The 144,179-nt window shown below is 47.1% G+C and overlaps 2 protein-coding genes across 2 annotated transcripts; both read left to right on the top strand.

Annotated features, from left to right (window-relative positions):
* Positions 1 to 27,502: 27,502 nt before the first annotated feature.
* On the top strand, positions 27,503 to 41,700 carry LOC144166961 (uncharacterized). The gene is made up of 5 exons (XM_077696395.1): positions 27,503 to 27,889; positions 28,412 to 28,472; positions 29,103 to 29,290; positions 29,906 to 30,358; positions 41,683 to 41,700. Exons 1-5 carry the CDS (start codon positions 27,770 to 27,772, stop codon positions 41,698 to 41,700), a joined length of 840 nt encoding a protein of 279 aa, XP_077552521.1. The 5' UTR covers positions 27,503 to 27,769.
* A 5,266-nt stretch (positions 41,701 to 46,966) lies between these two features.
* Positions 46,967 to 143,487, top strand: LOC144168724 (uncharacterized). Its single transcript, XM_077697666.1, has 3 exons — positions 46,967 to 47,122; positions 134,492 to 134,578; positions 140,574 to 143,487. Exons 1-3 carry the CDS (start codon positions 47,105 to 47,107, stop codon positions 142,143 to 142,145), a joined length of 1,677 nt encoding a protein of 558 aa, XP_077553792.1. The 5' UTR covers positions 46,967 to 47,104; the 3' UTR covers positions 142,146 to 143,487.
* The last annotated feature ends 692 nt before the right edge of the window (positions 143,488 to 144,179 follow it).

Raw genomic sequence — 144,179 nt, 5'->3', positions numbered from 1 at the left:
CTAAGAATACCGCTGCAACGTCTTCATGTGAGGGCCCAGTTTCGTCACCGCGCCCACCACCGGCAGAAGCCAGTGCAGATCCGGTGACCCGTATCGTCCGACGTGAGATAGAGGCCATGACTCCGGTCACCACCCAACATGACGTTCATCTGCCGACAATCTCCGTTATACAAGCAGTTGTGCGCGACGAAATTGCCTGCATGGGCTTGCAGCCAGCCTGCCACATGAGCCATCCTGTCGGTCGGCAATTTCCTGCCAACAACGCCGCTTCCTGCAGTCATCATGGGCCAGCTCAGTCGTCCCCGACCCCTTTCCGCCAAGAGTGTTGGCCACGGTCTTACAGGCACCCGGTTCAATGGAGAACACCCGATGACCAGCCCATATGTTTATTTAACGGCAGGCGTGTTGGTAATGGTGGCCGGTATTCATCCCGCAGTCTGCATTTCGTCCCGCAGTCGGCGAAACCGCACTTCTGCCGCACTTCTGGCAGCTACCAGCAACGCAGTGCCGCCGATGCGGTTTACCCCGTCACCCCAGCGCCGACAGTCTCGCTCTCCAAAGCCCGCCGCTCTACTTCGCTGACCAACTACGGACGCCTCGACTCGGAAACCTAGCGAGTGCAGGTCCCAGAGGTGATGCTGCCTTCCCGACCCCGACCGAAAATCCTCTTTTGATGCTGCCGACGAGGGACAATCTGCTCGACGTGAAAGTTGATGGCGTGCCTGTTCGGGCATTGATTGATACAGGGGCGCATATTTCCGTTATGAGTGCTAATCTACGGACCCTCTTGCGAAAATTCCTCACACCTGCCCTTTCGCATGTTCAGGTAGCCGATGGTGGTACATCGACGATCGCTGGTATGTGCACCTGTCGCATCACCATCGCCAGCCACGACACCACTGTTATTTTCTCTGTTTTGGACAAATGTCCTCGCGACGTGATCCTTGGCCGCGATTTCTTGACGGAGCATGCAGCACTCATCGATTGCTCTACGGGCCTTCTTCGTCTTGAGTTGCCGCCTACTGCCGATTCCTTCCCGCCGCGCCTGTGCTCGTGCAAACACATTCGCTTACCAAGTCAAGCCGCCACTTATGTCCCCCTCACTACGTCTACCGCCATTCCTAACGGCGACTACCTTGCTACTCCCATGGTGGACGTTCTATTGACGCGAAATGTTGCACTGCCCCACACTGTGGTCACCATCAAACAGAAGCGCGTTTGCTTGCCTATCCTCAACTTTTCGCTCCATACTCAAGTACTTCCAGAAGGTATAACCGTCGCCGCTCTCACCCATTTAGCGGCAGCTGAAACTTCGGCCTATTCCGTGACCTAATGCAGCAACAAGGATCCAACCATCGACCTACCTCGCCAGATAAATTTGCCCCCCTGTTCAGCCCGGACCTGTCTCAAGCTCAATCAAGCAAACCGCGCTCGCTGCTTTTTGTCATCATTTGAAGACGTTTTCGACTTGGGTGACATACCTTTGGGGCAAAGCACAACTATGATGCACCGCATCGATACAGGTGATGCCAGGCCTATCCATCGCCGGCCGTACCGTGTTTCTCTTTCCGAACGAGGAGTGATCCCGCAGGAGGTTCAAAAATTCTCGCAAAGGACATCATCGAACTATCCTGTAGTCCATGGCTTCACCCGTTGTGTTGGTAAAAAATAAAGACGGCACCTGGCGCTTCTGTGCGGACTACCGCCACTTGAACCGAGTTACCAAGAAAGATGTCTACCCTTTACCCAGAATCGACGATGCCCTAGATTGCCTTCATGGGGCGAAATATTTCTCTTCCATATACCTTAGCTCAGGTTATTGGCAGAGCGCAGTTGATGAGCTGGACCGATAAAAGACCGCTTTCGTCACTCCCGAGGGCCTATATTAGTTCAAGGTTATGCCGTTCGGTTTGTGCAACGCGCCAGCCACTTTTGAGCACATGATGGACTTTCTTCTGCGCGGATTTAAATGGTCCACTTGCCTCTACTATCTCGATGACGTCATCGTGTTTTCTCCCACCTTCGAGACTCATCTCCAGCATCTGCGTGAAATCCTTGCTAATTTCCCTCTGGCCAACCTGCAGCTCAATTAAGCGAAGTGCCGCTTCGCGAGGCCACCTTCGGGCCACCTCGTCGACGCTCAGGGAGTACAGCCCGATCCCGATAAGATCAAAGCAGTTGAGGACTTCCCTGTGCCCCGCTCATCGAAAGACGTCCGCAGTTTCTTGGGCCTCTGCTCATATTTCCGCCGTTTTATAAGAGGCTTTGCTGATATCATCCGTACTCTAACGGATCTTTTGAAAATTGACACCATCTTGCGTGAGGCCCTGAACAGGCCAAACCCTTTACCACATTTGTGCATTTCCTCACCACATCGCCCATTTTAGCCCACTTTAAAGTGTCTGTACCCACCGAAATCCGGACTGATGCTAGCGGCCATGGCATTGGAGCCGTCCTGGCCCAGTGCCAATCCGGCAAGGATTGGCACAAGGATTGCGTGATCGCCTACGCCAGCCGCCTCCTGTCTCCAGCAGGAAGAAATTATTCCATCACAGAACGGGAGTGTCTCGCTCTTGTGTGGGCTGTGGGCAAATTTCGTCCATACCTCTACGGCCGACCGTTTTCCGTTGTGACGGATCATTACACGCTCTGTTGGTTCGCATCACTGAAAGATCCAACCGGCCGCCTCGGGCGATGGGCTCTCCGCCTCCAGAAGTATTCTTATTCAGTCGTCTACAGAGCGGGCCGCCTGCACCAGCACGCCGACTGCCTGTCACGCTACCCTGTCGAACCTCCTGAGCCTACGTGTTCCGACGCATGTCCATCCCTTCTGGCGATTTTTTCTTTCTGCCAACTTGGTAAAGAGCAGCGCTGGGAAGAATTTTGCGCCAGATCATTGAACGCCTGAGTACCGCCCCTTCGGACCCATCAGCACGATTTTTCTAACTCAAGGACGGTGTGCTGTATCGTAAGAATGCAGGCCTGGAAGGTCCCGAGCTGCTCCCTGTTGTGCCTGACCACCTTCATTTGGACGTCCACGAGCAATTGCACGACCATCCAACAGCTGGTCAATTAGGAGTTTCAAGAACACACGACCGTGCCCGACGGCGTTTCTTCTGGCCAGGCTTTACCGCTCTATTCGCCGTTACGTCGGTCGACAAGTGCCAACGTCGGAAAGCACCAACGACGCCGCCCGCCGGTCCTCTTCAGCCACTCTACATGCCGGTCGAACCATTTTTTCGCGTTGGTTTAGACCTGCTTGGTCCCTTTACCCAGTCTGCGTCCGGAAATGGGTGGATTGCAGTGGACACTGATTACGCGACCCGCTCCGGCAATAACACGGGCCCTTCCAACCAGCTGCGCTACTGATGTTGCAGATTTCCTCCTTTACGAGGTGATCCTCCATCATGGAGCTCCTCGTCAGCTATTGACTGACCGCGGACGAAACTTCCTGTCGCGAGTAGTCGACGGCATCCTTCTCTCCTGCGCAACCACGCACAAATTTACTACTTCCTACCATCCGCAGACCAACGGTCTTACGGAGCGCCTTAACAGAACCCTAACGGATATGCTTTCCATGTACGTTTCGGATGACAATCGCGACTGGGACATTGCTTTACCTTTCATTACATTCGCATACAACTCGTCCCGTCATGATACCACCGGATTTTCACTTTTTTACCTCCTCTTCGGTCGAGAGCCGGTGTTGCCCCTGGATACCTTAATTGAACTCAACACGCCGCCTTCTGGTTATTCCCAAGATGCCATTGCCCTGGCTGACTTCGCCCGCAGCATAGCGCGCACCAGACTTAGGTCATCCCAGGATTCACAAAAGTCCCGTTACGATCAACGCCACAGCACCACCCGCCGCTTTCAGCCAGGTTCCCTCGTGCTGCTCTGGTGTCCTGCGCGCCAAGTACGGCGTTCTAAGAAACTGCTCGCCCGTTACTACGGCCCCTATCGTGTCCTGCGCCAAGTGACTGTAGTAAACTATGATATAACCCCTGTCGTTCCGGCTGACTCATCGCGCCCTCCGAAGACTGACATCGTCCATGTCGTCCGTCTAAAGCCCTACCGTTCCCAGCCTACAGTTTTGCCCTGAGCAGCACCGAGACGGTGCTCTTACGGGAGGGGGGGTTCTGTTACGAGACATCACCATCAAGTCGGGATCATCATCCCGGAGGGAAGAGGAAGAAGATGCTGAGAGGGACGCGCGTGGAGTTCGGCCCCTTGCTTGGACGGCGCTTAGTCAGTCTTACTGTGCCTTCTGTAAATACCGGACAACCGCGTATCAATATATAATCAAAGCACAAGTTCAAAACTGCACAAATCGTGCATATGATTTAAACCATGCCTTAACGTTTGATATGTTAGTTATACAGTTCAACCAAAAAGTTTTGTTTTAAATTCGCGAATACGATATACAAAACATGCCAATTAAAAGACCACGCAGAGAAAAAAAAAGAGAATTATCTACACCCTGCCAGGATTTGATCCCGCGACGTTGATTGAGTTAGTGCGAAGCTTTAATCCATTGCGCCACGACATTCCGGGTGAATTGGAGAAAATAACCTGTATTCTAGGTGGAGACCCACCCGTACTGTCACATCAGTCTCTCCTACCTGGCTTCTTGAATTTCTAGCTCGTAAAGTCAACATTTCTTGCCTACGGGCGTTACGCAGTAAGGTTGCATGACGCCCCCACCATAGCTGCTCACCGGCAACAACAGTGTTTTGGGCAGAAGAGCGATCGCAGATGTGTGCCCGGCTGCGACCGCGATTTTGCACTGCGGAAATAGTGCTTGATGTTTTGTTTTACCCTGTACGCTAAAAACTTATGTTGAAATTGACTGCTTGTTACCTATTAAACGTTCCTTAACTCCCATTGTGCTCTTTACTGACCTAGTATTTTCTACAAGCGTGTCGGTCGCACACGCATACGGAGTTTGCAACAATCGGAAGCAAAGTCGCCAAAGCGGACGGCCCAACCGTCGTAAGCCGAAATACGGATCGCATTAGCGCTGGTGTTCGGTTGTGTGGGCTTCATAGACCTTATTCTATGCTTATTACACTCCAGGAACTAACACAACACGGGCGCACTCATCACGGCACGAGTGTTGTCGGGGCGCAGTTTACGCTTCTGGATCGATTTCTGACGACGCGTAGGCCGGTCGCCCGATCGGTACTGTCGGCATCTTCGGTCAGCGAGACAGTCACACCACGCGGAATTTCGATCGGCCAGCGTGTTCGCTTCGCCGTCGTGTGGCAACGCGCTCGGCAGACTCGGAAGTAGGCGTCAGCGTCGTGTCATCGTCATGTCGGCCTCTCTACTGGGTGTTGGCCTAGCGTGAGCGCGCCTCAACGAGACGCGTTGCAAACGATTAAAAAATTTGCAGATATTCACAGAATTATCTACAAAAGCGTAGCATTCTTATGCCGCCTGTTTCGAGTGTGAGTATTCTCCATCGAAATTTTGTTGTTGTTCCTGTCCAACCAATTATCTCTAAATACGACATTGTAACGATTGTAGGTGAAACTTTTGCGAAGTGTACATTATTATGGAAATGCAGGGTTCGCCATTTTCCGTAATTATATTTTTAATATTTCCTTAGTTCAAGTTTCGTTCGACCAATTATGTCCGTTTACGCTATTACCATGATTACTGGTGAAACTTTTGCGAAATCTGCATTATCGTTGAAATGCCACGCGGTACCCACACAAAAATGCCTTATGGGCGTCTATAGAAAAATGTATGGTGAGCTATGGCCGCCTATGGGTCCCTATGGTCACCCATAAAAGTGTATAAATTAGGCTATAGCCAGCTATTGAAGTTTTTATGCATCCTGCACTAGAGAATGTAAACTATACAATTCTCTTTAGACGACTATAGAACATCCTAGTGTGTTCAGTCTATAGAGTCACAGTCATTCAGGCTACTGTAGCCAGCTAAAGAAAAATCTATGCCTTTAGTTCTATAGACCAGGCGCGACAAAGCTCTTTTGGCTGGCTATAGACCATTGTTTAGCTTTAAGTCAACAGACTTGAAACCATTCAGCTGTCTTTTGCCAGCTATTGAAAAGAATTCGTCCTAAAGCTAAAGAGAGAAAGCCATAAAAATTCATTCGGCTGGCTATAGGCCGTTGTTTAGCTCTAACTCTACCAACTCAAAACCATTGAGCTGTCTTTTGCCAGCTATTGAAAAGAATTCGTCCTAAAGCTAAAGAGAGAAAGCCATAAAAGCTCATTTGGTTGGATATAGACCATTGTCTAGCTCTAAGTGTACATACTTGGAACCATTCAGCTGTCTTCTGCCAGCTATTGGAGAGAATCTGCCCTTAAGCTAAGGAGAGGCACCCATAAAAGCTTCTGCCGCTGGCTACAGTGCAATATATAACTGTAAACCTTTAGACGTGTGACAATTAAGCAACATTTATCCGGAATTAGGAAAGCGTTTGGCGCAGAATTTACAGGCCTGCATCCATAAAAGCTTTCTTAGCTAACTACATAGTGGCATAAGGCTCCAAGTCTCCAGCCGCTAATAAAAAAGTGTTAGCCTATAAAGGTATAATTCGAGCACCCACTAAATCCTATTCCGCTGGTTTCAATATGACTTATGACGCGTAATTTATAAACTCATGATTTACCTAGCTACATCTACAGCACAGACTGAATAACGATTATAAGGTTCATGGGCCGGTTATATGAAAGTTTTTGTTCAATAACGTTAGGTACTTATTATACCAACAATACGGGAAAAGTACAATTAAAGGCAGCTACAGACAGATTAACGCTCAAATTCAGGTTGCAACTTTGAATACTGTGTGTCGGCAAAGCTTGCAAATGAACGTCGACCGAAAGACGTATAAGTTCGGAGAATTCTTCCTCTGCGGCCCTTCGCTGCCGCGGTCAAGTAAAAGTAAAAAAGCGGGCTTCTCTGAAAACGGCCCTCTCAGCGTCGAAGCAAATTGGAAAGAACTTTCGCGGCCCCGGTACGTGCGGGCGCAGTCAGAAATGTGGTGGCATCTGCGAACAACCGCATTTCTTCTCCAGCGGAACCCACTTTGAAATTAGTTATTGAGATAGGGGGAGAGCGACCCAAGCTGGATGGAAGGAGGCACAGAAAGGAAATTCTGGGAAGCGTTGAAAAGGTAGAGGGGACAACGACCAGCCGGGGAGGGGTGGCGTGAGTGCCGCGCCCGTCGACGCTGTAGCCCGGTCGTGCGAAGGGAAGTTTTCGTTGAAAAGAGGGTCAGGAGTTCCGTGCTGTATTAGTATTCGTGCGCGCAGCAATGATAGTGACAGACAATTTTCCCTGAGTACTGATCACCGATATAGTTTTTTCGGATGAAGAAAACAAAACTTTAAGCGATGTTGTATTTGCCAAATAAAATAATTACCACAAAACAAGTTAGAAAAAGGTCGAAAGATGGGCACGTATCTCCGCACTACTTGCTAGCGCGATGGACCTGCTTATACCAGGATGTACTCACTCAGCCACATCTCGTCTCCTTGCTCATGTGCGCCGGCATGGCACGTGTTGCCTAATGCTGGGAATTTACGACTCGACTGCAATGTGTTCGTGTTGATGGTGTGATGCCAAGCAAATGTGCCGCTTTTCGGTGTCGGAAATTTCAGTCTTTACGGTGACAGTGTTATGATTAATTCAACATCAACTCGAAGTCATTCGAAAATGGATACCTGCGATACCGCGACAGGAATTTCATCGTACGCAAAACACCAGGGTGAGTGATCTTACGAACTGAAGAGGCTGTATTGTGCGAGAAATGCAGGACTTTTTTTGGTGTTCGAGAATACGTTTCCAAGCTACCCTGCACCACATGGGCATTGCAATGTACACAGAAGTGAAGATTTCGCCGCGGTGTTGAGACAAAGATAATTATTTTTTCGCGAACTGAGAAAACTTACAAGGAACTAATTGAACGGACTTGGAAAACGTTTTTTATTATTGCATTGTGTGTGACCATCTTCATTGTTTAATTAAGAGTGCATTTCCATTTTAGCCACCATACTTGCAACTTTGTGCATGGAGTACTGAGTGAAATGAATGACTTCTAAGTGTTCTATTTTTTGTGGACTACCCAGCACCTGTAGGTACATGTGTCTCGGTGGGCGTTCGTGGAAAATGTGGAAAGCGAATCACGTAAGCGTGAGCCAGAGTGTTGGAATGCGTGTGCTGTGTGTTTCGATCGGTGTATGTGAACAACAGTTTAGTGGCGGCGAAGTAGCGTAGATAGTAGCCCTTTATGTGATGAATGGGATGAATAAACCCGCTGGTTTTGCTTTCCTTGAGTGCCTGTGTTTCAGCCTTTTATTAACAGATGTATAGCGCAAAAAAGACGAAGGACAAAGGATGCACGAGGACGAATCGCTCTTTAGCTATTCGTATTGACATTTCTATGGGTGTCTTTAGCTTCTATAGGGGTGTCTTTAGCTTCTATAGCCATTGCGATATCGAAAGAAGACCTAAAGAAAGCCATAGAACCGGTTATAGAAGAAGCTAAAGACACCCATAGAAATGTCAATACGAATAGCTAAAGACAACCATAGAACCGGCTATAGAAGACGCTAAAGACACCCATGGGAAAAGCGATATGAATCGCTAAAGACAACCATGGAACCGGCTATAGAAGAAGTTAAAGACACCCATGGGAATGTCTATACAAATATCTAAAGACAACCATAGAACTGGCTATAGAAGAAGCTAAAGACACCCATAGGAATGGCGATACGATTCGCTAAAGACAACCATAGAAACGTCTAAAGAATATTGGGCCAAATAGCTAAAGCCGACCAAAAAAAGGGTTTTCTATAGCCGACCATACAATATTTTTGTATGGGTATACGTTTGGCCCTTTTCCGTAAGTATTTTATATTTTTATTATTTTTTAATTTCAAACTTTCGTTCGACCGAAAGTTTGAAATAACATTTACGTTATTACAGCGATTACATTTGGAACGTTTCCCAAATCTGCATTATTGTGGAAACGCAGGGCGTTACAACGTTCGTCATTTTCCGTATTAGTTCATATATTTCTCTTTGTCCATTGACGCTGTTATACCGACTACAGGTGGAACTTTCGCGAAATTTTCACTATTGTGGCGTTACAGGGCGTTACACGATTCGCCATTAACTGTAATTATTTGATGTTTTTCTTATTTGTTTGTTTTTCAAAATTTCGTCCTACCTTTTATGTCCATTTACTCTATTATAACGACTACAGGTGGCACTGTCGCGAAATCTGCATTATTATGGAGATGGCATCCGGTATACGTTTTGACATTCTCCTCTTTTTAAAATACATTTTTATTTCTTAGTTTTTCTAAATCTCGCTCGGCCAATTATGCCCATTTACGTTATTATAACGACTACAGGTGGAACTTTCGCGAAATCTGCATTATTGTAGAAATTCCATGCAGCATACGTTTTGACATTTTCCATTAGTTTGAAACATTTTCTTATTCCTTAGTTTTTCAAACTTTCGTTCGGCCAATTACCTCCATTTACGTTATTAGAACAATTACAATTGGAGCGCTCCCGAAAGCTGCATTATTGTGGAAATGCGGGGCGTTACAGGGTTCGCCATTTTTCGAAATTATTTCATATATTTCTCTTTTCTTGTTTTTCGAAATTTCGTTGTACCTCTTATGTCTATTTACGCTATTATAACGGCTACAGGTGAAACTTTCGTGAAATTTGCGCTATTGTGGAAATGCAGGGCCTAACACGGTTCGCAATTTTCCGTAATTATTTTACATTATTCTTATTTTTCTAGTTTTTTAAAATTTTGTTCGACTAATGATGTCCATTTAGGTTATTATAACGATTAAAGGTGGAACTTTCCCTAAATCTGCATTATTGTAGAAATGGCATGCGGTAAACGTTTTGACTTACCGTGTTTTTAACTATATGGTTCTTATTTTATACTTTTCATTATTTATTTAATTATTAGATTATTTATTATTTAATTACATTATCTACGAAGGCCTCCGCTGTTCCTGGGCACTATAATAAACATTGATTGATTGATTGATTGATTATTGTGCAGGGCCTTACACGGTTCGGCATTTTCGTTATTATTATATAGTTTTCTTATTTTTTCGTTTACCAATATTTCGCTCGACCAATTATGTCCATTTACGCTATTATAACGACTACAGGTGGAACTTTCGCGAAATATGCATTATTGTGGAAATTCCATGCGGTATACGTTTTGACATTTTCCGTTATTTTGAAATATTTTTCTTGTTCCTTAGTTTTTCAAACTTTCGTTCGACCGATTACCTCCATTTACGTTATTGCAACAATCACATTTAGAACTTTCGCGAAATCTGCATTATTGTGGAAACGCAAGGCGTTACACGGTTCGCCAATCCTTAATTATTTCATATTTTTCTTATTTTTTAGGTTTTCAAATTTCGTTTGACCAATTATCTCCATTTACATTTTTATAACGACTACAGGTGGAACTTCCGCGATATCTGCATTTTTGTGGAAATGCAGGGCGTTACACGGTCCTGGCTGTGGGGGTACTCGGCGAAGAATTCTAAGGATTAAAAGATAAGTATAGATGAACACGACAGCGTTAGGCGTGCTGCAGGAAGCGCTAATTAACCAAATGCGCGTCCGCGACCCACCGACGCTGAGCAGGCGACGCTTGTCTTAGCCTGAAGTGCGAGAAAAAGCCGTCCAATTGCAGGATTTCTGGTTCGTGATGCACATGGGAGAATCGACTACGTACATGCGTTATATGGCGGTGCCCGAAAGCAAGCAGAAAAAAGTGGGAACGTGGCGACAAACTTTGTAACGAAATTGTGAGCTTTCCGCTGCAGGTAAAAAATGGCTGCGGCTTAGCTCAGCTAAACTTGGGTATGCAAAGCAAAAGCGTGGCCTCGTCTGATTGAGTCTTGGTTTCGCTTGGTTAACCTTTGATGTAGCTCTATTGCCGACCACGGCTCAAGGCCGGCCGGTCCCGAGCCACGCTCACAGGTGGGGCCATGCCTCTCTTTCATTCTCCGCGAACGCGGCGCAAGACGCGCCACGTAGCCCGAGACGAACCAGCGGTGCATGCGTGGGACGCTGCGGGGCTGGTATACGCTGCCGATCGGCCGCAACCGCCGCGGCCGTGCTGCTCATGTTGAAGCAGAACGAATGAAAATGGGCCTTGTGCGCAGCGCCGAAAGCGGGGCCGGCGAATCACGCGATGCGCTTCTAGCGGTGTGTCACCGGGGGTGCGTCTCCGGTCAAAAGGTGAAACCGTTGGATGACAGTAGTAAAGCTTTGCTTGAAAAAGTTATACTTGGCCCCGATGACGTTGACTACCCAGCCTAACGATTGCGCTTGTTCATTTGGTGTGCTCAAAACTCATTTCACGACCAGTTCAAATACAAGACGTCGACAAAAGCCCATTTAGTGAAACGGAGCTTCGATAATCCAGGTGCGCGCCTGTCTGAAGCTGGGTTTCCCAATCATTTGTTTGTTTCAGTAGCTGAAACACTGTTCAAGGGACTGAAAAAAGGTGGCAACGGCGATGTTGATGCAACGCCCATGCAAATTCAAAAGATCGCGGGCATACCACATGTACACGAACTCTCCCACAATGTGAAAGAGGCAGTCACGGTCGAGGGCAAGGGTTGTGTTTTCGGCGCTAAGTGAACTGATAAAACTCTCCATACTGACAAATCCTAGCGTATCTACCAGGCCAGCACGCAACCAAAAACACAAAAATCGCTTTGTAGCATGCGCAGAAGGCATCGTGTACGGCCTTCCGTTATATTGTCAGAAAGAGAGAGAAAGAGAGCGAGAGAGGGGGAGAGAGGGAGAGACAGGGAGAGAGAGAGCAAATGTTTACTTGAAAAGAGAAGTGGTCGGCCTTAGAAACTGATCTTGGGCCTTCTACTTCCCTCTGGGGGGAGGGTACTGGGGACAAAAAGAGAAAGGAATGATTATGGAAGGTGTGCGAAATGACAATGAAATCTATAAATGAACTACGTACAAGCAGTAAAACGAATAAACGTCTGACATACTCGGAGAGCTGAATCGGATGATTACAGTGCACTTTTCAGCACAGGATTATTGTCCATAGAAAAAAAAAAAACATAAAGACTTCATCTCGCGGTCTGTTAAATTTTGTCGCATCCTAGAGCCGGGAATCCAGGGAAGAGTCACTGAGAAATATAAGCAGGGCTTTAACCTCTAGGCTTTCTTTTCTGTTGTCAGCCCACATGCCTAAAATATCTTGCTCAGACAGAGGGCGAGTGTCCAAGCTTAGTAATGCCACCTCAAGGCTCTTTCGCTCGCTAGAGTACTTTGGACAAGCAGTGAGCGAATGTTCGATAGTCTCAGGACAACCGCGTAGAAGGCACTCCGGGCTGTCCTCCCGTTCGATTGTGTGGAGATAGTTCCGGGTCAATGCTACTCAAAGACGCAGCCTGTGTAGCATTGTCTCTTGACATCTGCGAAGTCGAGGAGCATGACTTAGCCAGAACTTGCGCTCTGGATCCAGCCTGTGAAGGCGTTCATGTCGATTGTGCGGGTCAGACACATGCAAGGCTACAGCTTCCTTACGTGCTGGATAGAGTATCGCGTTAGCATCTTGCCTGGTGATGGGTGTAGCCAAGATAGTTCCATTGTGGTGTGCCTGCGGTACTTCTGCATCCGTTAACGCATTTCCAGCGACGTCACAGTGACTTGGTATGCACTGAAGCACCACCGTGTGGCCCTTATCACTCAACTCTTTAAACAGGATAGCGAAATCAGTGGTTAGCTGATCATATGCGCCTCGCTTCGTTGTATACCTTACTACCTGCAGCGCTGGTTTGCAGTCACAAAAGATAGTTTACTGATAGTTCACAAGAAATGGTGTGCAGCGCTTTGCGTAAACCGACAAGTTCGGATGTGGCATATGACGTCCTGTGAGCAATCTTGAACTGTTGGATCAGTTCATTCTCAGACATAACGACTGCCACTGCTGATACAGACGCCGTGATCTAGCCGTCCACGAAAACATGCGAATTCTCCCCGTACATTTCACTGATGTAAAATAGTGAAAGTTTTCTTAAGACCGAATAAGACATGTGGGACTTTTGACCGAATCCAGGAAACGATAACCGCACATGTAGATCAGGTAGAACCCATATAAGCACTTCTGAGATTTTGCCGACTGCAAATCTGGAGGGCATCAAATGCTGTGGCACCGAAATACTTCGGGAATAGTTAGAATTCGGCGGGTCCCTGAAAATATTCGACAGTGGATGACACTGATGTCTTGCCCCATGTCGGAGATGCATACGAAGAGGTTCTTGCGTGAGGTAGACTTGAAATGGACACGCTCGTTCGCGCTTCTGTGATCGTTCCGGTGTGCATTGAGGCAACCCCAAATAGATTCGTGGGGCTTGTGCCTGTGCACTTTGGAGCACGCGTAGTGACGATCGCCGAAGGTTGCAAAGTATAGGGACACTGTATTGTAAATAGCCAATAAAGAGCGCCTGGTAAAGGCGCTGCAGCGACGAAACTGATTTCCATGATTTCCCTGCCATATGTTGAAGGACGTGGGTGAAGCTTTGTAAGTTCTGTCTTAGTGCAAACACATATTTTGACCATGACAGATCTCGATCAGTTACCACGCCGAAAAATTTTGGATGCGTGACACAACAGCCCCTTCCATCTTTGCCGGGTAGCATATCATGGGTTTTCGGGTAAACGCCAATGTTGCACTTTTTGACGTTGAAATATCAAGTCCCTGGCGACACAGCTACGCCAAAGTAGCAGGTACTGCTTTCTGAAGTTGTGCTTGCACGTGAAACCGTGTTACACCTGATGTCCAAATGCATATATCATCGGCATAGGCAGATATTGGCACTCTTTTAGGAAGCGCTTTAGTGATACTTATGAGAACCAGGGTAGATATCGTAGGCCTGAGGACTCCTCCTTGTTGCACACCGCGAGTGACGGGGTGATCGGATGTCACTCCATCAAGTGTGGACTAGAAATTCATCCGTCTGCGGAGATAGCTCGCTATCCACTGCTGCAGCCGTCCTCCAATACCAATGGACTCAAGGGCACCCAGAATGGCATAATGGGAGACATTATCAAATGCTCCCCTAATGTCTAGGAACACGGCAGCTGTCAGACAACGGCGGTGTTTCTCATTCTCGACGGTAGTGACAAGGTCAATAATCTGTCTATTGAGGAAAGTCCTTTAAAAAAGCCTGTCATGGCGTCTGGCGTTTCTCCAGAAACCATTCCAGACGAGCGAGGACCATACGCATCATCACTTTGCTTACACAGCTAGCCAATGCCGCTGGCCTGTAGGACGAAATGTCTCGTGGAGACTTGCCAGTCTTCAGGAAAGCCACTAAACGACTTATTTTCCAGTGGCTTGGGAAAGACACAGAACACCATAGAAGTTGTAGAGGTCCAACAAAGCATTTTTTTCCTTGCGTACCAAGATGACCAAGTGCACAGTACGTTATTCCATCAGGCCCAGGTGCTGTACAACGAGCTGAAGCAGGGAGCGCTACAATGAGCTCGTGCAGCGTAAATGGCACGTCTAAGCGGTTGTCCGCAGTTGGAGGAACAGAGCGAAGTAATGAAGCCATGCCTGCGTCATTGCCCCTTGCCACTTGAATGCAGAATCTTCGGCAACATCTGTGTCCATGCGTTTCTGGTATACGGCCAAAGCTCGAAATGAATGCTGTTGAGCAAAAATGGGGCTGCGGCCTCGTCCAGCCGTCAATGACAGCTTTTTCCCGCAGTTCCTTTTCTGTATATGTGTTTAGGGATCAGGATTTATTATTATTATAATATAATATATTATATTATATTATATTATATTATATTATATTATAATATATTATATAATGAGCTACTTACTTCTGTAGAAGAATTTTGCGCTTCACACCAAAATCACCATTTTATCATTCTAGGGGATATCAATGCACCTGGTGTACAATGGGACAGTCTAACTAACCAGCATTACAATTATTACGTACAGCAAAAATCTCGCATTGTTTTAGACTTCCTAGATTTCACGTCCATGGCACAACTGAATAACATCAAAAACTGCTCCGAAAATATCTTAGACCTCTGCTTCTCAAACATACAGAACGCGCGAGTATCAATGGTGGATATCTCTCTTGTCGAACCCGACAAGCTTCATCCTCCATTTTCAGTTTCGGCTCCCGTTTCGATTCGGCATTGTGGTACCTCACTAAAGTATAATGAACTCTCTCCCTTCTGTTATGCACGTGGGGATTACATTGGCTTGTATAGCTTTTTTTCTTCGTTTGATTGGTCGGAAATTCAAGAACTTCCTGATTGCAATGCACAGGTCGAACGGTTCACCGAAATTGTCAAAAGCGGTATGGACCAATTTATTCCCAAGTATAAACCAAACCACTCCAAGCACCCACATTGGTTTTCGAAAGAACTTCGTACGACTCTTAAATTAAAAGACCGCTGCCACAGAAAGTATAAGAAAACCGGGAGTGACGAATGGAAACAGAACTTCTGCTCTTACCGTAAATTATGTAAAAACCTTTATGAGCGGGACCAGCGCTCCTATCTCGAGTCTGTAGAGAGTAGTGCGAATTCTCAGCCTGAAACATTTTGGAGATACATCCGGTCCCGTAAGAACAACTCACATGATCTTATCAATCTTGTAGATTCCTCTGGGGAAGAAGTTCATAATGTCGCCAACCACTTTGCTCAGCACTTCAGTGCCACATGCGGCCAGCGTGACGTCTCTGAAATGAACATATTGTTAAATCGCGTACAAGGCTCCAGCTTAGTGCTTTTGGACGAGCAGTTGGTTTTGGAGAGCCTAAAGCGCATGAAACCGTCATTGTCGTGTGGAGCTGACGGAATACCTCCAGCTATTCTCAAAACATACGGCAGCATTTTTGTACCTGTTTTGACTGTGATATTTAACCAGTGTCTAAAAACAGACGTGTTCCCTCTCGCGTGGAAAATTTCTCGAGTCCGTCCTATTTTCAAGTCAGGCTCCAAATCGGATGCAACAAACTACAGAGCAGTTTCTCTCCTTTGTGCTTGTTCCAAGCTGTTTGAGACAGCGCTGTACAAATTACTGTCAAGTTCTGTACAGAATTTTCTTGTAAGTAAACAGCACGGCTTTATATCAGGAAGGTCGACAACAACTAATCTCTCCTGCTTTATGGAGCAGGCCTCGGCAGCCATTTCTGAGAGGGGCCAGCTCGACGTTGTCTACTGTGATCTGAGCAAAGCATTTGACGTTGTCTGCCACACGCTGTTACTTAAAAAGCTTTTACAGGTAGGAATTGATACACCACTCGTGGCATTGTTGGGTAGTTATCTAGATAACCGGTTCAGTTTCGTTAGCGTTAACGGGCAGACGTCTGCTCTGTACAGATCAACAAGCGGTGTGCCTCAAGGCTCCGTGTTGGGGCCTCTCTTGTTCTCCATTTTTGTTAATGATGTGTCAGCCGCAATTAAGATGTCTTCTTTCCTTCTTTACGCTGACGACATTAAAATATTCAGACGGATTGAGTCCATTAATGACTGCATTGCCCTGGAGCAAGATATATCCTCATTTTCCAAGTGGTGCTCAGACAATAGATTAAATCTTAACTCTACAAAAACAAAGGTCATGTCTTATAGCAGGAAAACGAATCGCACTTTATTTTGCTACAGTATTAACGGTGGTTACTTGTCTAGAGTTGAAGAGATCAGAGACCTCGGCGTGCTTTTCGACAGTGCCTTAACTTTCTCACCTCATGTCACTCAACTTACTAGGCGGGCGCTACGCTCTCTTGTGGCTGTATGCAGGTTTTCTCGAGAATTCCGGTTTCCTTCTTCATTCCTAAAACTATTCAGAACGCTTTGTATTCCGCAACTAGAATATGCTTCTGTCGTTTGGAATGGAACCTGTAGTTCCAACTGTCAACGTATAGAGCGTGTACAAACCAAATTTTCATCAATATTTAGGCATTGTTTTCCTTCGGAGCCTATCCCTATAACTGTTTCTCTAAGTTCCCGGCGGACCCACTCAGACCTTCTTTTCATGTACAAATTGCTTCATGGTATTATTTTATACCCGGAACTACTTGAATCAATCAGTTTTCGCGTTCCACAAAAAGCTACAAGGCTCGCCCACCCTTTTAAAGCAGCTGGAGCTCTCAGCACACGTTCTCCTCTTCAAAGGATGCAGCATCTGCATAATGTTCACTCCGAGGAGCTCGATATCTTTCAGCGTTCTCTTCGGGAGTTTTTGGCCGGGTTGTCAGCTCTGACACACTAGGTTCATCTTGGCAGTGCTATTTTTCTTCACTTATCGTCCTGACGTGTGCATTGACTTCATTGACTTCACCGAGCTTGTTCTTGTTCCTGGTTATTCGTGTATTGTGCTGATACTGCGACTGTAATTATCGTAGAATTTTTCTTTTTCTGCCGTTTTTATCATTAAAAGTTGCCATATTCACTTCATGCGTCCATTTGAAACTGAAAATGTACGCTTCCCGAATCTTGTAAAAACTTTCTTCTTTTCATTCACCCTTCCGTATAGTTACGCTTATTGTAAGATGTCTTCTTGCAACTGACCAGACATTACAGTTTCTATTGATTGTGTAATGTTGCCTAAGAAGTTGTAGTTTCTTCTTATTTTTTGCTCACTCACTGTTCTTTTGCCAGCTGTTGATGCATTTCATTGCTTTCTTATACCTTGTCCGTGCGCCAGCACGACTTGATTGTGTAAAGTCGGTTGGATTGCACTATTTTATTTCTAATCTTCTTTGCCGTTTTTGTAGGTCTTTCTTTCTCTTCTTTTTTTTTTTTGCTCACTGAGTGTTTATTAGCAAATTGTTGATGTACTACAGTGCTGCATTTTCCCCTCTGAGTGCTCCAGCACGAAGGCCTCCGCTGTTCCTGGGCACTATAATAAACATTGATTGATTGATTGATTGATTGATTATTATTATTATTATTATTATTATTATTATTATTATTATTAAAGAACACGTTAGCCTGCTTAATTCCGATGGTGAAGAGGTTGAGGATGTTGCCACAAGTTTTGCTCAGTACTTTCATTCTGTCTTTCAACTGCTAGATGGCAACGACGAACGCCTATCGTTTAATAACTCTAATTTTAACACACTTAGGTTCGATGAATAAATTGTCAATGATAGCCTTCAACGGATGAAACCATCATTTTCCTGTGGTGCAGATGGAATTCCAGCAGCCCTCATGAAGGCTTACGGCAACATTTTTGTGCCTGTCTTAACTTCCATTTATAATAACTGCTTACTTTTAGGTAAATTTCCTTGTGCATGGAAGATCGCTCGAATTTTTTCAATGTTTAAGTCTGGTGATAAGTCAGCCGTTTCTAACTATCGCCCGATCTCACTCCTTTGTGTCGCCTCAAAACTCTTTGAGTCAGCTCTGCACAAAGTTCTTGCTGCCTGCGTCAAGAACGTTGTGATACCAAATCAGCACGGCTTTTTCTCGGGTCGATCGACGGTCACAAATCTTGCAAGCTTTATGACACAGGCTTCGGCTGCAGTTTGTGAAAACGGCCAGTTGGACGTTATTTATTTTGACCTCAGTAAGGCGTTTGATGTGGTGAACCATCAGTTATTAATTAACAAGCTTGCTAAGTCCGGTGTAGACGCAAGCCTTGTTGCCTTGTTGTCCAACTATCTCCTTGACCGGTCCTTTTATGTAGATGTTAACTACAAAAAGTCTAGTGTTTACCCTGCAACAAGTGGTGTACCCCAGGGTTCCGTGCTGGGTCCATTATTGTTTTCTGTCTTTATCAATGATGTTTCAACAGTGTTAACAAACTCTTCTTTTCTTCTCTATGCTGATGATGTCAAACTATTTAGGCACATTAGCGGTGTTCAGGACTGTTGTGCCTTGCAGAGGGATGTGTCGGAATTATCGGTCTGGTGCAGGAAAAACTGCCTAATTTTAAACCCCACTAAAACAAAGGTTGTCACCTACAGCCGGAAAACCCACCGTCTGTTGTTTTCCTACAGTATTGAGGGAGCTCCTCTGCAAAGGGTTGATGAGATTAGGGACCTAGGGGTGCTTTTCGACAGTACCCTCTCTTTTTCTCCTCATATTAGGCTCATCACCCCGCGAGCACTCCGAAGCCTTGGAAATGTGTGTCGGATTACAAAGGAATTCTCTTCTCCAGATCCATTTCTAATGCTATACAATTAAATATGTATACCACAGTTAGAATATGCTTCTGTTGCCTGGAACGGCATCTCCAAATCTAGTAGTGAATTAATAGAACGTGTGCAGAAGAAGTTTTTATCCATATTTAAGCACCGTCATCACAATCACAGTTTTCATCCTGATTCTGACTTACCCATAGTCCCTTCCATCCCTTCCTTGAACTGCAGACGTATGCGTGCAGACCTTACATTTCTTCACAAAATTGTTCATGGCGACCTTTCTTGCGCAGACCTGCTTAACTGTTTAGAGTTTAGTGTACCACAAAAGCCCACCAGGTCGCATCGCCCGTTCTTGACCGCTGCGCGCAACTCCAATCATTCTCCTGTGCGCAGAATACAGAATTGTTACAACCGCTTCTTCGAATGCCTTGACATGTTTCAGAAATCCTTTACAATTTACCGCACAGCGCTGTTGAATACAGTATGTTAAACACCTATGATATGTCTGTCGCTCTTTTTCTTCTGGAATTTGGTTTCTCTGCGGTTGTGTCTATCCAACTGATAGTTGTCTATTTTTGAAACTGTTTACTGTCATTTGTTCGTATTATCATTTGTCTCTACACTCCGTTGTTTTTGTTGTATTACTGTCAAACTTTGTTGCTCTGCCTGTCGTGTGGCCTTTACGACAGGCAGAGCAACATAGGCATCTTCTTTTTTTATTTTTTACCTGTACCCAGGCTCCGCCTGTGCTTTATTTGTCATTTTCACTACTTCAATTTGTGTGTCTTGTCGCTTGTTTGTTTCTTGCTATATGTTTCTTGTATTTTGTTTTCATGTAACTACCCGTGCGCCAGCACTCAGGCCTCTGGCTGTTCCTGGGCACGTAAATAAACATGATTGATTGATTGATTGATTATTATTATTATTGGTACTCGGATTACCTTGATATATTTAATGATTGCCCTACTCTGTTTCGCAAACATGTCTGTGAGTTTGTATTGGCATAACTGCCAACTTTTCTTATTCTGCATTTGTCTTTTATCCTTGAGTTTATGCACTTAAATGACTTTCATTCGGTAACTTCAACATAAGCTATCCTTTCGTTTTTTTTTGTATTTTGTATTTTATTTTGTATTTGAAAGATGTGTACATTATGTTTCGTGTGTTTCTGTTTCCGTGCGCCAGCACAAAGGCCCCCCCGGCTGTTCCTGGGCACGCAAATAAATGATTGATTGATTGATTGATTGATTGATTATTATTATTCCCTTTTCTCGGGGATGTTGTCACCGAGCTGCGCGAGGAGAACCGGCTTCTGCGACGGGACAATGTGGCTGGGCTTGCCCATTAGGCTGCAATCGTCGCGTCCCTGCGTGAGGAGGTTTGTTGCCTGCGAGGGGAGCTCGCGCGTCTTCCGCCTTCTCCGCCTGCTTCCCCGAAGCCTGCTAATCCTTTCATGCCGCCCGTGACGTCACCGCAGTCTGGTATCCCTACGAGGTCGTCGTTCGCCGAAGCCGCCGCCGGTGCAGCTGGTGAAGGTGCCCCCTTCCTGTCCTCTACCACCGCTTCGCCGTTCGTTGACCGCCCCAGCAGTCAACCTGCTACGGCCTTGAGCACTTTGGTTTCCCCTTCGGTCCACCCTCTGCCCCCGCCTCCTAGGTTCGACACTGCGTTTAATGGCCCGCCGACGAACTTGCAGAAGAAAAGGAGCCCTCCCCGCGTGGGTGCGTCGGAAGCTTCTCAATTGGTTGTGGTACACCGACCACCGAGCTCCAGGGCCATCTTTGTTTCAAAACTGTCGGCTAACACCACATCTGCTCAACTGTTTGCCCACTTGTCAACTGTGCAAGTTACGCCATTGTCGTGCAAACGCCTTAGGACCAAGTACGACTCCTATTCTTCTTTTTGCGTAACTGTTAACGAGGAGTGCTTTAGGCGCCTGAGCGACCCGTCTATGTGGCCAAAAAGCTGCCTTTTCAAGCCGTTCCAAGGCATGGTCCACCCTGGTATGCTGCACAGCTGTGAAATAACTGAAAATGATTAGTAAGCACGAGAGTCTCGACATATACTATCAAAACACTCGAGGTCTACGAACTAAGTCCTCTGAATTTATTAGAAATATTGTATGCTCTAAATTTTCTGCTATTGTCATTAGTGAAACCTAGCTTTCCGATGAGATCTCGTCTTCCGACTATTTCCCTTCTAACTATCAAATCTTTAGAAGCGACAGAAAATTAACTGGACCTAAACGAAAAGGTGGCGGGGTTCTCATTGCCGTTGATCATTCAGTGCAGTGCATGCGGCGTGCTGACCTCGAGACCCTAGACGAATCAGTCTGGCTTGAGGTAGGCCTCACGAGGGGCGAGAGGCTACTCATCGGTGCATTCTATATATCCCCGGATGTATTACCTTCTGAATTTAATCGAACACTCACATCCATAGAAAATGTCTCAAATGCACACTCCAACCATAAGCTCATTATACTTGGGGACTTCAACACCCCAGGTATTCGTTGGAACAGTCTTTCCTTTGAGCCCAAAAACCATTATGCAGCGCAGAAATGCAGCATGCTATTAGATTTGCAATCGTTCACCTCCATGCAGCAGTTTTGCCGCATAGAAAACTCTTGTGGTAATGTTCTAGATGTGTGCTTCTCAAACTTAAAAAACGTACAAGTGTGTGCCTCCGAAATATCCCTTGTGCACCCCGACAAGTTTCACCCCCCTCTTATTGTCTCTGTCTCGGTCTCGACCCAGCATCGCTCTGGCGGTGTTTACCATTGTGCGGTCCCGCGATATGCATTCAAGCGTGGAGATTATGCTGGGCTGTATCACTTTTATTCATCTGCTGAATGGTCTAGTGTTTTGGATGTCAATGATGTTGACGAACAGGTTCTACGTTTTACCGAAATCGTCAGAAGTGGCATGGAAAAGTACATCCCTTGTTATAAGCCTGTTCCTTCCAAATTTCCCCACTGGTTTTCTAAAGAACTTCGAAGTTCGCTTAAACTTAAGGACAGCGCCCACAAAAAGACCAAGCGTTCTGGGCTTGACAAGTGGAAAGCGGAGTTTAGTCGGTATCGCTCACTTTGTAAAATCCTCTACCGGCGTGACCACCAGCTCTATATAGAATCGTTAGAGGCTGCTGCGTCTCAGAAACTGGCTGAATTCTGGAGGTATGTACGCGGCCGTTCTAAGGCGTCTAAAGAACATGTTAGCCTGTTTAATTCCGATGGTGAAGAGGTTGAGGATGTTGCCACCAGTTTTGCTCAGTACTTTCATTCTGTCTTTCAACTGCCAGATGGCAACGACGAACGCCTATCGTTTAATAACTCTAATTTTAACACACTTATGTTCGATGAAAAAATTGTCAATGATAGCCTTCAACAGATGAAACCATCATTTTCCTGTGGTGCAGATGGAATTCCAGCAGCCCTCATGAAGGCTTACGGCAACATTTTTGTGCCTGTCTTAACTTCCATTTATAATAACTGCTTACTTTTAGGTAAATTTCCTCGTGCATGGAAGATCGCTCGAATTTTTCCAATATTTAAGTCTGGTGATAAGTCAGCCGTTTCTAACTATCGCCCGATCTCACTCCTTTGTGTCGCCTCAAAACTCTTTGAGTCAGCTCTGCACAAAGTTCTTGCTGCCTGCGTCAAGAACGTTGTGATACCAAATCAGCACGGCTTTTTCTCGGGTCGATCGACGGTCACTAATCTTGCAAGCTTTATGACACAGGCTTCGGCTGCAGTTTGTGAAAACGGCCAGTTGGACGTTATTTATTTTGACCTCAGTAAGGCGTTTGATGTGGTGAACCATAAGTTATTAATTAACAAGCTTAGTCCGGTGTAGACGCAAGCCTTGTTGCCTTGTTGTCCAACTATCTCCTTGACCGGTCCTTTTATGTAGATGTTAATTACAAAAAGTCTAGTGTTTACACTGCAACAAGTGGTGTACCCCAGGGTTCCGTGCTGGGTCCATTATTGTTTTCTGTCTTTATCAATGATGTGTCAACAGTGTTAACTAACTCTTCTTTTCTTCTCTATGCTGATGATGTCAAACTATTTAGGCACATTAGCGGCGTTCGGGACTGCTGTGCCTTGCAGAGGGATGTTTCCGAATTATCGGTCTGGTGCAGGAAAAACTGCCTAATTTTAAACCCCACTAAAACAAAGGTTGTCACCTACAGCCGGAAAACCCACCGTCTGTTGTTTTCCTACAGTATTGAGGGAGCTCCTCTGCAAAGGGTTGAGGAGATTAGGGACCTAGGGGTGCTTTTCGACAGTACCCTCTCTTTTTCTCCTCATATTAGGCTCATCACCCGGCGAGCACTCCGAAGTCTTGGAAATGTGTGTCGGATTACAAAGGAATTCTCTTCTCCAGATCCATTTCTAATGCTATACAATGCAATATGTATACCTCAGTTAGAATATGCTTCTGTTGCCTGGAACGGCATCTAGTAGTGAATTAATAGAACGTGTGCAGAAGAAGTTTTTATCCATATTTAAGCACCGTCATCACAATCACAGTTTTCATCCTCCTGATTCTGACTTACCCATAGTCTCTTCCATCCCTTCCTTGAACTGCAGACGTATGCGTGCAGACCTTACATTTCTTCACAAAATTGTTCATGGTGACCTTTCTTGCGGAGACCTGCTTAACTGTTTAGAGTTTAGTGTACCACAAAGGCTCACCAGGTCGCATCGCCCGTTCTTGACCGCTGCGCGCAACTCCAATCATTCTCCTGTGCGCAGAATACAGAATTGTTACAACCGCTTCTTTGAACGCCTTGACATCTTTCAGAAATCCTTTACAATTTACCGTACAGCGCTGTTGAATACAGTATGTTAAACACCTATGATATGTCTGTCGTTCTTTTTTTTTTCTGGAATTTGGTTTCTCTGCGATTGTGTATATCCAACTGATAGTTGTCTATTTTTGAAACTGTTTACTGTCATTTGTCTTCTTATCATTTGTCTCTACACTCTTGCCGTTGTTTTTGTTGTATTACTGTCAAACTTTGGTGCTCTGCCTGTCGTGTGGCCTTTACGACAAGCAGAGCAACATAGGCATCTTCTTTTTTTATTTTTTACCTGTACCCAGGCTCCGCCTGTGCTTTATTTCTGTCATTTTTACTACTTCAATTTGTGTGTGTCTTGTCGCTTGTTTGTTTCTTGCTATATGTTTCTTGTATTTTGTTTTCATGTAACACCCGTGCGCCAGCACTCAGGCCTCTGGCTGTTCCTGGGCACGTAAATAAACATGATTGATTGATTGATTGATTGATTATTATTATTATTATTCACTGGTGTGAAGAATGGCAAATGTCGATGAACTTAACAAAAACAGTCTGTATGACGGTGACCAGAAGAAGTTTTGCTCTGAGTTTACTTACACAATAAACAACACACCTTTACAAAGAGTTACGCAGCAGAAATATCTCGGTGTCACATTAACTTCCGATCTGAGATGGGAAGCGCACATAAACAACGTCACCGCTGCAGCTCTGCGCAAGCTGTTTTTCTTAAGAAGGCGGCTACCACTTGCACCGACACAAACTAGGCTCTTAACCTACACAACATTCGTCCGTCCAATTTTAGAGTGCCAACAAGGTTTGGTTTCCTCAATATGCCACTCATATTGCAAGGTTAGAACGGGTACAAAGGAAGGCCGTAAGGTTTAACTACAGCAAGTATAAACGTACCGACTCGCCCACTAACCTTTTAGAATCTTGTGGTCTTCCTACGCTAGCGACAAGTGCAAAACTGGTACGATTAAAATTTATACACAACTTGCTTCATAACCGCAGCCGCATCGATGCATCAAAATACATCTCCCTAGCAGAATCCAGAGAACTAAGACACAAACATGCGTACACCATTACCGAATACACCTTTAACAGCGATTGCTTCAAGCATTCATTCTTTCCCCTGTCAATAAGAGAATGGAATAGTTTAGATTTTCTCGATTACCAGTATACAATCAATGTCAGAGTTCACCTCAAAAATCGAGGGCATGTTCTGTAAATAATTTTTTAGTTATCTTTTTCTCTTTTGGTGAGCCGTATTGTTTTCTAGCGGTTATTTTTGTTGTTTAAATGTTCGCGTACAATTGCGCGTAAACGAATTTATTTTTCTGGTTGCAATAACTGGTTCTACGTTACCAAAGTGTATGTTTTTTGTGGTGTATTGTTGCCAGTGCTCTTGTGTTTGCGTACAACTAGTGTCGTATTGTCTACTTGATAAGTAGAACTGTCTTGTATGCCATCTTTAAGTATGCACCGACTGTTCAGTGTTTGTATGTAATCAACGCCATTTTTTTTTAAATGTACCTAGTGAATTTTGTAAAGGCCTCGAGTCCCCTTAAGGCATTTCTGCCTCCAGCCTGTGTCCTCTTAGACATTGTCTGACAAATATGCCGCTGTACAAATGTGAAACTGAAAACTGCGTGTTGCGTATCCAATAACTGATGCCCTTCTGCTCTGGTCTCGTATGAGACTGGCAGTATTGAAAATGAATAAATTATTATTATTATTATTATTATTATTCTAGAAAATGGCTTCCGTGGGTCTAATCTGGAGCAGGACGATGTCAGCGGTGTAGGCCAAGATTCTTTAAAAATCTCTGCACACGTTTCTGGTCTCTACGAGACGCTGTCAGGTCATAGACAGCTTTTGTCCGTCTGTATCGCCTTTCAGCCCGACGTCGAACATCACGAAGCATTTGGTACAAAGCATCCCCTGGATTGCCTTGAGAGGAACGTGCGGCACTGCGGGATGCATCCCTGGTTGCCTGGACGATGCTCAGTTCAAAACCAGTCACTGAAGCCAAGCTATCACAGGACAATTCAACAGAAGACCGAACCACTTGCCAGTCAGTGTAACGTGCTAACCATGTACGTGTGGACCTTGGCACCAAGTGAACTGTACATATGTGGGCACTTCCGTAGGAGTCAACATCACCCTACCACGCAGCTTGGGGCAAAAGGCGTCTAGATATAAATGCGAGGTCTAGGCAGCTGCTGTAGGTAGCGCCTTAGAAAAATGTCGGCGAAGCGTCAATCAAAATGTCCAAATCATGATTGTGGATAGCGTTGGCGAGACGTCGCCCTCTTGTGGAGCTCACGATGCTTCCCCAGATCTCATTTGAGGTCCAGGGCAGCCGTCGATAATCAATATGTAACCGAGTTGACACTGCAGCGATAACGAGCGCAAGCTGTCGCTCCTGCGTGAGCGTGACGTCACTCGCCTAGCCTACATAAACCCTTTGTTATCGGCAATAAAACGTTGTTCGACCCATGCCGTCAGCTCGTTCACATGGTGGCAGCGGAAAACAGCCAGCATGACGACACCGCTTGCGTTGCCGACACCGCCTGCATTGCCGACAACGCTCCTGCCGCCTCCGAAGCCCCTCGACACATCGCGAGACGCTTGGCTTGGGTGGAAGACCTGGAAAAGTGAGTTTCAACTGTTTTCCACGGCTACTCAGCTGAACAAGCAACCGAAAGAAGTGCAGGCGGCGACGCTTTTAGTGACCATTGGAGAAGAGGCTAGAAAAGCGTACGCTTCGTTCAAGTTTGAGCCAGGAGAGGACACAATCGATGTAAACCTCATAATTCAAAAATTTGAAGACTTCTACAAGCCCGCGAAGAACCTCACTTACCATGAGTTTTGCTTCGGCTCCCGAGACCAAAAAGAGGACGAAAGTTTCAATGACTGGCTTGTCGAATTGCGAACGCTAGCCAAACACTGCGACTTTGGAGACTTAGAAGAGCGCATGCTTCGTAGCCGCATCATACTCGGCATTAGGGACAAGAGCCTGCAAAAGAAGTTAATTTCGGAAAACCCATCTTACCAAAGAGTAGTCGAAATGTGTCGCATTCAAGAGCAAGGCGAGGAGCAGTTTCGGCAGATACGTGGCACTATTGAAGGCGCTGAAACTGCAGCCGTAAATGCGTTGGACAGAGTTTCAAAGCCATGTAGCAAATGCGGCTACAAAATTCATCGTAGTGGTCGCTGTCCAGCGATAGGAAAAGCATGCAAGAAATGCGGAGGATTGAATCATTTCGCCCAAGCGTGCGTGCAGTCGTCCTTCTTGCGCAGCGAAGATTCAAGGCGCAAGGAAATAAGAGAGCTGCCTGTTGAAGAAGGGTCAGATTTTTTTCTGGACGCTTTAACCGTGAGCGCACTCGCTAGCGACCAGTGGACCGCGACAGTTTGCGTTGAAGGCCGTCCGATGGTCTGCAAACTTGATACAGGGGCAAACTGTTGTGTGATTTCAAAGCAAGATGTGTTGCTTGATGCGTCTTCCGAGAAAGACGCATCAAGCCTGCCGAGCTACGTTAAGGAGTTTTTTCGGGCACAAAACGACTGCGCAGTTTAAAGTGAAGTTGTCGCTATCCGTGAACGATAAACAGCATGATGAAACCTTCTTCGTCATTGAGCAAAACGTGCCGGTGACACTCAGCGGAGCAGCAGCAGAAAGCCTTGGCTTAATTTATCGCATCGATAGCGTTGAGACACAACAACTGTACCCAGCGGCGCAGCCCTTCGCAGATGTTTTCACAGGATTGGGACAGCTAAAAAATTTTGAGTACGACATGAAGCTCAAGCCGGGCGCCGCCGGTGTCGTTGTGCCAGCCAGAAGGGTTTCGGTCGCCATTGAAGAAAAAGTAAAGGCCGAACTTCAACGCATGGAGGAGCAAAACGTCATAACCAAGGTAACCGAACCAACTGAATGGTCCAGCTATATGGTCGCCGTAGTTAAAGGTGATAAAGTACGAATTTGTCTCGACCCAACAGAGCTTAACAAGGTTATGCTGCGTGAACACTACCCTATGCCTGTTCTAGAAGAGGTCGCGCAACGACTATCTGGAGCCAAATATTTTTCTACCTTGGACGCAGCATCCGGGTTCTGGCAAATAAAACTTTCTGACAGCAGCTCTAAATTGTGCACAATGAGCACTCCTTACGGGCGCTATCGGTTTCTCCGCATGCCTTTTGGAATTGCTTCTGCCCCGGAAATATTTCAAGCAGCCATGCACCGCCTCTTGGAGGGACTGTCCGGAGTAGCTGTTGTAATGGACGACATATTAGTCTGGGGCACAACGAAGGAAGAGCATGACAACAACTTGACCGGTGTGCTTGCACGCTGCCGTGAGCACAACCTCCGTCTGAACTTGCAGAAATGTGCCTTTTTGCAGAAGCAAGTTCGGTACTTGGAACACGTTCTCACCAAGCAGGGACTGAGCCTTGATCCCGATCGCGTCCAAGCCATTTTGGACATGCCAGCGCCGAGTAACAGTAAGGAATTGAAAGTATTTCTCGGAACAATGAATTACGTGCAGCGCTTCATTCCGCGAATGTCTGTGCTCACCGCCCCACTTAGAACTCTGCTGCGCAAAGATATTGCCTGGGTCTGGACTGAAAAAGAGCAAAGCAGCTTCAATGAGCTGCGCCAGGCCTTAGTAACAGCGCCAGTGCTTGCTTACTTTGACCCGAAAAAGCCAGTCACCCTCTCTGTTGACGCCAGCCACATGGGCGTTGGCGCCGTTCTGATACAAGACGGCCGCCCTATCGCTTTCTCGTCTAGATCGCTCAGCGATGCGCAGACGCGGTACGCGCAGATTGAAAAGGAAGCTCTGGCGATTGTGCATGGCTGCAAAAAATTTCACGATTATATTTTCGGCCAGCCTGAGGTTACAGTGGAAACCGACCATCGTCCGTTGGTGCCAATTTTCAGTAAGCCACTTCACCAGTGTCCACTTCGACTGCAACGAATGCGACTGACATTGCAGCGATACGCCATCAATCTACTGTACAAGCCAGGAAAAGAGCTGTTTTTGGCTGATGCGCTCTCTCGTTTTCCAAGCAAGGCCTTATTGGCGGAAGAAACCGAGCGTTTCAATGTTAACGTCATTGCCCTCGTTCCAGCTTCCGAGCGTCGCCTCGAGGAGCTCCGTGCAGCAACCGCCAACGATCCTGCTCTGTCGACCGTCCGATCCTACGCCGAGACTGACTGGCCGGAAAACAAAGAGGACGTGCCAGCAAGCGCCAGACCATATTGGGCGTATCGAGAAGAGATGCATGCACAAGATGGCCTCGTCTTTCGCAGCAACAAGGTAACCGTACCAAGCGCTAAGAGAGCAGAAATCCTTCGTCTTCATTTGGCCCACTCAGGGGCGGAAAAGATGAAAATTCGGGCAAGGAGTGTCATGTTTTGGCCATCAATGTCCAGCGACATTGACCAGGTTGCAGCATCATGCAAAGTTTGCCAGGCTCACCAAAAGCAAAACACGAAGATGCCTCTACTGCCTCATGATGTCCCCACTCTGCCATGGGAGATAGTTGGCATGGACTTATTCCATCACGGTGGTAAAGAGTTTGCCATAATTGTAGACTTCTACTCCTTTTATTTTGAAATACAGGAGTTTCAATACACAACAGCCCGGCACTTGAAGGAGTGGTGCGCGAAAGTTTTCTCTGTCCATGGCTTACCAGTGAAGCTCTGTAGTGACAACGGGCCCCCATTTAGTAGCCACGAGTTCCGTGAATTTCTGCATGAACTAGGAGTCACCCACGTGACGTCAAGCCCTTATCATCCTCGTGCAAATGGCATGGCCGAAAGGGCAGTTCAAGAAGCGAAAACGCTACTAAAGAAGTGTTCCTATAATAGCCCCGACTTCTATTTAGCTCTGCTTGAGTTGCGCAATACTCCACGTGATGCTATTTTGAAGTCACCTGTGCAGAGGCTGATGGGTCGACAAACGAGAACGCTGCTACCAGTTCCCTCCTGCCACCTGAAGCCGTCACCATTGCCAAGCCGGGAGGTGCACACCCGTCTCCAGGATATTCGCCACAAACAGAGGGTCTACTACAATCGAGGAGCTAGGGACCTGCGCACCCTCTCACCCGGTCAGAGGGCCTCGGTGTACGACACGCACACACGGACGTGGTCCCCGGTCGTTGTGCTGGGATCAGCAGGAGCTCCCCGCTCTGTGCTAGTGAAAACAGAAGACGGCCGAGAAATGCGACGCACACGGGAACATCTCCGGGAGGTTCCAGAACTACCGTGTCCCGACACTACCCCCAACACCTTCCTCAGGCTTGCCAGACTCCGGTCCCGTTCCAGAGCCGCCACTGCCACGGAGAAGCTCTCGGGAACGTCGCGAGCCTCGTCGGTACCCCCTGTCGGAGCGATCTTGATTTCGCCAAGGAAAGGAAGGTGTAACCGAGTTGACACTGCAGCGATAACGAGCGCAAGCTGTCGCTCCTGCGTGAGCGTGACGTCACTCGCCCAGCCTACATAAACCCTTCGTTATCGGCAATAAAACGTTGTTCGACCCATGCCGTCAGCTCGTTCACACAATATTGTTTGAAAAGGTACATAGGCCAAAGTGGCCGCTGCCTCAATGAATACCTCAGAGCACAGCCAGAATGTCACGAACAGCTTCGAAGGGGTGGCCGGCGTCATACTGCAAGCAACTTGTTTGCAAACCTCTGTTCGTGAAGCGCGCAATTGTTCCAGACAGGAAAAATCAGCTCACGGGAGATATAAAAGAGACTTAGTTGATAAGGAATGCGGCATACCAGTGTGTTAGCAATGCCTGGGTGGCCATTTCGAAGAAAGAGTGTGATTTGTTTAAATTGAATGTGATATTAATAAATACGCATTATGAGGTGCGCCAGTTTTCCACGTAATTTATACAGGAAGTCGCCGGCTTATAAATCCGTTGGAAGTTAGCACTCTGTGTGTGTCTACTCACTCGTTCTTGTGTTAGCGCTTTCATTCTTTGCAATATTGGCGCACCTTGGGAAATGAAAAATGCAACAGAACGGCTCACGCAACGTTTCACGTATGCTAATCGGGTACCGATCATCAACCGACTGCAATATTTCACTTTCCGCATCGTTATTTTTTCATTGAGGTTGGTGAAGAGCGCCGCCATATACCATTTAATAGTAAACGACGAAAACGGTGCATTCAGCACGGCTACGTTAACGGAACGTCGCAGTCTCCGAACCAACATACAGATGTTTTGACAACAATTGTATCAACGCAGATTTTGTGTTGTCGCAAGACGCATACCGTGTACATGCCTTGAGGCAACAAAAAGGTTGCCTCAAGACACGCGGACATATGTCGCAGCCGAAAAGGTGTTTTCGACAATGCGCTGCCATATGACGAAATGATCCGCTGCATCCTGCGAGCTATATTGTCACGTAGCCAAAGACGACGCAGCTGTCTTCAAGAAAAAAAATCGCGCCAATCCACCCCGTGAATGTGGTTAGAAAGCAAAGCTGTAAACGGCACCCATAACGATTACCCATGCGACGTCACTTAAATTCACTCACATCGCTCTACAAAGAGTAAAACCAGAGAGAAGTGAAATGCACTTGACCACGCCATTTATTACTTCAAGGAGATATTCTTGGTAAGCTTAAATCAATGCATGATGCATGAATGGTGTTTGGTTGAGTTGTATTGGTGTAGCACAAGAGTGGAAACTTTTTTTTATAAAATTAAAGTAAGCTCCAACCTGGTCCGGTGTTAGACGATGTGACTTCTCCGTCTCTGCGCCGCGGACGGAGGCGACGAGATTTGCGTCAGAGAAGAGAAATGCTTCTGTTCAGATTTGTGAACGGCCCAGGGTGCAGCCCTGGGGAGTGATTCCTGCTTCTGTGGGGCCTATATGCAGTCCGCGCGGCATGTGTTCTGTCCACCCGCTGAAGCTGGGTAGGTAGAGAGTGCCTGAACAGCATCATCTCCCATTGCTCTTGTTGGGTAGTTGACGGAAAGAAAGGAGGGTGCGCATGGCTAAAGTAGCACACCCCGATTACGGGGCGGAGTGTTCCTACTTCTGAGCAGAATTTACATTCGGCGTCTTAGCGATTCGGATACATTAAGTGAAGACGCGTAGGCTGTGGGAAGAAGCGCAGGCTTGTTGGGTGGGCGCATTTGTTGCCCTCCATTGAAGCGTGAGGGGGTGTCCAGATGAGCTGAATGGAACCGTTTGGGGAGTGGTCTATAGCACGCGCAGTACAGGTACACCCAAACCGACTGGTAATTCCAGTAGGCTTGCTGGGAATCGGTGACTACCCTCCGAACCCCTGGTTGAGTGAGAGCCAAGGTGATGGCTGCCTCTTCTGCTGCCGTCATTTCTTGGGTCCTAAGCGAGGTACACGCAAGGAGGTTGGTTCTGGAGGTAGCCACGAGGATGGCGTATTGCTGCCCTCGATGTTTGGAGGCGTCTCTGTAGATAACTGCATGATCCCCACCGAGGGTGGCATTTAGCGCCTGAGCCCGTGCTTTTTGGTGACCCTCGTCATGTGAGGGGTTCATATTTCTAAGCAAAGGGAGCATCTTTAGTTTTATTCCCCAAGAGTCTGGGAGTACGTCAAGCGGAGTGACATTCTGGGCTGCCCAGCCAATCTGGCGAAGCATGCGGTTACCCACCGCAGTTCTGAATCAGCCCTTCTGGTTAGAAAGATGGCCTTCTATCAGCTCTTCCACCGTGTTGGAGCCCCGCGCTAAGCAGCCTCTGTGTGGACGCACTCATGAGAAGACCAATGACCTGCTCGACCGCCTTTCTAATCACTATATAAAGCATTTCTATGTCTTCCTTGTCGAGAAGAAGACAGGTGTGTACGCAAGTGACTCTCGAGAGGACAAAAGCTTCAATTAATCGAAAGGTACTGGATTCCTTTAGGCCTCGCTTCTTGGTGGCAACTCGCCTGATCATGTGTATGATTTGATTAATGCTGTTTTTGAGGCGCTGCAAGGAGACGTCACTCTTGGTGTTAGCCTCGAGATGTAGGCCCAGGATATTGATGCTGGGGCTTGGTGTGATGGCCTGGCCATCAAGGAGTATTTGAATGTATTCCTAGGTTTGGCGTGAGGACGGACGACAAGGAGCTGTGATTTTTAACGTGAACACTGGAGGCTCAGGCTTTAGCACATTGGCGTACTACAATTGAGATTGCATGCATTGGTGTAAGCTTTCTTTAATTTTTGTAACTCTTAGCACATGAGCAAGGAGCGCACAGGGCCGCTAGACGGGCGTGAGTAGTCGCGTGACTCTTTCACGTGGCATTCAGCAAGAACGCAGGGGGTAAACCCGTAGAAATGCTTGGTGAGTACACCACCCGTCTTCCCCGTCTTCGCGTGGGCTCGTAGCTACATCGGTAAGACAACGGGCTCTCGCTTTGTTAGTCCAGGTTCGATTCCCGGTGGTGCCGGTAAATCCTTTTATTTGTTCGCTGGAGTTTTCTGGTGACACCAACGGTCGCGAAAGAACCCTTAGGGGGTAGAGGTAGAAAGCGTTGCTTTAAAACAAGTTTATTGGAGCGAACTTGTGCTCCCCTAACAACTCAAAGAATACACAGGCGGCGAAACAGCAGTCAACAAGGTGACGTGCGTAGACTGGTGTCGGCGACTCGAATTAAAGCTGCGGCGTCTGCAAACACTCGAACCGTCGATTTACATCCAGAACAAAGAAGATCATTCTAGGCTGTTCACGTTAGTTCGGAACTCTCTCCCTATCAGAATAGATAACACATGCGGCATAGAAAGAATGGAACGCGTGCTTCCCTTAACATACAGATAACACAGACCGGCGCAGCTGGGCGGTAAAAGCAGAACATAAATAAACAAACCCAATGCATGGCTCGCGGCATTACCCCCCCCCCCCCCCCCCTCTCTAACAGTGCATCGGCCCGATGCTAACATAAGCGACAGTCCGAACAAATAAAAAATAAAAGTCCGTCATCGTGCGTAGAAAGGTTTTAAGCGAACCATGTGGAATACTTACTTCTGGTCGCGTGCGTCGTCGAGATGTGCCGGAATCACCATCGGGGACTACTTCGTAGGTAAGTTGGCCAACACGTCGTAGAATCTGGTAGAGTCCGAAATACCGTCGTAGAAGCTTCTCACTCAGTCCGCGTCGTCGTATGGGAGTCCAAACCCACACACAATCTCCTGGGTGGTACTCGGCGTCTCGGCGTCGGAGTTTTAGCGGTCGGCATCCACCTGCTGCTGGTCCGTTGCACGAACTCGAGCAAGCTGGCGGGCCTCCTGCGCACGCTGAAAGTATCGTTGGACGTCGGCGTTGAAATCGTCGTCTTCTACGTGCGGAAGCATGGCGTCAAGCATCGTAGTCGGCCGCCTTCCGTAGACAAGCTCGAACGGTGTCATGTGCGTGGTTTCTTGGATAGCCGTGTTGTACAGTCAGGATCGATTTGAAGGTGGTCGCGGGAGCACCGAACGAGAAAGACGACAGCGCCGTTTCGTGGCACTTTTTTTTTCATTCGAGATGATGAGATTATGCTACCCTCCCTCACCGCTTGGCTTTTGCATAGAATTCACTCACCCCCTTTTGCAAAGGCCGACTGCCGCAGTTTTTTTCTTCATTCCTCCTTGGGTGACGTATCCGCATTTCCTTCCTCGGCAATTTGATAACAACGAAGATACCTCGACATTGCGGTATTGCGGAAGCAAATGCCGCAATGTCGAGGTATCTTCTTTGCAGCATTGCGGAAGCAAATGCTGCAAAGTCTTGTGACTCTGTTAGACCGAGTCAAAAAAGGGTATGCAGGACTCTGTAGGACAGGTCACCACGACTCCTCATTTTCAAACGAAGAGAGTCTTCATGACTACTTTGCGACTAGTAAAAGTAGTCACACGGACTCTCCGTTTGGCTAGAGAGAGCCCGCTTGGCTACTTTGGCTACTACATGACCCCAGCGAAGTCGCCCTGACTTGCTGAAAGGGAGTCCCGTGACACCTGAGATAGAGCATGCAGGACTCTGCAGCACGGTCACGGAGGCTCAAAATCTGCAAATAAGAAGTCCAGTCGACTATTTTGCGACTCGAGCAAACAGAATCCCTTCAGAGTCGAAAGGGTAAAAAAAATACCATACATATACTACTATGACCCTATAAGGTCAGCCATGAAGACATGCAAGAAACATCAATGCAAAGTGCCAAAACAACTATTTTATTGAAATAAAGCCTAAACCGTTTTAAAGTATGCATTGGCTCAATGAATGGAAAAAAAATTGTAAGAAATAAAAATCACGAGTTTTTGCCTTAGACAACATATACCCGACTAGAAGAAACGTGAGAAATACAAGATTCAAAATTATCACCTTAGGCAACATTTGTGTCTCAAAAAACAAAAACTTGTTACATTCAACGGGACAAGCAACACTTGAGCTGCATATACAAAACACAACCCTACAACAGTGATCAGCCATCAGCTGCTGGCTCAACAATTTAACAAAATGATAAGTGAGTATGGAAACACAAATTTTCTTGAAACTACATTATAACAAACGATTATGCGCGATTTTTCATCTCGCGTAGATTCGGTGACAGCGAACGGATTTTTGAAATTCTTGCCGCAGGCGATTGCTCGGAAAATAGGCTTCACCACAAAATACATTCCGAGCAGTGGACTAGTGCTGCAGGGAATTTTTAACTTATGTAAGTAGGCTTCAGCGAATGCTTTAATTAACCGTCTGCAGGTAGTGTCAGTGGCAGCAGCTTTTTATATCTAGCTCTAGCTTTTACTTTCGGCTTCGGGAGTTGTTCACTCGTAAAATTTAGGATCAACAGAACGTTTGGGGATAAAATTTGGGATGGTTTTTGAGCATTAGACTAGATGCAATTACTGTGGTGAGGTGCTCAAAATCAAAAGGAAAAGGACCAGTGCAAGGTGTCGTCGCTGGTCATCATCATTTTGTATTGCGAAACAGCGACCGGAACAAGGAAAACGAAGACGAGGAGGAAGAATTAAGCTCGGAATTGAATCATCCACCTAGGCAGTAATCTCATTCGAATTAACGACTGACGTTTGGCGGATCCCCTGATTGGGTATGCGCCAATAATGTTAAGGAACAACAACAACAACAAGATGGGCTGCCTGGCGGGCTCGATGGTTCCGGAAGCCGGCCGTCAGGACGGCGAGGAACCAGGTATTCTGCGACCGTTGGTACAGAACTTCGAGACACCACGTCGCCACTGGCAACGCCCGGCCTTGGCCTTTCCACCCGTGCACCTATTCTTCCCTAGACCATTCCATTGTGCCTTCTCTACCTGGCCCTCGCTTCTTCAGCAGCTGCGCCTCGGTCCGGGCTGTTACTTCTGAAGACGTCTGCATCGCTCGTGCCTTCAAGCTCCGCAACGACATCCCTGTGCAGTGACCGCGTGAGACTCCCTCTGGTCGCGAGAACCTTGAATCATACTTTTGTGTGGGGGACTAATAGTCACTCTTTACACTAGTTTGGTTCCGTCGAACTGTCGCTTGTAGCTTTTGTTAAGTGCTAGCCTGGTTAGCATTTGCCCTTGCCCTAACTTGCCGTCCCCCATAAATGTTCGTTTTCCTCATTCGTCGAACCGGTGTCGCGATTTCTTGCTCCTGTCCTCTATCTTCCGCGTCCGGAGATCTCCCTAACCTGAACATCATCACAATTACTTGATCCGTACCCTGCTCAAATGGCAAACACCGCCTTTGCTGGAAATTTGCTGGAAAGGTAACCAAGGTGTGATCAATGATCATGTTGTAAGCTCGGAATTATAGCAAAATATTATAATTTGATTCGATCTCCGCCTCCTGGAGGATTCACTCAAGGGCCAAAAGATAATTGAGGACTACTTTGCAGTTAAGATACAGCAGCGCTTACCCAATGCTAGATGCAGAAAGCCCATAAATAATCTCGGCACCGTACTTGTTGGTTTTTTTTTTGTTAAAACCCTAAACTAAGACGGCCGTTCCTTTTGCATGCGTAGCCACCCGACACTTGCCTCAAAGGGGCACTGGAGTACAAGTCTTAGTTTTTGACTCCAGCGTGAAATTATGCCATGTCCGTTTTGCAGATGTGTTAAGCCTTCGTTTAATTAGTATAGGGCAGCGGGACAGAAACGCGGTGTGCCATCTATGTCGGTTAGCCCACGGAACGTTAGGGTGTCACACTGGCTGGCAATGTGTTTCTAGGCTATCTCACGTTTCAAAAGTGAATCGTTTACAAATTTTGCGCTTAATTTTTTTTTTGTTCGCTTGCAGGGTGTGTAGGCGAAACATGAAAGATTATAGGGATTTTCCAGGGGGAACTATCACACTCGACGCCACCGAATCGGCGAGCAAATGGTGCGAGAGAAACAGCACTTCTGAATCTTCTTTCCTCTTAAAGGGACCTTGCAACACTTTCGATAGGCGCTTTCACTTTTTCCTTCGCGTCTGAAACCACTGTGAAAGCTTAGTTACCGAAAAAGCGGGGTAGTGCGGGCTTGTGGGTACATGCTTCACAATTAAACAACGCCGTGTCTAAAGGTAAGTCGGACGTACCCGCAATATTTCTTAAAGATACTTTGGACGTATCCACGAAACTTTTTAAAGTACGTCGGTTTCACTCAGACCTCTGAGCCACCTTAGCGAGCTTATCCGGGCGCTTTAATATCAACTGTCACTAAAGTTCCGTCCAGAGGAAACCCAACTGATGCGTGGTGACAGCAGTCTTTTTTGATTTTCACCCAACCGGCGAAACCGCTTCCGACCACTGACTGGCCAGAGTCACTGTTAGTTGTTAATCATTATTAACGATTGCAGATGATCGTACGTAACTTTAATGACGGCTGAATTGGTCCTGGCTTCACCACGTGAATTGTAAAACAGGCGTGAAGTATAGCTATTAAAACACTCCAGCAACGCAAAAAAAAAGCTACTGCATCACGAGATTTGAACCCGCGGATACTACATTCGTAAGTTACCTTACACAACAGCAAATGGCGTCTGATCAGCTGGTTTCATGCATGCCGGTTTTGAGTGCAAAAAAAAAAACCCCTGTACGGAGCTTTATTCATTAAAGATACGTCAGACGTATCCGCAAGATTTCTTAAAGACACGTCGGACGTACAGTGCCCAGAGTGGCTGGAAAGCGGCGTTGCTCGAAACTAGCGTGGTTATCTCGAACCATCGACGGCAAAACGATCACGCGTTTGCTGTATAAGCCAAGAATCTAACGATACCTAACCTGACACAGAATGTTTTTTTTTTCGTCGTGTTATGTATTTGGACCTTATTTGAAGGGGCGGTTAGAGCCCTCACTGAGGTCAGAAATCGAATGCGGAACACTACGGGTTACGGCAAGAGGGAAAAAAAAAATCGTGTGCGACGCGAGTATTTCTTTTTTTTCCGGTAAAGGTTCACAAACTCTTGGAAGCGGCCCAGACTTCACCGTATCAGCCCGGCCGCAGCCTAAGCCTAACTGCCCGGAATCTCCGCCCCGCCAACTCACAACCTGCGGCTGCAGGTGGCGCGCTCGCCACTCCCGCCGCGGCCACCGTCGCAAATGGGCTCTCTTCGAAGGCGATCTACCAGCCCACGCACCCGAAATGAACCCAGCCGAGTCTACACAGCAGGCACTTTCTGGAAGCTGTGCTCCCCAATACAAGGCACTCAGCAATCACTAAATGGAAGAATGTAGAGACGCCAGTGATACAACGGACTCAATGCTAGAAATGGACTCTACCCACATTAATGACGCTGCTGAAGGATGGCAGCGGATCCCGCTGCCAAAGAGGAGAAGACCCACGCGGGATGATCGGGTGAGTCGGTCCAGGTTTACATTGCAGCTCAGACCACTGGTGAAAATTCATATCAGGCAAATCCCAAGACATGCAATCGCGTCTATCATTGGTCACACTGCACCCAGTGCCGAACTGGCAGAGATGGCGTCTGTCACATATGATGATCTAGCGAACAGCGCTCACATAGCCCTGTATGATGAAGCGCATGCTAACCGACTCAGCAAAATTGACCACTTGTCCATTTTTCACAACGGCCGCACTGAAACAATAGAAGTAGCCATTAAGCCGATCCCGTCCAACAAGAACACGACACGTGGTGTCATTCATGTGGATCCAGCCGAGAGCGATGCGACCATTCACAGGTGGGTGCGATGTGAGCACGCCGAAATTTTAAAAGTGCAAAAGATTGGAAAATCCGACCGGGCTATTCTGACCTTCAACTCATCAACTCTGCCACAAACCGTCAAGTACTACATGGAATTAGTACGGGTAGCAGAATATCGACCTAAGAGACTCGTATGCTTCAACTGCCACTGCCTTGGCCGCATGTCTAAGTATTGCCCTCTCCGAGCGTGTGTGGTGAGTGTGGACGAGCGCACAGCGCAGAAGCTGAGTGTGACTCGACAACGTACTGTGTCGTATGCAAGGAGAACGGCCACCTCGCCGTTAGCAAGGTGTGCCCAAGCCGTGTCCCCAAGAAAGAAGAACGTAGCCCAAACTCGACGTCCGCCATCAAGCAATCCCCTCCGGCAAAGGGTCGAACCACGAACACCCGCACCGTACCACAAGGGGTCACATGGGCATCTACTCTAGTGGGAACCCCATCCAAGTTACCCGAAAACCATCCATTGGTCGTCGAAAATGCCCAGCTTCGCCGCAGTCTCTCTGAACTGCGGTCAGAGATGGCGGCTATGCACAACGAAATGACAGCCCTTCGTTAGGCATTGACCCATCGTCAGTCACCATCGCCGGACACGGTCCACTCCGTCTCAAAGCATCGCAGCCGATCTCGTACGAGCCGAAAAAATGCAGAAGAGATCAGGTCGACCACAAAAACTCCCACTCAGAGTTACCTTACCGAGCAGAAGCTCGCACAGCGGGACGCTCGCCTGAAGTTTGAAAACAACAAATACTGGCAGAAGGCATCCAACGTAAATTGTCGCTCTCCAAGTGCAAGTCACCTCCCTCAAGGATGAAATCACTCATATCGCCACGCAGATTGGTGAGCTGTTTCAAACAATTCTGCCACAGACGCCGCCTTCTAACGAATCTAAACGAAAAAAGAACATTTAAGTCCCCAAAATGCAACCCGCATCTTCAATTAATCGGCTCATCATACAATGGAATTTCCGTAGCTTCCTCTAAACAGGACCGCTTTTAAAATCTCAGATAGCCGCCTTAAAACCTCTTGCTCTTCTTTTGCAGGAAACCCGCGCACCTTGTAAGATCTCCAATTATAACACGTTTGTAGATCCGACTATTCCAACGTACACCCGCAATGGTGCTGGACAACCACATTTTCCGGGCTTAGCGGCTGTTATTGTCCATAATTCATGTCAGGCAGTGCAGCACAAGTGGGATAAGGCCAGTACAATTCATCGCGAAGTTGTCATTGTTAGAGTGCTTCCACCTGGGGGAAAGCCAATGCTTCTGGTGTCCGTATACTGTCCCCCTGGTAAAGGTTCTGTACCTTCGAATGCTTACGATTGGATTCCATATCTTAGTTCACTAAATTTTACAGGTCCTATCCTAGTTGGAGGAGACTTCAACGCCCCGAACGCTCTTTGGGGCTACTCGTGCACTCATCCGCGTGGCAGGCTCCTCGAACAGGCACTTGAATTTAGCCCCTTACACCTACGGAATAAACCTGGCGTCTATACCCGCATAGGCCTCCATCCTAAACAAAGTGACACTACTCCGGATTTAACTCTCACCACTCCTGGCACCATCCGAACGTGGAAGACGCTTAACTGCACCTGGGGTAGTGATCACTATCCCGTCCTTCTCTATATCAACAATAAGAAACTTCGTACCCGTCACACTGTGAATCACGTAAATTGGACTTCATTTAGAGATCATTTTTCTGCTGATTCCTGCTATGACTTTGCTGATTTTGTGAGATCCATTACCTCAGCTCGCAACACTGCGATCGAGTTCATCACGTGTACGGTGGATGTCGGGCAACCTGACACGCACATGTTTCGTCTTCTCAAAAAAGCAGAGCGCCTTACCCATCGTTATCGCACGGGTGGTAAGCAACATCATCATTTAATGCAGCTCAAACACCATTATACCATCATTAGACAATATCAGGTCAACCTTCAATGCGAAAACTGGCACGATCTCTGTCAGCAACTCGGCCATGAATCGGGTCTCTCCCGTCTATGGCGCGTTTTCCGTAGCCTGAATGGCCGCGCCAAGAAAAAGCTGCCCATCATTGATGACATGTGCCTAACGCAAGGTTACTCTCAAGTAGAAGATAATCTCGTTCACGCATTCTTCCCTCATGCTGTAAAGGATCCATCGGTTCTCCCGGACCGTCCCGTTATTGACGTTATCGATCCCCTCCCACAGCTAGATTCTCTCCTCACTATGGGAGAGCTTCAGACAGCCATCTCACAAGGCCGTTCAAAATCAGCACCAGGGCATGATCATGTCAAATGGCAGGATCTACGAAATCTTCCCCCGCACGCCCTGGACGTTCTACTTAAACTTGTGAACGATCATTGGACCTCAGGAACGGTCCCTGACCATCTTAAAATTACCATAATTCATCCAATACCGAAGCCTGGTAAGGACCTAAATACCCCCCAGTACTTGCGCCCAGTAGCATTAACTCCGGTCCTATGTAAACTGATCGAGAGAATGATAAACAATAGACTAATGCACCACCTTGAGTGCTCAGGATGGTTCCACCCCGCTCTCACAGGCTTCCGACCCCATCTGAGCACTCATGACTACCTATGGCTACTACGTCGCGTCATTAACAGAACTGCTCGCAAGGATTTGCCAGATTATGTGATTGCACTGGACATTCTGTTATGACTTACTGGCGCCATGTTTGCGCGGGTCAGTCACCCGCCGGTCGACCTCCCCACCGCTTGTCGACGGAAACGAAAGGACGCCGACAACGCGGCGGCGGCCACTGATTGACAGCGGCTTTTGAGCGGTGTTGAGTGTTGTTGCCCAAAAGGGATTAAGGAGCCGCCGCTCGTCCCCCGGCCTAAGCAACTGAACGCGTGTGCGCGTGAAAGCCCAGACGGCGACGACCGGACAATGGGACCCAGTGGCGGCGGCAGCACAGCGAAGAAGGCAGTGGCAATGGTCAAGCCATTAACCCTTCCCGGAGAGATTCCACGAACCTTGTTAGCTCCCTGGGAAGTATGTGTGAGAACCCCACCGTGGGAACGCAGCGCGCGGCGGACACCAAAAAGATACGAGGCGCTCGCGCGTCTTCCGTTCTTCTCCTCTACTACATGCTCCTGACGAGTGGCAAGGGTGTGTGTGTGTGCGTGTGCTGTGCATCTGTCGACATACCTGAAAGGCGTGTCCCTACCCGAGGGCGGTGCTTCACAGCGAGGAACTTACACATCACCATTGGTCCGCATTGTTTTGTATGGGGATCCCCAACCTAGGGAACTAGGGATCGGGGGTCAACAAAAAGGGCGTGCTGCGGCCCGCCAAGAGCAGTCTTCTGTCTTCATCTCGACAACTCACTGTAAAAATGTAAATAAACCCGTTGAGTTTGCTCTAAGCTCTCCCCTAGTCCTGGCTCGACGAAGCGACGGCGACCGGCCCCGCTACCAGCAGACTGCGGTCGCTACAAGACGCAACAATTCACAAAGCTTTCGATAATGTTAGTCAATCGGGCATATTGCAAGAATTGGCTAGTGCGTTCCCCAGTCGAAGCGCTCAAAATTGGGTACGAAATTTCCTTCAGCATTGACCCATTCGACTAAATGCTTCCATACACCAGCCGACCACTTTCTATTTAGATCGCGGTGTTCCACAAGGCTCCATCTTAGCTCCAATTTTGTTTAACCTAGCCATGAATCGGGTGGCACGAACACTTGAACAAGACACTGCTGCTCGGTTTGCCTTTTATGCAGACGACGTAGTGGTCTGGACAAAAGCTAAAGACTATCCCTCTAAAGATCCCATGCAAACGGAACTGCAGGCTGCCGTATTGAGCCTTGAACGCTCCCTTTCCCAGTTTCAACTACGGCTATCACCCACTAAAACAGAGCTACTCAGCGTTGACGGCAAAAATCGCACAAATTCAGATCAAATAATTTCCATCCAGATCGGGGATACGCAGCTGGATTCTCATAACGGCACCATTCGTCTCCTCGGCCTTCCCATTAGCAGTTGTAAAAGCCCCCGTAAATGGATCCTTCATCTGAAAGCCACTTGGCGCAACACCTTGCACGCCATCCTCAGCATCTCCAATAAGTTTGGGGGTGCCCGTCAGCAGGCATGTACAATGCTTGGCCGTGCAATAGCACACGGGCGCCTCACTTACGGCTTTCCAGTATATGATCTTCGCCCAGCTCACGTAAAGGATCTTCATATATTAAATCGGCACCTTCTCCGTACAATTAGTGGTCTTCCTCAATTCACCCCCGTAGAGATTCTTCACAAAATTGTACCCCTTCCCAACCTTGATACCCTCATCGAAGAGACCAAGCTACGTCTTAAGGAACATCTTGAGCAGTCCCCCCAAGGCAAGGCTATCGGATCATGGGACTATATGAACAGTAAATTCGACCCCACTTGCTACCCATTGTCCCTCCCGCCCTGGGAGCGCCCTTCGATTGGCATCCCTCGGCGTCGCCCTATACCTCGGCGGCAGGTGAGAGCACGTGAGTTATACGTTCGCACTATCCGGAACGACAAGATGGAGAACGAAGTCGACATCTTCACGGACGCCGCCGTGCGCGGCAATGAGGCTGCGATTGCATGGACATCTTCCGACGCCCCCGGAAGATCTCCAATACATATGGCCTAGCTGAAGAAGCTGAACTTATGGGTGTCCTGGGGGCTGTCCATTCCATCCGCGGCCATTGTGACTCACTCTCATCCCGGAAATTTCGCATCATTACAGATTCTCACGTCGCCCTTAAAGAATTGAACCAAACATTTTCACCTAATTATACGGCCACGAATATACTACATGCCATCCGAGACCTTCAACTGGAAGGCATCACCATCCGCATCGTCTGGTCCCCGGGACACACGCCTGGGGCACATGGCAACCACGCGGCTCACACCGCCGCCCGGGAGAGAATTGACACACCTCCAGTGGTTTCCAGTGCCCCATTGCAACACCTACCACGACAAGACTGGCAACTTTATCTGCGGAAATTAAAGGCACAGAGTCGCAAGAGGCTTCAAGATACCACCCCGGTGGGTGTGCTGGGCCCGCTCAAGACGTTCACACGCTAGGGCGAGGTGGTATCTAATAAGATTTACGCTAACACGGCCCTAACCCCTCATGTATACATATATGGACCCACGGAGCCAGCTCGCACATCCAACGCTGCCCATATTGTGACGAGAAGTGTATCCCTAACCTGTACCATTTGATATGGCACTGTGAGCACTTCAAGACCGATCGCGAGTCACTATTGGACCTCAGTTCCCCACCCGGAGATGAAGAAGCGCACCTGCGACGCGTTCGAGAGGACCCCTCAGTACTTGAGAAAGTTATTGAATACGCACTAACCAGTGGTCTTTACAAGCTGGTGTAATAACCTGGACCGAGACCTCTAAAAATTGTCGGACCTATCTCTTCACGGTTTCTGCGAACTATATGTTCACGGACTTTACAATGCTACCCAACATTTAAGGTGATTGAACCTTGAACATTGTTCTTTTTTTTTTCGATTATTCCCTCCCTTCCTTCATGTCCATTTCCTTCCCCAACAGGGCATTCATGCCCCCTCTGATAATAAAGGCATTCCTCCTCCTCCCCCTCATATGTTTCCACATGGACGCGAAATCACGCTTCGCGCGAGCGTCGGCGTCGTTCAGCGTCAACGCGCGGGCCCGCAGGAGAGCGCGAATAACCCGCATGAGACCGGCGAAGTCGCGCGCCAGTCGCTGCGTTGGCGGGCGTTGCTGGACACGTATGCCACCCTCCTGAAGTCGTTTATGAGCAGTTATTGTAGCTTCTTGGAGTGCAATTATAAAGACTTCAGCTTTAGCAAAAAAAAAATCACTTGGCGTCTTTATTTGTTGCTGAGTATGTTGGCGGGCAAATATTGAAATGCTGCGAAATGTATCTCGAGCCATCACGCTCAAATCATAACAAAATAAGACAGAATGATAAACGCAGACGCACCTCGCACAACTGCTTTACCTGCTACTTGATTTAACCTTCATGTTGCGTACCGACTGCACGTTCGTGAATTCAAATTGTGAGCAAAACAAATTTTAGCGCTGCTTGATCCTGAGGTTACCGTCGAACGTCATTTGTTGGTTGAAAGGCAAGGTACTCTGGCACCCTGTCTGTACCCTGTAAAAAAAAAAAGATCAAACCCTCGCCGAAAAAAAAAAAGAAAAAAAAATACCGGGGCTTTGCCAGGATTCGAACCACAGACTTTCAAAACAGAAGGATGGTTCTCAACCGCTCGACCACACGATGAGACGAGGAGCCTCGAAGAATTCGGTGTATCATTCGAGGCTGCCCACGAATAGTGTCGGGTGTGCTTTCTTTTGGTCGTATTTCAGAGATTTGAGCAGTGGTAACGCTTCTTTCTTGCGCACCGATCTTGTAGCCGAGGACAATAATGCTAGTGCTACAAGCGATGTAACCACAGCCCCCTTATTTGAGTCAAAAAAAGCTATCGCACATCACCGATCTCCCTTGCGCAAGCCACGGGAGCTACGAATGGAATGGAATGCGCCGCTAGAATTCTGGCGTTAATAACGCTTGCTCGTCACGCACCGATGTCGCAGACAAGCCACATTATGCAAATACTGGATGCGATGTAACCAGAGCTCCCTCATTTAACTCGCACAAAGCTATCGCAGATCCCCGATCTCCCCGATGAAAGCAGAATAAGCCACAAGTGGATGAGCGCTTGCGAACAGAAAGAGCTTGCAATTTGTCTCAAGGCAACCGATTACCGTAAGTTAAAAATAAATTGATTGTTTCCTGCTGAAAGGAACGACCCCAAACCACGCGAAGACGGACGCTGCCACCCGCTTTCCGATGCTCTCTCGCGCTGCGTCGACGCCGATATCTGGCGAGCTCGGGCGTCAGCGCGACGACGCGAGAAAACGCTGAAAGTACGCTGCATATGGTTGGGCCTGGCTCAGAAGTCCGAGTGAAACCGCGAATACACCGACATACTTAAAAAAGTTTCGCTGATACGTCCAAAGTATCTTTAAAAAATCTCGCGGGTACGTCCGACGTATCTTTAAGAAATTTTGCGGGTACGTCCGACGTATATTTAATAAATACTGCAGGTACGTCCGACGTGCCTTTAGACACAGCGATTAAACAACGTTAAACGGGGCAAGAGATGGACAGTACAGAGCGCTCTGTCCTGTCAATCTCTTGTCCCGTTTAAGCGCTGTTCAATTTTGTAGTTATCGCCAGCACGGAGCGGCACTGCGTGATTCGCTCGTCGCACCAGATACGCCTTCCATTTCTGCTCTGCTTTTGTGACCTTTTTTGAAAAGTTGCTATCGAAAAGCGTTCATTGCTGCAACTGAAGGAACACCAGCCAGCAGCCACTCCCTGGCCTTAGTGACGTAATTCGAGCCGTCGAAGAACGTTAAGACCGGGAAAGAAAATCTTAAGAGCGAGTTTACAAGTTATCTGACGGGCATAGACCAGTAATTTTTGGCTGAGGTACTTTGCGACCCCCTAATATAAGTATTGGGTGTGTTGAGTGGCTACCTCCGGCAAGCATTTAAAATTGAAAAAAGTGTTGCAGGGTCCCTTAAGCGGACGAAAACGGTCGCAACGCAACCTTCGTATTGTAGGACTTCGAGTAGTAAAGCAATGAGGCAGTGTTTACAGTTGGCGTTGTTTGCATACCGGACGTTACGAGCGGACAGGCTAGCCGCAGGATGAGAGGCGCGACGCAAAACAATTCCGGCGATTCCTCAGCGTCCGGGGGGGCGGAAAAGGGCCGCGAAATGCAGCCTCGCGCGGCGTCGGCCGAATCGCTCACTCGTCGCTCGCCCGGAGCGTTGCCGCGCGGAAGCGGCGCGGCCAGCGAGGGCGCCGGCCCCGATCGCCCTCGCCCTCTGGCCGCCACAAAAGGCTCCCGCTCGGTGGAGAGGGCGCCGAGTGGTGTCCAGCGCGTCGCCGGAGTCGCTTCGCAAGAGCAGCAGCCATGCCCAGCGCACACCAGGTGAGGCGCCGCTCTTCCGCGGAGGAGCAGGACGCGACGCACGTGGCTGCGGCGCGGGAGCCACGCTGGCCATTGCTTGTCGCCGCTTGCCGGTCAGACGCGAGCCGGAGGAGCAACTATCCAGAGCCACTGGCGGTGCAGTGTGGTCGGAGCAGGTAGCGAGAGCGGCCTTGTATTTAGTCGTTGCTTGGCTCGAAAACCGCCAAAACAAGACACTAGCTTCCGAGAGGCTCCTTGCCTTTTCAAGGTAGGATAGACCTTGTCCTCGCAGCGCTCCTGCAGTGGCCAGTCCAGTTCTATGAGCTGTCGCACCAACGAAGCAACGGTATTCGCGGTGTTCATTAAAGGGGCCATGAACACAAAATACAAGCCTGTCTTATTCGAAAGATTTGATGTTTTACACTGCCCTCAAAAGATGCGTTATTCAGCGGGAAATTAAGCGCTTAAAGTCAAATTTTTAGTTCTCCGCTAAATAGTGTCTGTTCTGAGCACAGCCAGGCCCTGTTCAGAAAATGCATCTGGTGCGAACGGCGAAATCCTCCCTTTGTGGTCTTTTCTTTAACGTCCACCTTCACAGGTGGAAACGCCATACCACTAAGATGCCGCTGTCCGCACTTGCTCTCTTTTCGATGGGATGTGTACCTGACGTACTTTTTGTTACGGTTGCACTAATCGTTCATGAAAGATTGGGTATGCCCGACAAACACGGTCCCGTAAGCGGCAATGCCGCTTATGCCAGTTCGCCAGTGTCATGTCAGACACGCCCGGCGGCTGTGCAGCTCCGGCAGGCATTGCGCACATCTACTGATTGGTGCTTCTGTGCATGGTCACGTGTTCGTCCGGAAGTCCCATTGTTTACCCCACCATTCTTACTGACATTAAAAGGATGTGCGCTTAACGTAAAAAAAAAATAGCTCGTTCTGCAAGACTTGCGCAAATTTCTGTGGAATATTGTCGGCCTCAGCCAATCGGTACAACCCATAGGTTCAGTGCAGACAATTTGGTAGTGAGCCACATGGCTATTCTGTGTTCTACTCATTATACAGCTTACGTTAAGGAAGCCTGCGTTAAAAGTAGTGTCAGTGTTGTTCTAACAAGGCACTGTTACCAAGTAGCATGCCGGAAAGGTAACGGCAGTGCGACAGCTGCACAACTGCAAAAGCTGTTCTAAAAGTAAGCATGTGTGGTCAAAAATTACTGATTGTAGCTTTCTTAAACCAAAGGTTTTTGAAGTGCACACATAGAAAAGCCGTGAGGTTGTGGTTTCACCTTTGCCAGAAAACAGGCGCAGTACAAGAATTTCTTTCCAGAAGCCATTGCTAAATATACAAGCACGATATGCCTCTTTCCAGGCTTAGTTTAGTCTCTGGACGAAAATGTTCAAAGTCGCGATATTCTTTACGTAATCATTCTCAGGCGACTTTCCCCAGACTTCGTAACTTTCCCCAAAGTGCTCGGCTTATAGCCAGCACCGAGCCAACAAAAATGTCAAATTATTGCCTCTAGTCATTTGCTTGAGGCCTCCAATTTTGCGCTCCAATTAATTTTTATGCGGAGTTTGTCTTGCCCTAAGTCTAGCCACATTCTGGGCTTTCAGTAGTTGGCCTGGTGTAGTTCGGCGAACGTTCTACATTACCGGCGTTGTGCATATTATGTATTATGTGTAGTCTAGGGCGTATATTGCATATATTTGTACGTTCAGTTGTTTCTGTTTAATCTTTATCTGTGCCACTTCTCACGCTCACAGCTTAAAATTGTGCAGAATTATTTTGACTCAGGGATAGACAGTCTTGGTGTAGGGCGTATCTCCTTACCCTTCCTAAGATGTGTGTAGGCTTATGTCTGAAGGAATATCCGGCGCTCGTATCTGCCGCCTACCTCTTTTCGCTCATGTAGTAATAAAAACCCAACATGTAATTGTGAAATAGATTCTGGCTAGCGCTTTTGCCAAATTCGCCTGTGGTTACTACCATGTAACTCATCTTAAACGCATCTGTTCCGCTTATTCATTTGGCTGAATGTGGTATAACAATCAATGAACGCAATAAGGACACCCCAAGCAAGCAGGCGCAATGTGTAAGTTACCGTAGTGGGCTTAAAGCCTGCCTGGTACTTGTATTACCAGGCCCCCCAGCAACCGAACTCTGCAAAAGTGCTCTGAGCACCGAGTGAGCGCGCCATGAAGTAGCCGCGTGGCGGTTGTTTGACCACGAAATAAATTTCACCGAAATGGGCTAGTATTGTCACGCGAAAGGGTATTTTTCCAGCTCAGAGATTTCACGGGTTTCTGGAAACAATTAAGTCCAATTATGTTTTTTTTTTGCCCTTAGTAATTTCAAAACCTCACGGTCTTGTTGCACCTGTTTGTCACGTACAAAGGCACTATAGATTCCAAGCTGTTTTTTTTTTGCTGTTTAGGTTGTATTACGATTCCACAAAGACGCGTGTTTGCGATAAATTCACATCATTAAGGATGCAATGAAAATAGGTTCTGAAAATACCTCCCAAACATTCGTGTAAATTTTTTTCAGACAAAAAGTAAATTCTAGCAACTTTCGGGCCTAAAGGGATGCCATGGAATGAGCAAAAATATTCTCAAACCCTTAAGCTTTTAATTGTACTTTGCGCACTTAACATGTGCAATGTTTCTTACATTTTTACATCCGCAATGTTCAGGTGCAAACACAAATTCAGTTTTTACCGGCTCAAGAAATACGTATTGGTAAAAACGCCCAGAAGCCAGATTCTATTCATATAATTTCGACATTGGGGACAAAAAAAAAATCTTCAGCGTCACTCAGCACGACTCATGTTTCTACTAAGAGCCGAATGAGGTATCTTTACAGGTCAACTAGAATGTGTAATTAATGCAATCGCAATTTGGAAACATTTGCGTCAGCAATTAAATGCGAAAACTGTCTCTTCTATTTTTCTGGTCGACGAGCTTCCGCGACATTAGGAGAAAAAGAAACTTTTTAAGCCAGATCTTACTGATTTGCACTCGCTTGGAGGGAAATTTTCCAAAAATTCTTGAAAATTGTCATGCCATATTCCAGTCAGGAGTGTTTAGACGCAAAACAAAGTAGGACCCTGTTGAGAGCCTATCATGTGTTGGAACGATGTTATTTATCTAGCATCGTTAAGATTGGAGGGTCGGAACATTAATAATTTTGCTTTTAGGCGTTTCCATGAGTAATATGCCGACACAGAAACAATACGCTAGCTTAGCAGGTCTACAGGACTTATTTAAATATTTCTGGTAGAATGTTTGAACCACATTTTACCAATTTTTGGTAAAAAAAAGAAACGTTATTAAGGGCCGAAACCCAGCTGAGCCAGCCATCACAGGCTGGTCCTTTAAAATTAAACAAGTGTTCATGTTAGCTTCGCGGTGACTTCAGGTGTCGGCATAGTTGGCGGAAATACCGTTGCGTTGGTGTTTCGTAATTTATTCGATCTCGGTTCTCCTTCAGATACATATCAAAACGGATTGCTAGTCTTAAAAAGTTCCGTGTGGGGTGCAATGCGGGGGCTACGCCGTAAGTCATAGGCCTACAAGAAGTGACAAGGAATGCCATAAAACCTGCCTATTGAAGTCGCTTATACCCTATCACCTTTGCCGGCCGGCACCTCACGACGTGGGGTGGCGGGCACCGTCTTAATTATTTATTGATTTATGTGTTTGTTTCTTTATGAATTTATGAATTTGTTCACACTGCACTGTTCGGAGTGACGCTTCTTCAGTTTCCGCTCCTCTCCCTTAAAGCAAATGACATGCGTCCGTTGCATAGCAAGTTTGCACCTTGAAGGCCTAGGCAAATGTGAGACTATAAGATGGAGCTGCAGCGTGGCCACTGTCACCCCTGAAGAAGAAGCCGAGCCGGCTTCGAAACGTCGGGTTTTTTGCCTTTTTGCATTGTATTGGTTGGAGCCTAATTAAATCTCAGTTCAGGCCTAGGCTAGTGCCACTAGATAAGGTATCAAAGTACCGCCGCTGAGGCACGTAAGTCAGCAACGGCGGCCATTTTGGTGCTTATCAGTATTGCAAGATTTCCTCATCGACGGCCTCGCCGCTAACTTCGACCTGGTCGTTTGTTAACAACGCGGGTGAAGAGGCTGCAAAACGGCATCTTTGGATACACTTCTGCTACTAAAACCCGCTACACGCATTATCTTTCATTCGCGTTCGGACCGACGTCAGTCGCGCGCTGTCGCATAGCAGGGAGGACAAGCTAAGTTCACCAGAGTAGACCGACTAAAACGCATAAACAACAAAATGGCCGCGCCCATGAACCGCCGCAGTGTAAATAAATTTCACGTGATGCACACTGCCAAATGATCACGGCGGTGGCAAGAAACAATAGGGGAAACTGTAACCTTGTCTAGTGACACTAGCCTCGGCCTTTATTCTACCGGACACACGTCCCTTTTGCTGCCCAGTCGATGGCATCTGATTGTCTGTGCACCACACCGACCCAGACCCGAACCGCTCGATTGCGGTGGACAGCCGGCTGGACGCATTGAGCCATGAGACTGCCACGTTTAAATCTCCCACCACCCCAACGGGAATGTCATCGGTAGCGGCATTTAGCCCTGCTGTGCGTGCAAGCCCCCTCCCTTCACCCGCAACCCTTGCACGCGTAAACCGGCAACGTGGGATAGGCGCCTATTAGCCGTGAAATACATTGGCGAATGGAGAGAAAAAGACTATACGCGACCAGACTCTACGATCTAATATTATTCTTCCGCCAGAACAACTATGACCAGCTGGTCAACGAAGGCCGCCGACGCGACAATGTTGGTCGGAATGGCTGTCAAGCCAAGGAAGAATAATGGGCTCACCCGGCGTTCCAGCGGGGAAAGTTGCTTTCAACCGGCAGGGACCCGCAGCTAGTGGACCAGGTGGGATTTGAAGCGGCAGCGCGGCTACAATAATGGCAGCGGCTGTGGCGGCGGTTTTCGGGCGCCTTTACACCCATTCGCGCGCGCTGGTGTTAATTCTCTGCAATTTTCTGATAACGGCGCCACGGCCGCTTTCAGCCGACAGCGCAACTTATCAAAGGCCATCGGTGGTGGCGAGACGAATAACCGTTGAATTTAAATTGAATTTGAATTCTTTATCATTTTCAACGTGTGAAATACATTCAAGTTAGTGTACAGACAAGGGTCCCATATTCAACAGACTGCAACGGGACCCTTGATTAATTATTACAAAATAAAAAATACACAGAAAGCAGAAAAAACAAACAGTAACTAATTAATGTAACTAAAAGGAACGAACACGGCTTAGGCAGCGCTAAAGTACAATAAGAAAAAGCAGAGAACTCAGTTAAACAAAATTGAGAGAAAAAATACGTGTTGCACATTACCAGCACAATACTAATTCAAACAAGGTGAAAATGTTGGCAGCAAAAAAATACATAAACTAGACACTTGCACTACACGTACAATCTAGCTGAACTCAGGAAACTTAGGCAATGAAATGAACAGTAACACAGCAATACAGATAATAAAAAACACACATTGAAAGATGTTTTTAGCATGTGTCTGAAGGAAAAGAATGATGACGAAGATTTTAGTTCTGCCGAAAGACTATTCCCGAATGAGATAGCTGAAAAAGCGGATGTCATCTGACCATATAGTTAGTACTGACTATGGGTAATAAGTAATTTGCGTTGGCTGCGAATCTGGTGGAGTTGTTATTTTGTAACAGTTGTCTGTCAGTAATTTGGTACGATAAATTATTAACACGTAGATGAAACGAAAACGTGGCGATGTTGTAATATAATAAATTTCTAACCCATAAGACATTATTCTGTTGATGCAAAACACAGTCGTTAGCATGGAATGAGCTGTTAGTAGTGATACCAAGAGCTTGATTTTGAATATGTTGCAACGGTAGTAGGTGACAATCATAAGTGTTACCCCATGCAACAATGCCATATGTGATATGAGTATGAACGAAAGCAAAATATGCAAACAGAAGGTTTGGCGTGAAAAAAAATGGGCGGGATTTTGAGAGATCGAATGCAAAATGCCGTCTTATTTCTAAGGGGATTTATTTATTTATTTATTACATATTGCCAGCCACCTCTTGGTGGCCAAGGCAGGAGTGATACAAACTTGCATACTTGCAGCCGCGCAACACAGTACAGTTCACGGTACAGAAAAAAAGGGCCCATCTCCCCGCGAGGGGGACTCGAGTAAATGCGTCGCATAGGGGGTGGGTGTATTGCGTTAACGTTTAGTGTTCGGGGAGTTGGTGGTAGTGAATGCGTTGTATCAGCAGCTTCTTGACGTAGTTTGAATGAGTCAAGGATATAAGGCGCGTTCGTAGCCTTTCATTCTGTGTCGGTTTGGTGGCGCAGTGGGAAGAGCACCATGCATGTACCTCGCGTTCCGCCCACAGGTAGTGAATGCGTTGTATCAGCAGCTTCTTGACGTAGTTTGAATGAGTCAAGGATATAAGGCGCGTTCGTAGCCTTCCATTCTGTGTCGGCTTTGTGGTGCAGTGGGTAGAGCACCATGTACCTTGCGTTCTGCCCGCAGGGTCGTGGGATCGAAACCAGGCGCCGGAAAGTATTATTTTTTTATATAGTGTAGGGGGAGGGGTGCGGACCTGTTGCTGAGAGCAAGGAGGGTAGCGTGATGCGGGAGAGAAGGAGTGGGGGAGAGGGCGCACCTGGAATGGTTGTTGCGGACGCCGAGGCACGCCGACAACGCCGGGTGACATCGGAGTTAAAGAAATGCTCTGCATTTAAAAAAATCACCACATAACAGGCTTGTGTGGGACATGTATATTCGGGTTACCGGAGCAACACAAGAGCGGTATCGAAATACAATCAAGATTTTGTTCACAACACGAAGTGGAAAAGCATGATAAGAGGAATTTGAACCTGTACATGTGACCAGACAACTTTTACTACAAACAGGCAGTGGCAGCTGATAAGAATGCGTCAGGCGCTGCAATGCTGGTGACGTCATGGGGTAGTTCATTCCAATGGGAAATCGTTCGTGGAAAGAAGGAATATCGCCGAGAATTTGTTTTTGTAAGCGGCATTACTATGGTTTTATCATGCTTGTTCCAGTTTTTCGCGATGTATTATACTCCATGTATGTGTTAAAGGCGAGTCCTGGGTGTCCATTGACTATGTTATACAGCTTTCTACGGGACTCTAATGTGGGACGACCGGATATATTACGGAGTTCAGTGACTGAAACGTGTCTACTGTACGCGTGGTAAATAAACCGAAGGGATTTATTTTGCATTCGTTCAAGAAGTGTTTTTCTGTTTTTGTGTGACGATCCCATACAACGTCAGTATGTTCCAACAATTGGCGTACCAATGAAGCGTAAGCGACTAGTTTTGTTTTGCTGGTACACAGGGCCGTACCCAGAGGGGGGGTTTGGGGGTGCGAACCCCTCCCGAAATCTTTTCCAGGCAACACGTAAGCAATACTTACTGTTGCTTTCAGCAAAACTACCCCCTTCCCAAAATTCATAACCCCCTCCGAAAAAAATTTATGGGTACGGCCCTGCTGGTACAGTGTCTCATGCGATGCCTTAAGAAACACCATCGCCGTAGTGCTGCTGATGTTATACCTTCGATATGTGTTTTCCAGCTCAAATTAGAAGTGATTGTCAGTCCAAGGTATTTGTACTGGTTAATGGTTGTTATAGCAGTGTTTTTTAATATGCAGGTGAATTTCGAAGTTTTTTTTACGTGTTATGGTCATCTTGACGCACTTTGCTATGTTGAGGCTCGTTTTCCAGGAGTTACACCATGCTGTAATAACCGATAAGTATTCATTTAGGGTGGCGTGATCTGTTCTTGATTGAATGGGCAGGTATGCAACGCAGTCATCCGCGAAAAAACGACACCGCACAGTAGATTCGGAGGACATGTCGTTTAGATACATAAAAAAAATTGGCCCTAAGACGGAGCCCAGCGGTACCCCAGAATGCACGGGAGCAGAAGTAGAATTTCTGTCGGCTATCTGAACGTGTTGGTATCGGTGGGATAGATAAAAATCAAGCAATAGAAGACATCTTTCGTTGGTTAGGATTCGGTGAATTTTAAATATCGAGTGAGAGTGAGAAACTCGGTCGAAAGCTTTCTCGAAGCCTAAAAAATCGCATCGATTTGTCCACCTTTGTCAAGTGTTTTGAAAAAGTCATCAGTAGTGTGAATTAACTGTGTGGTGGATGAAAAGACTTGCCGGAAACCGTGTTGATTTGATGAAAAAATGTGGTTACTCTCCAAAAAAGAACTTAATGTTTGAAAAGGAAGTGTTCCATAACTTTGCCGGCTGTATATAACAATGAAATGGGGCAGTAGTTTTTCACGTCTTATTTATCACCCGATTTATGAATGGGTACCAATTTGCCCTTCTCACAATCTACTGGAACTTCTCCTTGCAACAGGCGTTCCCTAAATATTAAGCCTAAGTATTTGGAACACCACTCGGCATACCGATAAAAAAAAGCATTAGGTATTGATGAAATACCTAATGCTTTTTTTTTTATCGGTATGCCGAGTGGTGTACCAAATACTTGTGTGGGACCCAGCCAATTTTTTTTTGTGCGTCAAGATGAAGGAGAGCTGAGAAGATGCCTTCCTCTGTTATGATCAAGTCTGGCAGTTCGAGAATGTTCGCATGGAAATCAGGAGGGGTGTCACACGTTCGCACAAAGACCGAAGAAAAGTAGGCGTTAAATGCTGTCGCTATGCAGCTGGCATCAGTCACGTCCGCGTCCTTGCTTTTAATTTTTGTTTCTTTCTCTTTTAGTCGGAAAGGTGCATCCAAAATTTTCTTGGGTTAGTAGTGAGAAAGTTGTGCTATTTTACGTTGAAGAAATGAAATTTGGAGCTTTTGATCTGGTTGCGCAGTTCGGAGCGGATGCTCGTCAGAATAGTGTCACGTAGCTGTGTTTTTGAGCGTGACAGGCGTTTTATCTTGCGTTTTAAGTGCAGCATTTCGCGCGCAATCCAAGGACTTTGGACGTGTATTTTTTTCACTTTCTTCGGAACGGACGAACTGATACATTCGTGAAGGGTTGTCTTAAAGTGCCACCATAGCTGGTTGACGTCACAGCGATTTTGAAGATGTTCATTGGAAATTTTGCCATATTCCTCCTCGAGGAGGTCCAAAATGCTTCCGTCCAAAGGAGCATTGAAGTAAAGAAATCTGCATACTTGGGTAGCCGAGAGTGTACACAACATATTGGTTTTGAATAATACTAGGTCATGGTCCGATATTCCTGGTAGAACTTCAATTGTGTTGTTAAACTTTCAAATGGCCTCGGAAACAAAAATAAGGTCCAGAATCGAGCTCGTGCCTGCAGTGACACGTGTGGGTGTGATTACAAGTTGGGTCATGCTACAGGAAAAGGCTATATCAAGTAGCAATTCGGAGTGCTGGCAGGGTGTTATAACGCAAAAGTGATCACAGTTTATTTCTGGCAGATTTAAATCACCACCTACAAGAATGTGGGTACAACGTTGGCTTTGTTCGAGCAAAAAAATCTTGTAAAGCTTCAAGTACCGCTACATCGGAATTGGGCGGCCTGTAGGCAGCGCCAATGAGCATGCGCAAATTTTTATGCTGAAGAACTATCCAAATCATTTCTATGCACGTCTCGTGCGACAACACCTTAAAATCCATGCCCCTTTTCAGCACCATCGCTACACCGCCTCGCTTTGCACCTAGTCATGACGAACGATTTCATGAGAGCTGGGAATTACTGCCGAGTCGGGAATCTCGTTTTGAAGACATGTTTCAGTGAGGATTGTGACGTCAGGATCATAAGTGATAAGGACACTTTATAGATCGACCGCTTTGTTGACGACACTCCGAGCATTACTGTTTATTACATAAAACGTTGATGGGCGTGCGTGAGATAGGGGAGACGGTAGTGTTTGCTGATGCTCCAAAACGCTGCTGTGGTGCCACCACTGCGCAGATACCGGCCCCCTCGTGTTCAGTGAATCACTGATAAAGCTTGCCGTTAACCTTTATCTTGTCAAATTTTAAAGCGACTTTTACTCCACTAGCCCGTTCTAGTCCGCTCGCCCATAGCTTTTTCGTATTTCTTGAACTCGAGGCGAAAAATCCTCCGAAATGCTGAACGCTGTGCTTTTAGATAACCGCAGTTCTTTAGAATCCTAGTTTTGTCTCTTCCGTCGATTAGCTTCAGAATGACTGGCCGGCACTTGTTTGCCGCTGGCTTACCAATCCTGTGAATGCGCTCGATAGCGACATTTGGCACCTTAATTATGTCTTCTAAGATGCCCTTTGCCATTTGTTCATCAAGGGTCTGTTCAGCATCGTTCTCTTCTGCCAAGCCAAAAATAAGCAAGTTGTTTTGTTGACTTCGGTTTTCTAGGTCGTCTATTTTTTCTTCAGCCCGTCTGCTTGTTTTTGTAGGGAATCTACTTAGGTTGTGTAGAAAGTGACAGTTTGGCAAAGGTCGTCCAGTTTTGTTTCGATACTGGTCAGCGTATCAGCCGTTTTACTTAGTTGTTGGTTGACTGCGCTCGAACTGTCTTTCAGCTCGCTAATTTCATAGATGATCGTTTTCAGCATGGCTTCTGTTGTGGGGCCCGCATTAGGTTCAGCATCACCACAAGACGACAATAAGTCAACCAGGCATTCAAAAACGGCAAAGTACGCAAGAAGCAATGGCCGTGGGCACGGCAGAAGCACAAGGCAAACATTATTATCTCGATAACATGAAAGATTGCGATCGTCTCTCACCTGTACAAAAAACAGGAACGGAATCCTGAGCAACATGTTCGCAGAGCTTCCGCCGTGCCCACTGGTGAGGATGGCCTGGTCCATCTCTGTCGTATCGTTTTTTGGCGCTGTTTTTTCCAAGTGGCATCTTGCACCAACTAGCCCGTCTCAGTTCACTTGTGCAGTACGTAATCGACGTCGTGCTGAGTTCCGCAGCTGGCGGGGCTAGCCAAGAGCGCATGGCCATGGGTCTGTCGCTGAAACAGCATTTTGAAGAATCCATGTTGCAGCTGTCGCGGTGCCAATATTCGTTGTTGTCCGGGAGAATGCTGCATTCCGCCTGCCCGTGACTGGTGGACGAAGCGAATACCACGGCCTGTACAAAAAACAGGAACGGATTCCTGAGCAACATGTTCGCAGAGCTTCCGCCATGCCCACTCAATGTGTTTATGAGGTTTCAGATGCGAGCCGATGAACACTCCCAGAAAAAGGACACTGTTACATGTGCTTATGGTATTCGAACACTGTGAAATAGATGGAATATAAGATACGCGCTTCTGCGGTGGTCTAAAAATCATAAATTGAGTTTTTGATGAACTGATTATTAGTAGGTTGATGAGGCACCATGTAGTTAATTTAGTCAACACAATATTTAGGTTAGACGTAAGATTGGACAAAGCTTTATCAGCCGAAGATACTGTAGAGTTGTCAGCATATAGAACACAGTCTGATGCACTATTAGAGTGAGCAAGGTCAATAATATAGATAATAGACAGTAAAGGACCTGAAATAGAACCTTGCGGCACACCGTGATTAATATTTTAGTCATATAATACATATTATTAACCCGAACACTACCTTCCCTGTTTATAAGAAAATTCTTTAGGAAATTTAAAGCTGGTCCGGTTAATCCATAGGATTCAAGTTTGTGAAACAGAATAGCATGATTAATAGTATCAAAAGCTTTAGTAAAATCTAAAAAAAAGCGGATCCCACAAACATACCTAAGTCATACGATTTTTATTAAATCGGTTAAAGACAAAAGTGCGATATTAGTGGAATTGTCAGAACAAAAACCAAATTGACAGGGCCTAAGAATGTTGAATTTAGTTAGATAGTTATTTAGTCTATTAGTAAATAACTTTTTGATTACTGTACTAAGAGAGGAAATGATAGAAACATGCCTTGTCTCCTTTCTTAAAAACAGGAATAATTTTGGCACGCCTTAAAAATCTTGGGAAAATGCCGAATGCGAACATCTTATTTATAATGATACAGAGAGGAACAGAAACACAATGAGCAACAAGTTTTAGATGATATGCACACATGTTATCTAAACCAGCTGAAGGAAGCGTGGCACGAACTTCGTCGAATGTGACGGGAAAAAAGATATAAATTATGTGAAGACCGACACATATAAACATTTGCTACTAATTGGCCGGCTGCTGGAAGATTTGAAATAGTCCCTGAAAGCATTAGCAATATGATCCGGTTGATGAAAGGTACGACCGTCATGAATAATTTCAGAGATAGGGACATTACGTTATGCATTAAGAAATTATTTAGAAGCTTCCTTTGAATTTTTGGAATGTTTTTGAATTTACTGAATTCGTTTTCGTAAACATAAAATTTAAGATGTTAAAATTGTTTTTGTAGCGATTAGCAAGAGCTAAATTGAAAGGCTTCTTTTTAGTTTTGTTATACATATTTTCCTTTTTTTGCATGCATCCTAGTAGCTTTTCCGTTACCCACGGGTTACTCGCGTATTTGTGCCGTTTTTTACATTTATTTTCTGTGTTTAACGAAACAGCACCTAGAAATAGGTCACAAAACTTCTGCAGCGCTTGATGTGGGTCATGTAAGGAATTAATTACCGAGAAATCAGTTTTTTCTATCAAATCAATGAATTCTTTTTTGTTAAGTACGTAGGTAAAAAAAGAAGGAGCAGAGTTTTGCACGTTGTGACGCATCTGACGCTGAACACTACGACGTCGGTATTGGCGGGTTCCATAAAGTGCTGAAGCCAATCAGCGTTTCCGCCTCTGGGGAAGCCGCGAACGGTTTGTATGGTTCTGGTGGGGTCTATGCTAGTAACACTCCAAAACGGGGTATCTTTATAGAAACGAATGCCGACCGTCGCCATCGGTCACGCGAGCTTAGCTCAGTTTGTTGATATAGTGCGTAGTTTACAAGATATGAATAACGCTCGAAAGCACGGAGCGTCTTCTGAAGGTGGAAACGCTAGAAAGTTTTTATTAAACGGAAATTATTTACATGGCGAAGCTTTGCCTGTCGAAAGAGGGAACAGGCCTCGCCGGTTGAGAAAAGAGCATTGAAAAGTGGGCAGTGAAACGGCAATGGAATATTAGGAATATGATTACAGGCCATTGTACAGACTATATACATACACGCGCAGACTGTTTACATACACACGCACTCACACACACACGCACCCACACAAAAGGAATTAATTAAACAGGGGGTGGATGGTGGGTGGGTTTTCGCTTGGACAGTTCATGAGCGGGAGCTGAGGCCCGACTCCTCGAGGTACGAGATGAGCAGCCTGAATGCCTCTCGTTGAAGCATGCGGGGTCCCCGAGGACGAAGGATGTCCTCTGCAGTGCTGGAGGAAAGCCCCAGCCGCCGGTACCCAGACACTAGTTTGTTCCGGGCACCAGCATACGCAGGGCAGGAGCAGAGGACGTGATCCAATATCTCGGGGTCGGGGCAGTGGGCACAGGTGGGTGTGGCCTTGCGACCCTGCCTGTAGACGCGTGCTGCTGTGCTGTAGCAGCCGGTGCGCAGCTGGAGGAGGAGGGACCGCTCTGTTTGTGCTCTCCCACTGGTGGCAAGGAACTGCGGTGTCTCACCGGTGGCCACTCGTTTGCAGGGGTGGTGGGCGACCCGCCGCGGTGGCTCAGTGCCTAAGGCGTTGCGCTGCTGAGTACGAGGTCGCGGGCTCGATTCCCGGCCGCGGCGGCCGCTTTTCTGATGGAGGCGAAAAGCAAAAACGCCCGTGTGTACGAGATTTCGGCGCACGTTAAAGATCACCAGGTGGTCCAAATTAACCCGGAGCCCTCCTCTACGGCGCGCCTCATCGCCTGCGTTGCGTCGGCGCGTTAAACCCCACGATCAATCAATCAGGGGTGGTGGGCGGCCATCTCTCGCCTGACGACATCCCTGGCAACATCGTAGCGCACCAGAGACGCGGAAACTGGGGCCATTGGGGAGTTGTGGGCTGCTTTGTTTAAATCGTCTGCAGCGTCGTTCCCCGATATGCCAACGTGATCAGGAAGCCACTGCAGTCGGAGGTTGCAGCCTTGTCCCTGCAGGTCGCGTAGCTTGGCAACTAGGGACATCTCGAGGTGGCCACCTCGACCCCGTGGCCCAGATGCCTCCCTCAGGTTAAGCAGCGCCGGCCAGGAGTCGCAGAAGATGGTGGCTGCTGGTGGTGGATCTTTTAGTAGCATGTCCGCGGCCAGGTGTAGGCCTTCCAGCTAGGCCGCTGTGTAGATGGTGGGGAACGACAGCTGGCATTGCCGGTGGGCTCCTCTGACCGAGGCAGTGCAGGCAGCAGCATCTCGGCCTTGGAAGAACCGAGCCATCTGTGTAGACCAGGAGTTGTCCCCGCGGTTTCAGGTCTAGGGGGGCTACGCGCGCAACCACGGCAAGCATCTGCCTCCACATTGGGCAAGGCGGGCGCCCGACTCTGAACACAGTGCAGCAGCAAAAACTTGGGGCGCTCGCCATATCCGGACTATTGCTGAAAATCAGTTCGCTAACGTTGTCAGTGGCGCGACAGCTGCCGCCCCGCCCCCAGTGAAGAAGTACGAAGTGGCAACAGGATCACGTCTTTGTTGGCGGCCGGAGCATCGGAAGATATCCTCGGGGATAAGCGCTGCAGCTGCATCGATAATGGCAACGGGAGGAGGAAGGATCACCTTGTACGTATACTACACCTACAATAATGCTCCTTCCGTTAACAAAATGCCGTTCGGTACCAAAGTGAACTGTGCTTAGCCTGGGCGCTTCAGGGTTGAGGCACAGGGCGCTTAAAGGCCGGAGAAAAGCGGTGCCCCGAGAATTCGTAGCAGGGGAGGCAATCGGACAAAAAGTGCGAATAAAATAAGCGATGCGCTGGCACGGCCAAACCAAGTCCGGGATTTTATCTCGCTGCAGGCTGTGAAGCGATTCCCCGCCACACAAAGGTGTCTCTTAAGACGCACGTTAGATATATGAACGGACAATTAGCGTGCTGCGACGATTGTTTGCGCACAGCGACCGAGTCATCGCTCGCTGGTAATGAAGGCGCGGCGGGAACCGGCCAACCCGGAGGGCGCACAATAGGCTCTGCGGGCGCACTCACAGGGGCCACCACGTCGCTAAGGCGCAGCTACAGACGCTTCCACGACCTTTTGACATATGAAGAGTTCGTGCTGGCGGGGACAGCAAAGTGAGCCTTCTCGTACTGCCGCCATAGTTGTAGAGAGAGCCGCGCGGAGCTCAGATGACCCTCATTATGTCGGCGCACGGCGGTCCGCCTTACGATACCCCTGGGACGCCGCACATGCAATACCGGCCTCCTAGGGTGGCGTAGCCAGAAATATTTTTTGGGGGGCGTTATATTCCGCCACTAAAAACTTTTGACAGCAATTGCCTGCGCCCAAACAGTATCCTATTTGTGCTTTATTTTTATGTGTTCTATTTTACAGATACTGCTGTCTCAGTTCCTGAGACATAGCAGGAATGAGTGCAGATGTTCAGCACAAAAAACGGTAAAATTCCACGTAACTCTTTTTCAAATAGCTCACCACCGAGTGTCTCTTATTCTAGTTTTTACATTTAAATTTGCAGACGAAGTGTGGCCGCTACTCCACTGTATTGAAAACCTTATTCACTAGGGTTTCTCCGAGTAACGACATCGATCTTTTTAAAAATCTTGGTTCATGACAGCTCGGACACCCTGTAAATTCACGGGATTGTCTGCTGGGAATCTGGGTTTCGTAAAAAAACGCTGCTTTCGCCCCGAAGCCGCTTGTCTGTATCTGTCTTATCTGGTTACCAATTTGATTGCGGAATTTGGTATTCTTGGTTTCTGCAGTATTAGGTTACCGCACAGTAAACGCACTCGCGGAGACGCCCCATTGCTCATTCGGCCACTGCCTGATCGACTACATCGACCCATCGGCCAGCAGTGTGCACGACTTCCTTCGAAACCTTACTGCATGAGTGATTTCAGCAACTGGCGGTGAAAAGCTTTATTCCTGGATGTGCGGAGCGTTCATTGTAATTACCCGCTGTGATATCTGTATTGCGTGACATCTTCGTGTGCCTCAGCGAGGCGGAGTTAGATGTTTTAGCGTGGTTTTATCAGTTACCTTTGGTGTGTGCTATCGCCTGGTGCATCCAACGTTTAACGGCCGTTTCTTCTTATTTTAGTCACGTTCGCTTTTTCTCTTTTTAAGTACCGACGTTTCTTGGCCACGGTTCACACTGTTCACTGCAGCGAACTTCCTTCTAAATAATAAACGGGGCAGTTTTTCGGAAACGTGTAGTTATTCCCCTACGTCTACAGCTGCATGATAAAGCAAGAAGCTAATTTGATATTTTACATTTAAAGCTTCCATTCATTGCCAAATCTTTATATTTCGTTGGTTTCCAAATTTTTTATTTGCACAACTACAGCATGCATGTTCTTTAAAGGAGTTAACAAAACTTGTTGGTGAGCTAGTTGGTATATATACTTAAAGAAAGAAGAAAATGTGGCGCAAACTAGACGTGGACGAAGAAAGCAAGGTAAGACAGGCTTCCAAATTTTTCTAATTTTCCTCAAGTAATGTACCTAGTCAGTAATCTCTTTAGAATTAACGACTGATGTTTGGCCGATCCCCTGGTTGGGTATGCGCCATTTATATAAGGAACAGCAACAACAACAACAATGTACAGACGCCTGTATACGCCTTAACTTGTTTTTTCGTCCACGTCTAGTTTGCGCCACGTTTTCTTCTTTCTTTAAAGCTGGCTGCGTTCGCGACGTGTCTTAAGGATTACTATGCTGCGAATATAACTTCGTGCACGCACAAGATTCTTAGGAATGCTCGTTTCCCCTAAGGCGAACTTTACACAATAGCCTGGTCACCTGCAATGAATAAGTAATTTGGGGCGACATGCTTTTTTGTCACTGAAAAATCTGCAATAATCATCGCCTATGCGTATTTTTCGTGAGACGCATGCTTCAGTTGAAGCCTCAATAAGTAACTCGAACGATGGCATCAACGCGGTAGAAATTTGGGCTGGTTGGCACATCTTCCAAGACAACAGAAAGAGCGGAACAGACGGGAAAAGGGAGGACAACAGGACGATGAGCTGACTAACAACCAAATGCTTCATTTCCGTGAATGGCTTACAAAGGCATGAACAAGGGGGTGGCACTAACGACGACAAAGCTTACAAACGTTGCAAAAGAGATAGATAGATAGATATCTGATAGATATCTTATTTCTCTTGATGGTAGCACCAAAGATGGAGCACTCACACACGCGTCCGCGCGTTCGTGAAAGCGGGGCGCCTCGCACATTTCGCGAATTTGTTGGTCCGTATAAGTTTTGAATATTTGGCATTTATCGAACAAAAGCTCTAAATCCCGTATTCTTACAGTGAGCTGAAAGATGATTGTGGGGAAGGCCTTTTAGCCGGTTCGCATGTTTGTCCAGGCGATCACTGATACAGTTTGGCCTACATAGTATCGTTTACAAGAAAAAAAAAGGTACTGCATACTGAGCATGTATGCAACACTCAACAATTTCTTGAGTGTGTTTCTTTGCGCATGGGGGGCTTTTCTTGCCTTCCAAGACCAGCAAGTTTGCTTGGCGCTGAACAAAACCACTTTACACCCGCTTGAAGTGTCGTCGTTCTTGTGAGTGCACAATCACAAGCAATGATTGCACAAGCACTAGATTGCACAAGCAATGAAGGCGCCGTCGATGTCCACACCTGTATTATTCGTTGCCAAAAAGCCCCCTTTGTGAAGTGCAGGAGTGCAGGAGTGCGCCGTCATGGCGCGATGAAATTTCAAAACTCATGCGGAATGAACGTGGAACAGGTTTTAGAATTATTAATCTTTTACCGGCAATCTAGTTTCATGTTTGACCAGTCAATGGTTCAGAAAGATCGAGTCTGAATACGTTCATGTCTTGCACCAGCTATTAGCAATCTTTTATTGGTCCGCTTTGACAGTTGTCTAAAGGCTAACCTTGACCAGACGGGAACAACGTGTTCCTCTACGTTGACGATTACGTGATAATTTTCACAGTAGACGACCATGACCCGCACCACCTTTATAAACTAATATTTCACGTTTTTATATCTCAGCTACAACCAGCTCCCCCTTTATTGCAGAATGAGATTTCTAGACATGCATATTTATAAACATGCCCAGGTCATGTTTGCTGGTCTTATAAGCCGTGGTAGAAGAAAGCACTTTTATCATACTGTTCGGCATACTGAAAACTTGTCAAACAGTTTATAGCAGAAGTGTTTCAAGCTGGGCTAGTTCGAAATACATATTCGTTGATGGAACCAGCGCGAACTTAAATGACGACAGAGCAAGTGGAAGACAAGGACAGCCGCTGGTCTAACAACTAAAGTTTGATATCAAGAAGGGTGATTATAAACACTCAACACAAAACCATAAAAAGCACTGCGCATGAGCGAAACGAGTTTACAAATGCAACGGGGATAAGGCAACTAGGTAAAGAGCGGCTACAGTCAAGGCCCACGCATATGTTTTACATACGCTACACTAAACTAAGTGTAGCGAATGTAAACCTAGTTTTTTTGCCGCTGTCATTTTATTTAGGCACCGTCAACAAATTCCCCGCGAAATTATGGGAGCGTTCCCCATAGCGGAAAGGGGATAGAAGTGTGTTAGCTAAGCAAGCCTGTGCACCCATCCCGAAGAGATTGCCTATCTACGTGGGCCTTGACTTTAGCCGGCGTTTATCCTTTGTGTTTCTTTGTTATTGTGTGTGTTATTTATAACATCATAACAGCCAATCCGCAGCGCTTGCGCCACACTTCTGAGGCCAAAAAGAGCATTAGCGCTCCATTGACACTTTTTAGAGCGCGAGATTTGAAATTAAAGTATTTCGTTTTCCAGAAGGCGTTATGGACGGAAACTGAGAAAAGAAGTTGCGGAGCGGCAGCTTGTCGAGCCCAAGAACCCGTACAGTACCAGGATAGTGAACAAACGCAAAGGTCTCAATCGTTCTGAAAAAGAAAATGCAAGATACAAGCGACTAAAAGTCTGTTAAGCGCAGCAAAGAAAACACAGAACGCGGGAGACAAGGGTCAGCGCTACTTACAACTGAATTTTAATAACAACTGGACATAGAAACCTATAAGAACATCCTCACATGACTATAGAAGTTTATCACATCACTGCACAGCCCACCACGCACCTCGTCATACACGCGTGAGTGCTCATCCAAGAAGACCAGCTCTTTCGAGCTCAAAGATAGGGACGTCGTACCTGCACAGTTGCCAATCCGCTTCATTTCCGCGGCCTCAATAGAGAGTTTTAGCTGACCGTTTTTGACGCTCCGCTATGCTCCCGACGTCCCGCTCAGCACAAACGGAGCGTCAGCAGCCGAAAGGCTTTTAGCTAAGCGGTAACCGTATCTCCCTCGACGGGGAATGATTCGCGTGACTGGCCGTTTCGCGTGCGCCTGTAAACCAAAACTTCAACCTAAAGGAAACATAAGAATTTGTATTTGGTCGCCAAAACAAAGCAAAATACCGTGTTTCTTGGCCTCATTTAACCTTTTTTTGTATAATGTAGTTGCTGAAATGGTATAATTTTTCTAAATAACAATAACCAAGCCGATAAACTTTGGAATAGCCAAGCCAAGGCTGTCTTTCTCGGCGCTGCATAGAAGCAGCCCCGCGCTTCGGTCGACGTTTTTCGCTTTCGTTGTAAAGATCTTTGAGGAGTGTGGCACCATTGCCTATTCGGAAGCGCTTTCGCGGCTTTGTCGGTCGTGTTTAAACTGAAGAAACGAAGTTCGTCGGAGCGCGTTCGCATTGCGGGGGCAGCCATGTTAAAATTCTGCCCGGTAGCGTAAGCTACCGCGACGGTCCGCTAAGAGGCCCCGGTTAGCGGAGCGGGGCCCCGTTCCGGTATCGCCGGGTAGCGCGCTAGCGTGCCACGCATGCGCAATGGCGCTCCCGCTTGCTATCAGAGCGGAGCGGACCTTCAGAAACGGTCAGCTAAAACTCTAATAGCGAGTTTTAGCTGCCGTTTTTCACGTTCCGCTGCGCTCCGATAGCAAGCGGTAGCGCCATTGCGCATGCGTGGCGCGCCTGGCCCAGTGCAGCTCTGCGCAAGCCCAAACCAAGTAATCAAGCGGGTCCACTGTAGCGAATGGAACGCGCCCTGCTCCCGACCATCAAATATGGCTTTTGTTTACGGCTTGCTTGAGTGTGCACGGCGGGCGCTTATCAGAAATCGTCCCGGTCAATTGAAGAGCGTGTTTGAGAATTGGCAAGTGCGCTGTAGGCGTTGAAGTTGTGTCATTAGTCATCGACTATGTTTTCACGGTATATAAAGAAGGCTCCCATGGGAAAATCGTGTCGTTTTGCCTCTCCTGTCGGCTTGTACTCCAGTTGGGACCGAACACCCTCGGGACTGTGACACTATTAGCTGATGGTGGCCTGGGGACTTCATTTTTGTTTTGTGCTAAATCGCTGCTAGGGGGCATCAAGTGACGACTTAATGGCTACAAAGCGGACGCCATGGGTGGGTGTGGTTTCGATTGTTACGCCGCGCCCCCGAAGGGGCTGGATGTGTTTGACTGACATTAGAACTCGGAGGAAACTCGGGTATGGTTTTGCACGGCCGAGTTATATAAACGGCCGAGTTATATATATATAAACGGCCGAGTGATATATATAAACCACGCCGCTGCTGCGGCGTGGGTTATATTTATGGCCTCCGTAGCACGCATATTTCTGCCCCGATGGGTCCTTTAAACGGAACAGGAATTATGAGCCCGTTTCTTTCTCTCGAAAAGTGCTTTGCATTGGTTGTGCAGTAGTTTGGCGACAGACTCCCGTTAGCGATGACTTAGAGGCGGCTTTATCTCCATGACCGTCGAGGAGCAAGTGTAGTGTGCGCTACGGTTTTACGCGGCGGGCAGCTTTTACAGAAGCCTTGGTGGCGACCGCACCATCGACCGTCACCAGTCGGCTGTCAGCGGGTGTGTGCGCAATATAATCAGTGGAGACATGTTTTGCAGACCTCGCCTTTCTTTTAGGTGGTTTTGCGGACATGGCTTCCGCAGGTTTAAAGTATCCGCTTAAAGTAAAAATATCCGTTTAAAGTAATCCGTGGCAAAAGAAAAAGAAACGAAAGCGAGGAAAAGGCGCAAGTACAATAAATTAAAAAAAGAAGTTGCTAATACATCTCACCAGGGTTTCGCCTTAAAAGCACGTAAGCAGACTGGACCGCGCCCAGGAAATTTTGTGTGAAAAATCGTAGGGTTTCGATAACGCAATACGAGAAGCAACTGTTTTGAATGTGGCGCGCTTTCATCACCCGCTTTCTTTTTTTGCCAGTCGGCCATGGTCACGTGATTGCACTGTGTGCCACCAACGGCAGAAACTACTTCTTAGGACGAGAAATTCCAAACAAAAAGCACATATGAACGCATGAAATAAAAAATAAAGTGGACTTTGCAGTGAAATACAGGTTAATAAATTAAAAGTACAAGAAAATGAAGTAATTGGATTTGCGTGCCCCCAGTAGCCACCAGTGTAGCAGGGGAGCGAGAGAAACCCCTGAAAGATGCGCCACGCTCTAGTGGCGCATCCTTGGTGCGCGCTGCCCTGGACCGATTACGTCACCTCAATAATCAGCAAATAGCATGAATCGCATTTTTAAAGCGCTTTAAGACCACCTATTTCATGAAATATGTCAATTACGTGAGGGGGCGGGTACAGAGCTCGTTGATTCCCGAGTTTCGGTCAATCTCGGACCTTCTGGAACAGCGCCCCTGGTCCGAGAAGCGCCGCGTGGAAACGTCCGGATTTAGTTAGCTGTTGTGCTTTGGTCTCATTTGTGAAAAACGAAGTTGGCAGTACAATATGTTTGTGCTTTTCTTTAGTTTGAATAGACGTTGGAGGAAGTGCAAAGTAGCAAGTACCGTTTGTGAAGTTCAGCAAAAATAGTTTTCCAGCGCTGTTTGCAAAGGTTTTCATTGCTTGCATAGAGCTTTTCCGGTTATTTCTGTGGTACGGTCGCATTCTTGTTTTTTTTCCTTGAGGAACAGAGGGACACGGTGTGTATATTGTGGCAATGCTGTAGCAATAGTTAGAAACTAGAGGTGTATTTCTATCTTATTTTGCGACATCATGCTCTGCCTTACGGAGTGTTTCAGTATCTGGCTTTTGGCCCAGGATGGTAAGACTGGTATCATTTCATTTGCAATAAATAGATCTAGCAGGTGAGGCTGTTTGTATCACTCTGGCATTGATCGCCAAATTAAAGTCCACCTGCACCTCTGAAGTTCCTTATTTTGTGAGATGACGCTCTTCTTTACGGGATGTTTCCTAATCTTAGTCTTGAGCCAGGATAACAAGGCTGGTATAATTTCATTTGTACTGAATCGAAGTAGCAGGTGATGCTATTTGTATCACTGAAGCGTTGATCACAAAAGTGCCTATAACTACAGCCTTGCTGTAGGTTTGAGATGCATTGCAGAACAATCTCTAGTTCTGGGTGGCTGCTGTGCTTTAGTGTCATTGATAGCAACATAATGAACACATGGTATTTGAGCCTTTCTGTATTCTGAAAAGACACTGACAGAAAAAGTGAAAGAGGATATGCAGTTTCTGAAGTTTAACAGTAGAGGCATTCGTGTAAATTTACGTCAGTCTTTCCAGAGTTATCCTTGTGTTAGTCACATACTTGGTGTGCTTTTTTCGCGATGAACAGAGCTACAAAATGACGCTAATTATATTTTTGGAGCTATGCCGTAGCAAAAGTAGTTACCATGATCTGAAACTTAAAATGAAGTTTTCTGAGTTTCTTTTTTTTTTTTTGCAAGACCATGCTCTGCCATACGGGAGTTTTTGTAATGTTGCTCTCCGGGTAGGATGACAAGACTGGTACCATTGCATTCGTACTGAATTGACCTAGCAGGTGATGCTATTTTTATTACTCTGTCTATGAGCATGTATTTGCAAAAATGAGTAAAGATTGTGCAGTTTTACACGAATTGTTGATATTAAATGTTCACCTTCTTCATGCATTGGAAAAGTCTTCAAAATGAGTAAAATAGCATTATATCCTTTGGCATTATAACCTTTGGCATTATATCCATACAAAGCATTATTAAATTTGATGAAGTGAAATTTCTCTAAACCCCCGTAAGAAATGCCTCAATAAATAAATGTTAAAACATTGTATTTCATGAACAAATAAAGCTACGTTAAAACCAATTAAATATTTGAAATCCGCATAGAAGCTCATCAACGGTGTTAATTCTCATCTATCTCGCACTAAAAATAAAAAAAAATGTCTAGAGACCCACCTCAGCGTGATATGGCCGCCATGACGCCCAGCCTCCGAAAACGTGGCTGAAACATCGTGTTTTCCGTTTCATCAATGCGTTTTCGGTGTCGGTCTCATCAAGACAGCTATCGAACCTGGCTTTGGCTTAGCCATAAGGCAGCAGGCACTACGCGCCATCTTCTTGAAATTTTGTGTGTTGCATTTGCATGGTTGTGTTTGGGGGTTTCGGCTTTTGCGCCATATTTAATGAAAAATGGCCAAAAGTAAAATATTTTTGTGTCTCACCACAAATAGAATAATATCCGCATGAAAGGTGATAGTTTATTGGAGGTCGCCCAGTTTAGTCGCCACATTTTTGGCGATCCTAGGTTTGCTTCCCGCAACTTTGCGTTACTACATGTATTGAACAAACAGTCTTGGAGGCTTTGCCCTCGCTTGTTATTTCGGTGCACTTTTGCTTTGAGGTGTCTACTCATTTTTGCCCGTGAACTTGAAACGGAAAGGAATGTGAGACTTGAAATGAACTCCATGCTAAACTGAGGGATGCTGGTTGCCTTTTGCCTCCGCCCCCTTTTTTCTTTATTCAGAAAAGAACAAATAAACTTCAACTCAATTCAACTTTGGTGTTAGCTTTGCTTAGTGTAGGATGGTCTAATATAAATAGGGCCTTCTGACACGCTATAGTTAGGTACTTTGTCTGCGGCGAAAGTTCGTAGACTCTTGCATCCCTGTTACAGGTAAAGAAAAAGCTATGTGCAGCTTTGCACGCACTGAAACCGCTGTTGAATAGAAAAAATACAAGCAAACACCTTGTTTTACGGAATGCCGCCGTGGGGTCGCATAAACACTGCCGTTTGCTGGACACGGAGCAAGGCCTGTTATCTGATCTCTTTAGACTCTGCGCGTGAGGGTTGGCCTTCGAATGGTAATAATGCAATGCACTCGCTGGGGACGAGAAACCTCCAGATGTAGTACAAAAACTGCGTTCCTGGTTTAGAGTAGGTCCTAGTGCATGGTACAACGCCTGAGAATAGTAGGGAGATTAGGTACGTGGCAGGGGACTTGCACAACGGCCTGTACGGAGATTAGGGAGGCACCATAATGCTGTGAAATGGTGTTACATCTCCTCCAAATGGCAATTTGGGCTGATCCAAGCCTGCTCCAAAAATGCCTTACTGGCTGCTCCAAGCCTGCTACAAAAGGCACTTTTGCCTGCTCCCAAGACTGCTCCCAAACCCATGGACCCTGTTCCACCCCCGGCTATGGGTCCAGCACTTCCCAACAAAATGAACGACAGCGGTATGCATATGCTACTCCTCATATAGGCCTTCGTGCGCCAAGTTATTGCGACCACGGCTTTCCTACCGCCTGCTGCACGAATTGCCACTATGTTCGCTCCGACTACTTCTTCGCCGAGCTTCGGGCTGACTTCAGCCTTCCTCGCTCTCGGACAAGGAACCTCGCTGAATGGCTCATGGCGGACGATAGGCCCATTTAATTTACCTGCCGTCGGGTTAGTAATGTCGACCGTTATTGCCGGTCCCGCTGGCGTTCGTCACGCAGACAGCCCTCTGTTGATTCTTCTCCCGTCGATGCCAGGCCTCGCCGTTTCATGAATCCCAATCCATCGCCGTATGCCGATTCAGCCGTTCTCGATCTCCACAGCGCCGCCAGTCCCGGCAGTCCCGATACGGGCTCAACATTATTTACAGGTAGTACGGGTAGACGGTATGACCGTCATTGCCCTCATTGACAGTGGTGCGCAAATTTCTACTAAGAGTACTTCATCGTCGTCTTCGCAATGACCTGACTCCTGCCCCTTGAGCAGTGCGTGTCGCTGGCGGAGGTACGCATTCTGTTGCCGGAGTATGGGCTGCCCGCGTCAACATCGCTGACCAACAAACTTTCGTTTTCCCAGTTTTCAACCAATGCCCATATGACCTTATTCTCAGTCTGGATTTCCTTTCGGCCCATTCTGAACCCAGTCGACTGTTCAGGAGCCCTACTCTATCTTGAGATTCCATGTTCGGACGCCGCAATCGATGAAATTAAGCAGGAGTCACGGTTCGTATCCGTGGACCACGCCTGGTTACCACCGTATACTGCCGCCTATGTCCCCTTGATGCCGAGCCCCCCCGTTGCAGAAGGCGTATACGAGGTTTCTCCCATCATTGAGGTGCTCCTCACGCGCAATGTGGCGCTGCCTCACACGTCGTCAATGCAAGCGACAGCCACATAGAGCAACCGTTCATAAACTTCGGTTCCTCGGCGCAGCTCCTTCGAAGGGCATGTCGCTCGCAACGATTTTCCTTCTCGACGACTACCACATTGCTGCCCTGACGGTCGACGATAACCTTGATCATTCCAACGACCACCCACCAATTTCAAAACCGGACCACCGTTCGCTGCAATAAATTCCACCAATCGACCACCTGCAAAAGCCGGTGAGCTCCTACATCTTCTGTACTCTTATCGAGACATCTTTGACCTTGACAACCGTCCACTCGGTAAGGCAACCACTGTGAAACATCGAATTAACACCGGTGATGCCAGCACCATTCACCGAAGGCCTTACCGCGTGTTCCATCCACACTAAACATAAAATCACCCAGGAGGAGTGGAAACCATGCTCCACAAATATATAGTAGAGTCGGTCAAGTCCTTGGGCTTCCCCCGTCATCTTAGAAACGAAAAAAGATGTCAGCTGGCGTTTTTGTGTCGATCACCGCCAGTTAAACAAGATCACCAAGAAAGACGTGTACCCTCTGCCTCGTATAGATGATGCCCTTGATTGACTCAATGGCTCAAAATACTTCTCCATCAATCTCCGATCCAGATACCGGCAGATTGTGATTGACGAACTTGACCGAGAAAAGACGGCCTTTATAACAACAGATGACCTATATCAATTCAAAGTGATGCCGTTCTGCCTCTGCAATGCCCCAGCCACATTCGAATGCATGATGGCTTAAAATGGTCCACACGCCCCCGTTCCCTAGATAACGTCGTTGCATTTTCCCCTGATTTTGACCCTCACCTTCACCGACCTGCCGAAGTTCTTTATGTGTTCCAACGGGCGGGTATTCAGTTAAACTCATGGAAATGTCGCTTCGCGCCCCACAAAATAACCATTCTTGGCCAACTTGTTGACGCCGATGAAGTAAGACGTGACCTCGAAAAAATTCGCGCCATCCAGCACCTTCCTAAGCCGCAGTCAACCAAAGATATGCGCAGCTTTGTCGGCCTGTGGTCATGTTTCCCACGAGTTATACAAGACTGTGCGACCATTGCCCGTCTCCTCACCGAGCTTCATCGCGAAACGCGACTTTTTCTTGGGGCCCCGATTAAGCCGGAGCATTCTCAACCTTGGTTTGTCTGCTTACGGCATTCCCTATTTTGGGGCATTTCGACCCATCCGCTCCAACCGAGGTCCGCACAGACGCCAGTGGCGCAACACCAACATGGTCGCGAGCGGGTTATTGCATATGCGAGTCGTCTCCTGTCCACACCCGGGCAAAATTATTCGTTCGCATAGCGCGAGTGTGTCGCCTTGGAGTGGGCAGTTGCAAAATTCCGCGCCTCCCTCTACGGCCTACCTTTCTCTGTTGTAACGGAGCACCATGCACCATGCTGCCTTTCTTCGCTGAAGGATCCGACAAGACTACTGCGCCGTTGGGCTTTAAGCCTTCAAGAGTACACATTCTCAGTCACGTGAAACATGTCCGTCTTCATCAAGATTCTGACTGCCTCACCCGCCACCCCGTCTACCCACCTGATACGTCTACGTTTAATTCCGACGCAATGTCCGATTTCCTGCACAGAGGGGAAGATCCCTCGTTTCAAAACCGAACTAAACAGCTTGAGCCTGCACATGCCGACCGCTCGCTCCACACCTTCTTACTCCAAGATGGCGTGCTGTACCGCAGCAAGTTTCGTTCTGGTGGCCCAGCCTTGCTACTTGTTCCAGAGCACATGCGGCTGTCATTACTACAGCAGCTCCATGGCGTTCCCACAGCTGGTCACCTGTGAGTGCACACGCCCGCGCTTCTGCTGGCCTGGTCTGTACAAGCCAGTGCGGTGTTACCCCCACGCATGCGTCTCTTGCCGACGACGCAAGACCCCACCTTTGCTGCCAGCCGGGCCGCTTCAACCGATAGACACCCTAACTGAACAATTTAATCGGGTCGGCGTCGACTTACTAGGCCCTTTTCCTGAATGTAACTCACGAAACAAATGGGTTGCGGTTGCTACGGACTTCAGAACGCATTTCATCATGACTCATGCCCTTCCAACAAGCTGTGCGACTGACGTTGCAGATTTTCTCCTCTCTAACGTCATTCTCCAGCGTGGCGCCCCTCGACAACTTCTTACCGACCGAGGTCGGTACTTTCTGCCCACAGTTGTCAGCGACATTCTTCATTCCTGCTCTACATCGCACTGCATACCACCTTCAAAGAAATGGTCTTACGGAACGCCTTAAGCGAACATTCACGGATATGCTCTCGATGAACGTACCAGCTGACCACCGAGACTGGAACAATGCGTTACCTTACGTCACATTTGCCCACAACTCTTCTCGCCATGACACGACTGGATTCTCCCCATTCTATCTTCTTTACGTACGTGAGCCGACATTACCGATGGACACTTTGCTTCCTCCCTGCCCAACTGCAACAGAATACGCTAACGAAGCAATCACAGGGACCCACCTCGCTCGGAAAGTCGCTCGTGCAAAACTACCAGCATCCCAAACGTCGCAAAAGATTTGTTGCGACCGCTGCCACACGAGCTTTATAGCTATTCCCCTGGAACGCTCGTTTTTCTGTGGTCCGCAGTCGTCGATTGGGTCTGTCTCAAAAAACTTCTTTGGTGTCACGACGGTCCGTACTGTGTTTTGCGCCAGGTTAGAGATGTGACATAGGGGATTTCCCCAGTACTGCAACGGGTTCACCAAGTTCGCGTCAATCAGATATTGCTCATGTCTCACGACTTAAGCCCTACCACGCGCCCACTCCTCCTCTTGCTACCTAGCATCGGGACGGTGCTTTTGCTCCTGGGGCTAATGTTCCGAGGAAGATGCAGCGCAAGCACATGCTTCCCGCATGAAAGACCATGGGGCTATGTGCCTGGGCCATGCCGGCTATGCGCCTAGCGCTTACGGGAAACAGGGAGGACGATGAGGATACGCTATCGCTAATGACATCATTTCGTTTTCAGATTTTTTTTCTCTGTTTTTTTTTCGTTTTGTTTTTCTTCTCTCATCTAGCGTAGCAAGCCAGCCGGACGGCTCGGCTAACATCGCTGGTTTTCATTAAAGTTATTCTCTCTCTCTCTATCGCTCGTACCGCGGCCGCCTTGCCTCACTTGTTACTCCTCGTACTTGGACTGATTTACTGTAAATACCTGGCAATACACCACTATTCGTTGAGCCTTCCTCGTAACAATAATTTATCAGGGGCCATGTCAACTTTCACGATATTCGAGGCATATACGGGATGACGGATACATTTTTGCCCTTTTGGGTCACCTCTTGTGCCTTTTCTGTCCGCGCCTTTTTTGCCTTCACACGAATTGAATCATGCTCTCAGGATATTCTGATGATGTAAGGCGACGGACTTGAGCGTCAAAACTGGAGTTCAAGAGGTGTTGGCAAGATTTCCTCAGCGCGTTTGTTAGACACGTGCTGGTGATGGCCCTCTTCACGAACAGACTATGCCAAAAAAAACAGAAGTTCCCTTTTAACCTAGATAAGGAAGTCATATCAATCTGCTGCGTGACGAGTTTGTTCAAAAAGGCAGGCAACCTGTGTTCTCTGCTTTTGTGTTGATTGTATTCCTGTGACCTCGTACTATATGCAGAACACGTCCATTTGGGAAGGTTAGAGTGGTCACGCCATTTGGAGCAGAAATCTGCTCCTTTCTACATGAATAGTGGTAGACTATATTTCAATAACTTGTTAATTCCGAGTTCTCGAAGTTATCGAACTGACGCTTCACTGTTGTGGTCAAATAGTGCGTGTAGATTATATAATTTTTTTTCCGTAAAAGATGTGAACGATTCTGATTTTACCAAGGCAAGGAAGCAGTAGTTCAAGTGACTGAAAAATGAAGCGACTCAAATTGCCCTTTATACTTTTCATTGTGAACATTTCACTCAGAACATCATTCCCACAGCTTTAGAAAGTTTAAGCGGTTGTTGCACGGCAGGCGCTCAACAAAAATCACGCCAAGTGCTTTTATCTAGTTCGCCATTTGAAATCTAGAAGCAGCTAGTAATATCATTTTCGGAAGTAACGTTTTTGTTTTTATCCTGAAACAATATGGCATTTGTTTATAGACGTTTATGTTAAAGGGACACTGAAGTGAATTTGTCAAGCTTCCGGGGGTAGCTTGGAGTGCGTAGACGGGCTCAAATTACCACACTTTTCATCGTTTATCTGGTTGATAAGTCGGTAATTATTTTATTAAGCTGGAAAGAAGAAAAACAACCATGCGTGGTATGTGGCGGCCGCACCAACTAAAGGCTGTGACGACAGGAGGAGATCCACCTTGATTGGACGATGACCAAGGTTAGCATTCAAGCAAGTTTCGGTATCGGTTCTGTAAAACAACATGCTTGACACACCCTATACATGAGTTGCGCGAATGTGAAACGTCCGACCTGACGAGATAAATGACCGAACGCTTAAATTGAGAATTTATTGCATAACCAAGTTCATCGAATGAACTTCGAGTAGTCGGAACTTAACCTATCCATCATTTACTCATCAAGCGCAACAATAACTAGCGAGAAGGAGCGATTCAGCGCCGAGTCCCGCCATAACGCAGTTCGACGATTGTGTTCCTGTTTCCTGCAATAAACAATGCTGCTAACGCTGTTTCGTTAATTGCATACGCTCCCCTTTGGCTTACTGCAGAAGCGTTAAACAGGCGGTTAAAACTCTGGGTTGATTAAAATTTATGAAAACACGACAGACTTCTGGGTTACAAATACGAAGAGTCTTTTATACAGCAGTTCTTCGCCGCGCGCGCTTCTCACGTCGGTAGTGTAGTGGATAAAGTATCCGACTAGGCTGCCCGCAATGTTGGGCTGGTTCGGAGGCTGCAAGTTCGAATCGCATACGGCGCACTTTTTTTTTTTGCCTGAGCGGTTTTGTGCCATTTCAGACAAAAAAAGGTAAGATTCCGAAGAGAATTAGGCGAAAGAACGTGAAATTCAGCGCTACAAACTGTACAAACGGCCAGTAGGTCTGAGTTTTTCTGCAATGGTTGCCAGACAACTGAAGTGGTCACGACACCGCTCACGTGGATAGAAAACTGTTTTTTGGCAACGAATAAAGGATGCATTATTTTTAAAATATCGGGTTTGCAGCTTTGCAGAATAATATACACAAAGATCGTTGAACGCCTTGAACTCTCTAAAGTACTTCACGTGAGGTCACTCTAGTTGCGCTGCCGACCGACGATGCGCGCATGGTCGCTTGCGATGCACCTCAAAACGAGAATTTCAAAGGCGCCTCCTAAATTCCAGAAACAATGAATCGTGAAAATATTTGGGATTTATGTTCTTAAAAGGTTGTTCAAGCAGACAAAATTAGGCAAGGACAAATGCATTTTCTCTTCACGACCCCTTTAAGTAGTCCAAGAAAGACTATCGTCTTTAAAAACAAACCCCAGTGCACCTTCCGCTCGTGGATACCAGCAGCCGTTATTTGTCGCGCGGCATTCCCCAGGATGAACTTTGTTCGGCTGCGAAAAAGAAATCTTTTCGTTCGATCACAGCAGGTTTCACTGCAGAGCAGAGTTGGCGTTCTTCGCAAGCGAGTGATGTCAGGCTGCGCGAGACGGGTCCTTGCCGACTGCTTGTTGCCCACAGTGATGTATCGAAGCAGACGTCTTCTGCTGCTCAATGCTCTGCGCCGCTGAACACAATTGAGTTACGGCACGTAATGAGCCGTTGTGCGCGCCCCGACGGGTGGTGGCACCACAGCGCTCAGGGCCGCCGTTCTGGAGAAGCGCTGTCGCGTGGGCACCGCCGTTGTTCGACCGGCGGCGAGGAACGCATCCGCCGCACTCGGCGACCTGCCCCCTTTAATGTGTTTGCTAGCTGCCGCGGCCTTCAAATGCTTCACTCGGCCTTGCGCGCAGTTGAAAGGGTGAGGAATTTTAAAGAGGCTGGCGGACCTAGTCTTGACTGAGCCATTATTCTCTGCCCCACATTTCTGCGGGCGCTTTTAAGTGGTCTCTGAAGTAAGCTATCAACATTGCCTGCTTGCATCACCAGACTGGCATACGTAGGCCATTCGCGGGCCAATTTCACTGAATTTTTTTCATGAAAATCTAAAGTGCCGTCCCCACGTTCCGCGCTTTTTGCTAAAACTGGGACGACCCGCTTGCTGGAATGTAGTACGGAATTCAGCAGATGCACGTGTTTAACCGGGGTGTCGAATCGGAACCGAACAAAACCGAAAACCGGAACCGAACCGCCATTTTCTACGTCATTTTCTCAGTTCATTGAACATGAACTGAGAAAATGATGTAGAACCGTAACTAAAACTTGACCGTAAGAAAATCCAGGAAAGCTTGCCCTCTTTGGCAAGACTTGAATCGCGGAGCTGTTGTAGGTGAGCATCGACGGACGCATAGTATCAGTAGCACGCCCGGCCATTCGGTTCGCGGCCTCTTCCTCGGCGATGCCAACTATCCGCGACCCGGACATGCCGAGAACTTCGAAGACGCTCGGCGCGAGGTCTCTTGTACGATGCTGAGCGCATGCGCACGGCGAAGCGAGCTCCCGCGAGAAGGGCTCTCCTGCGATACTGAGCGCATTCGCACGCTCCTCCCGAGTGTTGCGGGGGCCGCTATCACGTGCCTTTCCGTTGTCGAAGGCGTACTGCGACATGTGCATGTCCAGGGGTGTTGCGACAGAGAGGCATCCAGGAGTTGCCCTTGTGCAGATTGCCAGTACGTTATACTGGTGAGTCAGGAAACTTGGCGAAGCGCCAGCAGCAACATCGAAATGATGTAAACAAGAACCACGTGTCGATAAGCGCCCTTGCCGAGCATTGCGACACCACATCCCACAAAATCAACTGGTCTGCTGCACGCGTCCTCGCAAAAAAAGGGAATGCTACCTCACGCCTGCCAGTGGAATCACTTCACATACAGACGACGGAACACACGCTGACTAGGAACGCCGGAAACCTGCCGCCAATCCACGCAAGTTGCCTGCGCGGCGTTGTGAAACGTATTTAAGGCGACTATTTCCCTTGAATATTTCATTGTGACCGAGGCTTCCGTGTGAAAGCCGAAACGTTAATTTCCTTTTAAACTCGAACTAACCTGTGGTCGGCGTCCTGGTCCTTCTTTATTAAATGCATCCCGACCAGACGGGCTTCCGTCATACCTGGCGCCTGCGCAATGGCGTTCATCGCGGGGAGTTTTCCTCGCGTGCGAACCCCGAAGTTACGGCCATTAACAACCGCTCCGCTGTTAAAAGCGACCGACCATTAGATCACGGCGCGTGAATAGCTGCTGCGTCTCAAGAAGTGATCACGTTAACAGCGAACGCACGGCGGCGCGTGCTACACTGCCGCTATCTCGCAGCACGTCGCCGCTGACGAGCATGTTTGAACCTCCTGCGCAAAGTTCACGTGGTTGGGATGAGCCACGCAACAAGCAGTACGTGAAACACGTCCACTCATTGTTCAGCATTCATTCCTGAGTTGCTGAGGCCGCACTCACTCGCGGGCTCCCTCGACAGAAGCAGCAGTGGTGAGGTTCTGTCTCAGGAAGTGAACGCAAACCATTGTCGAACGCACGAGAGCGCGTGTCACTATGACGTCACCTCGCAGCGCGTCGCCGTATCCCAGCATGCCTCACTGGCGCCCCCCTCACAGTTTCGCATTGCGGCGCCGCCGCGGAGCGTCTCCTGCGGCCTCAGCGTACTACCCTCATCCTCAAACTTTCGCTACACTTTCCTCCGCCGTTTTCTTTTTGTTTTGGTTGGCTCGGTTGCCGATGTCTAACCACAATAGCGGCCTCCGAAGTGCTGCGCACTAAGCGAAATAACGATTACCGGTATCGCTACGAAACCATTCGACCATCCGCGGCTGATAAGGCGCGTTCAACGTCAGCTTTTCTGTATCACGCATTATCGACTTCTTAACTTCTCGCTCGCTACGCCCTTCAGATCAGTGGCAACACCACCAACGCTCTCTTCGTCGTCACTAATTGAGCAAAGGTATACGCGCACCAATGTGGGAATGCATTCTATACAGCGCGAGCAGAGCGCAAGGCGGAGAAACAACATGTCACACTCTCGGCAGCCTGGAAGCGATATGACAAATGCACTTTGCTCTTCCCTCGCTACCACTGTAGGAACAATCGTGCCGCAAGATGGCTGCACTGCGCAACGGCGAAGCTCTACACCTGAAATGTGTGAATTTGTTTAGTTTCATAATTTGCTTTAAAAAGGTCGGGCACCTGGAAAGGACAAACAATTTACAAGTGTTACCCCCAAGATCTGGTCGGTGGCGGGACCATTAGCTGCTGGCAACAAGAATACCGGTTTTAGTTTTTAGTAGCAGAGATGTCTAGGCCGACACAAATACATCGGCCCCACAAAAAAACCTGGAAGCCTCAAGAAAAGATTGCGGTTTTGGAGGTCCCGCAAATCAAACCCGGGACCTTTACGCCGTTACACCGGCACCCTAACCACTGTCCCCCCCCCCACAAGGGGCGGAGGAATACGGGTTAGCAGCGGAGGGGAGCAATAACATGGGCAGCCAATTGGAAAGAAAAAAATGGGCCCCGTATCTGCTTTTCGTTGCAAATGTCGTCAACAGACGATAGTCTTTGCACACATTTGCCAAGGAAATGCCCCTCTTTGCTTTCCCGCATACCTCTCATGCTGTTTCTGTTCCGTCGCGCTCATCCCAAGGTAAACACACTAATGGTTTTCTCAAGGCGATTTGAATTTACCGTGTTCCACTGCGACAGGCGGGGTTGCTCGATGCCAGCTCTGCAGTACGGCGGAGACGCGCGTGAATCGAGGCGGCCGACTTCAAGGTTTATAGAACCGCCCATGCTCCACGTGCATTCCAAGCAGAACGTGAAACCTAGCTAGTGGAACCTTTCTTTGCCGTTGCCGCGTGATTTCTCATATGCCGCCAGGAGGTGGCTCGGGCAGCAGAACAGCAGGCGGCGGTTTTCTGTAGATTATCATTTGCTATCGAAAAACCAAGCATCCGTGATTTTTTAAATAAAGGAACACTGCAAATATCCTTTGTGTACTAATTTCCTGTCTTATATTTGCGTAATTTCTTGTTCTTGTTCAACAAAGTTGACAAGTATGAACATATAAACTGGGCTTAGAACGTGGCTGTGAGTATAGTAGTAAGCGCAGTAAGCATTTTACTTTGGCCGGGTGGCTGAATCGAGTTACAGACAGACAGACGGACAGACAGACAGACATACAGAGACACCAAAATTTCTGTGTTTAAGTAGCCCAAGAAAGACTATCGTCTTTAAAAAAACATGCTTTCCGTGGTCAGAATCGAACGTGGGTGCCTCGCGTTAGGAAACCGGCGTCTGTCCGATTGAGCCATTTTTTGTTGTTTTCCATATGGCATTTATTGCACTACATGTCAATGTAGGAGATAATATTTACAACGCGTATTTGCAATTAAGTACACATAGAAATGCGTTGATGAAAAGATGGAACACAAAAGTAAACACAATGAACAATTATGTGGTTTAAAACGGGGGCAACAGTTAGGTGACAATGATTTTGGCCATAGACGTCTTTAAGATAAATGATCGTGTCGCTGAGGTGTGATCTGTAAGAAACCATAGGCTCAGCGTGACTATCCAGAAATCGTGTTTTCCATAAACTTTGCACAGCGATTAGAAAAAAAAAACAATCATAAGGCACATCACCGTCTGCGGGTGATGCGAGATACCGTATACTATGTGAAGTCAATTCGAAGTCCTCCTTAAGAGTCCTTTGGAGGACATCCTTAAATAGTACGGCATCCTCAAAATTAATGAAGCAGTGCTCAATAGTTTCCGGTACATTGCACAGGCGACAGTTCACAGAAGGCACAAAAATCTTCTGGTTGTGCAGCCACGTCTTAACAGGCGAAGTGTCGCTGTACAGCTTGAAGAAGAACGTTTTTGTTGAGGGCGAAAGCAGCATTTTGTGGACACGCAAGAGCACATCTTGTCCGGACAGGTTAGAATAAACTGTTCTATACAGTGGTGCTGGTAAAAGCATGGAAATTAGTTCCTTGTAGAGTTTAACACAAGACACAGTGAACATAATCTGGGGGAAAACGAACCAACAAAAACCGTATTGAAGTGTACACTTCATACATAAGCCCCCACAAACAAGGGCCGGTCCAGAATGATGATGAGACACCAAGATGAGGCAAAACTTGGGCGAGGTTATTAGGTCCAGCCCGCCAGCGCAGACCGGTCTAAAAAGGTTGTCACGCCTGATCGGCTCCGTGGTATACGACCGCACAAATGTAGCGAAAACCCGATGGAACCGCTGTATGTCACTCCGAGCGCAATGAAGCATTTGCATTGCATAGACGAATTGCGGGTTCTAGCACGTGTTTGCGCGGTTCACTTTGGGAGAGATGGGAAAGCCTGCGGACGAAACGATCAGGGCCTAGCAGTCATGGAGAACGTTCAGCGGCAAATTCGGAAATAAATAAGGTGATGGCATATGGAGCGGAAACTTGGCGCCCTACTAAACAACTTGAAAACAAAATTACGTCGGATCATGGAGCGAATAATGATCGCAGTAACACTTGAAGACAGGAAACTATCTCCCTATGAACCAGAGAATAAACATGAGTAGGAGATATTATGGTTCGAAAAACGAACAGGAAATGGACTTGTGCTGGCCACGTAATCAGGCGAAATGACTATCGGGGGACAGTCAGTGTGGCAGAATGGACATCAAGGGACGGGTCCAGAAAACGAGGAAGGCCGATTAGTGGATGGAGGGGCGAAATAAGGAAGTGCGGAGGCAAAGAATGGACTCGAGCGGCGCGGGACCGGAGCGGCTGAAGGTCGATAGAAGGGGCCTTCGTCCTGCAGTGGGCTGTTGCTGATGATGATGACGCAACAGCCGAGTTTCAGACGAAGGGAGAGGGGCCGCTGACTCTGCAGGTTTCTCCAGCCTTGCACCACTTGTGCCAATATTTTACTTATTTACCTCAATACCTTGAGGGCCCGTGGGGCGTTACAGAAGGAAGCGGTTGCTATCCTAGATATCACCAAAAAGAGATTTCGGAATACCTTAAAAATCGGAACATACTATGGCAGCATACATACAAATTCAAACTACCCAAACTAAAACACGTCACACAAGTTTCCACCGTAGTACGTAGTATTAAAAATACAATCAATCAGATACAAAAAAAAATTCTCAACAGCTGTTTTAAAACCAAGAGTTGAAATTGAGGATGACAGGCCATCTCATTCTTTAGACGTCTCTACACGGAAAGAACGATAAAGAATTCGCGCGGGAAAAAGAGACATTTACTTTGCGTGCGCGATCAGTACTCCAGGACAAGTTTTGGGGCGACGAAAAGAGCTCGGATATAGATTGGCGTTGTGATGGCAAATTTGTGGAAAAAACTCAGCCGAAATATATTCTTACGTAAAGAGAGAAGAGGCGGATTTAGCGAAATCTTCGTTGAGGCTGCGCTGGCAATAGGATGATAGTGTGACAGTATCAAGCGTGCGCTGCGATTCTGGGCCTCTTCTAAGGTGTTGATAGATTATCCCGGCACAGACCCCATGCCGTGAAGTCGTGGTCAAGTCTTGAGCGGGCAAGGGTGTTGCATAGCAAAGCTTGGGCGATGAAGTTGCCGCGTAAACGTGACTGCGTAAATAGCCTGGCATGCAGTTGGCGTTTTTACATGTGTACGCGCTTTGCTCCACCCAAGATAGGCTAGCGGAGTTGGGAAGTCCTAGATAATTATACTACTTTTTCTAGCACTGCATCCTCGAGGTGGTAGTTTTAAAAATTGCTACAAACTGCGTTATGGAATATTCTCATTAATTTTTACATGTTAGTACATTTAGGCGCATGTGCCATAAGGTTCACCAAGCGGAAATATTGTCAAGGCCAGTTTAAAGCATTGTAATGTCAGAGCCATTAGAAGTTACCCGGTAAATAATGCAGTCATCGGCATAGGTCGGGAAAAAAGAATGCACTCACGCAAACTCCATCACCATTTTTTTCATTTTTTTTCAATTTTTTTCACTCAGACTCAAAAAGGTCGTCTGTACTCGAAATCACTCGTACTCACTCATCACAGACTCATCTGTAATCATACTCACTTGTAGTCAATCGTACTCAATTGTACTCACTTGAATCGTACTCACTTGTAGTCCTTACTGAATCTGTACTGATTCGTACTCAATCTGTACTCACTTGTAGTCGTTCTCAATTTGTACTCACTCGCACTCATACTCAATCCGTAGTACATGTTGCGGAACAATTTCGTGTAAAAGTCAGTGCTCCTCGGAGCCCTTCTCTGATTCCTGGGCATTTGACCTAGTGGCTTCTTACCACGAATGCTATGATGATGGATGAGCCCTTTACGATTAATGAGCTATCTGCGGCGTTAAAATCTGTTAGTTAACTTGTCTTCCTCGTCTGGGCCTATTCGGCTCTGAGATATCTCGGCAGCGAGGCTCTTCAGCAGTTGCCCAGTATATACAACAGATCGTGGCAGGGCAGACAGCCTGTGCTCAGGCTAGCTGCAAAATTGCTCGCCTGGTACGGTTCTCAAGCCGGAAAAAGCCCCGTAGATATAAACTCTTACCGACCAATTGCTCTATTAAGCTGCATTGGAAATGTAATGGAAAAAATGCTACTACAGCGGCTTGTCTGGGACCTCCAAAACGAAAACGTGTACCCGCCAGCGATATCAGGATTGCGGCCAGGAAGGTGCAGCATTGACAATGTGATCGCCCTGGTAACAGATGTTCGTGCACAAAAGGCTGCGAAAAGGTTCACCATTGCTGCCTTCCCGGATATAAAGGCAGCATTTGACAGCGTTGGCATATTTTGTTTCGGAGCATATCCACACCTGATATCCAGACCACATCAAATTTTACACGAATAGATCTGTAACTTCGGCCTCTTCGGCAATCGGCGTATGGAATCCGTCAGCGGGATGGTCCATTAAAGAAAAGCTCAGCCACAGAACAGCAGCAGGGTATGTAGGGCAAGTTGGGCAAGTTTATACATCATTTAACGAAACAGCACGACACACGGAACATAGGGAACAAAAGACGAAACAGGCGCTGACTAAGAACGGTTTATTTGATTACAAAAACAAAAAATATAGGCAAAATGTTTTCGAAGCGTAGCCGTGCGCGTTGTCAGTGAACAAGTTAAGTTATTTACAAACAGTGGGAACGTTGCTATCAACAGACAACGCTATCTTGACAAGTCGGAAATTTCTTTTTCCAGGAATTCTAATTACTGGGTGCTTACTGTTGGGAATGAGCCACCCCAAAGCTGTCACCACTATTGGGACTGGGCCCTCTCACCGCAGCCACCACTGTTGCTACTGGCCATCCGAGCGTAGTCACCGGTGTAGCGACGTTGCCTTGCTCCGTCCGCTATCGATGCGGCGCAGAGCAGAGCGATGAAGTTCTCGAGCCGACGAAAAGTTGAAGCGACATTTATATACAGTATGTACAAGGGTTACAAAAGCGTTACTTGGCTCTCACAGAGGCTACAGCACGTCTCCACTCGGTGCCTTCTAAAAGTGCCGCGCTCGCTGTGCTTGTGGACGGATTTTATACCCCCGGGAGTCCGTTGCAGCGGCGAGCGGTTTGAATCGCTGCAATCAGGGCTCTCACTGGCCGAAGTTTGAATCTGACGAATGGAAGCGAAGTGATTGCGTCAGCCGAGCCGCCATGACGGGGAAAGCAGAAGAATGTCGCTGCGCGTCTGCCGGTCGTCCGAGGCATGTTTCGGGCCAGCCGTTGAGAAGGGAAAAGGCGAGTCTGCGGCGCCGCCAAGCTGGGGCAGAGGTGGTTTGACAGAGGCGCGAATCGGTCCCGTCGTCGTGTGTCGCCAGATGAAGCGAATTTGGGCTGGGCACAACATTACACACGAGGTTCCTCTTTCGTCTATTAAAAATGCTTTACAGATCTCGCGCATGCGCTTGCCCTCGTATCTTCGTAAGATACTGAATTTCTCGAACTGGGGTGTACATTGGCAAGCCTTGACGTATTGAGCAGCTGCTGTTCTCTGCCCCCAACAAGCTGGGCGGGCTCTACAGAAGACTGAACATTGGGCAAGCAGCGGAGAAAGGATGCCAGATAAATCACACCAAGCCCTATGTCGAATGCCAGGAAGCAGTGGTCTACGAGATCCCCTTGGTGCCTTGTGGCAAGTCGTACGTCGGACAAACCGGGTGTTGCATCAACTACAGCTTCAAGGAGCATGCCAACACACTGAAGACTGGTACGGGCAGCATGCCGTTCTCAAGACAGACTCAGCCCAACAGAAGGTATGCGCCTTCACATAAGCGGGAGTCCTGCTCGGCGGTAGGTAATTCTTTCCGATTCCCTGCCAGCCTTTCAACTACTGAATAAGCAGCCTGATCGTCGCAACCAACTTGCCTGTGATGAGAATGAAATGTACTCAAGTGCGGTGCGCGAAGGGCATGAAATTTGCCTTTAGTGGCTACCAGGTCATTCTGGTATAACAAGGTCTCCGATGCGGCCACCAGAGAAGCCCACGACCTCAACTACACCGTTGGAATACGGTTTTCGAACGAGGATAGGAAAGCAGCTGCATTTGACCTAGGATAACAACTCCAGCTGCCGGCTTGGGAGGATACTCTGAGAAGGTTTGCGCCTCTCGACGTGATATACCCCAAGTGCGATTTCCGGCTTCCGCAGGGCCTGCCCAAGCGCACTGAAGGCGTGCTACACCGGCTACGACTTAACGCTGCATACACCCGAAGCTTTTTGTTTAGGCTGTGGCTAAAGTTCCGTCCAGACGGAACGATACACAAGTGCTAGAGTCCCGTCCAGATGGAACGGAGCGCTACGGGTTATCCTTCAGTCCAGACGGAATACAACTGAGAGCTTAGCGTTCCGTCCAGACCAAGACGGCGTGAAATTTGTACAGTTCCGTCCAGACGAAAGCAAAACCGGCTGATTAGACGCCATGCTCAGTCTTCAGATTTGGTGTAGAGGTTTCTAGTATGCACAACGCACGCTGAAGCCGCTCTTTATCGTGGAAGAATTGTACCACGTTCCATTCCATTCGAGTTCACGCCGCCGTCAACGACGACGTCAAATGCATCACCTTTCGCGTTTCATGAGACATCTAAGGCCTTCGCCCTGATAAATCAACTACAAAAGGAGCAGTTTTGGGTCAGTGCTCCGTCCTTAATTCTACTAGCTGAATAAAGAGCAGAAGCACCTGGACCCACTGAAATTTCTGTTGCTAAATGTGTAAAAGCGAGTGTTTCGTCTACTTTCGTTTTCTTTGTTCCACATTTATTGTCGTGGTGTTCCCCCGCTCCACCACTATGTCACATGTTTCCTTTTTTTCTTCAAATAAATCCTTCACACCTCAGCGATCTTTCCAGCTGTTAAAAATGCGGTTTCCAGTTCTTTTTACACGCTGTGCTGACTAGCTGCTTACTTCGGTTCCCTCTTGCGATCCGAGAGACCCGTATCTCGTGTCCCTGAACTTGCACTGCATCTTAAAGCGACTGCTCCGAAAGGAAGTGAGCGTATCGGAAGCCGGAAAAGTATCTTCGTTGGTCGGGCCACAGTGGGCACGCGCAGGGGTGAATGCTCGTCAGTGGGTGGGGGTGGAGCAACGGAGCACCCATGCGCGGCAACCTTCATCGGCATTGAATTTTGCCACCTTAGTTTGGTCTTCTTCTGAGCAACAATGTCTGTTTCCAAGATATTGTAACTGCAGATTGCAGGCTGGAAGGTCACTATACCGGCATTAGGCAAACTGCCTGGCGATTTATTTTTCATCTCTTTTGTGGTGTTTTCTCTTTTGCAGAAGCGAGATGCCATGTAAATAATTTTTGAAGGTGTTGCCCGCACTACTGTTGAGCGCATTTGAACAACGGCCAGGTGACGAGTCTTTTCTCTTTTATGAAACCCTGCTCTTCAAGACAGTTTTGTCAGCATCTTCAACAATTTTACAACGTAACTTAAACCGTATTTTATACACGAATTGACCCAATACTCAAGCAGAGAAGTGGGCTGTACTTATTTCTAGCAAGGCAGACCAAGAGCGAGGAAACGAAGCACGCCGTATTAAAGGACAGGGAAGAGAACTAGTTTCACGCAACAGACATTGGCCAAGATGGGGATTTTCCCGGCTGCTTTTTTTTTTTTTATTTCGCGCTTCAGACTTTCGCGGCGGTCGGCCGAGTTGGACAGTTCCGTTATTTTGTTCTTTACTCGCTGCGGCGACCCACGAGAGCGTGGGGGAAAGAACCAGTCCGAGCGGCTCAGTGAGAGGCGTTATTTCGCAAGGAAAGTGCGGCTGTCGCGTGTCTCGAGTGGTGCTGGGTGAGAGCGACGTCTGCCGAGGGTCACTTTTTCCTTGATTGGTGCCGGACGCGTTGCTGCAAGCTGCCTGTACTGCACTCGTGACGGATTGTACTAGAGCCCAGAACATCAGCAAATTAGGGCGCGTGCACACCATCCGCCTGGAGCCCTTAATGCGCAAGGAAAGTGCGACATAATCGCTGTACTGGCGGCGTACACTTTGGTCTTCTCCGAAAATAGTGCCGCTAAAAGTGAATAAAAAGAGAGTGCTTCTATCTCGTTGGTTTGTTCTATAGGCACTTGCATTCACTGCATGCCAGTCGTCAGAGTTTCACTCAAGGCGCTGAAAAATTTTGTTTGCGAGTTAGTGTGATTGCGCATCTATGGGATCCTTTGCATTCTATTTCATGCTGAGGCTATTTCCAGTCGCAGAAAACACGCATTTTTTATCGGAGATATATGGTGTCGTGCAGCTTAATCAAGAAGATATATAACGAAAATTCTGCTACATACGGGTGGACATAGGTCATTAACTCCATATTTTCTGCTTTGTGAAGGAAATGTTGTTGACGCGACGAGCTGCAAAACAGTTCATTGCATTTTGTGACGCGAGTGCTTATCGTGCTCCCCGTCGCTTACCCAAATAATCCAGTGGGTGTGAATTTAAGTTTCATTTCCCGCAGCTGTTTCCGTGCCACGAAATTTGGTCCATTTGAGCCATGAATTGCTCATTTCATGCGGCGCAATCTCTGCAACGCGCGTTATGTTTTCCAGGCCTGCTTCACACCATTTGCTGGCATGAATGACTGCTGGCATGAATATAGCCTCGCACTCATTAGCGAGTGGCTTTGATAACTGGCACGGTGAGCCCTTAAAGAAGGATTAGCCACCGATATGACGGATCGGCTCGAAAATCGGAGGAGCGGGTACGTCACCCGTATAATCCTACAGAGACCGCACTTCAAGCCTTCGGTTTTTGTTAGTTGTTCACAAAGATTCCTATAATCGTAAAGATCTGTGGCTGCCCCGTTTGAAATCCGCGCCCGCAGAACTAAAATCGGCCACTCTGAGAGAGCAATGTCAGCAGCAGCGGGCCGTACCTCCCGCCATCTGGTTACCTGAAAAGGAGTCTGAACAAGTTGCTTTGGAGTCTCAGGTTACCAGCTGTATGCAAATCTTGGAGACAATACTTGCGCTTATCACTTTATTTTGTTGAAGATCTTACACTTGTTAGCCCGCGGCAGTCCCACAAGGCCCGGCGTTTGACCACAGTTGTTAAATATTTATCATGAAAATATGAAATTCCTAAACTTTTGCCCCCCCTCCCACCCCCCTCCTTTGTTTTAAAGGGACACTGAAGTGAATTTGTCAAGCTCCCGTTTTTGCTTGCACTGCGTAGACTGGCTCAAATTAGCACACTTTTCATCGTTTATCCGGCTGACAAATCGGTAATTATTTTACAAAGCGCGAAAGAACAAAAACTAGCATGCGCGGTTTGCGGCGGCCGCACCAACTAAAGCTGTGACGTTGGGAGGAGCGGGCACCGTGATTGGACGATCCCCAAGGTGAGCAACCAAACAAGTTTCGGTTTCGGTTTCGGTTCTGTAAAACACAACCGGTGGCGTTGTTGGATAGGCATTCTCAATAACTCAGTAATCATCGTACCGCGCTTCTGCCATGTTGTCAGCTGTAAAAATGCATAAAGATAAGCCTCCCAGGACGGCTTGGAATCGTAGCATTCACTAGCCGAGGCCTACGCAGTGCATGGACGCCCTCCGCGTACCCGCAGACGCCCAAATGTCATGCGCTTTTCCCCCATATTTGGAGCTTGCCTCACTCATGCCTGTACCGTAAAAAGCGTGTTCGCACCAGGCCAAGGGTCTGTTCATTCTGGCCTGTGCCCACTGCCCGCAAGCAATCGGTGCTTATGGCAACAGCACGCCAACGAGAACTCGCTAGCGCTCCAGTGCCAGCCTGCGCGCGTTGTAGTTCGTGGAGCCATGAACGTTGCGGCCCAAAAATAGGTGAACTCAATGTAGAAAACATCGGCAGAAAACGAACAAGTTAACTTACAAAAAAAAAAAAGCACGTACCCGCGGGGACTCGAACTCGTGACTCGCAAAACACTCGCGGCGACATACCTAGCGCCCCAGACCAATCGGCCACGGGACGGGCTCCGCGGACCTTGGTAATATAAGGTATGTATTATACAACAAGTTTACACTTTTATTTAGTTTTGGCATTTCAAGCAGCTTAAGTGACTATTTGTTGTATTGCGCGCGTGCAGTAAGCGTTCCCCGAGTTTCCACACTATCTCACGTCTAGCAATTGCATTTCGTAGACGGAAAAGCGTTCGCAGATGCGTAGTCGTGCCGCTGTGCTTGTTCGCCCAGCGCAAAAAAGTGCTTCCCGCACCCTATTTTTACGCTGTACTGTAAAAATATCAGTTGATTTTATTTCCTTAGTACCTATATTGACTTCGCTGACTCTTCTCCCGCCTTCAAGAGGTCTTATATTTTCCTACTGGCGTACCAGTCAGCGAAGCGTCGCATGTGCGCTTGTGCAGCGCTTGTGTGAAGCGACCTTGACTTGGAGCTAGACGCAGTGTACAAACTAACCAAGTAAAGAAAGGCCCATTCTTTCATTCACAAACGTGTCCTGGCTTCGTTTCAACTGAGCGAACGAATTGCAACGACCCGTCGGCCCTTACAAAAATGGTTATTGAGATTGAATTGAAAGTCAATTGACTTTACTCAGTACAATGTGTTGACAGTCAATTGACTTTGAATAGAAATTTTGTATTGAGTTCTCGTTGAAAATTTGCCGCCGTGTTTCAATTGAAACTCAAAGCTGTGTTTCAATTGAAAGTCTATTGACTATAGTCAACATGTCTGTTGATTTCCAATTGAATTTCTGCTGACTCTCAATACACTTTTCCTGTTGAGTTCTTGTTGTGATGTATCAATTGAAAGTCTATTGAGAAAAGTCGGTGGAGTTCCAGTTGAGTCTGTGTTTACTATCTATTGATTCTCCTGTTTAGTTCCTGTTGAGAAATGTCAAATGAAAACCTATTGAGCATATTCAAGACAGACTGTTTGATTTCATTTTAGTCTTTTATGAAGTTATTTCAACAATTGCCTCGTAAAGTTCAGTTGACAGTACTAAATATATAGTGAGTCTGCTTCAATAATGCAAAAAATCAAGGTGTGCATGAGGAGGTGAAATAGTGAGGTGTTTCATGGCAACGCTTGCTTTATTGCTCACGAAAGCAGCACGGGAGGACTGGAGCCTTGCAGGGTCCACTTGGCTACTTGACTGTGTAGCCTGCAAAATACAACAAGAAACAGACTTGTTTGTTTCCACCAGTGTAGTACGAAATGATTGGGTCCCTTCTTATTAAGCATGCTGGTCTAAGTAGCTTGCTATTTTATATGTTACATGGTTTGTATTTTTGGAAAGCAAGGCAAGGAGACAGCAGTTCAACAAATGTATAAGCTTGTTTCAGGTTTTAATGCATCAAGGCAAGCTAACCACATCAATTAATTCTACAATGGGTAGGGAGTGGAACGCCTTTACTCGAATGCCGTCCGCATTAAAGCACCTGAAATCTAGAGGAACGACTATGTCCGCAGGGAGCCACAAAATCACCCGCATGGGCTAGTTATCGTGTCTTCCACATCTTTGAGGCCCAAAAGAAATCCGCTTAGGCCTATCAAGACTGGGTGAGCCACTACCAAACCTGTCCAAAACCATACATGTCAACCTGTGGATTTTGTTTTGTGAAATTTCAATGCTGGAAATGTCAAAACAAAATTAGATAACTGTCAACTTGCATGAGCTGATTTACAAAATTGTAGCCTTGATTAAAAAAAATTAGTGTCAGATGGTACTGTAAACTAAAGTTACTACAACAGGCAATCATTGCAAATGGCTTTATGAATTAATGAGCACATAATACTTTGTGTTTACCGACTAGTGAAAGAAAATTACATGAACCGTGAAAGAAAAAAAAACTTGCCAGAAAGAACGTGACAGAAAAAAATACGTGTTGAATTTCGCAGTCTTTCGCACTCTTGTAACGCTGAAGTATGGTGTGTGCCTTGCAGTACGTATAACAAACAAGTAGGACTAAGCAGCAGCTTGAAGGGATCATATGAGATATGGGTATATCCACATTTTTGCCTTAATCGTAACAATTCCAGAGGAGTGCCCCAGTATAACAAGGTCGTGATGCCAGTTTACACACAACGAGAACACGAAACAGTTTTGTTTGGTGAGAGGAAAAAACAGCAGAGTTGCTGTAAATGAGAAAAAATGTAAAAGCTTTTTTTTCCCTTTGCTTGGCGAGATTTTCTATACAGCAGCAGCACTAAAACAGTACAGTGATACCGTGCCGACCAATCATTTGGGTAATTCCTAGAGGCAGAACATTTGTCACAACAGATCGACTAAGCCCTCGCGCAATGCCGGTGTAGCATCAGTCAGTGGCACGTCTGATGCCACGTTAGGCCAAAATGTTATTCAGTGATTTTGCTATTACTCACACCACATTCAGCCCAACTTATTCAAAACTGCTCCGCGAAAGGCAATCAGCAGGTTGTGATTATAAGCAATGGCAAATTTCAATTTATGCTAGCAAGTCGAGCAAGTGCTTAGTCAAAACCGGTATTCATCAGTTTGAAAGTTTGACGCCTGTACAAGCTGCCTAGCACCTGAGACAAAAATTGGCAAATGAGAAATTCCCAGAAAGATACGTGGAGAGAATTGGCACTTTGTGGTAAAAGACTAATATATAACAGTGTGCAGTCTGTTTCCAACTACTCCTTACACAGCCCATTTTTTTCTTCATTGGTTTTAAAACCAAAGTGTCTGCTTGCCTTTAGGGTGTCAAGGTAACGCATCAGACTTGTGTAAAGATGCTTTGGGTTCAAACCCTAGCTTCTGCGGATACACAGTCTCTATTCTCCAAAAGTAATAAATGAATTTGTTATATTCTTGGGCATTATTTCTTTAGCTGGAATGAAGTACGTTTTAGGCCACGTTTGTCACCTACCCGCCGCGGTGGCTCAGTGGCTATGGTGTTGCGCTGCTGAGCACGAGGTCGCGGGTTCGATTCCCGGCCGCGGCGGCCGCTTTTCTGATGGAGGCGAAAAGCAAAAACGCCCGTGTGTACGAGATTTCGGCGCACGTTAAATATCCCCAGGTGGTCAAAATTAATCCGGAGCCCTCCACTACGGCGCGCCTCATCGCCTGCGTTGCGTCGGCGCGTTAAACCCTACAATCAATCAATCAACGTTTGTCACCTGAGTCACTGCTCAGCACTCAGGGAACGCTCTTTCTCCAAACAATCGTTCAAATTAGGAAGCAAATATATTGCCGGCAGCCAGCACTTTAGCTTGTAAGTATATTTTACCGCCATGTCTCCTAACTGGTTGAACACACTATACTGTGTGTGACTGGTAGATCTGCCTCTCAGCCTAGCGCTGTCAGGTGTGTTTGCATAGCGCAGTATTCGTGCGTCTGTTATTGATCCGACAGGCACTTGTTCGATTCAACCTCCTCCATTTTTTTTTCATTTTCGTTAACTTCGTTCGTCAAACATTTTATTTACCTTAATCATGGTGTTCTTTCTTTTTTTATGACACTTCGTACCAGGCAATACAGGGCTGCTGCTCCGTTCTGGAGCGGCACTGCGTCTAGAATTTTTCATTCGTCACTTGCCTTCAAAGGTTTTGTTAGTCCTTTAGCTTAAGATACATACAAATATATTACACGCGAAAGCAATACAGCAGTGCGGAAGACAGTAAACTACCGATTGATGTCAAAATGTGTGCCGGTAAAATACCCCCTTCAATTTGTTACACTTACGTACAGTATTTTTGAAAAGCTGAAGTGAAATCGTACCCCCTAGGTCGATCTCGAGACGGCATGCATAAAAACACTGTTTATATAGCGACAAACAACCAAGTCGTGAGTATAGCCATTCAGGTAGGTCTGCACAACGTGTCATGATGAAATGTACAGGAGCGCTCGGGAAGAATGAACTTGCCTTATAACAACGTCGCTCCCAGCGGGGCTCCCAGCGTGGTGAATTTGACGGATTCCAAAACGTGGCTAACAGGGATGGTAACACCTCACTTCGCAAGCTTCTTCACCGTACGATCACAGCGCACAAACACAACACGACACACAAAGGATGTTCACCGGCGGTTGAAGAGCGCATACGATGGCTTTTCCTTCAATAAATTCGATGTATCGCCAGCTGCCAATGTCTGACCTTCGATGCTGGTTGAAATGATTCGCACACGGCACATAAATCGCCAACAACACGAGCAAAGCTGTAAATTTGCACAGAACAGTGAGAAAGACCGCACCGCGATGGCGCCCGCACATCCAGGATTGCGACCAAGCGACATTGGCTTGGTTTCAAGTCGGTTTGCGATGGCTATGCCACAGCTACGCATTCTTGTGAAAACTGAGCGTGAAAACATTGACACGAGATATCAAAGAACCTACGGCGGCTTGTTTGTCCTATGTTAATATTTACAATAATTTTTTATAGAATTATTAGCAACCCCTCTAGCAGCAGTAATAATATTATATTGCAGATAACCGAACTCCGCCGAGGTCGCGATGTTGGCTGTCAGCGCCACTGGCGGCAGTGGCAACGCCCCGTACTAGACATTCGTGACAGCGTGGTCACTTTAGCTAGCGTGGGAGGGTGCCAGAGGAACCAAAAGAACTGGTTATCGCCGGGTGTAGATGTGGATGGCATTCCTTTTTAAGTGCGAATGCACTTTATAAGCGACCCTGAATTCCGGCGACCGCCGTCCGTCCACATAGCAACAGCTGCGGGTGCGCGCGCTCCTCGTCTTCCTTGGCAACGGGGGGAGATGGGCGCGCGCTGCCTGGCCGCTGACATGGCACATACCCACGTGGGGGATTGGCCAGGAATGTCCTCGTCTTCCTTGGCAACGGGGGGAGATGGGCGCGCGCTGCCTGGCCGCTGACATGGCACATACCCACGTGGGGGATTGGCCAGGAATCGGGCGTGAGAAGGGCTAGAGTACTGACACGAAATTTCAAAGCTGAGATCCGCTCTAGCAATCAAGTACAACGACAACACAAATAGGTGTCTGTGCATGGCACATACCCACGTGGGGGATTGGCCAGGAATCGGGCGTGAGAAGGGCTAATGCACCCGCTTAAAGGAGTACTGACACGAAATTTCAAAGCTGAGATCCGCTCTAGCAATCAAGTACAACGACAACACAAATAGGTGTCTGTGAATAAATGCATCTTTCTTTCTTTGTAGTTGTGTGTGTGTGTGTGTGTGTGTGATCTCTCTTTCGCGAACATTACCGAACCGCGCAAATTCAACTCGTGCATTCGCACTTTCACATTCTTCCCCTCGGGGAAATGTGGGGAAATTTTTTTGTGTCCGGGCGCCCGCTTCTGCGAACTGCAGCAGGAGAGAGGACGGAAGAATTCTGGAAAGTCCAGTCCTTGAAAACAGCTTCAAAGTTCATGATCTGCTTGCGGGCACAGGATATTTGCGAGGCGCTTGTGTTTGAGAAACGTAGTCCGCGGACGTGTTGACATCTTTAAAAGACATGCTTTCGTTAGCGAGAGAGCGGTTCGGAGTGTAACAAGCGGCACGCCAGCCCACTAATTTGTTCGGTTTCTCTCTCTCTCTTTTTTTTTTTTTTGTAGTGGCGTGAAGCAGTGTCAGGCTCGTTCTTTGTTTTTGTGACCCTGTGCAGTAAAGATGAGTTGTTAATCAGCGCTTCAGTTTGTCTGTCTTTCTTCATTTTTTTTCTTCGTTTGTTCGTTCAGTTCGTGTGAGCGGCGGCGCCTTGGACTGGCGTACGGAGTTCTTTTGCAGTGAAAGAACTGTTTTCACCTGTTTTAATAGAGCGTAGATGCGCGTTTGCTCCTTGTGGGATTCTCTGCATTCCACATTGCTGTTCTACTGTTGTTATCATAGACAGTTCACGGTATCCTCAAGGAAAGTTATGTATGACGGGGAATAGAACTCGCGTCCTTGGGCTCAGACCACGGCGGGGTGCGCGACTGATAACTGGAGTAATGAAGTTCACGAGTGAACGACGATGAGGCCAAGCCTGCGTTCGCTTGATTTGAACGCTTGTTTCAAAAGTTCGCTGTGTACAAAAATTTAATTGTTCTTTTTTCGACGTTTAGGGATATGCACCAAAGTTTTGCTGTTTTTTTTTCTGAGTATTTATAGGCACAATTTCGTCACTGGAATATTCTTGTGCGTTTGGGTTTGTGAGATAAGTATTCATTTCTGCAAAACACCGCTGTTAGTATCGTGCCTCCACAGAAAAACACTGAATCATCGCACTTGGCATTGTGTTCAATGAAAATTTCTTGGCATTGTGTTCAATGAAAATTTGAGTTGGTCTCCACATATTGACAAACTTAGAACGGATATATCCCGGTGCATTGGTATTATTTATAAGATGAAATATTTACTACCAGCTTGGTTAAAAAGGCAACTGTACTACAGTCTAGTACATTCTCGCCTTAACTACTGCCTTCTAGTGTGGGGTTCAACAGGGAAAACAAACATAGAAAACCTATACCGGCTCCAAAAAAAAGTCTTACGCATAATTGAAAATGCACCCTACTTCAGCCACAGTTCTCCATTATTTAAGAAACATCGGGTATTGACAATTATGAACATTCTAAATAAAAAACTCTCTTTAACTATTTATCACCAGATAAAGACAGACTCTAATGACTTTTACAGAAAATACACGTCACGAACACATGAATATGGGTTTAGGCAGGTAATATATACAAAGCCAAAAACTCGCACAAACTACGGGCACCAGAAATTGAGCTACCAGATTCCTAACATTTTAAACAGTCACCCCGCAATTTTAACCATGGCACAAGATGCTAAATCTGAACAAGGATTTAAGAGGAAATTAGACATGTACCTTTTGGAATTGCAGTAAAAAACGTGTATTTCAACTTTTGTTTCTTTTAGAAACTTTGAGGTATTTTTTTTCCGCTGTATGAAATCTTTTTACTGTATTATTGTTTGTTTATGAAAACTGAGAACTGTCTTTTTTTGTTCTTTCTTGCTGTGAATTCTTGAATTCTACTCATTGTTTCCTGAAATCCGAGAGCTGATTGTATGTTTTTTGCCTAGTGGAATCGTCATTGTAATTATTGTCTTTCTGTAAACTGAAAGCTGATTTTCTATGTGTTAGTTGTGTGCATTATTTTGTTAATTTTTATTGTCACAAAGTACGTGCCATTTCCCGCAGAGTCGCGCCAACACGTGGGGGGGGGGGGAGGGGGACGTCACCTTGTCAGGCTTTTTTTTTTTTTTTTTCCTGTAGCCTTTTTGACCGTCCCCCTCGACAACTGTATAGCCAGTCTTGTACATGTTGTCGCAATAAACTTTCAAACTTTCAAACTAGGATGCGATGTCACATGTGCCTTTTGTAGATGTAGCAGATTGAATCGCGTTTTAAATGTACCTCTTCCCCACCTCCCCTCCCCGGAACACAAGGTATAACAGCATTGTATGTGTGAAAAGAGGTAGGGAGAGTGACGACTTTTTTTTGTCCCCAGAACTGAGTCCCGAGATGTGTAGCTTCCCCCCCCCCCCCCCCTTCCCGCCTTTCCGTTTTTTCCCGGCCGAGATATGCATGCTTTATGATTCCACTCCAACTTTCCCGGAAGACTGACTTCGAATATGTCCACTGCCGCTAAATCGGAAGCTTAGCAGTAGTGGAGATTGCTCACTCATGTCAATGCGTGCTAAGGTATAAAGAAGAAAATCCGCTGCTATAGCAAGGAAACGATTCCGCGGGAGTCACGTGCCAGAAGAGATGAGTCACTAGAGTTTTGTCAATGTTTATTTCCTCTATTGTTTTGTGCAAAGCATGTTGCGGCAGTATTTGAGGAAATGCAGTCAAAAATTGCAGCAGGTATAATTATTATTTGGGCGAAGATGCTGCTGGTAAAGGCTACTGGCCTAGGGAGTTTTATCAGCTTTGAAAATTAAGCTCGAACCATAAAACATGGACAAAAAAGAAGGACACTGGTATAATTTTCAACAACGTATGTTCACCAACTAGCTCGACTCTCAATTTTACTTGATTTTTGTCAGTAGAAATTCTATTGAGTTTCAATTAAACGAAGTCATTTGATATTCTGTTGAGTTTTGTCTATTGAAACGTTGTTGACTTTTTATTGACTGCACTAAATAGAAATGTCAATGTAGAATAAAAAAACATAAAAGTAACCTAGTAGTCTTAATTCGGCAGACACAGTGGGCAGCGCTGAAAAAAATAGCCCTTCAAAGTGTATGTTTCAGCCTGATGAGTTTTGTCAATTGGTTCTCCAAAGAGTTTCAATAGACTGGTGTCAATTGCTTTTGTATTGCGTTTTCTCAATACAAATCTTTTTGAGTTTCTACTGACACATCTCAATATCCAACTGAGTTTGAATTAGGTTTCTGTTGACTCAATAAAAACTCAACTGGAACTGAATTGAAACTCAAAATCCATTTTTGTAAGGGGGCGGCCGGCGGACGAAACGCTGGGCCGACTGACTCTGTCTGAAGGCCGGGGAGCCGTGCAGTAGCGCAGCCAATTGCGAGCTCGGCTCCCCACGACGTCACACGAAAACGCCGCAGAAAATGGGCGAGCGTAAAGAGAGGAGGACAGCATTTTCGAATTAATTTTTCTACTAAATAAATCGTGTAAACGCGCCCAGACTGGCCGTAACATGGCCTGGGGACTCCGGACTACAATTTGCCCAAGTAATCCCGCAATGTTTACATATCACTTCAGTGTCCCTTTAAAGGTCTTCGGAAAAATTCCTGTGGAGAACACTGGACTGGATGCCATATTTTTTGGATCTGCATTTCTATGCTCTAATTAGGAACGTATTTGCATATATCACAGTATTCCTTGGATGTCTGCCTGATGCAGGCCAGAGTACTGCATGGGCCTGATTTTAAGGTCCGGGCTCGGCCCGGGCTCGGCCCGAATCCGCTTTACGAAGCCCGAGACCGACCCTGACCCGTAACTCCTAGCCGGGACCCGGCCCGGGCCCGAGCATTTATAAGTAAGACGGTTCCGGGTCCGTCCCAGGCCCGTCGTCTCAAGCCCAGCCTGGCCCGGGCCCGGTCATTTATTTCCAAGCGTAAGGAGGGACCGCGTGTGTGTGACCAGGCCCGTGTTTAGACGCTCAAGAAAATTTATTACATTTGGTAGAGTGTCTTCGTAGCGGGCAATGAGAGGGATCATCTACTCTGTACAAGCACGTCATAAACTGAAACGTAAAAAATGAGGGTTTAGAAGTGCACGTAGTTTAGCTTACAGCGTCTACAGTTCACACCACATCGGCGTAATAATAACTTAATTGCATTCTTACACGAGAGACACCATCCCCTTTGATGACGAGACCACGGCCGCTCGATCTCCTCCTTTTAAAGGGGGAGGTGGAGCAGCAGTAACGAGACGCGCGGCAACTTCACGTGGTTTTCTCGGCCACAAGTTGGTATTGCTGAAATTTTTTGCTCCGAATTTCAATCCTCGAGTATGTGCTTGCGTTGAAATATTTTACCAGCAGTGGTTGTTACGTGGTGGTGTTTCTCTAGCACGCGAGTTTGATTTCCGGCCGCGGCAGCAGCATTTTGATTGGTTGGACATCTAAAACCCACCTGTACGTAGACATAGGTGCAGAGCTCGATCCAGTTTGTCTGAATTAATTCCTTCCCCGCAAGGGCATTCCTTGTAATCGTATCTTTGGTATGTTATAACCCAAAACATAGAATCTTGATGCAGTAAATGAAATGTCATTAAAGTTACAGTATAGTGACTATCAGACCTAGCAAAACACGTTTTTAAAACTATGCGTACAACTAACATCAAGAAGCGCGTAAAAATAAACTCAGAATATTCCTTTTAATGCTATTTTCTACACTTCACGTTGGAACTATTACCCGCCGAGCCTATGAATTAAAGCCCGAGTACGGCCCGGACCCGCTGCGTAGAGCCCGTGCCCGGCCCCGGGCCCACGGTATTGAGCCTGGGCCAGGCCCAAGCCTGCCGATAATCGACTTCGGGCGGCACGTGCCCGTTAAGGGCTCTAATGCAGCCTGCATTTTACTAGCGAAAAATAGACGCGGACGAAGAAGTACACAGGACACTCGCTAGTCCTCGCTGTACTCGCTGTACTTCTTCTTCGTCCGCGTCTATTTTTCGCTAGTAAAATGCAGTCAGATAACCAACTAGCCCAACTTTATGCCTTAGCTCTAATGCAGGCCATATGGTGCATGGAAATAGGGGTGACATTTCGAAGGAAACATTTTTCATATCAGATTTCACTCATGACGCTGGAGTAAATTACGAACTTCCGAAATTACGAACTGACGAAATTACGAACTTAAACTACGAACATATATCCGTATATGCAAATACTGCGAACATATATCGGTATATGCAAATACGGGTGTAGCTCGAAACAACCCATTCCCGTTTGAACCCGTCCCGCTGGAGCCCATTCCCGAAACGCCCTTCCTGTTTGGCCGCTTTGTTTCAACCCGTTTCCAAAACACCGTTCTCGTTTCAACCCGCTCCCAAAACGCCCGCCTCAAGTAGTTAAGACAAGTTTCTGAGCTCGCAGTGCGCTTTCATGCCTCCAAAATTGTGCTGGGCAAGGTAGTGTAGGTTACTGACTAAATGTATAGGCAAGAAATATTTTACTCATTTCTTGCCTTAATATTTAGCGCAGGGGCAAATTCTATTTTAATTTGACTCTAACGCTATTCGGTAGATGGCGCCACCGACCCGTTTTCGTTTTAAAGCTCTACAGGTGGTGGCTACAGTATTCTCAAAACAACTACAATTATTCTGAACGCTTCACCTGAAAATTGAAATATTCAAACTACTTTAAACGAAAGCAAATACATACGAGTAACAAAATTATGCATGATTTGCTTGGATACTAATTCATTAGATGTCGCTACTTGCGCCGTGGCGGCCTGGATACGCAAACCGCAAACGGTGTGCTAAAACGTGTCCTGCCGTTTTCAGCGGCATACGGAAACTCTGGCTCCCAGTAACATGGTAAACGGTTACGCAGACACGGTAACGCTATGCTAAAGCTCTATAATAGACGGATAACTACCTAAATGTTTGCTTCTGCTTTCCCACCTACTGCGTGCCCGCCTGTGTATTATCCCTAAAAAGTACACACAAGAGAATACAGCTTGTGGTGCTCTTCACGCCTGGATGAAAGATGTGTGCGAACTATTTCCTCCGAGCAAAAATTTCAGCTTTAGACTTAAATGGCCATTCTTTTACAGAAATTTGCATATAAAGTGTCCGTTAGCCACACCTTCAAACGGATCGTGCTACAGTCTTGGTCCATAAGAGTTACCGCTTTCATAAAATCCGTTTTTCCTGTAGTTTGCTAGATTTGGTAGTTATATTTCGGGATATATTTTTCCTGCGTAGAAATAAAACAAAAACGTTGTACTATCCCTCGTAAAGTAATAGTTGCATTTTTTAAAGGCTGTGGCTAGCGTTCCGTCCAGACGGAACGGAGCGCTGCGGACTATCCTTCCGTCCAGACGGAATACAACTGAGAGCTTAGTATTCCGTCCAGACGGAGCCGTCGTGAAAATTTATACAGTTCTGTTGAGACGGAAGCAAAACCGGCTGATTAGACGCCATGTTGAGTCTTGTATTTGGTGTAGAGGTTCCGCCTCGGATAACTGCACTGTTGTACCGGGTTCGATTCCCCCGGACATGTTTATTATTTTTTTTTTGCGTGTTTGCGCCAGTGTTTTGTAACAGATAACTTCGCGCCCACTTTGCAATTGACGTGGTGAGAGCAGTAGGCCTTGATTTTGCACTCAACCGGCCGCTCCGCTACCGCTCACTAGAGCTAAGGCCGACGTATCCATCGCCAGAGTTCGAATCAAACTTCGAGCCTACACAAGCTTTTTAGCATTAACACGTGTCAACCACAAACCAAGGATGAAGGAATAAAAGCAAAAATTGGAGCCAAAAGGCATAAACACGCTAAAAATAGAATAATAACATGGGTGGGATGGGAGAAGTTAGTGGTGACCAACACAGAGTGGGCGTTGCAACATTTAACATTTAACATAGCCTAAAAGTGACTACAAATTTTGAAATCTTTTAAACATGACCTTTTAATAAGAAGGCTAACTCAGGGGATAGGAGGCTTAGCGACGGCGTGCTGACGCAATATTCCCCAAAGTCACTAATTCTGTAGGCTTCAATAATTTCTCTCTCTGTTTGATCTTTGGCTCGTGGAAAAAATTCGGTATCTTCAAGGTCCTGTCCTCTCGTCTCTTCGTCCTCGTCTTTTGCGCAAACTTCGTGCATCATGGACGAACTAGCCAGCAATCAGGTCCTCGATTCCCGCCGTCAAGTCCAAAAGCCTCGAGCTCGTAGATGCCGCCACCATCCCCGAGAGGAACGTCAATCACCCTGCTGAGCCTCCGGCCTAATCAACCGGAGCCCGGGCGATTTGGTTCCTCATCGACACCGCACTTCGGGGAAACGAACCTCTCAAACTGTACTCTGTGTTTGTGTTTCGTGGTTGGAGGGAATATCTTGTGCGCGTACTCGGGGATTATGCCTGCCGCTAGGTTTAAAGTAGCTCTTTTCGAGTCCGCGAGAAAGTTTAAAATGTGCCGTTGTGTTGGTCACATCTAATGGCTAGTAGGACGACGCTTATCGCATTGAAAAGCTGCCAACATTTCGGTTCGTAAGTGTTACGTATGAGGAACAGCCGCTTCCTCCCGTCACATACGCAATTCGTGGAAGTTTGTCCCGTGCAGTGCAATAGGCAGCATGCCCCTGCAGTGCTTGGGGCTGTTATGTGGGCGTTGTGGAAGTGAGACAAGCCATAATATCCAGGGGTCTCATGGCTGGTGGCCAGCCACGCGAGCCAGGCTGTCGGAGTCAGGCCGTCGTGACCGGCAGAGGGAAGCTAGCGTAGCGTTTACGGCCGCTTCGGAGGACGACACCAGTGTGTTATTCTTCAACACCGAGCGTCAAGCATGGAAGGCGCCCCGTGGGTCGCTGACGGTCGACGGCCATCATAGTGCGGTGTAGAACAAAGGTGGCCCCCCGCGGTAGGGAAAGGCACGCTTACACAGGGCGTTCACTGAAACCTGGAAAACGGCAGGAAAGGCCTGAGGGTATTATCAGAAATTTGGCTGCGTCAGAGGCAAAGAGGTAAATTAAACTTGTGTGTTGTGAGTCAGGTACGTAGATGCTTGCATTACTCTAGCCTCGTGCCGGCGGGGAGACCTTTGTGGCAAAGAAAGCAGAGCTAGGGCACCCACAGGGATACCCTGTTTGTGGGGCGGTGAGAGGTCTATGCGCTGAATCAACTGATCTCAAGGCAGCAATCGTGTAACTCCTGCAAGGTATTTGGAGGTAGCGTCAGAATGCTGAAACGCTATTTTGGGTTCGCACCTAGACGAGTCCTGAATTCCTAGCACTGGGTTGCACGGGGTAGTGGTCTTCTCACGTGCTGTAAGGAGAAGCGCTGTCGAAGCTCCACCAGTAATCTTGCGGGTTTCGTAGTGTCGTCCGTGCCAAAAATATGCTTCACAGCGGACAGTTGTCCACCTTTCTCGGGAAATTCGTTCGGTCTCTTGTCGGGCGATCGTTTCTTCACCGTAATGCGAGTGGTGTCGTTACCCCCCGAAGTGAAGAGAAGCCGTCAGTAGAGCCAGCAGTGGTATCAGCCGATGCTCCTGGCAGCAGCGCTGTGGTGTAGCAGATGTAGAACATTGATGTCGGGCTGTGTCTTTGTCGCAAGCAGCTATGGGTGGATGGTAAGGCTCCTAGCCACGGGACGACCCCGTGCGGTCATCCTTAACCTTTGCGCAGTGTATTATAGGTGCCAGGATGGTTGCAGTCTCGTAAGGAACCAGCAGGGCTAAAACAAACAGTGGCCGTTGAGCACTAACCTTTCCTGCGGGGTTCCTTTCCTTTTGTTCTTTTCCGTCAAACAGTACTTTTATCAAGGACGGGTTCTTCCGCAACGAAGTTGCTTGGCGCTTCTGTTCGTGCGGTCGTCATTATTTTGTTCCTGAAAACAAGCGGCCGGAAGGTGCTGAGCGTGCATGTGTACAGCCACGGACGTTGCGGGCACCGTCACGGGGTTCCCCCGCACGAGGGTCCACGGTCAAGCACACACGCCTCTAGCGAGCAAAGGCCGATTGCAACATGGTATTTACGCCGTCTCGCCATTTGTTTATCGGGCCGGAAAGCCAGTCTCTCCTCTTGTCTTCCTGGAGAAGAGAATAGAAATGGTGGAGTTTTCAGCGGTCTTTCATAATTACTGTGCACCAACGGCGTTCATTTCTGCAGGATCAAAGGCTGCGTTTTTAGCTCAGAAAAGAGGTTTTCATTGCTAATACCTTTGCTCATTCCAACACAGAGAAAAATGCTTCGCCCACGTTCTGCGGTCGAGCAGTATTAACGTTGTTGGCGTGATGAAAAGTGTCGAAAGGCTGCTGCATTTCCAGAACGTGATTGCTGCAAATTTTATACGCTTCGTGCCACACAAATCACAACTTCGGCATTTTTTATTGCCTTCGCGTTATTGCCCATGCCCATTGCCCATTCGCGTTACGGCATGCAAGCTCTGAGGGGTGCGTGCGCCGAGTGCGACCGATTCACGCTCCGGCGGTCCCTGTAACGAGGAAAACTCGGTTGGAAGCCCACGGCTGTTCGCGTCATGCACGAGGTCACGTGATTGTCCACGCAACATCGGCAGCTGCGTGCGAGAGAAACTGGTTCGCGAAACTCTTACGGGGCCAGGGAAAGGAAGCAAAAGCTGGCAGGAGCAGCGTTCCGTGCAATCCTGCAGATTATCTCATCCTGGGCAAGCTGTGCGGGTAAGGCGCCACCAATGTTTTTTTTTTTTTTTTTTGCTGGGCCTGCAGACGCAACGGCGATTTTTTCGAATTGTTAAAGGAACGCCATCACCACCTCCCGCCGGCGTATCGCCTTCTTATTGTGTTAACTCTCCCTCAAAATCATATTGATACTTAAAACTCACGCGATTATATAAGAGGTTAGCTAGTCTAGCATAGCCATGCTTCGATTATAACTCAGTCGACAAAATTTTCAGGCGCGTGTGCAAGCAGACAAAAAATACGCATACGCTGAAAAAATGGCCGTGCACCACGTTTCATTTACGCATAATATTTGCTTGCGTGTGCGGATACCTACATCGCCCTTACTGGCATTAGTGTAGAAGTCAGGGGGAAGCAGTGAGAGATACGAGAGTACAAATTCAAATTGAAATTTATTTTTTCTCGACATATTATAATGTTGAAGGTGTCCCTCTCTAGAAAGCTGTTGCTGCAGCTTGAAGAGGCCAGGAAGACAAATTGGCAACTCAATGACGATTGTTGAAGGTACTGCACAGTTGTAACATGGGGCACAGTATGAGAGTACTCTTGACACGACTGCATAAGAACAGGCCGATAAACGTCACAAATAAATTACTTGTACTTGAACACTTTGGTTCGGTGTTACATAATTATGTGCGTGTAAGAGAACAGACCTGACATTTCACGCATATTTACATAAACAACATAGCATGTATAACTCAAAAACAATCATTTCCTACAAATTTGTTACGTAAAGAAGCACGTGTTAGTGTTCCTGAATTGCTGCGAATTCCCTGTAGTTTATTCAACATGCTTGGAATGTTGCATGCCGATGACTACCAGAGGGGTGTGGCGGCGGAACGAGCCATTGTCCCGTGCCACGAGTTATGTAGCTGCTTGTTCGCAGATCCAGGCCAGATAACTGTGTTAAGAATTGCCTACGTTCATCATTTCAGAAGTGCACCTGATATAGCTGACGGTGGGAAGAAAGCTGCTTAATATTAATTATTCTGTGCTGCTCAAAGAATTACTGATTTGGATGAAGATACCGGACGCTATTTCAACATGTAATCGCTTTATTGTCCAACCGCAGCAACGTGCTACTATATTTTTTTTTGTTGTCGTGGCCCAAACCAAGGTACAGTAATTAAGCTGTGACCGGAATAGTGAACGATACATTTACAGTTTAATGTTCCACGAGGAGAAGTCGCGAAATCGGTACAATGCCCCGACTGCGCATGTTATTTATTTGCCAGTAATTCAACATGGGCTTCCCATGTCATGCGGTGGAAGAGCACCAGCCCCAATACTTTGTGCTGCTTAACAACGTCGATTCGCCACGCACTCAACATCAAGTCTCCGCTTACATCTACATTTTTATTTTTGATGAGAATAAAATGCATTTGGTTTTCTTTGCATTATATTTAAACAGTCTTCGTTAGAACAAGCGCCTAATTGTGTTAAGGTAGAATTGGCGGCGGAAAAAAGGCAGCGTACATACCCAAAGCTAATAAATAAACTAACGTGTGGGTACGAGCGAGTTGGTGATCCATTATAACTGTTGAGCGCAGCAAGAAGAACACAAGACGAGGGATACAAGGACGAGCGCTCGTCCTTGTATCCCTCGTTTTGTGTTCTCTTTGCTGCGCTCAACAAAGTTATAAGAAATAAACTATTCAGGGAGAACTTTCTGTGGCAATAGAGAGAAAGCTGCAGGGGGGCGGGGGGCTTTTCAAATACATGATCATCAGCAGCAGCCTGTCTGCACCCACTGCAGGGAGAAGGCCTCTGCCATAGATTTTCAATTTTTATTGCGTGCTTCAGTCGCAACAGATTCTTTAGTCGCAACAGCTATGCTCAAAGCAGGTCGCAATAAAAATTCGGAAGGCACACTGATGGACACTCGAGCAAAGCATAAAAGAAAAAATGTGGCTGTGGTGCCGTATATATACGCAGTTTCGCACAACCTAAAGAAGGCTGGCAAGCGCAGGCGTGAATGTTGTTTTCTCGGCACCGGGGAAACTTGTTCGTTTGTGATCAAAAGTTAACACAAAAAATAAGAAACGAAGACATTGCGGCAGCAAACACCGAAATGTGTTGATCGCATGTAGGGAGGAAATAGTTTGCTCATTCCCTTTGGACTGCAGAAAAAAAAATGCATAGGGTGATCAGGAAGATGTTTAAATGAACGGCTTAGGGAACACCACAACAATGTAGAAGAGCTCGTGGCGACATAAGAAACACCACAACAATGTAGAAAAGCTCGTGGCGACCGAGAATTTTGCATTTCACTGCAAGCAGTGTGGATGCAAACCGCTGTAAGACGAGTGCAGCATGATAGCCAATGGTCGTCACACAGTCACCCGAGGAATCATCGAGGCCTTCGGAATCCACCGGCTGAGAGATAAGTGTATTAGCATGCCGTCTTTAATCTTATCAGACAGAGAACGACAATTTCTGGCAAGCCGTCAGTGAGATGAGAATCCACAATCCTAGTGCACCTGTATTTTTTGCGTTTGTATAGTGTTTAATGTTACCCTTTCAATAAACCCTCCAGTTGTTAGTAAGCGCTGTATCCGCGTCCCTCCCTCTGTCCTGTTGTAGTGCGCTGTGCTTCAAAGAAAACTTAGATGGCTGAAAAACGTCATGCTGTTTAAAAACCTGCGGAATTAGCGCTGTCGCAAAGTTTAAAAACAATTGGTCACTAACCATATTGCCAGCAATGTGGCCACTGGCATCGTAAAACACGTGACATTAGCTAACTCTGCCAAACGCCAGCATGCCAAGCCGTACTCAGACTGGTGGTTACTCCATCCCCTTTCCATTTTGTTAATGTGTGATCATTCGCACACTACTTGGCTTATTTGCCGAAAAAAACACCGTCTCCAGGACCCCGTAGCCGGGCCTGTCAGCAAAATTTCAATTGGCTGCCAAACAAGGAAACAGATATCGCATTGGCTGCGTGTAGCCGCTAAGCCCATATCAAAATTCCAATTGTCTGCGACGGCCTCCTTTTCCTTGTCGCTTAGATTAATGTTGTGGGAGCATGGCTGGCTTTACATTAAAGAAATAGCGGACTGGTATTCCTGACTGTTGACTTGGAAGTTGGCCTCACTTCCCCGTAACTAGTTTCCAAGCCCAACGTATGGATTGACCAGTGATGGTCCTGTCCGTCGAATGCACCAATTTTCATTTAGCTGCGACGCGACACCCCACCATAGCTAAAGTGCTCCAAAATTTCGAAAATTGTGCAATTTTGTGGCTATGGCAAGGATTCGCACACGTAATTTTAGAACCAGCAGCAAAACTCCTTCGACATTCAGGGCTGCCACCACCAGTGGCAAACAGTTTCACATCGACCAGATTTTTGGGGAAACACCCAAGGTGGAGTAAAATACATTGTAGCCGTATGGCTGCATTGTGGTGGATGTCAAATTATTCTACGCAGTTTGACATGTGTTATTTTTTTATTTATTCGCTTTACCTGCAGAGCCGATATGGCATTACAATAGGAGGGTGTACACAAATACAGTTCACCACGAGGGGAAAGAAAAAGGGGGTGACACAAATCCGCAAAATAGCGCGTCAAATCTACATGCAATGTCACCGTTGGAGAAGAAAGAAAGAAATAGAAGAAAATTTACGAGTGTGACAAAAACGTGTTGAACAGAGCATCTACAATCAACAATATTACTTGGTAGTTTATTTCATTCACCAATGGAATGGCGGCAAAAAGAACCCTTGTAAACATCAGTACGGTAGCAAATTTCACGAATTTTCCATTTATGGTCGCGTCGCTTAGATACAAAGTGCGGGGCAATAAATGCCAGTCTTTTCAAAATAGATACAATACAGTAGTTAAAGTTTGTGATGCAGCCGACGTTTGCTTAGTGGTTCCCAGCGCAACTCTGCTTGGAGTTCTGTATGGCAAGCGTTTTTTAGTTACAAATCTGGCGGCGAGCTTCTGGGCTGTTGTGGCAGTGCACAAAGATTATTAAATCGTAGGTCCCAAATGGAGCAGGCGTACTCCGCAATGAATCTCGCGTTGCTGAAATACAAAAGTTCCTTAACGTTTAAACGTGGATCACTGAAGTTGCATTTTAAAAAACTAAGCGTGCGGGAGGCTGAGATGGACACGTGTTCAACCTGACGTTTACAGGTTCGGCCATGATATTTATAATCCAACATTGTTTCAAGAGGCGCACTTTCCCGAGTTATTTTGATAAAATATTGTTGCGGCTGTGCGTGAAAGACACGTTCTTTCATTGCGCAACATTAAAAGTCATTTTCCATTTTGCACACGACGTTAGAATATTGTTAAGATCACGTTGCAGATAGTCCGTGTCGACCGGGCTTTTGATACCGCGATAAACAACGGAGTCATCTGCATAAAGGCGCACTTTGCAGGTGAAATTACTTTCAATATCGTTAGTATGTATAGGAAAAGCAGGGGTCGTAAAACAAACCCCTGCGGAACACCAGACGCAACACTCCCAGCACCTGATTGACATCCGTTTATCAGGACACAATGGGTGCGATTATGCAAATTACCTGTAATCAACTCGACTACGTGATGGTGCTGGCCAAGAAAGGCAACTTATGGAGTGGCAACGCGTGCGGGAAGAAATCAAATGTCTTTTTACCATACAAAAATACGATACGCACTCTGTCTGTTCTTTCAAATGAAATGATAAGAAAAGACCCTGGCTAAATTCTGTTAATTGCGTTACTGGCTTTTCGGGCCACTTTTGTGAATAGGCGCGATGTTCGCGATTTTGCAATCCTCAGGCAAGTCGCCGTAGCGATCGGCTTAGTAAAGAAAGCAACGAGAAAGTGGGTAATGGTGTCAGAGCAGGAATAGAGGACGTAAGTGGGTATGCCATCCGGTCCCCAGCAGTATTAACTTTAAAGTTCTGGAGCAGCTTAAGTCGGTGATTCCTGGCTGTTTACGTAGCGCGCTCTCTAGTCCCGTGGTCGCTGACGTCGGAGAGGGCCGAGGTGGCTGGGCTCGTGGTGTAAATAGGCGGCAGGTGACATTGAGTTTGGGGGGTGGGGGCAGCGGCAGGCGGAGCGCTTAGTTGACTAGTTCCAGAGGGTATGAGGGCGGTGAAGAGAGGGCCAGCGTGTCCCGCGATCAGGTGCGTGAGCACCTGGAAGGTTACAAGCGAAGTTATGACCACAGTGGGCCTGGCGGTCTTGTGGCCCCATTGTCAAAGAAAGTGGTTGCGTTTCCTAGATTACAGATCAAATCGGAAGAGTTACAGATGTAATGTTAGATACAGCTTTTCAAAAAGGAAATTGACGTGAAGGGGAAATTAATGTACAGGCAGCATAGTAAAGCTACAAATGAGTCAGCCCAAGAGACAAAATTATTGTTTAGCAGACAATTTTACGAAGATATTATAATGCATGTGACCGCACAGCGCAAATAATTTAATCCGGCAATTTCCAGCCATATATTGTTCTAGGATGGAAAGCTTGTGTAAATATTTTAATCGTGGAGTTACATTCGCGAATCCTTAGCAATGACCGCTACGGGGGAATTTCTCAAAACTGTTGTTTGAGAAATTAGGTACACAGCTTGTCTTTCATTGTCAAATTATGAACGTGATTATTCCAGGATAGGTTACACCAGAAAACAATTCCTCTAGATTCTAAAATACTCTAGAGAAAAATTCCTCTAAAACACTCTAGAGAAACAGGAAAACATGCTCCGTCTATGTAGTAGTTAACAAGAACTAGATGTTTTTATTAATGAACCTTATCAGATTACATTGGTCAGTTCGAGCATCATTCCCCACAACTGGCAGCAAGAAAAACTTGTGGAACAACTGGGTGTCTGTTAGTTAGTGACGGCATGATAGATGCAAAAGTCACCAGCTTATAACATAGTACCACGAGAAGTGCATCTGACACAGTCGGTCCTAATATTGAAAAAAAAAAAATGGGCTTATCTTTGTGGCACACCGGACAACAAAGACACAGGCTATAAATAAAGTTTCTCTCTCTCTCTCTCTCTCACTCTCTCTCTCTCTCTCTCTCTCTCTCTCTCTCTCTCTCTCTCTCTCTCTCTCTCTCTCAAGCCATCAAGCGCAACGCACTGTTTCCTTCTGAAAACAGAGTCATCCAACCACTCCAGCAATTCACTAGGCTTGTTGAGAACAGATAGCTTGCGCAGTAACAAGGAAGGTGGGACGGAATCAAATGCTTTGCGAAAATCAAGAGGTATGCAATCAACGTGACTGCCTGCGCTTGTGGAAGTTGCCGTGTCATGCTAAAATTCAAGGAGCTGTGTGTCCCATGAGAAATCCGCCCTGAAAACATCTTGCCTTCGGGAGAATAAACTATGGTTTTGTAGATAAGTCATTACATTTATATAAATTATGTATCCCAGTATTTTACAACTAACGCTTGTCAGTGAGATAGGCCTGCAGTTACATAGCTCAGCTTTATCACCTCGTTTCATAATCGATTTACATGAGCATTTTCCCATTCAGTTAGTAGGACAGCCAGTCAAGGGGATTCGAGCTTGCCTCTACAAATTGGAATAACGAGTCCGCACTGATCACTCAGTGAAAAGGAAAATACAAGAGAGATGTTTTGGGGGAGCACAGGTCTGGTGGACAGTATACTTCTGGCACATGAAAGTGTCCTCCGAGAATAACATGACGTGCCACTCAACTGAAGCAGAGCTTGAAAGGGTTGCAAGCCCGGTGCCGAATTCACACGGAGGCCACCCACTCCCTCCTCACAGCACCGCGTATCACGTGGGGGGCAGCCGGATTTCTTCGCCGTTGGCAAACTGCTTTCGCTTCGTGCGCGGAGCTACCTCTTTGGGAGCACTGGTGACGCATGTTATTACGCTTTCCACTGCCCGGTGATGGGCGTTGGAATGAACCGGCGCTTTGGCAGCAGCTCCCACGTATCGCCTGGAAACTTGGCTCCGGCGGACTCACCACATCTGTCGTAGCAGCAACTCGGGTAAGGGATCAAAAGTTGGGAGTATCAGCTCTATGCCAAAGTAAACGAAGCGGGGCTGCCAGACGGGCCGCAAGCATTGCACCAACAGCTAAGGATTCCCAGACGGGGCGGGGATTGTCTGTACAGCTTGGACAAACCACCTCTGATCCTAGCGGCGCGGCTCTCGACGGCTAGCCACGAGCGCTTGTGCCGGCTCCGCACGTAAAAGCATGGAAGTGGGATTACCGGTCACGTGATACACGGGGCAAGGAGGCAGTGTGTGAATTCTATCCTTTGTGTGGATCCCCCTTAAAAGGAGCTTACGGCAACCGAGACACCATTTCCAATAATATCTTTTATTAGACAGTTCCGCGTGATTTGGTTTTAATATTCGTAAGTTGGCTCGTGAACAAAGATGAACACGTCAGCTCAGTGAGCATTGTGGTGTACACACAATATTTCGAAGATGGTACTGCCGAGCCCGGATTTCATTCAAGTTCGGCTTCACCAGTTCAATCAACGAGCACAATTCGGTTGTTTCAGTCTTGGGGCTGCGGCACTACATGAGAATACATGTAAGGGAATGTTTACGTGGTAACTCTCCGCCCGAAATATCTTTTTTTTATAGTGTACACAAGTACAGGGAGGTCAGGACACCTCTTACGCTGTTATAAACTAGAGTTACTTAAACCATTTTCAGTTTATTAGTACCGGAACTTGTAATCACCTCCCTCTTCCGGGGAAAAGTGAAACAGCTTCTACCGTTCCAGACTAACCTTAGTCGGAAAGTCCTCGCGCATCGGAAAATTTGTTCCTGAGTTTAGCGAGCGCCGCGAGCCCTTTCTGTTGATATTTAAAAGAAAGAAAATTCGCAATTAGGCGCCTCGGTCTTGCAGGTGTGAAACGTAGAGGCCGTATCGACTGAAACATATAGTCCCTCTGAGCAGAATGCAATAACAATGGCCTCTGCTTCGGACCAAGTTTCGTTTGCATTAATAAAACACTTGCATTAATAAAACACTTGAATAAGTGTTTTTACTGCACATGCCGTATAAAACACTTATTGGGTCTTGGGTCTCAACGTGTCTACCTGATCATCATCCTAGTCTAAAATGACAACAGGAATGCCGCACAAACCTAACAAGATGCCCTGTCTTACGACAAAAAACTGTTGTGGCAACAGAAACTCTGTTGTTACGACAAAGCCATCTGTTCTTACGACACTCATTTATGTCGTAACGACAGAGTCAATTTTCTCAATAGCAAACATTCCTGTAGTCACAAAAGAACTGCGTGTCGCTACAGCAGCCATCATGCTGTTGCGACATAGACAGCGACCAGAATGACGACACAAGAAAACGACAAGACGACAGTACGACACGCAATAATACTACAGAAATTTTTCTTGTCGTCATTTTCGACTGGGGTGGAAGTTTCTAGCCTTGAACACGCAACAGAAAGACAACCAGCTTAATAAACAAGTCGCGGTACGTCATCCTTCACGCTATTTTCATCAACCTTGAACTTCTGAGTAAGAAAACAAGTTGTTTCATCCGAATGGAACGCATTTCTTCAAGTATCTCGGACTGGTTTATTTGCGTTGATGTTACCGTCGTAGCAACGTTGAAAATTTGGTTTAGTTGTTCCTGTGACAGGGGGCTTTGCTCTATGTCACCGGACAGCAGCAAACGTTTTCGCATAGCGGGTGCGCAAGACGAGCAGTTCAAAGGCACTCGAAACGCCAACATTCAGATCGAGATTGGGATCCGGCACCAACTTTCTGAATGGCCTGCAGTCTACAGAAATGAGTATCGCCAACCTGAAATGACTGGCAACAATGTCGGTGCCAGATCCCGAAGTAAGGCGCGGCAAGTAATGCCGTCTTGCCTCGTACCACGTTGCCAGCCGGAGTGACGACGTTCGAAAGGTGTCAGCAACGCGGCCACTGGTTTGTTCAGTAGTAGTCAGAAATCCCTTGATAGTCTGGACAGACGTCATCGGGGACGTTGTTGGTCCGGCTTCTCTTCATTTCGGGTAAACCAGGTGGCCCAGGAAGGGGTAAAGAGAGCCGCAGCGAGATGGCGAATAGGGCACGCGACAGGGACGTTGGGATAGAACGCCCAACTCGTGCATTACAAGCTGCCACTTGTATATTAGTCGCGTATGAAACTATTACTTTCATGTGAAGGTGATCCTGGGGTACCACAAGACTATATCCCATATGTAGCAGAAAATTCAGAGCCCTTCCACCCCGTGAAGAGGGATGGCAAGCAAAGGTGCGGTGCTGAGCCTCCACGTGAGGTTTGACTGGGTCGTAGTCCAAGGGGTGCACGAAGCAAAACACGTTTGTTTGTAATTTGCGATTGAGCATTGTTCCTGGTTATTAACTGAAAGTCCAGTCCTGTACAGTCACTGCTCCTCGCGCATGCTCAGCACGCCTCTTCACGAGCCACGTGAAACGGCTATCAAGCGGCTCCGACGCAACGTCAGACTTGGCTACTGCGCAATTGAGGCGCACACCTGGGCACGCGCCGGCGAGTGCGTCGGCCGCGGCTATGACGCAACACAATCCAACACAATCCACTTTAATCCAATCCCATCCAAATCCCATCTAAACCAATTCCAGCCAGTCGAATCGAATCCAATTCAATCCAATGCCCCTCGCGCTTCCGCAGAACGGCCCTTCACGGCACACGCGAAACTGCTCAACCTCGGCCAGTGATGCTTACGCTACACAACACACACGAATCGTGGGTAGACATTTTTTTAGCATGGTTATGGTAATCATGGCGCATCCTCTATGAAGGCCCTAAGGCCTTTTTTAATTTTGTATGATTTTTTTTCCATACCTCGGGGGTGTGGTGCGCAGTTTTACGATTCCGGATATCTGAGTGGGCTCCGCAACGTGGTGCTAAGCTCGCTAGCGATTCCTGTCTACATCGCTCTGGGACCGGAGACGATCTGCTTGATCCTAGCCATTTACAGCTTTGCTGCAAAAAGAACATATTTACTGCGCTCTTCCCAATCGCCCATCATTTTTCGAACAGGTTGGTGCTGGCTGCGAACAGTTTTGGTACCCTCCGCAAGAAAAACGCACCCCGTTCAATGATGTTAGTTCCGGAATTAATATTTGCGTGGACGACGCAGGCTTCCAATAAAGGCATGACATGCCTTTCCTAAGCAAAGACGCAAAAAAATATATTCCTGCTTAAAGTGCAGTGGACTTCGTACGTCAGTGATATATTCCGAACAACCAACATCAAACATCATTCGCCCCATTCCACTGGGCCCCACTTTCGCCTACGTGAACGGGGGACAAGAGCTTTCTTTAGTCCCCTTCCTGGTAAAGCCGTCGTCCACGGCGAAGCGAACCAGGAAGGAAGAAGGCGAGCAGAGGAGGTTGCAAGGCAACATTAGGAGAGCCACCAATGTTTAAAATGCCGAAAACCCGCCGGTTAATTTTTGTTATGTTTCTGTGGTCGCTTCTTCCGGAGATCTTATCGCCTTTTTACGCGCGAAGCCACGGTCGCGCTTTCATGGCCGTTAAAGCCCTCCGAATCGCAGTAATTCGCCTCCAGGCAAGTCATCTTTCAGGCAGAAAATCCTCGCAGGTTCTTGGCGCAGCGTCCGTTCGCAAAGCGGGTTCATAAATAACGGCCGCTGGGTGTCAGGCTCAGTGTATTGTAGAATCCGGTTCTCGTTAATTCGAGCATGACGGCCAGTTGACGGGGCGCTTTCGCACAGGAAAGGCCGGCACAGCGGTTTAACTCAATTTAGCGCATGAAGGATGCGAAACCTCAGGAAAGGGCGCGACAATGCTTCAGTTATACGTATTTGATGTACCTCGCGCCAACACAACCAACTGGGTCGGTAAAAAAGGTGCCGATGTTTTTGTATTAAGGGCTACTTCTTTTCAGTAAATACAGCACAGCAGTGAGCGGAATCTGGTTGGCCATTGGAGTGGTCACAGCGTGAGCGCTCCTGCCCTTCAGTTTGTTAAGAATTTCAAGCAGGAAAGAGAAAGAGAGAGCGAGGCCAAGAGAGAGCGAGGCCAAAAAAAAAACAACTGATAACCTGACTAGGGGAGCGGCTAAAGGAGAGGGACAGAAATTGTTCTGGAACGGGATGCGGATGCGAGACCGTGGCTGAGGAGAACCGAGGTTTATTCGCTTCTTTCTCCTCTAGCCCCGATAGAGATGATAATAATTGATCAGCCGTCTTCGTCCCCTTCCTCTTCTTTACTAAATCCGCAACATACTTCCACCCGCGATGGTGACACTAGGGGAGTAGTGCAGAACAAGACAGTGTAGGTTTGTCATAGATTAGTCCGATGTCCTTCTTGTGGAGACGAGAGGTGGTAAATGCCTTTCTGCTTTATCCTCCACCGACGCTTTGAGGCACAATGCCTTCTTCTTAATACTATCTTGGCTAGGACGGGGTGCGCAGCATTGCTTGAATTTGACTCCCATTTGAATGAGGCAATGAAGTTAGTCCTCGAATGGGCATGGACAAATCGTGTTCGGAATGCAGCCTCAATCTTCTGGTCAGTGGTCCCCTTTTCTTTTCCTGTTCGCTTTCGATATTCCTTTCTGAGTACTGTCGGAGTTTTTCATACTTCTGTCTGTGCCATTGCCATGGACGTGGTTTTCCTTTCTTCTAGTTGTGGAACGAAAGCTTCACTTCCACGTGCTTGAATTCACTTGTTCCGAGACTTACTGTCGAGCCACTGGTTTGGTAATGGTGGTGCAGGAGTGAATGTCTTGTTCTTGCACATGGGACACCTCTCATTCGTTGACTTCATTTGAGTGTTGATCATGCGCGATGCCCCAAGAGCATGCGAGTCTGGGATGGTATTTTCCTCACTTGGGCGGAATGGCACGGCGCCGGCTGCTTCGTCGAACTCCGTATTGCTGCTACGTCCCGCGGCCTGGTTCACCCACGACGTTGCAAATGTAGGGGCGTTATGCTGCTCCGACCTCTCTTCCACTGAAGACGCCGAATCCAGGGTTTCGAAGGCAGCCCTGCGAATGGGAAGGCGGCCGCGTCCTTTCTCTGAAAGGCAGACCACTGGTTGTGTTGAGGTGGCGACAAAGTCTTCGTCGTGGTGAACGACGCCCTCAAAGTTGCCTAAGAAATTCGTTCCTATAGCAAAACCCTCGTTGGTCTTATCGTGTATGAGTTTTCTTTGTCTGCTTCCAAGTCCTTTATGAAGCTTTCGAAGTCCAGGAGGCTCTGAATCTGCCCGTTCAGCATTCTAAGTTCGACTTGTCTTTGTTCTGCTATACGGTGCAAATCAACGAACATACTTAACTTCGACGGTGACCATTCCAAGACCCGAACAGTGGCGTTGGCTAGTTTTAGTACTTTCCTTCATTCTGCGCGAGCACGACTTCATAAGAGAAGACTCAAGGCACATTGCATCAATACCTCTCTTTACGGTCGTGCTCGCACAGAATGGAGGGAATTTTTAAAAACCAAGTGTCCCGGTTGGACGATGCTGGCTTCCCCTGTACGATCCTGGCGACGGTGAGTGAAACACTCCTCCAAAAGACAAAAGGAAAAACGCTCAAAAGGGTATCAAAGGATGGTGCGAAGCCAGTGGTGGTTCCATACATGCATAAAGTAGCCCACAATTTGAAAAAAAAAAAGTGGCCAATAGGTACGGAGTACCCATAGTGTTATCCGCTCCTGTGTAGCTGGGACAGCTTTGTTCTCTGACTGCAAAGGAGAAAACCAAAAGGAGCGGTTGTGCGAAAAAATATTCGAAGCACTTTGTAAAGTGCGCGAAAGGCATCGTTTACGAAATTCTACTGACATGTGGAAATGCCTATATTGGCCAAACTGGGCGCTGCGTGAACGATCGTGCAGGGGAGCATGAGCGCACTTTGGGAGATGTAGACGCTAGAACTAACTTGACGGAGCATTGAAGAAATTGCGAAAAAAGTGGGTGCAGCGGCGACTGAATGAGATTAAGAATCTTGGCCGGGGCAGCAGTGACGTCGCGCGGGAGATAATGGAAGCCCTCTTGATAAATAATGCGCACAATTGCGTGAGTGACACATCTTTGGCTTTCTATAAAATAGCCTGAATTGTTAAAGTCTTGTCTGTAGGGGTGACGATGAACACGTTCTTTCTTGCCGTTTCGCGCATGTATGCTCGGCGCATGCGCCAGTTTGTCTTATATTTGGGGGCGTAAGCCCTTGAATAAATGAGTTGTTAATTGCGCTCGGCCTGTTGTCTCCTCTTCGTGTCATCGTTCCGCGCAATCCTCATGGCTTGTCAAGTATCAGACCAAATAGCCCGTCAACAAATCTTGCTGAGTCTTTTATTTTTGTTTCAGTGTGGAAGCACACTTGTCAAAATCTGCCCGCGCATTTGATGCTCCGAAGATGCTCCTGTGCTATACTGCCCACCGCACACAGGACGGCGATTGAGTAATTTAGACCAGCCGGGGTTTTTTAACGTGTGGTCAAATCTTGAGTACTGGACGCTTTCGTTTTTCGTCTACATAACGAAAACGATTGCTGGAGGCGGCGATTCATTCCGTCTCCTTGTGGTCAGCAGCTAATGGCTTAACCACTGAGCGACTTCTGTGGGTAACACTTTCCCTTGTCTAAATACACTTTCCAGGTAGTCCAAAGTTTGACGAAAACTCGTCTGGCGAGGAAATAACATTTCCGGGAACATACTGACACTCGCCAAGAAGTGAAAACAATAGGTAAAAACAATGACGTTTCGGGGCCCGTACACATATGAAACAAAAAGCGGCTCGGCCGTAATTATACATGCATGCGGGGAACGTTGCAAAGCGCATGCGTATGTCGTAGGCATGGGCCCACGTGTACGATTAAGAGCGTGCGGGGTTGATTGGATATGAAATGATTCTCGGAGTAGGCGCGTTGATAATATTTTCTCGGTAGCAATGATTCTGGCTGAGTCCCAAGCGATGACATGACCGGTTGCGTTTTTACCGTCATTGTTTTTACCTATTGTTTTTACTTTTTGGCGAGTGTCAGTTTGTTCCCGGAAACACTTTCTAGGTGTGCGACCTTTTAAGCAATATCGCAAGTTGGGCTTGTTGGTGTATCATTGAAAACTTGAAATCGCACAAATAATGGCGACAGTAGGAAGGACATGTTTGGACAGGAAGGACATGAAGCACTCGTGTGTGTCCGCCATATCTGTTCCCGGTATTTGTGAGCCTTCCAGTTTTACAACGTTTTAAAGTAAACTATGCAAAAAACACCGAAGCATACTTAAGGTCTGGGCAATGTTTTGAAGGAAGCAAGTCAAGAAAAAAGCCTGTTTCATACCACCTCCGGGCTCCGGAGAGGGACCCGCCGCGGTGGCTCAGTGGCTAAGGCGTTGCGCTGCTGAGCACGAGGTCGCGGGTTCGATTTCCGGCCGCGGCGGCCGCTTTTCTGATGGAGGCGAAAAGCAAAAACGCCCGTGTGTACGAGATTTCGGCGCACGTTAAAGATCCCCAGGTGGTCAAAATTAATCCGGAGCCCTCCACTACGGCGCGCCTCATCGCCTGCGTTGCGTCGGCGCGTTAAACCCTACAATCAATCAATCAATCATCAATCCGGAGAGGGATATTTCGTTTGCTGAGACTTGCACTCCGTTCACGCTACAAGCGGCAACATTCCGTTGCAATACTGGTTGGCATTCCTTTTCCCATGTTTCCAGGACGACCAGAGCGTTCAGAGTGATGTGAAGGAAACGGAGCGTGAGATGTTACAAAGTTGATGCTGCTGTAAACAGATAAGCCCCGTTTGGCATTTATCACGAATTATCAACAACCCATGGTTAAATCGTTTGTCATGAACCGGTAACCATTATTTTTTTTTTGGTGCAGTGAATTGTCGGATTCAGCGGTCTCAGAAAATGAAGATTTAGATTTAGGTTCAGGGCTTCGAAAAAAATTGGCCGCGTATCTGCTCCATTCGTTGCAAATGTCGACAAAAGACGATAGTCTTTACCGACTTTTGCCAAGTAAATGCCTCCCTTCACTTTCCCGCTCACCTCTCATGTTGTTCCTCTTGCGTCGCGCTCCTCCCAAGGTAAACACGCCAATGGTTTATTTAAATAATTTTAAATTTGACGCGTTCCACTGCTCCAGGGCGGGTGTCTCGATGTCAACGCTGCCGTACATCGAAGACGCGCGTGAATCGAGGCGCCCTACTTCAACGTTTATACAACCGCGTTTCCCTACTCCGCATGCGTTGCAAGCAGAACGTGAAACCTATCTAGTGGAACATTTCTTAACTGTTGCCGGTTGATTTCTTAAAATGGTGCCAGTAGCTATAGTGGCGCGGGCGACAGCAGGCGACGGCGGAGTGAATTTTTTTCTGCAGTTGATGAAGTATTTAATTTCGCAAAAATCAAGTATGTGTGATTTTTTTATAAAAGAACACTGCAAATATCACTTCTGTATTAATCTGTTGTCTTATATTTGCGTGATGTCTTGTTCTTCTTCAAATATGTTTACAAGTATGAACATTACACCGGACGTAGACGGGTAGATTGAGCTGTGACTATATAAGACTTGCGCAGGCATTGTTTTACTTTGGCCGGGTGGCTGAATCGAGTCACAGACACACAGACAGACAGACAGACAGACAGACCAAAATTTCTGGGTTTAAGTAGCCCCAGAAAGACTATCGTTTTTAAAAAAAATCCCGGGTCATCTCCTCTAAAGTGAAGCCCGGGGACGGGCGAATCATGCAGTGTATAAGTGTATTAAAAAATTGTAAGTATGTCTCTTGCCGCACGGCGTGCGCTGATTGGGATCCGGAGAAGCCCCAGCGGGATTCCTCCGAATCGTGCGCTTGCTGAGGCGGTGGCGCCCTCTCTTGCGTTGAACCGGATTTAAGCAATTCGCTGCCCCATCTGCCCCAGTTTGGGGCAGCGGCAGAGGCACGGCCGCTGTATGAAAGGCGCACTGACGTGCGGCCTGCCGCGTGCCTCCAAATCGGCGTGAGTGCGCCTAGAGCCAAATACTGCCACCGCGGCGCCACCTTTCCGGGACTGGTTGCGGGCAGGGCGGCACGCGGGACGCCGACTTTCGGGCCGCTTATTTCGAAGTGTGGGTTTATCATCGGCGTTCCACACTCCACTTAAGGCAATTACCAGCGCTAATGTTACGCCTGTTAAAAGACAAACACGAATAGCGGCTGCCGAGCTTCATTTGGTCAAGATGGAAGTTAAATTCCGTTCGCAGCACTGGCATTACGCGTTGATAGTGTGCCTTCTGGCTCGCATTGCTGTGTCGTTGTGTCTCACATCGCCTGGCATGCTCGTTGTGACCTCACGCCCGGCAGAGATTTGCGTTTTGTCTGCAAGCTGCGACTGCAGAGAATATATTAAAATTCCGGACAAACAGAAACAATGTGTTTGTGACGGCGCTTGTTATTTATGAGTGCCAACACTTCTCAATGTTTAAGACGTAACCAAATTTTAAATGCAGAGCATTTCAGTAACTCACGATGTCACCCGCGTTGACGTCCGTAGTCCGCACCGTCGTTGTCCCTACTATATAAAAAGAAAATACTATCCGGCGCCAGGTTTCGATCCCTCGACCCTGCGGGCGGAACGCAATGTACATGGTGCTCTAACCACTGCGCCACAAAGCCGACACAGACTGGGACGCTATGAACGCGCCTTATATCGTTGACTCATTCAAATTACTGCTGACGAGCGCTCTCTCGTCAGCAGTTGCCACAAGTGCAACAACATTAACGTAACGCAAACTACTTAACGTCGTGCGCCCCCGGAAATACTCTGAATTTGATCGTGCCCCTCGCGAGGGGGATGTTTCACTGCGTCTTCCTACTGGCCAGTACACTCGTCGCCATCTGTCGGATGTTGTGCGGACCCTTTGCGGCTGATGGCGCGCGATTTGAAACGACATTTGGTAGTGGGGGGACTGCGTGCGCGCTTTCCTCCCTTCTCTATGCAAATCCAAAGTCAGTTTGGATTTGCGGGCCAGCTGTATCGGGTGTAATTGGCAGCATGTAGCTCTCTGGAACCACGCGGTCGGGTGGGACGACGAGTGATCGGGTGTACATCGCGCCGGCAGCTCTCGGAGCGTCTCTTCTGCGAGGCCTGGCAGGGCTTATGCCGCTGTGTAAATGGCTCGCTTTCCTCCTCTCCCATGCACCCCTCTGAACTCTAGCTGCCTTTTTCCATGCGCGCCTAAGGCCAAACCTCCTACCGTTCTCTGGTTCACTTCAAGGCCTGATAGAACGTCTGATTTTAAGCAGAGTACAGCATTCGCAAATGTGAGACCCGGAACCATTACTCCTTTCCACATTCCTCTCACTACTTCATATTATGTAGGTTTTTCCTCGTGCAATAAATAAAACACCATAATTCGTATTAATCTCACTGCACATATGACTCGATTACACGTTGTTTAGTTATGAAGTAATACTACTATCACAGCTATGTCGGCCTTTTTTTATTTTTACAATGTATATATACAGTTTAGTGAAAAGCGATTCCAGTTGTTTCTACCTAATATTATTACTTGTTCCCTGTAGCCTTGAAAAAAATTAAGGAGAGCACATGGATGTCCGGGTCCACAAAAAACTTTAAAAAAATATTTGGCGAGCTCGGCAAGCTAAATTTTTGCCCGGACACAAAATAAAAAAGCGAAATTGTACACAAATTCCAAAAATTGCCTAATAATGCTAACCATTCAAACACTGTTTTTCCATTTCACGTTTTCTTCTTTTCTTTGCTATTTTAAGCCAACAATCTGGTTCTAACTGCGTGAATTACGCATTTTTGTGCAGATACAAGGCATTACACTTCTTGCATTACGTAGAGATTATGCTTGGGTACTCAAAAAAGAAAGCTGACGTAATAACAACGTATGTGAACATTTTCCTACGCTACGAAAATTGATTCGAATTCAAGCGCAGTATGTGCACAGAGCAAAACTATCGCAATGTCTTTAGAGCGCGCTAATTTGAGCACATACTTGTGCTGCTCCAGGAACCCGACCGTTAGGTTCAGGGATAAATGCATATGGGTTTGATTCGGCGATGAAATAACGGAGGAAATGTACCTAGCGCTAGTTCTCATCGCAAAGTTTGAAAAATGCTTAGCAGCTAGGAGAGTGGACCGTACGCACTGTCTCTTGAACACAGAACGGTACATTTATTTTTCTTTCTATACAACCTCTGCCATCAAGTTTTCAGTAGCGCGTTTAAAGGCATTGTCGTGCCTGCGAAAATGAACCAACCCAAATCTCTATCCACGGCAAGACATGATCTAGCCGGTATAAAGGTATCAAAAGACATGCATAGCAAAATGTCTAGTCTTTTCAAATCCTTTTTCATCCATCCTATCGCGTGTCCTCGTTTTATGAGGTGCGCATTCCGCCCGGCCAACATTTTTTTTCAAAGAAGTGTCTTTAGGGCAAGCTTTAATGCGTCGCCGGCAAATATTCATCGCTCTCCCGTGTGTCGACACCCCGTTTCCCAAGAAAAGGTGACATTTTTAAAATTTCGGACGAATAAATTCCCACCATATACCTGCCGCTTGAACAGTAACTAATAAACTTGCGGTTTTAAACTGTGCAACGCGGTTTACGTGCTGTGTGTGAGACGTTTTCAGACAAAGCTAACCGGTGGTTATTATCTCTTTGTTGAATATTATCTTCTTTTAACAGTGTTGTCGAATATGGGCATCTTTTTAGATTTGTTAGATTGAAAATGTATTGCCTATATCTCATTCAAGAATTATTTTAATTTCTGGCTGCTTCAGTCACGGCCGTGCGATTGGATCGAGAGCCAGATTGGCAGACATACACACATACGGACAGACAGTTTTCGTGGTTGAGTAGCCCAGGAATGACAACAACATCTTTTAAAACCCGTGCGCTGGCTGTCTGTCAGTCGGCGCAAGTGCTCGCCTACGGGGACCGCCCCGCTCCATCCCGAAACCAGTCCCCGAACGCTAGCGCCACGAGGGAGTGAAGCGGCGTCAAACTTAAACACCGCCACTCACGCCCTCGCCCGTTGAAATCCGGGCGACGCGGCAGGCCGCACCATGCGTGCGTTCTCATCCAGCGGCCCTGGCAGGGGTTAACGCGGGCGCAGTTCAACGTCCACGCCTCACCCTGGGGGCTCGTCCTCGGTGATCAACGAGACCCCGGCACCAGGCGAGTATGCCTTTTGTTGCTTCGACCATTTACCCGACCAGATCAAGCGGAGCGTCGACAGCCGGCGGGTATTTGAGTGTGACACAAAATTATAACCCGTCTACAAACAGCTTCAGCTTGTGCTTAGAGATTAATGAAGCGGACAGGGAGCGTTCCACAAATCTTTAAATCATGTTAATGTATTTTGAACTGGTGTGATCCTTTGTACACGTTTCTTTTAGTACGCATTACGTCCTAGCGCGAGGCGTTGGAAAATGAGTGTCCGGGTGCTTTATTACCGTGACTACAGGAGACGATGACAGTAGACGCCGACAGCCGTAGCACATAAAGTGGTTCACCCCTAATACCGGTTCGGGTCATGTTTTCGGTTCCGTTCGGTGCAGGTTCTACAGCCTGCCGTTATCATATGTTGTCAGTGACACTGGACTGCTTCTCGCACGGAACTTTGCTCATACCGTGCCGTTATTTTCAACGATGTGGATGGAAATTTAGTAGTGGCTGGCAAAATGGACCGCTACATGTATGACACATGAATGCACGGATTCCGCGCAGGGTGCGGAAGCTTTATCGTTTCCTCTCTTGGCAGTTCAAATGTAAACTTGTGGTCTAGGCAGCTTGACCTTCGCAGTGGCATACGACATCGGATCAGGCGGCCTTCCCGTTGGCTCTCCTTCAGGGCGCCCCGCTGCGACTGGGCCGCGGGGGTCCCTGCCCTGCAGGAAGGTCCTTGAGCTCGACCGCATCCGTGCACGCGCTGCTTCCGTCGGCTCTTCCCAGCCTTCGTCCGTGCCTCCCAAGAGCAGGCTGCTTGGCACTCGCGACAACGCGGTGGGAGGATCGCTCTAATAGACACACTCTTTAACGACCTCTTGTTTGGCTATAATCTCCAAGCGCCACTTTGCGGCAGTAGTCAGCCGGACACAACTTCGTTGAAGGCACGCCTCGCGTGAAATCGCCATTTTTTCTCTCCTGCACGAGTAGTGTGCCTCGTGACGTGGCGCTGCATTCTAGCCGCAAAAAAAAAAAAAAAAAAAAAAAAAACTGTCGGTAAGCCTTTGTCACGTTGCTGTCTCGTGGGGCGTCCGCGGCAGGAAGGGTGCGCGCTAGCTAAATGTCGGCTTGTTCTTCACGGCGCAGTGCAAACCGCTCTTGACTATGGTTGAAAAACTGTCAATTGAACGCGCCCTGTTTTGCGCGTTCGAGGGCAGTTTCGCCGCGACAGCCGCCCACAGTTTCATACGAAGGACACCTTTAGGTGCGGAACCCTTTGGGGCCCGGAAGAACAGAGCAGTTCGAAACTCCTGGAACCACTTGCACTGGTTATACATGTGCCCATTACTTAGCGCAAAGAAGTGCGCAGGTACTATCGTGTTACATTCAAATACGAACAACGGAGCGCGTGGCTTTCAGTATCTGCCGCGCATCCTGCGGACTGGCCGCGTATGTGCAGTAGAAACAATTACGTGAGTTTGTGACCAACCTTGGTGTGGGAAGACCATCGTCTTTCCATCGTCTGTTGGGCGCATAGTACGAGGTAAAAAAAGGGAAGCAATCTAGCTGCGTGCGTCGATTCCACTCAGCGCAGCGACGAAGTTAGGTAACGCTCCTTATAGCGGGCGCCGAACGCGACAGGAAAACAAACCCACGACCGCCTTTTTAGCCAGCGACCTGTCCATGCGAGCCAATTTCGTGTGATGAAATTGTTATTGCTTGTTTGGTTTATCTTAGTTCGTTCCGGTGCCACTGCAACAGCTGGCGCTGCATTTAAAGGGACACTGAAGTGAATTTGTCAAGCTCCCGTTTTTGATTGCATTGCGTAGACTGGCTCAAATTAGCACACTTTCCATCGTTTATCCGGTTGACAAATCGGTAATTATTTTACAAAGCGCGAAAGAAGAAAAACTACCATGCGCGGTTTGCGGCGGCCGCACCAACTAAGGCTGTGACGTTGGGAGGAGGGGCGCCGTGATTGGACGATGCCCAAGATTAGCAATCACACAAGTTTCGGTTTCGGTTTCGGTTCTGTAAAACACAACCAATGGCGTTGTTGGATGGGCATTCTCAATATCTCAGTAATCATTGTACCGCGCTTCTGCCATGTTGTCGGCTGTAAAATGCACAACATAAGCCTCCCAGGACGGCTTGTAGTCGTAGCATTCACTAGCCGAGACCTACGCAGTGCATGAACGCCCTCCGCGTACCCGCAGCCGCCCAAATGTCATGCGCTTTTCCCCCATATTTGGAGTTTGCCTCCCTCATGCCTGTATCGTAAAAAGCGTGTTCGCACCAGGCCAAGGGTCTGTTCATTCTGGCCTGTGCCCACTGCCTGCAAGCAGTCGGTGCTTATGGCAACAGCACGCCAACGAGAACTCGCTAGCGCGCCAGTGCCAGCCTGCGCGCGTTTTGTGAACTAGTTCGTGTAGCCATGAACGTTGCGGCCCAAAAAAAGGTGAACTCAATATAGAAAACATCGGCGGAAAACAAAAAAGTTAACTTACAAAAAAAAAAAAGCACGTACCCGCGGGGATTCGAACTCGTGACTTGCAAAACATTTCCGGTGACATACCTAACGCCCCAGACAACTGAGCCACGGAGCGGGACGTGGAGGACTTGCTAATATAGGGTATATATTGTGTAACCGGTTTACACTTTTATTTAGTTTTGGCATTTCAAGCAGCTTAGGTGACTATTTGTTGTACTGCGATCGTGCAGTAAGCGTCGCCCGAGTTTCCACAGTAGCTCACGTCTAGCAATTGCATTTCGTAGACGGAAAAGCGTTCGCAGATGCGTAGTCGTGCTGCTGACCGCTGTGCTTGTTCGCCCAGCGCAAAAAAGTGCTTCCCGCGCCCTAGTTTTACGCTGTACGGTAAAAATATCAGTTGATTTTATTTCCTTAGTACCTACATTGACTTCGCTGACTCTTCTCCCGCCTGCAAGAGGCCTTATATTTTCCTACTGGCGTACCAGTCAGCGAAGCGTCGCATGTGCGCTTGTGCAGCGCTTGTGTGAAGCGACCTTAACTTGGAGCTAGATACAGTGTACAAACAAACCAAATAAAGAAAGGCACATTCTTCAATTCACAAACGTGTCCTGGCTTCGTTTCAACTAAGCGAACGAATTGCGACCAAGCAATTTTTTTTAACCTCCTTGATTGCGACGACCCGCCGGCGGCCGGCGGACGAAACGCTGGGCCGACTGACTCTGTCGGCCGGGGAGCCGTGCAGTAGCGCAGCCGTGGCGCAGCCAATTGCCAGCTCATCCCTTACTGACGTCACACGAAAACGCCACAGAAAATGGGCGAGCGTAAAGAGAGGAGGACAGCATTTTCGAATTAGTTTTTCTACTAAATAAAATCGCGTAAACGCGCCTAGAGTGGTCGAAACATGGCCTGGGGACTCCGGACTACAATTTGCGCTAGTAATCCCGCAATGTTTACATATCACTTCAGTGTCCCTTTAATCCCCATTTCTCGGCTGTATACCCGTTCACTCGGCCTGCCATCGTTCTTATTTTCTCTTTCTCTGTGTCCGCTGTGCTCAGTCTTTGCTGATTCACACTGGGGGAAGTGCGTACTTTTCGTGGGATGGACGGTGGACTAAAAAAAATTACACCCTCTTCCCGTAGGGGAACCCCGAGTAGCATGCGAAGCAGCCATGGGGTCGACTGAAGTTCCGATTAGTTTTCAGTTCGTCGTTTCCGTTGTCGTTCAGCTTCGCGTGCCTTCGTTGTATCAGCAGCTTCTTGACGTAGTTTGAATGTGTCAAGGACATAAGGTGTGTTCGTAGCACATGCTCCCATCTCGGTTTGTAGCGCAGCGGGAAGAGCGCCACGTACCCCCCGTTGCGGCCAGACAGTCGTGGGATCGAAAGCGGGCGCCACCTAACTATTTATTTTTATAGTGGACTGCGCTGACGTCAGCCCAAACGCTGACGGGGCTGAAGAGACGGGCATGTGCTGCAGAGTGCGGACGGCGGACAAGGGAGGGAGGGACACAGCCCCGAGCTTGAGATGCTCCGCATCTAATAAGAGTTTTTTTTTAACGCAAAATGGTTACTTGGATAGGCTGGTGAAAGCACGCACCCGGCCGTTTCCCATCGAATGCGCATCCACTCGGATATCGTCCGCGAAAAACCGTCTACAGCTGCTAACCCTTTGCTGACGCCTTCCATGGGATTATACACGCGGTCAACAGCGCGCGCACATCAGAAAGAACACCTCCCCCCTCCCTCAAAAATATTCACCTGAAAAATTGCCAGGAAGAAGCACTCTGCGCGCCCCGTTTCATGTGCTCCCAAAGAAAACCGGAAAACATAAAGAAACACTCGGCGCGCATTGGCGTTCGATGCATTGCACGAGTGTAATAAAAAATAGAGAGCGTTCGTCACAAATTTCCAGCGTCGTCTTGGCTGGCCTTCATCTAATGCGGGGTCAGTGTAGCAGCAGCATGAATAGTGATTTCTGAAAAAAAGTAACTGCAGTGAGTATGACGCTGAGCTTGTAGGTTATGGCAAAAAATAGCGCAAGGAAACTGAACGGAAGACGAGAAAGAGACGAACACGGGCGCTGAATAACAACTGGAGATATTTTATTCCCTGCGCGCAAGCAATATTATCGCCTGCGCGCAATAAAATTTATTCCCTGCGCGCAAAAAATTTATTCGGTTGTTAGTCAGCACCCGTGTTTGTCTCTTTGTCGCACCCCATTCAGCTTCTTTGCACTCTTTTTTTTCCATTGTATGAAGTAACTAGCCCGTCTTCACACTCCACTACGACTTGTAGGTTTTAATCTACTTATACAGGAGGCTTTGCGACAAACCTAGCGAAAACAAACGCTTCCGTAAAAGAATATGCAGAAAGATCCTGCAGTGTTTTTGTATCGTACTTTCAGTGAACACATCGTACACAATGGTATTTGTTGAGAACAACTTATGGAGCTCGGTAGGCGCCAGGTGAAGGGAATTTGTTTTCACCATTTCCGATCCCTTTGCGGGGGGGGGGGGGGGGGGGGCAGTGGCTCAAAACGATATCCAGAAAATAGCTTCAGTTCTCACCGCCAGCCCGTACCCAAGTTTGTCATTTGTTGGGCTTGCAAGCCACCCCGGCAGAGCCACTGCAAGCGTGGCGCTCCTGTTATGGAGAAAATGCCGCAGACGCTAAAAGAGTTGCCGTCGATTAGTGCTGCATTCCCTTGAGCACAATGTTTTCCTGCAGGAACGATGTTGCTTCTAGCTACGCACAGAGTGACCGTGGCAGGGTGCTTATATTCATTTTAGCCTTCCCTGTAAACTCTTACACGTGCGTAGATGCGCTGCACGTCAAAAGAAAGCTCGTCCACGCACAGCGAAAGTTGTCCCAATTTAAATGAACTAAAATGCTTGAAAATAAGGAATGCCAGTCCAGTAGGCAAATATGGAAGCAGTGCGCTTTACTTGTGTACGTTGAAGTTTTCATAGCTAAGAAACGGTATAGAATTCACCGTGAATTGTCGTTGCTGGCGTTATCGTTGCTGGGCTACACGTTAAAATTTCTTGCACATAGTAAGCGTGAAACACGCTCCTTGGCGCCGTACACCTCGTTTTGAGCACCACGTGACTCAAAGTACGCGTGGTTTTCTTCCATATACGCGTGAAGCGGATCGGGAAAACGCACATTCGCTTTCTTTTACGTGCGATGCAAGATTGCATGCGTGTAAATCGGAAAAATTACGCTAAGCAAAATCTCGCGCCAGCGATCGCGCCCTCCTAACCACGCATATACATACGCTGATATACATCCACAGTGGAGCCGTCGGGCGCATGTTGAGGCAACTTGCGCTTCTTTTCTTTGTTTTGTCATGCGGAGGGATTGAAAGGTGGCGCTCGCTCCAGTGATTTGGCGGGAAAACGACGTCAGAGCCGTTGGAGGCATCGGCCGAAGCAGGCCCTTCGTGCGTCGTGTCTTCCTGACATTCAAGTGTGTACTGTGCGGAGTGCTCGATTCCTTGTGTTAAAAAGTGGCGAAGAAGGAACAACCTGATTAGACAGTTGGTATCGACAGGCCCGTGTGGAGTGCCGTGTTATAGGTGGTGCGAGAACACCGAGTGTCGAGTGCGGGGAATTCTCGCGCGACGGGACGCCGTTCCTACAAACTCCACTTTTCTGGCCGGACGGCGTTCTTACAGTGGGCAGTAAGCTGTCATGCACGGTAGCTTGGAATCTCCAGGTAAGCAAATTATTTCCTAATGTCGTTGCTCATGACATATTATAGAACTATTTTCTGAATAACGACGTTTTTAGTGTATTGTGTAGATCTACCTATTGACCTCAGAACTTCCAATTAGAGCCAAGCCTTGTTCATGTAACTTCTGTTTGACGAAAGCATGTAGTCGTCCGGGAAAGATGAGAAGAAAGAAGGAAGGATTGTGTTTATTGTTATCGTGGCTTTGATTAGTATCTCTCGTTCGCCGCCCGGTTTCCGGCGGTCTCGGCATCTCGCGCTCGGGATCTTTGGCTCGTTGGCGTTGGCGTTAAAGTTCGCGTCGGTGGCTGTCGTTCTCGGGCGAAGAGAGAGAGAGCGACACTATTTTGTTGGGCCCAAATGAGAAGACTGTTCTTATGTCTTGTTTCTTGCAAGGGCTCGCCCGACCCCATGGAAGTGGGCGGTTTCCTTCGCTGTTCGCACTGGAGCCACCGTGGGCAAAATAGCCTTCTCCGTCCTGCACCGCATGCCTCGAAAACCGCGACAATTATTTTATACCCCAAATTCACACAGCCGACGGGCACGTTACGAAGCGTTCAAAATAATGTCCCATTCTACAGAGCCGCCGCTATAAGGCCACAATAAAAATGTGCGCGTTTGTGCTGCACATCGCGGCAGAAGTTTGCGTGCTCTTCGAGAGTGCGAACGCATCAGTCTGTAATAGTGTTGAAGGCCTTTTTTATCTTGTCTTTGCCAGGTTTCACCCGTGGACGTCGCTTGCCAGTGCACTGTATGAGGCGACGTGATGCAGCTGGTATGCGGTCAAACCCCGATAACTTGTGAAGTTGCAACTGGACACGCCACTCAAAAAAGCCTTGGTGCTGTGTGTGTGTATTACATAGAGGAAGTTACGTATCCGACTGCTTTCAGGCAGTTGCTAGGATGCGTTCGGGTAGTTATTGCACGTGATGACATCGACGGAATTCCATGGCCGCTAAAACGCTACGCGATCTGTTGATGAAACTACACTTCGTCTGAGCTAAGTTATTAGCAATGTTGACGTGCTGCTTTAAAGAGGCATCAAGGGTTTACCTGGAGCCTGTTTTATAGTTCGTCTTTTTTTTCTACGATTTCTTTATTAGTAAGCATTCTTGAAAGTTATTGTGAATAAAAAGTTTCACTCAAATTTGAAATTTGTTTAAATTTCTTGTTCTGTGTTGTTCCTCAACTTTGACCCAAAATCTCAACGTTTGTAGCAATCCTTACCACACTACCTCACTTAATTTTCTCACAAGCGTATGGGTATAGGTGCCGAAAGAATGCACATCGCAGGCATAATTGTATGGGATTTGCTAGGTGCACTTGTTCAAGATGTTTCACGAACGTTTGTTTTGCACTGCTTCCAACAGCGCTTGGGTTTATCGCAACCGAAATTTAGCAGTGATTCTAAACCCCCTTATTCGGCTAACACTACGAAGTTTGGGGCCGTGTAGAACGAAGAATTTACGCCGTAATCGCAACGTGAGGCTTGTCGATCCGTGACTGGTAACATTCTTGACACTTAGTGAAGGTGAAAAAGAGGATTTGTCTTTACCTGATGCGGCATGTTCCTGCTGTGCATAAGAATAGGACGATAGTTTAGGGGTGAAGACCGTTCACCAGATTTGAAGATTGGAATTTTGCAATTCGCCAGTCATGGGGAATGCAACCTGATGATAAGGATTGGGACAAAAGAAAGAGCACACTTTATGGGACAAATTCTAGCGTAAAAATGTCTGAGTACTTTGTTATTGAAGCCTACATGATCCGAAGCAGTAAAAATTTTTAGTCGATTGAGCAATAAAAAATTATTCTTGCTTGACTGATTATTATTTCTGGCATGCTGATGTCTCGAATGGAGTCAACTTTAGGGCATGATGTGGTGTCTTCACACTTGAATGCTGATATGAATGCGTCGTTTAAAACCTGTCACACTGAGACATGGGAATGGCATCATTATTACTTTCAGTGAGGACGATGTCAGGATGGCGAAGAGGATTGATAGCAGGCAAAAATTTCCGAGGGTTCTTTTTAACATAGATGATAAGTCATGTTTGAAAAAATTACGTCGAGTTGATGCAAGCAGTGACTGATATTATTTATAGCATCTTTTGTAACGCAGCCAGCTATCGGAAAAGTGGTTTCTTTTTATTGGTGGGGGCGATAAAGACGTTTTTTTTGTTATTGAAGCGTTGAAGCCGCTCGTTATACCAATGAGCGGTGTTTTGTGTTTTTATGGTGATGGTTGGAATGAACCTGTTGAATTATATAGTAAGTGCGTTTTCGAAAATGAAGCAATTATCTTCAAGTGAACGCGATCCGTGTTCTTCCAAGAAATTATCGGTGCCCTTCTTCGAAATTATCTTCCAAGAAATTATCCTCCTAGTTTTGCGCCTCCCTTTTCTAGAGCAGAGCGACCACAAAACTCGCCCTCGCTCTTTTTTGTCTTTGCTTTGTCTCTGGCTCTGCGGGTCTAAGGGTGGGATGAGTGGTAGCTTTATCCGCGTGTGTTTTTTTCTCGCTGCCTCCCTTCCTCCGTGGCCCGAATTCGTTTCGCGCAGTGGATTTCTTTTCTTCTCTTTCCCTCTGGTCGCGTGAATGCCCCGCCGAGGCTGCCATGTTTCCTACGCAGAATCGGCAGCAGTGGTGGTCACCCCGAAAGTTGTTCGTCTTAACCGAAGAGTACCTGCACGGCTGTCTGTCTTAGTTAAGGCATAAAGTTGGGCTAGTTGGTTATCTGACAGCATTTTACTAGCGAAAAATAGACGCGGACGAAGAAGAAGTACACAGGACACTCGCTAGTGTCCTGTGTACTTCTTCTTCGTCCGCGTCTATTTTTCGCTAGTAAAATGCTGTCTGTCTTAAGTGGATTGTGTTTTAGTTTTTTGCATTGGGTCTATGGAAAACCAAATAAATGCCCCCACGTTGGTCGGAATAAGCGTAAATTCACCTTAACTGAGTTCGTTCACTGTATTCTGGAAAGCATGTATTGCCCCCCCCCCCCCCCCCCCCCCCTTTCCCCCAGTAGGACAAAAAGCTGCGGGAGTTTTCATATTTTCACAAAGAATGATTTGACAGGGCTATGAAAAGATGTGTGAGCCCCCCCGGGCTGCGCGCGGCTGGCGCATTTGTGGTGATTCTATCGCCGCACGCCTGGCTAAGTTAATGGCTTCAGCAGCGTCGACCACTTTCTGCGCGCAGGTACAGCGTGTGCTCATCCTCCTAGCGGCGCTGGTCGTGGCCTCGGCGGAGGAATCGGCCAACAGCATCTTGCACCGTCAGCAGGACGTGAGTGATCCGAGCTGCAACTCTGCAGTGTCTTTCCTAAACATTCTCGACGCGAGCAAGCAGCACACAAAAGGCTAACAACCCGGGCACAATTTCGGGGAAGACAGAAAGAGTACCCAAGATTTTTGTTTCTATATTATGTACGTTACGCACAGCCGTACTAGCTTGCTTAGAATGTAAAGCTTACTCGTTTGAATTCCTCTTCCCTAGCAGGAAATATCTGTCTAAAATGTTTCTATTCTTGCTCGCACCCTCCAGCGATAACATCACAGGGGGAGGTTGCAGGAAACAAAAGAAGTGGCATATCATGTTCAACTATCTCCAGCAAAAAAATAGTAAATATCGCAAACATTACAAGTGTTACCAGCAGTGTGTCAAAAAGAGAAAAATACTGTTTGGGTTGCGGCTTGGGTTCGGGCGAATTAATTTCTTTCCGGTCCTGTTTCCGGTACGACTAAATCACCTACCGAACCGATTCGCGAACGGCTTAAATGAGTTGAATTATCAGCAAGTGAGAAAAAACTGTGTCGTAGTTTGAACTAGCCCTATATATCTATTTATTTTTTATTTTTTATTTATTTATTTATTCATTCATTTATTTATTTTTATTTATTGATTCATTCATTTATTTATTTATTTATTTATTTATTTATTTTTGAATACCCTAAGGGTCCTAAGGGCATCACATAAGGGGGATGAAATTAACACATGAAATTCACACTCAACACATGTGAACACAAACTGCAAACGGCAGTTAGACACATCTGTGTAAAAGGTTCAATTGCCGAAAAAATGGAGAGAGAGACCATAAGACGGAAATTGACATCTTCAGTGCATGACACCACTGAACAAGGCACTCGCGGGGGTCAGGTTTAGATACAATTCACTGTTCAAAAATAAAAAAAGAAATCAAAGGGCTGAAAAAAGTGAAATTTGTACATCTTATACATTTGAAAACATCCTATACATTTAAAAACGTACCCAATGCAGATTGAAAAGCAGAAGTGTTTGCGAGAGACACAATATCTTGAGCAAGCACCTTCCACTCCTGTATAGACAATACCAGAGGAGAGTTTTCATACTTTTTGTCCTCAGAAATATCGAAGCAACTTTGCGTCATTGCGGGTGGACACATAGTGGGCGGGAAGAACGTCAGTAATTGAACAAGATGAGTAGCAATAGCAGAGAGAATGAAAAAGGGACAAACGGAAAAAAATTTCGGTGCGTGCTAAAATCCGGAAGCTTTAATGCCGAAGAGGTGTGATGAGAGTAAGAGCTCAAATTGAAACGGGCAGCCTTATTTTGGACGGTTTCGACACAATCTGGGAGGGAAGCGGTGTGAGGGTGCCAAATAATTGAGGCGTAGTCGAGTGTAGCTCGGATAATGAAAATCTACGCGCGGAGCACTGTGTCACTATTTGCCACATGTAAACGGCTCTTAAAGGAAACCAAGCGTTTTGAGTTCCTTATTAGTGATAAGTTCAACCTGCATATTCCAGCTTAAATCGGACGAGACAACAACACATACGTAATTGAAAAAAAGGGCTTCGTTCGAATATTCTACTGCGCACCGTATATTGTTAGACGGAGGGTTTAACAGGGAAGAAAAAGTCATGATTTTTTTTTGGGGGGGGGGGGAGGGGGGGGGGGGGCATTCATTTCTTTTTTCCATACGCGACACCATTCCGCGAGGGTATTCCAAACTTTTTGCAGAATCGCTACATTATCCGCAGTGCATATTTTTCTATAAATGATAATAAATCACACAATCATCGGCGAAAAGCCGTATTGTTGAACTGATATTATTCGCTATGTCATTAATATGTATGAGAAATATTAAGGGGCCCAACACCGGTCCTTGTGGCACCCCATGAAAAAACTGGACAGGAATTGGATAGGTTATTCTTTATACGTACTGACTGAGTACGACCGCGTAGAATTTCAATAATTCATCGTCTGTTTTTTTTTTCATCTAACTTGATTCTGTTTATTTTCCTAATTAGCCGTTTATGGGGTACACGATCGAATGCTTTGGGCAGGTCAATAGATATTGCGTCTGTGTAAAGCGATTTGTGCAAAGAATAGTGTAAATTTGTGATTAGTTCGAACAACAGCGTTTGGCAAGAGTGCTTGTACCTGAAATCATGCTGATTTTCAAATAACCCATTATTTGCATTAAGGTGGCACATAATGTGAGAGTAAATTATATGCTGTATAGAAGCTTACAACGAGCTGATGGGAGTGATATCGGGCGGTAATTGCTTGGGCAGGATGGCTGACCAGATTTAAATATGAATACAACATTACCAAACTTCCAATCATCAGAAACGCAGCTAGTATCCAGTGATTGGTGAAATATTAAAGACAACAAGAACGATGACACATGGGAAGTTAGTTTCAGCAGTTTTGTACCGATACTATCCGGTCCTGGACTGGAGTTTAGAGTGAGCCTGTTAATAGCGCGGCGTACTCCTGCAACCTTGACGGTTGTAGGCTCGCTTCGGTGCGTTATCGTGCAACTAGAGAGTGTGCAGGGCTCATCAAGTGGTGCTTTGTCGACAAAAACGTCACTAAATGTTTTGTTCCGAATATCAGGACATAATTAATTTGGCACAGTGAGGCCATTTGAATCCTTCAGTGTAACTGCACCGTCCACATCTCTCGGTTTAATTATACGCCATAACTTTTGGGGGTCAGATTTCAGCAAATTAGGCAGCGTATCATTGAAATAATACTTCTTGGCTTCGTGACTCGTTTTCTGGTTCATGAGCTAATTATTTATATCTTTTCCAAGCATGATCATTCTTGCTTTGAGAGGATTTTTATTTTATTTTATTTTTGTTTAAGCAAAGCTTTACCTTTTTTGTAAACCAGGGAGCATTCAATCTTGATTTATAGGCAATATCTGGTATGCACGTATTTTTAACCTCCTCGAGGAAGTCACGGAAGATTACCGGTTTCTCATTAGTTATGTGCGTGTCAAACTCGTTTTCGAAGGAAGTGGAAAAATCAGTTAACATGCAGTTCATTTTCTCACGATCGGCCCTATTGTAATTAAGTATACGTTTCTGCTTTGTTTTCTTATTAGGAAGAGGAAGTGGGTATGAACAGTGTATCTCTCTATGGTCGCTAATCTCACCAATAACACGGAGGACAGCATTATTTGAATTGTTCGTTAAAAGTAAGTTGACGATGCGTTCGCCTCGCGTCGGTTCCTTTAGCAGCAGGGTTAAGCGAAACAATTTTAGCGCGTGGAGAAAGCGAGACACCTCTGGTCGGGCAGGAGTTGATAGCCAAGGTGGTGTGGTCCAGTTTATGATGGGGTAGTTGAAATGGCCACCTAGAAACCGCACTCTCTGGGGAAATTTATTGTAAATCATTTCAAGCACGTTGGTCAGGTGACCTACAAAGTCTGGATTACTGTCAGGGGGACGACAACACACCGCAATAACACACGTGCTGCCCTCGAATTAGGTTCTTACGCACAGTAATTCGAGAGGGGAATCAATTATTACAAGTGAAGGTTGATAAACAGCTGTTATTGCTATCTGGACACCACCCCCTCGGCAAGTTTTATCTTTACGGAAAACTGCAAAATAATCTGCGAGCAATAATTCGCTATTGCTTATATCATCTCTGAGCCAAGTTTCGGTTCATAGTATAATATCAGGGGAACACGTGCGAGTAATTCACAGCAAACGTAACAGCAACTTTAGTTATACTGCTGCGAAAGTTTGCGATGAGAACAGATAAACTATGCACTGTGAGTTTAGCGGGCTCAACTCGGTCTTTTTGTCATTATGGAGTACGCACTTTTTGTGAGTCTGCTAGGAGAACACGGACGGAAACAGTGTCATAGCAGAAAATACCTGTAAGGTTGAGTTTGTTATATCGTATGGAGTAGCGGTCATCCTTTGCTTTGTTTTGCTTAGTTAAGTCGCGCAGCATTTTACGTGCAAACTGCATTATGGCGGAGAAATCTTCCTCAAGCCATCCTTTAGGTTCAACATCTTTAAGCTTATGCGCATTTCGAAGGATTGCGTCCATAGTCTTAAAATGTAGGAACATAATGCTTATCGGGCGTGGGAAGCCAGGACGAGGCTGCCCGATTCAGTGCGCCGGTTCAATGTCTCCACGTGGCAAGGTTAAGTTTAGGTGAGTGGATCAGAAATCTTTCGCTGACCTCATAGTCCTCCTTCTCGACTGCCGTTAAGCCTTTGATTAGTAGGCCCTTGATTGAGTCGTCTGGTGCTAAGCCGTAGAGCGAGACTTGGTGGATGGCAGCCCGATAGTGATTTGTTTAACTTGGCTTAGAGCACGAGCGGCCTTCGCAGAAGGTATGCTTACTGCAGCCGTATTCTGGGTTGTGTTGATACGTAGCTTCAGGTTCGCCTGTCGCCACGTAGTCCGGATGGCATTCAGTAAGGCGATAGAGATTTCTGCGTATTGAACAACCCTGAGACGAAGGCCGCCTTGAGGTCGTAGGACAAGCTTTAAGTCGTCACGGGGTAGCGGTTGAGGACGAATGGATGGCTTACGTGTTGACGTAGAGGCTGTAGTGGCATTTGCTTGAGGTAGGGCTGGCTGCGGACTTTCTTTTGTAGCTAAGCCACGTTGGCGTCGGCGTTGCGCTTTAGACACGACCTCGATGAAGCCATAACTATTGCCTGCGTGGCCATCTGCGTGGCCATCTTCCATTACTTCTGGGTCCATATCGGTATCCAGGGGAAGACTGTGGTCAGCTACTGAGACTGGCACAGTGCCGTCTCCGACACTCGATGTCCCTTGCATGACAGGCACAGGGGCCGCGCCCGGCTCTCCGGAGTGGAGGGTTAGGCCTGACATGGCCATGACGCGGACATCAAGAATATCAGCCCTAACTAAGGTAACACTGCACTCATAAGGTCAACCGTGGTGTCAAAATGATCCTCACAACTTGATACGCTCCGTGATAACACTGGTTAAGATGGACGATGAAATTGCCACAATATGTGAGGAACAACTGTAGGGCCCATGGAAGCACGACTGCGAGCTGCCTCTTCTTCTTCTTCAACTCCGGCGCTCGAACAGGGGTTCCAATTCTAGTGTAGCAAGGTGAGATGACGGCCAAAAGCTCCAAGCAAAACGGTGGAAAATAAAATGACTTGACTTTTTTCTGAACAGATTCAAGTGTGTTAATTTCAGATACTTTGTAAGGGTTCCAAATGGTACAGGCGTATTGTAAGATGGGTAATGAGTGTTTTATATGTTAGCAATTTCGTTTCGAGTGGACCTTCCCGCAATGTGCGATTTAAGTAGCCTAATTTTTTAGACCTTTGTTGCATATATATTCAATGTGCCTTGACCACGACAAGGTAGGTTTGAAGATGACGCCCAGGTACTTATATTCGTACACCCGATGTAGGGAAGTGCCGTTGAAAGAATAATTAAAGAAAAAAAAACCGAACTGCGTGTACTGAAAGATAAAGTGACTGTTTTTGTAAAGTTAATATTCATTTGCCATTTCTGGAACCACTTGCAAAATTGAGCAAAAGAATCATTTAGTAAAATATGATCATCATTCGTATTAATTAGTGTATAACACACAATTGTCAGCATAGAGGCGTATGTTTGCGGATATATAATTAGGCAGATCATTTATATACAATAAGAACAAAAGTGGCCCCAGGACCTAACCATGGCGAACTCGGGATGACACATATACTACCGACGAATTTGAGGAATTAATCGAAACATACTGGGAGCGATCATGTAAAAAACTAGCTGTCCAATCAACTAAGGCCGAGTTGTTAAGTATAACGCTAAGTTTATGAAGAAGTTTTGAGTGGGTAACAGTGTCGAAAGCCTTATATAAGTCTATAAAAATTGCGTCAATTTGGTTTCCTTTGTCAAGAACGTAAACAATGTCGTGAGAAAATGATTGTGTATACGTTCGAGGTGACTGGAAAACTTTTCTCGGTGCCTGTTTAATGCGCGAACGTGTTCCTGTTTGCAGGACCACGGAAACTACGAGTTTGGGTTCAACATCGAAGGCTTGTCGTGGGACCAGTTTCAGCGTGAATCCGGCGATGCTCTCGGCCGAAAGGTGGGGGCTTACGGTTTCCGAGACGTCGACGGCCGCTTGCGGCTGGTTGAGTACGTGGCTGACGAGCTGGGATTTCGCGTCAAGGTCCAGACCAACGAGCCTGGGACTCGGGGCAGCACAGCCCCTTCGGCCGTTGTAGACAGCACTTCCACGCCTTCCATGGACATCAAAGATACAACGGTGCCGCCATCGTCGGTTGTCTCTGAAAGTGCACTCAAAACAATCATGTCACCGCCTCCTGCCCGCCTTCTGCGGCGGCTGTCGCCCCTGCCACCACTGATGCCGCGGAGCCTGGATGCCTACTCGTCGGCCAAACTGCCCGCAGCCAGCGAGCCAGACGTGAAAATGGTGTCGTCGCCAGCGCTGAATGCCGAATCGCAACAGCAGCCTCAAAAACAGGCATCTTCTCTCAAGCTTCCGCCTTCCCACAGCCTCGCCGAGAAGTTCGAGTCGCCTCTCCTGCCAACGGGGACCGTTAAGATGGATGCGCACCCTGCTCTCCGCCGCTACGATCCCAACATCTTCCAGCTCGGGCGCCCCGTGCACCTGGGACAGGCCGTACCCTCCCCGTATTACCCACACGAGCAATACCGGCCGCATACTCTCGTGGGCCCTTCACCCATAGGACCTCCGTATGGAACAACGCCACAGCGGCGCAACAATGCGGCAAGGGGCGCAGCTTTGGTTCCCAAAGAAGTGAACGGCAAAATTGTGACTCAAGTGGCCCTCATCAGGGCAGATGGCACTCTGTCCACGGAAGAGCCCTTCGCTCGACAAGTGAACTACCCCCACCAACAACAGCAGCCACCGCAACAGCGGCCACCCGAACCTCAGTACAACAGACCATTGTTGCAGCTGCCGGGACCACGGTCACTCTATTCCAACCCGCAGCAGGCGACCCCACATGTGGGCAACATCTTCCCCATCAATACGGTTCACCCAGCCGGTCTCGGATTTCCTGCGGAGCCCCTTCCGCTGTACGGGAACGGTGGCTACTTCGGGCACACTGGCCCGCTTGCGCCTAATCGGCAGCAACACTTCCCCCCTGCCTTGCCGGGCTACCAGAGGCTTCCTGATGGGCTGACAGTCAACTATTTCATTGCCAACACGCTACCAGTCACTGGACGACCGGTGTCGGTTGCTGCTCCGGCGGTGCAACCGCAGCCACTACTTTCACAGCGGCCAAGGGTCATCGACCCCGCGTACCTCTCACAACGCGCGGATACTCTGGGCATTCCCCCAACGCCGCAACCGGGCAGTCAGGGAGCCCCCATATTTTATGGCCAGAGAATCCACCCTCCGGCTCAAGTACGCCACAGCGGAGGGCTGTCTTTGCAGCAGCAAGACCCGTACACAGCGCCCCAAGTTACATCCGGGCTCCAAGAGGCATTCCTTCTACCTGTCCCGCGCAAGATCCATTTGCCTCGGCAACCCAACTACAGTGGTCAGCTGCCACCACTATACGGAACGGGTGCTGAGTGAACGTGAAACCAGGCTTTGCATCGAAAACTGTCTTTCAGCCGTCACCTGCTCTTCGGGGGAGGTTAAACACGGGATACACTCTAGCCGGCGCTCATTCAAAACTTCATACTGCGGGTTAACGCTCGCATGTATTGTTATGTGCGCTTTCGTGTAGCCGAAAATCACGTGCCACACGTTACGTATCATAGCAACCTTCAAAGGCGCCAACGTTTGTGCACTGGTACTTCGGTGAAAGCCGCTGACTGACGACAGACCGTCCAGTTGATCAAGAAGGGCGCCATATCTACCAACCCACAAGCTAATTTATATAACGAATATGTGCATGCTCACAACTTGTAAAAACGTCATCCAACACAAAATATGCCCTAGATATTCCATGTATACCTTCATTCATGTTTGTGCCGCGGTAGTATCGGAACGACCGATATTTATACAAAAGCAACAAAGCGAGGCTTTTCTACGCGTTTGGCACCAAACGTTGTGAGAAGAATATTTTACAGTCGCGTTACACTGTACAACTCAGACTTATGGTGCAGTTAGAATAACAGTTGTGATGCGCATACAAGTACTATTAAAAACTTTGCAACCGAATGATACCATGGGCATAACAGGCAACCAATGAATGACATGCCATAGTTATCGGCTGTATCGTCGCCTTTCCTTTATTGCTTTTTTACCGTGGACCAAGTGACCGTACAGTTGGATCTTTCTTCAGTTTAGCAGCCAGCGGCCTTGAGTGGCGGAGCTAGGAAAACGCTGCGACGTGTCGATTCCAAAGACGTCATGACTAGTCGTGAGGGGATCCCTAAGCGTAAAGGGAACGGAAGCCTCCCAATACGGCGTTGTAAGCGTAGTTTCAATAATTGAACTTCCCCTTTCGGGATTTAGGCCCGGCTCTCACCCGGTGGCCGGTTCTGGGCATTTTTCCAGACCATCAGCAAGGACCCATGCCAAGTTGCGCCAGGATGGCTTCATGCGAAACTCTTGGTGCAGTCGATTGTGTGTTGACTTGCTCTACACTGCCAATAAACTATTCTGAATGCGTACACTCCGTTGTTGTCAACAAATATTGCAGTACACAACATGTTTCGTTGAACGAACTGAATTGCTTAGCTACCGAAATTCAGTAACATGGAGTAAATAAGGACTTAAAAATACGTTCTGCGCGAATGCATTTAGGGCACACACAAAGGGCGCAGCTCTATAACGGCATTCGATCAGGGTACATTACTGATTGCTTTCTTTGATAGTTTACTGCGTTTGCCTTTCTGTAACCGCGACTATATTTCATTGGCACGTGGAGGCTATAACACTGTTAAAAAAAAAAACAATTTACGCGATATGTCCATGCTAACTTTGTAGGCAGAACATGTGCCGTACTACAGCATTACGGCATATGTTGCGTAGCATTATGTGATGGGAAGTGTTCCGTGGTTCTAAGTTATGGAAGAAATTCTATAATAACTGGATACAGGAAATGTTCCATACAAATGGGCAGCAGCAAAAGTCCCGTGTAGCTAGGCCACAGAACACGTTCCATATTCATATTGAACAGAGAATGTTCTGTAAAGCTTAACTTCCGGAAATGTCCCGTACAGGTGGGTTATGGAACAAATACTGTACTAGGTAAGTACGAAACATGTTCTGTACAACTACACTACAGCAAATGTACCATAGAATGTAATTACAGTAGAATTGCTATAATTTCTAACTACAGGAATTATGTTGCAATGTCTTTTTAGGGCACATGTTGTAGTAATGAAGTAAGCATGCATAATTACTGTACATCGTTAAAATGATAAATGTACTCTGTGCTACAATAGAAGTTTCTTAACGATAAACATACTCGCAGCACACACGCAGCAAGATAATATGCTGGAATGCAATGCATTTTTATTCACTCTGGATTCTTATTCACGAACTTTCAAGAAATGGTGCAAGCTCAAGATGTTTTTGTTAGTGCATTTGTAGCAAAAAAAAAACAGCCTTGAGCTTGCAGCCTTTTCTTAAAGCTTTGTAAACGCAATACAATTC

This window comes from Haemaphysalis longicornis, unplaced genomic scaffold (genome assembly GCF_048455015.1).
Source record: "Haemaphysalis longicornis isolate Haplotype H1 unplaced genomic scaffold, Haemaphysalis longicornis Haplotype H1 scaffold_2, whole genome shotgun sequence".
NCBI classification, from domain to species: Eukaryota; Metazoa; Arthropoda; class Arachnida; order Ixodida; family Ixodidae; genus Haemaphysalis; species Haemaphysalis longicornis.
This window is presented reverse-complemented; position numbering and strand designations above follow the sequence as displayed.

Coding starts and splice junctions, on each gene's coding strand:
- LOC144168724 (XM_077697666.1), top strand. Junction 134,579..140,573: donor TCTTGCACCGTCAGCAGGAC/GTGAGTGATCCG, acceptor TCCTGTTTGCAG/GACCACGGAAACTACGAGTT.
- LOC144166961 (XM_077696395.1), top strand. CDS start 27,770: ATGAAGCTCAAGCCGGGCGCCGCCGGTGTCGTTGTGCCAGCCAGAAGG. Junction 28,473..29,102: donor CATGCCAGCGCCGAGTAACA/GTAAGGAATTGA, acceptor CCCTCGTTCCAG/CTTCCGAGCGTCGCCTCGAG. Junction 29,291..29,905: donor TCGTCTTTCGCAGCAACAAG/GTAACCGTACCA, acceptor GCTATTTTGAAG/TCACCTGTGCAGAGGCTGAT.